The 116,108-nt window shown below is 41.0% G+C and overlaps 5 protein-coding genes across 12 annotated transcripts; 3 read left to right on the plus strand and 2 right to left on the minus strand.

Annotated features, from left to right (window-relative positions):
- Positions 1 to 505: 505 nt before the first annotated feature.
- Positions 506 to 8,678, minus strand: RAD51AP1 (RAD51 associated protein 1; the record flags this gene model as incomplete). Of its 3 annotated transcripts, none has more annotated exons than XM_080391645.1 (10): positions 1,046 to 1,181; positions 1,350 to 1,535; positions 2,081 to 2,215; positions 2,772 to 2,927; positions 4,080 to 4,232; positions 4,888 to 4,962; positions 5,278 to 5,387; positions 6,186 to 6,327; positions 7,706 to 7,755; positions 8,557 to 8,678. In XM_080391645.1, 9 exons carry the CDS (start codon positions 8,676 to 8,678, stop codon positions 1,399 to 1,401), a joined length of 1,080 nt encoding a protein of 359 aa, XP_080247771.1. In that variant the 3' UTR covers positions 1,046 to 1,181; positions 1,350 to 1,398. The 3 variants fall into 3 exon arrangements, with proteins under 3 accessions (XP_080247770.1, XP_080247771.1, XP_080247769.1); XM_080391643.1 differs by having other exon boundaries at positions 2,081 to 2,227; XM_080391644.1 differs by lacking the exon at positions 1,350 to 1,535 and having other exon boundaries at positions 506 to 1,181; positions 2,081 to 2,227.
- Positions 8,679 to 8,684: 6 nt separating this feature from the next.
- On the plus strand, positions 8,685 to 31,202 carry FERRY3 (FERRY endosomal RAB5 effector complex subunit 3). Of its 3 annotated transcripts, none has more exons than XM_080391633.1 (14): positions 8,685 to 8,820; positions 10,122 to 10,316; positions 10,579 to 10,724; positions 12,067 to 12,248; positions 13,880 to 13,979; positions 14,071 to 14,192; positions 16,418 to 16,524; positions 17,251 to 17,448; positions 20,862 to 20,990; positions 22,101 to 22,169; positions 23,724 to 23,926; positions 28,653 to 28,710; positions 29,939 to 30,006; positions 30,952 to 31,202. In XM_080391633.1, exons 2-14 carry the CDS (start codon positions 10,139 to 10,141, stop codon positions 31,042 to 31,044), a joined length of 1,653 nt encoding a protein of 550 aa, XP_080247759.1. In that variant the 5' UTR covers positions 8,685 to 8,820; positions 10,122 to 10,138; the 3' UTR covers positions 31,045 to 31,202. The 3 variants fall into 3 exon arrangements, with proteins under 3 accessions (XP_080247759.1, XP_080247757.1, XP_080247758.1); XM_080391631.1 differs by lacking the exon at positions 8,685 to 8,820 and adding an exon at positions 9,486 to 9,528; XM_080391632.1 differs by lacking the exon at positions 8,685 to 8,820 and adding an exon at positions 9,507 to 9,528 and having other exon boundaries at positions 20,862 to 20,969.
- A 14,787-nt stretch (positions 31,203 to 45,989) lies between these two features.
- On the plus strand, positions 45,990 to 62,171 carry FGF6 (fibroblast growth factor 6). Its single transcript, XM_080391683.1, has 4 exons — positions 45,990 to 46,199; positions 46,427 to 58,878; positions 59,823 to 59,926; positions 61,983 to 62,171. Exons 2-4 carry the CDS (start codon positions 58,539 to 58,541, stop codon positions 62,157 to 62,159), a joined length of 621 nt encoding a protein of 206 aa, XP_080247809.1. The 5' UTR covers positions 45,990 to 46,199; positions 46,427 to 58,538; the 3' UTR covers positions 62,160 to 62,171.
- Positions 62,172 to 62,192: 21 nt separating this feature from the next.
- FGF23 (fibroblast growth factor 23) lies at positions 62,193 to 98,422 on the plus strand. Of its 3 annotated transcripts, none has more exons than XM_080391663.1 (4): positions 62,193 to 70,829; positions 71,009 to 84,944; positions 86,976 to 87,079; positions 87,604 to 98,422. In XM_080391663.1, the coding sequence occupies exons 2-4, from the start codon at positions 84,722 to 84,724 to the stop codon at positions 88,039 to 88,041; spliced, it is 765 nt and encodes a 254-aa protein (XP_080247789.1). In that variant the 5' UTR covers positions 62,193 to 70,829; positions 71,009 to 84,721; the 3' UTR covers positions 88,042 to 98,422. The 3 variants fall into 3 exon arrangements, with proteins under 3 accessions (XP_080247789.1, XP_080247790.1, XP_080247788.1); XM_080391664.1 differs by having other exon boundaries at positions 62,193 to 66,669; positions 70,729 to 84,944; XM_080391662.1 differs by having other exon boundaries at positions 62,193 to 84,944.
- A 147-nt stretch (positions 98,423 to 98,569) lies between these two features.
- Positions 98,570 to 111,642, minus strand: TIGAR (TP53 induced glycolysis regulatory phosphatase). Of its 2 annotated transcripts, XM_080391652.1 has the most exons (6): positions 111,471 to 111,642; positions 109,445 to 109,482; positions 106,688 to 106,809; positions 103,050 to 103,127; positions 100,477 to 100,587; positions 98,570 to 100,054 (listed from the first exon to the last, which is right to left on the minus strand). In XM_080391652.1, exons 1-6 carry the CDS (start codon positions 111,500 to 111,502, stop codon positions 99,596 to 99,598), a joined length of 840 nt encoding a protein of 279 aa, XP_080247778.1. In that variant the 5' UTR covers positions 111,503 to 111,642; the 3' UTR covers positions 98,570 to 99,595. The 2 variants fall into 2 exon arrangements, with proteins under 2 accessions (XP_080247778.1, XP_080247779.1); XM_080391653.1 differs by lacking the exons at positions 109,445 to 109,482; positions 111,471 to 111,642 and adding an exon at positions 107,087 to 107,230.
- Positions 111,643 to 116,108: the final 4,466 nt, after the last annotated feature.

Consider the following 116,108-nt stretch of genomic DNA (forward strand, 5'->3'; position numbering starts at 1 on the left):
AAGGCAAATGCATATTGTTTTAATAAATACGTATTTATTAGTATCTTGTTTTAATAATCTAAGTACTACACTGTCACAAAGTAATTTGTTATACCATAGTTTTATTTTAGGCTACACCATGCTTTTGTCTGTGTAATTACTCTGACTAAGGCTAAATATTCCTTTGTTAATGCAATGCACTCAGTCATGACCAGTTCCCTTAAGCAAGACAAGGAAAAACGGATCTGCTGGGTCATCTGACATAGTCAATATGCTTAGATCGGAAATTACTTACATTGTGGACTAATAAGTTTGAAAGCTCAGTCTCAGTAACATACCACTTCAACACTTTACAAAATCCCTAACTATGCACGGTTTTGTGGTCTTCAGTGAAGACCAAGGAGCTCAAAGCAAAATCCTTACCGTCTAAGACTGACTAATGCCATTGACTTCCAGCATAAGTATGTACATGCAAAAATATTTGCTGGACTGTAGCCAAAATTTACAAGTGAAAAGTCAATAAATTTGATTAATTATATATTTTATTTTAGTTTTTTTAAAAAATAAACATTCTAAAAATTTTTTTAACTATAATACATAAAAATTCATTAAAATCCACATACAAGATATGCAAACATTAACAGGTTTTGAGAGTGGTGACAAACTTTCCAAGAAGGGGGGGGATAGTGACAACTCTTCCAAGAAATATTTTTTAAACTGTGACTTTTACCTCTGTTAAGAATTCATTTCTGGTATCGAATTCTATAACTGTCATAGTGCTGTCTAAACTATTTTAATGCCAAGAGTTTATATACCAGAAAGCTAAAATTATCAGAAAACCATATCAAAAAGCTGGTGACCCAGATATCACCTTGATTAAATAATATTATTCATCAGCACTTAAGGATGCCTAGCATTTTGCAGAATAAAAACTCATTACATTATTAGACACATTCATAAATGACAGTCCTCCAAAATGAATGATGCCATGAAGCTTTAGTTGCCCACCCTCTATTTATAAGGAAAACACTTCCCCAAATCTTTTCCTTCATGTAGCACCTTGTCACTGACCATTTAACTGCTGGCAGCACTGGGATGCAATGGTTTGACTCTTGCTAGTCTGGAGAGGCCAAGTCTAAGACACTGAGCAGGTGACTTAACAGAGACGTATTTCATAGAGTTATTACTGCTTCCTGATGCAGCTGAAAATAATTTTAAAACAAAAAAAGGTGTAAGAAGTTTAGAGGGAAAAAATAATTCACATGACTGTTTTCATAGTTTTCACAGCAGAACAAAAAAGGTATTCTAAAGATATTGCAAAAAGGTCTGAACAACACACCATAGAAGCACATGAAAATCACCACACTCACCGGGAATCAATCTATTTGGGAGCCAATGCAGCATGTGCGGTGCACAGTTTTAATTAACCAGCAACACACTGCAGCAACGCTGGACAAGCACATAAAAACTGTTCCCAGTGTACTGTGCATTTCCAAGTGCTCCACAGAGAATCACACAACACAATTCCACGTGGGAAAAGAAGGCTTGAGAGAAATCTTGGACCCAAACAGAAACAAACACATCCAGAAAAGAAGAGTAAATATGAAGGAAAAGCAACGTAAGAGGCAGGAGTCAGCAGCAGCATGCTTAAACACCTTAAGAAAGCTTCTAAGCATTTCCTTTACTAGAGCAGTTAAAACACTCCAACATATTTCTAATATTATTTGTTAAAATGGGTAATAATGCAGCATATACCAGAGATAAAGCAAGCTCTTATTGAGAGAAATGATCACAAAACAATCTCTTGATTAAGATTGATCCACACTCTGGAAAAATATTGGATTAACTTCCCCACATAAAGAAGTTAAGAGTAATGCTGTAAGAGGAAAAGAAGCCAGAGATAGCTTTTCTTTCTTCTTCTCTCTTCTTTTTTTTTTTTTTTTTTTAAATCTAAGGTCAAAATAATACCTTTCATTGTAAAAGGGCAGTCACTTTTCTGAAATACTGTTTATTTGTTTGTTTACTTGTTTGCTTTTAGGAGAGACTGCTAAAAGCTTAAGTCAACTAATGTATCTGTTTATAGTTACAATCTTACAGGTACCTGGAGGTATCCATCTAGGCTTCTTGTCTGTTACAGGACTTGATGTATGTAGAGGCCTCCCAATTGGTTCTGACAAACTGCACACCACCTTTTGCGTCGGCTCAGATTTTTGTTCCGTTACGTGTGAAGGAGAAACTACAGGTGACACTTAGTTGGAAAATAAAAGCAACCTTAGAAAGATACTCTTGAGCAGAGAAAGCATCACACTGCATAAAACGATAGATCACTGTACAGCACAAACTCTCTGCACTGCGTGAAATAACGACTGTTACTAGATTGTCATATGTTTAACTATACATTGATACAGTCGGTGCTGTTATACTCTGGAATATCAATTCTGCTTTGAAAAGTGGAACTGCAAGAGGAAGGTATGAGATTATAATTTTTTTTTTAAAAAAAAATCTCAGATCACTCATTGTTATTTAACCTTTTCTTAAAAGCTAGATATAGTTATATAAAAAGAAATGAACTTCCTATTCACTATTGTCTGTTCTTATTGTAAGGACTGTTAGCTTACTATGAAGAGTTTTTTCTTTCAGGATTGTTTTCCTACTCTCCTCCCTTTATATAGGCGCCTTCATCATAATCCTGCACATTCAGTCTGCCAGCCAAATCTGTCTATTCCTTCAGTGAAAATAAAAAGGACTTTTGTTACAAAGAAGTCTATTTCAAATTCATAGTACAAACTTACCTGTAGTATTAATCTTCGATTTGGGAGTTTTCTTCTCTCTTGCAGCTAGCATCTTCTCTCTTGCTTTCTTTTTATTCCCTTTGGCTTTCTTCTTTTCCAGAGCAAAGTCTTCATCATCACCTTCACTATAATCTGAATCTTCTTCTGACTCCACACCTACAGCAAGGAAAAGGGATGTCACCGTTGTACAGGAAATACAATTTACTATTACACTGCAGGGCCTTCTAATCACATTCTAGACATAAAAAACCAGGATATCTGAAGGACACAGTAGAACAAATTTGCACATATTTGTATGCTGAACTAAGAAAGAAATAGCTTCCATAAAATATTTTGTATTTAAAGAATTCTTGTTCTGTACTATAATAATGGAACACCCTGGTACAAACTGAATACAATAATGACTTTAACAGCAGAATTGTCAATATTCCACGTGTGCAAGATGAAAAAGTTAATTTTTTTTGGCAGGGCTTCTGATTTTTACATGTTCTTAGTCATAACTACTTAAAGTGAAAAAACACTACATCTAATTTCAGCTGTAAGAAATATTTTATAGATTTATTATTAAAAAAACCCAGACATTAGCAAATCTTAAAAATAGTTCTCTATCAACAGAAATATCTGGATTATTCCCCTGAAAAATTATTTCACTGACAATTCCGAAAACACTTTCCAATAAACCTTGCAGTAAGGAATAAAAGAATGGATGCATGCATGTTAACCATTGGGGAACTGATAGAGAGTCTATCATATTCTGCAGGTATTCAATACTAGGCTGCTACCAGAAGCAAGAGTATGATGCTAGACCGGCCTCCAAACATATGTAGCATGGTCTTCTGAGAGTGGAGAATTGGAGGAATGAAAGAAGGGAGGTGACATACTTTTTAGTAAACAAAGCTAATACTGAAAGCACTAACACCTGACACTAGTCCTGAGTCACTGTTTTGATGCAAACCCCAGTCAACAACTGGAAAAATTAAGAGACAGAATACAGACATGAAATTTTCCTGGACAAAAAGGGTAGAAGAAATTTGTTCTGACATAGCGCAGAAAATGCAGAGAAGCAGTATCATTTTTGCCAGTTTGGGGAATGTGTATGAATAACCTGTAACTTATTAATAATACTTTTATTGAATAAAATTAGATTTAGTATCAAAGTGAAAGTAGTATTAGAAGATCCATTAAGGGAGGAGAGAGAAGATACAGTAGAAGCAGTATGCATTTCACTGACAATATAAACAACATAAAATATAAGGCATCACATTCAAAGCTCATCTAAGGATGGTGTACTTATAAAAAAGAACTTACTGACTACAGACTCTGGCTCAGAATCAGCAGCATGCTCTCCGTCATCACTATCAATGGTCGGTAACTTCTTCTGATGTGCTGGAATTTTAGCTGCTGCTGTCCTCTGCCTACCATCACCCCTAGGTATGTCATCAACCATAACCTGATTGAGGCCTAGAAAACAGAAGGCGGTCTAATTAATTCAAATTCACTGTAAATCTGTTCTCCTTCTCAAAAAGAAGCAGGTGTTTGAGTCCCCAGAATTCATCTGTGATTTTGAAGTATACTATAGAGAAGTGTATCATCAGCACTTGTTTTCATGTGATTGGCATTTTGCTCTTTTAACTGACCAAACTGTACATTCTGGTTGTGATAGTTATCAAATATTTATAGGTAATCAAGCTAACAAAATGATAGAAGACCAAAAATAAAACTGGAAAAATGAAAGTGTTTCCAATGGCACAGCAAATGTTTTAGTCACGTTTATTTGATGCTTATGCATTATGGACCCATTAAGGAGTTGGGGGTAAGTGTAACTTCTTGAAGAAATAAACTCGGCATCTAAAAACATCATGTCTGTTGCTTTTTCCAACTAACTTTTAGTGATCTGTAACAATCTCATGTAGCAACCCACAGGTTTTCCCATTTTACAACTGCAACCAAATTTTTAATGAAAAAATTGATGCATCCTTCAGTTTTTATTTAAGATAAAGACTCTTTTTCCACTTAAGTGAAAATCAGAAACCAATAGAAAGAAAGAAGAGATAAGCTACTTAAATGTATCTTGAAATGCTATTTCTGAAAAGACAAGAGTATGAGAATAACTTACCTAAAAGTTCACTGTCTACACTGCAGTTGGAAAAAAGGGGTCTCCTGTGTACATTTTCTGATTCAGTATTCTTACCTGTTTTAGGATCCAGAAAGCAAAAAAAATATAATTTAAAATATTAGTATACAAAACCACATTATAAAAAGACATGATATTAAGAAATGAAAATGACTAACATTTTTATCTGTCTCTAATCAAACTATATGTTTGGAAGATCTTACAGAAGAGTTATCTTTTCGCACAGACCATAAAAAGACAGGCACTACCTAGAAATTCTCATTTCCTTCTCATGACATCTTGAAATAAAACCTTCAACCTATTTCACTGTAAAATAAACTGTCATGTTTGAATTCACTAAATATAGAGTATTGCATTGAACTGTAAAGTAACCTTGTTCTTCTGAATTTTGCACCTCCAGGATATTTGCAGATTTTTCTTTGACAGATAAGGCTAAGGCAACTTCCAAATCCCTTTGATAAAGTTTGTCATCCAAGGATATCCTGGAAAAAAAACCCCAAACATGCTAAATAATAAAACAATGACATGAGTGTTATAGATCTATTTCTGACCTGCTGAACTTATAATAATTCAAATACTTTTAAAGAAATTGGTATTTCAATACATACTCATAGCATATCATATTATGAATATCACTTCCTGAAACCATTTAGACAAAGTACACAGTAATACTTAAAGCTCACTACACTTGAAAGTATTATGATTGCAAAACATTGTGTATATATATATAAACTAATAACTGGCATTATCACAGAAAAAAGTTATTACATTTGCTTGAAATACCAAACTGAAATGTAATATTTATACACACGTTTACTACCAAAATAATCTGATTTCTGTTTTCATTGACTTTATATTTTCAATCAAGCTTTAAATACATTCTTTTTTAAAGACTCAAACTTGACTTTATATTTCTGTTTAATGAGTACTTAAGTAACTCAGAATTGTTACCATTATTTTGCACCGTAGACAGAAGACGACAAGATCAGACATGCAAACCTGTTTCTGCACCTATGCTGAGCTCTTGCTGGAGTTTTTTTTACAGCTGTAGCAAAACAGACACAGCCCACTACTGAACTCAGGCAAGTTTTCTCAACTGCGTAATAATGTTACCCTTGATTTGCAACTGTACCATTAAAGTTGAAAGCTTTTATTACACTAATATATATTAGCTGTTTATTCTCAACTGCTTAGAATTCTAGGGAAAAAAAGCTCAAAACCAAATACTGCTACTGAAACCCAGCTTTACACAGAGTTGACCACATTTCAACATTTTTTACCTTTTACCAGGTGTCTGCTTTTGTGATGGAACCAATTCTTTGTGTGGCTTTTTTTGCTTCTCTTTTTTCTCTTTCTTTGGTTCCTTGAGCTGTGTTCTGGATTTTTTGCTTGAAGGTGCAGCTATACAGGCAAAGTCTTCATCTGTTTGGGAAATGGCAACAAGCTTTAATGAGTTTCCCTACATTCTTCCATATGGCCAAAAGAAGTCATTCAACTTAATTTCATTGCACACTGCAAATATGCCAAAGAGAACTTTTGAAACAAATTATATTTTTAAAGAACACAACTACTATTGCTATACTATCCTTAAACATATTTTAAATGAAAATTTAACAAGAGCTCTTTCGCATATGCTTTTATTCAAGAAGTAATGATTCCAATTTTTATTACTAATAATGCAACGAAGCTGCAATGTCCAATGTGTTAACAGATTTTCAGTAACTAGAAGTTCACCTTTTGATATGCTGAACAGCTGTCAGTTATAATAGTAATATATGTTATTAAACAGTTTTCAGTTCTTGGTGTTTGGTAAATTGTTCCCCTTAATGACTCCCATTCTTAAAAAAATGCAGGCTGCTCCCCTTTCGCTATCATTTGCATATTGCCTCTTACCAAATACAATGCATTTCTGCAATTTTCAAAGAAAATTAGAATGCATGAAAACTGTCTTTCTTCCAACAAAGGACACTGCATATCACAGCGCAAAAGATGGAAAAAAGTAATCTTCAGTATTCTCTATATGATGGAGAACCTTAGATAAGATCACGAATGGTTCTTAGGATTTACACTTTTATATTACAAGAGGTCACTTATAAACTAAGAAAAGTCATGCACCACTTTTACACTAAGAATCTGCATCAATCTACATGATTCACACAAGATCTTCAACATTACCTATTTTTGCCCTCCCCTTCCCACCAATTCAAACTGTTCCCTGGATCCCGCAAACAGCACAGAACATAAACCCATGAAAGCAAACAAACACTGTAAGAAAAATGCATCACACCCATTAAGGCTTAGAAGTAAAGGAGACCAGTTACAAAAACAAACAGCCTGCAGTCTATTTTTCTGATCAATGGAACTCAAAATTCGACTGCTATGTCCTTACCCAAACCCCATCAAGACAGAGCCCTATACGAGAAGGGTTAGATCTAGGCATAGATGATTCAACACCTCCTTTATATTCTCATTTACAGGTTCTTGTGAACTGATAATCAGGACGACAGGGAGCAGCCAATTACCACTGAAAACCGAGGCAGGGAGAGAAACAGATTTTCCTGCAGCAAGACACAGTGTATTCACCAGGTTCCTGACAGACTGTTATATATACAGTGGTTATACTCTCTGGCTTACAACAATCATAGTCTCCTTGAATTAGGAAATTTAACACTGTGCCCAGACTACTTCCAGTGAAAACTGCAACAGCCACCTCAATGAACTAATTCATTAAAGACACTTGGATGATATTTTGGGCCACTAATTAGCGTACATTGCTTTCATATAAGAACACACCACTCACCGTCATCTTCCAAATCCCCAAACTGAGAATAATCAACAATTTTTTTGTTCCTGTGGCAAAAAACACACACTATTAATCTTTTCAGACTGAGCATCTTGACTTGCCAAGACTTGATTTTGGGGTAAGTCACATTTTACAAGAAAAAAGCAACACATTTTCAAATGTACGTAGAGCCAGTGCCACCGTACACCATAGTTATTAAGAATTGCTTCTAGATTTTTTAAAATCTGAAAATAACAGTGCTTTCTGTGGTTCTCGCTGTGGGAGCGTTCTATTCTCCCGATGTACACACCGCCCTAGAGCTGCTACCGTGCCAGGGAATTAACTCCTGGGTCACTTTCGGGGACGTGAAACGCGCTTGCCGTGCCGCTTCCAGGCCGTGCCCTGTGCGGCCAGGCCCCGGGTGCTGGCGTTGCCCCAGGCGCGGGGGCACGGGCGGCACTGCCGAGCCCACCCCTCAGCCAAGGATCGGGCCAAGGGCCGCCACCCGCCGCGGCTGCTCTTCGCGGGACGCGGCCGCCGGCCCCATGGAGAAGCCCCCGCGCTTCCTTCCAGCTGGAAGGGGGACGGCGGCGGGCCCGCCTCAAGCCCGGCGCCACGGCAGAGCTCGGTGCGGGGGCGCCGGGCTGGGAGGGGTCCGGCCCGACCGGCGGCCGCGGGGGACCCGCCCGCTCCCTCAGCGAGCAACGGCCGCCCGCGGCGCGCGCGCCTGAGGCTTTCGAGGAAACGTCACGCAGCGCCGCTGGGCGCGAGGTCCCGGCACCGCGCGAGGTCCCGGCACCCCGCGCGTCCTCGGGGCCGGGCGGGCGGCAGCGGCTCACGCCCGCCGCGCATCCCGGCGCCGCACGCACCTCCTCACCGGCCGCGCCATCCCCGCCGCCGCCTCCCGCACCCGCCGCCCGCGGGGGGGGTACGCGCGCCGGTGACGACACGGCTGCCCCGCCCCCTCCGCCCCGGGCGCCGCCCGGCACATTCGCCACAAGGCGGGCGGGTGCCGAATCTGCGGCTCCGGACGTGAAGGCTCTAACGGGGAAGCGGGAACCACCTCCCCCCTCCCCACCCTGCAGCGGCGCCGCTGCCCGCCGCGCCCCCTCACCTGCCCGCCCGCGACCCAGGTGAGCGAAGCGGGAGGACGGCGCCGCGATGGGGGAGCGGCTCCGGGCCCCGGGGGCCCTGCGTTTGTCCTGGGGGCTTGGCGCCTCCCGGGGGAATAGAGGCGCAGGGGACCCTGCAGGCCTTTCCTGCCCACCGCTGGTTTTGCTGCCGCTTCTCTGTCTGCCTTCTTTGGCCTGGGCCGCCGGTGTGGCGGCGCTGAGCCTGTGGTGGAGCTGAGGCCGCGAACGCCGGTTTCGGCGGGGGGCTTGGCCCTCCCCGCAGGGGCGCGGGGCTGCTCGGCTGCGCCGCGGGCTGAGGCAGCGGCCGGTGCCCCCCGTGTCCTCCCCGCTACACCTGGCTTTGTCGGGCAGCAGCAGGGAGGCGTTCGCCACTTCTCTAAGTTGAAATCCCTTTCGGTGATGGGCCAGGAGACCGCTCAGGTGACTGTGAGATTTTTGTTGTTAGCGTGAAGCGATTTAGGTTTGTTCACAAAGAAAGACACCACACAAAAACCTATAAATTGGTCCCATGACTTTTGCTGTGGGAAATATGCTTTTTTTCTTTAGGTTTCTGCTCTTCTTTTCTTTGGACTGTGTCTTTTAGCACTGGGGAGGTTTCCCTGGGGAGATCCAGCTGGAGTAACATGTCTAGCTTTGCAGGTAATCCTCAAAAAAAGAGGAATTAAGTGAGATGAGGAGCCCTAGTCGAGAGAAAAATTACTGGCATGGGTACGTGCTCCCCTCCTGTGTTTTCATTTTGTAGACAGTTCTTTTGCTTTTCTTTTGGCTTATTTCTAATGGCACTATTTAAAAAAATAATGACAAATCCTAAATCAGGTTACAAAGTGCCAAAATAAGCTTTATTTGAAAGTGATTGCAAACTTCCACTCCACCCCAAAGTCTACCACCTGCAGAAAGGAGGAAATAAAATCCTAGGGCACCGTGAAGGACTTCAGATTCTGAGACCTGCATGGCAGCAGTTACAGTGTGTCAGTTCAAGTTTGTTATTTAGTGAGGATTCCTTCTGTCCTGTTTCTGCTTTTAAGTCAGGAAGCTTAGGACTTTAATTTGTAAGAGTAATTATCCAAATTCATATATTGGATACACTCAATTACAGCTTAGCATTCAGTGTTTTGAAAACTGGTATTTATGTTTCAGCTCCAACATAGGTATTTGGAAGTCAAAATTGAGAAGTGTATCTATGAAAAATTTGGATGTTCAAGTTTTCTTGCCAGAAGCTATCAACACATTGTTTTTAGTGAGCATTGTTTACTTAGGATTTTACAAGAATGTAACTCATGTTACTTTCATTTCCAATGCAGGAAATCAACTCAAGAAGATGAAGCCTAATAAAGGAAAGACCTGCACTGGGGAGAGAGACTATGTGTACAAATTTAATGCTGGAAATCAACATTTAGTGCTTACTGTGCCTCTCAAATTCCCAGTGCAAGAGAATATTAGTCATTTGCATGGACGTCTAATGCTCCTGCACAATCTGCCGTGCTTTATAGAAAATGGTAAGAATTGATTTCTTGAATTAGTGTCATATATCCATGTCCACAAGTGTCTTACAACCTGTTTTAAGAAACCAAAAGAAGGTGTTTATTAGAACAGTCTTTAATAAATTGTTTTTAAAACAGAAAAAAGGGTTAAATAAAATTACTGTCAGTACTAGTAAGGCATCCAAGTAAAAAGCTTTTCAGTTCTGTTTCCTAGATGATTAATGATGCTTCTACTGACATGTTTTGTTGATGGACCATTCTCTTCTTGTTACAATAGACCTGAAGCAATCTCTTAATAAGTTCATAGAAGAGGAGACTATAAAAGATTATGACAGAGAAGCTGAAATGGCTCTGGAAGCAGTGAAATCAGGAAAAGTAGACATAAACCAGCTGGCAGATACTTGGGCTAAAGCTTATAAAGAGGTAAGATTAAGGCTAAAAAGTTAATGTTCAGGACTTGCTTTGTGAGTGTGTGTGTTTAGGTACAGACAGAATCACATCTGTGAAGATGAAAAATTACACTGAAATTCACTTTTGCTGATCAATTCTTTCTATCTGAAAGTGATCATTAAGTCTTTATCTAACAAGTTCTCAGTCAAGTTTTTCCTGAATTTAAGTCAAAAGATAGATAATTGAGAGGTATGTAGCTAGTGATATTAAAACAAAAATAGACTTGAGGGTTAGTGCATTGGAATCGAAGCAAGAGATAGTAAACTGCTACTTCTAAGTCTCAGTAATAGCAATGAAGACCCCTCTCTTCCCTCGGAGAGACTTTTTGGCTCATTTTCAAAGTTCATGTGACTATTTTACATTATTATAGCAGTGATGAGGCTTTGCATGTGTTCTTCAAAATATAGGAATGCAAAAGAACTGGAGGGGTCCTAGTGAACACAAAAAAAGAATGACAGAAACCGCAGCATCTGAGGAAACGTTTATAGGAATTGAATTTGCTTATCATGGTATATAGAAGGATGTTGTGAAAAATTCCAGAGCACACATCTGTTACAAAGAGAATTGGAAGCAAATCATCTACATTAATGCATGTCAACAAAATGAAATTAGCTTAGCCTTTAAGAAGGAAAAAATCTGTATTGGGTGAGCATGGACATATGATAAAACACCGAAAGAGTTTGCAGTCTTCTGTGCTAGCAGTTTCTGTGAACAGGTTAGCCTGAGTGCAAGGGTTAGGATTAGATGATTTCTTGATGTTTCCAGTCTACATTTCAATGATACAATCTCAGTTCGTCAACTGAATCTGATGGAAATGATTGCAAAAGTAAGAAGTGTTTCAGTATAAAGGAGCTTGCAAAACTAGCATCTTTGGGCCGTTCTTTGTTCAATAGAAATGGCTTTTCTTAAATCAGTGTTGTTGATCAAATTCTAGTGACATCAGTTTAGTCATGCTTTCTAGCAAAACATTTTTGTTTACACAGCTGGTGTTTGGGGCCCTATCTAAAATTCATCAATTACAAATATTGTTGTAGATGTTATTGTTCTTTCCAAGTTGGTGATGGCTCAAAATTGGTAGTTCCTTATTGCAGTCAGAACCTTAATGTTTCTGCTGTTAGTTGCTTTGAAAGAGAAAAAAGCATGAAAAGGGGGAAAATGTTAAAGCTCAAGCAGAATACAAAAAGCTCAAATTAGGAAAGATAATTAATGTATGTTGAACGTTGTGCATGCTTAGTTGGTTTTGCCCCACTGTTGCACGGGATCTTTCTATGTCCTAAAAGGTACCATATGCTTTTAAGTCTCTTGTAACTTTTAGACAACATTAGAATATGCAAAACCTGAAGAAACAAGCTGGGATGAAGACTTTGCAGATGTTTATCATGATCTGATACATTCTCCAGCTTCTGAAATGCTGTTAAACCTGGAACACAATTATTTTGTTAGCATCTCAGAATTAATAAGTGAGAGAGATGTGGAACTGAAAAAACTACGGGAAAGGTATTCCTTTTTTTTTTCTTTTTATTTTTTCTATCTTACTAAATAGAGGTGTATGCCACTGGGTGTATACAGCTCATAGGACAGCATGTGACAACTTGTATTTGTCTGTGTAAACCCTATTTTAGTTGTGTTTCCCTCTTTAAAGTCGTTTAATACTTAGTCTATATTGTTAGGGTCAGCTATCCGATATTTCCTCAGTTACTGAAAATAATAAAAACCAAGGTTATCAAAGTACTGTAAGGTTTGATTTCCGTTATTCTGTCGTCGTTGCAAGTGGTGTGGCAATGTAAAGTGCTTGGGATATCTGGAAAATAACGTATATGAAAAGATGAGCAAAAGACTTGAACCAACTTAAGTCAGAAGCTGTTGAATTTGCAGTTTAGGAAAGCCTTTGCAGGATCATGTGCTTCCGACTGATTGAATAGTTGCAGGTAGCTGCTTTCTCCACAAGAGGGAACACGTACAATGCAGGTTTTTCTTTCCCACCCCCGCACCCCCCCTTTTTTTTTTGTTTTGTTAGGGTGACTAGGCTAAGGAAAATGAATGCACCCAAATACAGATATAGTATAGATGCTTGTGAGGTGCCTGAGTGTTCTGAGTAGGTCTGTTTTAGCAATCTAGGTGGCAATATTTCTCTTGAATTGTGTGTGTTTAAGCTTACATTATACAGTGTGTACCTGCTTATATGGTTTCTTCTAGACTGAGTCATACGTATTTCTAATTTGTAGATAAATGTTATCAATAATGTGTTAGGAAACTTTTTTGCTGCTTATTGACTCTTCTCAAGTATGCATATAGAAGAAAGAGCACTTAATCCCAAGAGCAGTAATGTAGAGCTCTTTTGTGATATAGCTGTGTATTGACTCCAGTGGCATTTATCATATCTATTTGTCATAATTGAGAAACTCCATATGGTCAGTGGCAGCTGAGACTATCCCAGATGAACGTAGGTGGTGTTCTGTTTACACAGGAGTTGGCTTGGAATCCCTGCCCCTCAGCTCAGATTTGTTTTGTGGATATTCATTGCTAAGTCTGTGTTAGGGTAAATCGATTCCTTGCTGAAGAAAGGGCTGAATGTGTGTGAAAGAGTAAGTGAAGCCAGGGATTAAGAAGGCTAAGGAGGGACAGGGTATTGGATGAACTGATGATAGCAGGGCAGCCCTTTAACTTCAGATCCAGGTCCCCTTGTTGAGTGTTGTTTGAGCTGGAAGCTTATCTGACTATTAAAAATAGATGTGTTTTAGCCAACTTCCTGATGTTCACCTGTCTGCATCAACTGTGGTTTTGGTGGGATGAAGGCAAGGGACAGAGTAGGTCCATTTCAGAAACTCTCCTAATGATAAGGATAGCAAAGTGCTACATTAGAGCATCTGGAGGTACTGTCATACCATCTTTTGAGTATCTGTGAGTGCAGGCTTTAAATGCATGAATTCCAATTCCAAAATGAGCAGATGGACAAAGTGGTGTATGACATATCTTTCAGCTATGTGTTCAGTTGTATCTCTGCTTGTGATGAGTGTTGACCTGCTGACTGGTATAAGGGATCATTCTGTTGGTAGCTGTATCAACGTTAATGGGTATTCTGCCAGTTTTTTTGAAAAGGTTCCTTGTTGCATTTGCTTCTCTTTCAGACAAGGAGCTGAAATGGATAAGGTGATGCAGGAGCTAGGGAAATCGCTAACAGACCAAGATGTAAATTCATTAGCAGCTCAGCATTTTGAATCTCAGCAGGTAAACTAAGTTCAGTGAACTAGAATGTCATACAAATAATTGTCTTAAAAAGAAACCCCAAAACACTCAATTATCACTAATGTTTTCTTAGGATTTGGAGAACAAATGGACCAACGAATTAAAACAGTCAACTGCTATCCAGAAGCAAGAATATCAGGAATGGGTGATAAAGCTTCATCAGGACCTAAAGAATCCCAACAACAGCTCAGTCAGGTATTTAATTAAACCAAGAGGCTTACTTCTGTCTGTCATAGTTCAAAGGATTTGCTTTTATATAATCTTTATTTCAAATTAGCCATTTAAATAGGATAGTCACAGCACATAAACCATCATAATTAAATATTTTATTTTTAGCAGTTTACTTGTAGGCATTTATTCATTGTTTAATGTTATGACCTTTCTTTACCAGAAAGTGTTGTAATGCACTGAACTCCAACTTGAGCTGAATACGGTTTCCTCCTATTTTGCCATTATTTACAATACCTATCTTTAACACTATTTCACAAGGCTATCTGGTGCTACCTAAGGATGTTCTGTAGAATAATTGTAGCTTGATAAATAGTAACAGTATCACACGTTTTGAATTAACAAGCCTCTTTTTTTTTTTTTTTTTTTTTTTTTTTTTTTTTTTTCCATGTATGCATCACTGGACAGCTAAAAATGGCAATGGCAATTTTTAGTGTGAACACTTATAAGAGTTGAATGAAAAGCTTTCTGATTGAGGAAACGGCAAGGAAATCAAAATTTGTAACTTGGGAAGATCCCTCACCATTAGTAACCATCTTTGCTACTAATAGGAAAACAGAAGTAAAACCTGATGCTTTCTCATGCCTCACATTAGTAGAAGAGCCTGTCTGAGTAGATTTAGGTGGATGCAGTAAAGAATTTCAAGGGAAACTACACCTTTGAACAAAGTGGATGCCAGTGATAAGAGGGAAAAGGCATGGATCATAATGCATGAAGTATTTAATCACTTAAGTGTTTCCTTCTGGGTGAAGGAAGCTGAATGTGTGGAACATGAGGGAAGAGAGAGAGGAGCGGAAATATATTGGAAGATGATGCTGTATAGATTTCTCACTACTTTCTTCAGAATTTTGTTGTCTGGAAGTTTGTTTTGGAAGTCTTTTGCAGTTCTTGGGTTTATCCCAGAATGTTCTAGGACTGCATAGCTCACAAGCAAACCGGCCTCTTTCTGACCTAGTGAGCAGTTAAAAGATTACTGCAGTAGTGACAGTCTGTTCAAGCTCTAAGCCAAATCCTAAAATATTTTTCCACATAATTTTCTTGTTAGCTTTGTCAGGTTTTTTTCCACGAATCTTTAAAGGTAGTGACGTTACAAAGGCTATTCATACTTACCACTGTGAACCTCTTCCAATGTGCTGGCCTTCTACTGTGATAAGACCAAGATGAAGTTGCTTGGAGCTGAAAGCTAGAAGAAATGGACTGCTAGTAGTCCAGAGTCAAGCTTCATAATTTTGGATGCTTATAACAGATGTGAAGTGATAGTATTTTAGTCATTGTACTCACATACACTAGCAGAAAGCGTGATATCTCTGTGTCGAGTCCTGAAAACTGTAGGCCCATAGTACGTTTGAAAATAATGCATAGGAAGCCTATAGTAGGGCAACTAGAAACTTGAGAGAGATACAAAAATGTGTTCCATACACCTCTCTCTTTTATGTCTGTATACACACACATCTATATACATCTTTATGCATCTAGTTGCTTAGGGATGTGTATATATATTTATTAATGGTGTATCTCAGTTCTGCCTCACCACTGGACATTTGGAATTAGTGGAATTGCTTGCAAATTTATAAAACACTTGAAGATGAGGCACTTTGAAAACAGATAAATTTTTAATTAATTCAGAAACAAATAGGAGAGATGTTCATGTTCTTTTGTGTCACAGAAACAGTATTACTTATGTTACTTACTACCAGATTAGTTTAGGAAAAAAAAATTAAAACTGATGTCTGAAATACTTCCTGCTTGTTTGAACACTGTGGCATGTTTGGTTTAGCTTTTCTTAACCTTCCGTTTTGTATAGAGAAAAAATAAATGTTTTATCTGGTCACTTCATGAATAAGGGTTTGGCTGTTATAAATGGGCTGAGAAGAGGTGGGATTTTTTCCTTTTATTCTTATGTTCTTATTATCTTATAACTAGGTGCTGTGATTTACTTTTATTTTTCAGTCTCAGGATGCTTTGCAAATGAGCTAGTTAATGTAAATCTAACAGTGGGGTCTATTCTTCCTACTGGTTTGCACCTGGAGTATTGCATGCCAGAAAACCCTCCCATGAATGGAGTTCGTGCAAATAGGTCGTCTCTTGGTTTCCACAAAGCAGCTGAGAAAACATTAGACGGTTTTCACACAATATTGTTGGTCTTGAAAAGAATTAGGATGAACTTCTCAATACATTTCTCATTATTTTAGTGATGAAATTAAGGTTCAGCCCAGCCAACTGAGAGAATCTGTAGAAGGAAATGGAAGAATTTATGAAGAGCAAAGGCTGTTGGAAGAAAGTTTTACTATTCACTTGGGTAAGTAAACTGACACTAAAACCAAAGATGATAAAGGATGCTAATAAATAATGTATTTTAGCTATGTATTATTTACAGTATTTAACTGTCAATGTATATCGTGTATACAATTTGTAACTGTTTTGTATTTGCTCTTTATGTTTGTAAGAGAAGTACAGTCTGTGTAAACTGTATCAAACAGTATTAGCTACCTGAAATATACATAAAGGAAAACATTCTAGAGGCAAGTTTTTGTCCACTCTAGCAAGGTGACTAGTATAGAAAACACACTAACATCAGAAGACATAGCAATTAAAAATCATATTTTAACTTATGTTTGGTAAGAAAACATGGGTATTAAATTCATTTCCCATGATCAATTAACAGAAAACCAGATACTTACAGGTTGGGTTTTTTTGTGTATACGATAGAGGCTTCTTGTGCTGTCTGTTTTGACTACATTAGTATTTCATCTATAGCCTTATAATAGGGATCAAGGCTCATTTCAGGTACAGATAAGCCTTGCTTTGTGACAGCATGTGAAAAGACTTCATTTTTACTCATACTTTGTAAATTACTGATATGTATGTAAAACTGAATATATGGCTAAGAACTTTGAGTACTGTTGATTATATTTCCCTTAGATATTTTCACAAAACAAGGGAGCACTTTGATCCTTGTGTTTTACTAACAATCCTGAGTTTCCTCTTTTACTGTATGTATTAAAATCCTTTATATTCCATACAGGAGCTCAGTTGAAGACTATGCATAACTTGAGATTACTGAGAGCGGATATGTTGGATTTCTGTAAACATAAGCGCAGTCATCGAAGCGGAGTAAAACTTCACAGACTTCAAACTGCAATGTCTCTCTATTCAACTTCTCTCTGTGGCCTAGTTTTACTGGTAGACAACCGTATCAGTTCATATAGTGGCATCAAAAGAGGTGAGTCCTCGAACAGTGTGTATTGTGTCAGTGAAAACTAATGTTACTTTACTTGCTGCCTTCTCTCAAAAAAACATATTCCCTGTATAATTAAAATTTACTGAAGACCCTAATGTTTTGTTACCTTTTCACAATACCATGTCCAAATGCAGAAAGAGATGGATAAGGACGGGGGACAGAGTTGTGCTGTGGTATGCTGTTATCTCTCTCACCTCTTTCCTAGGTTTTGTGTTTGAGTAAAGAACGTGTTAGAGTGAACACTTCAATGGTGATTTCCCTGCCGTAGACTGGTTTTTTATAGAGGCTTCTAACACTTTCATGTCAGATTAGCATACTGAAACCTATTTGCAAAGATGAAAATGAAATATGCTAAGACTTTAAATTGATAAGTAAATGTATAAAAATACCATGTGCTTTAAGTATCTGCAGCACTATTAATTCAATTTAAAATGAACAATAGGAATATTACTTGCCTATTCCTGGAAAGCTTAATTAGTAGCCATTGTAAATGCATGTCTTTGAAGTAATGGGACACTATGATGAAGGTGGTTTGTATCAAGGTTAACCAATGAAATGTGTTCATTCCTGTTCCAGTTTTGGTTACTGAGGCTTTCTCTGGGCCACATTATTGACTTTTCCACCTTCCTCTTGATGTTTAATACCAAAATATTTACATTTGAAATGTCTTTCTGACTGGAGCCACTATTACTTGTCACTGTTCTTGTGTACTGTAAAAAAAATACTTGGGTTGATATTCTCTGAAAACAGTGCGGAGTGAGGCTTGTAGCAAGAAGGAAAGGGAAGTGTACCAGTAAAAACTGCAGTTGTATTTGTGCTGTTTATGGTTTCCAAGCTGCTTAATTCTGACAGTTTTGTTTCACACTTGTACTAATTTTAAGTTGCTTTTTCTCTGCTTAAATATTTAAATTCATAACAAATAGAAGATTTATTTTATGCTATGCCTTGATAAAGGTGATAAGACAGACATTGAAGTAATACCATTAAACACAAAACTGCATGTTCTAGACACCAGTTAGATCTTGCAGCCACAGTAGAGGGGAAAATAAGGAACTTTATCACAATCTAAAATATAATCCTCAATAAATTTTCATTTCTTTGAGTTCCAAAGGAACTTGACAGATTTCACTGTGGGCACGTTCCACAGCTCTCTGTACCACTGTTCTTTTTAAAAATGTTGCAGAAATGAATGTGTCCATGTCTCAGTTCCTCTCACGTAGTTAGTTGGATGTATTACTTTAAACCATCAGTGAATGTCTGGTTGTACTGAGACCCTAAACTGCTATAGGTGGCAACTGACGTTTGGGTACACTTCGTTAAATCTACTTTGTGGTGACAGTGGTAGCTTCTGACAGAAGAGCAGTAATAAACACCTTTGAGAGGAGACTTTGCTCTTAAATTGTAAGAGGCTGTTTGTCGCAAGAGCACTAATCAGAACCAGTTCTCCTTCCTAAAAGGCTCTTTAAAAAGATAAATATGCAAGGGGGTTCAAAGGTTCATAAATTTGCTATACAGAAGACCTTTGAATAATAAATTGATGCTGCTGTTTAAGTAGAGTGTTGGTGGCTTGTGCAGTCCAAATTTCTGGGTTGCAAAAGTGCAGACACAATTTTCTGCTTCACTTTTAAAGCTGGGGAAAAATGTAAACATCATAACCTTTATTTTGTGATGGGCTAGAAGCTCCCTCAAACCTCTGAGATTTTCAAAGATGGTTGGAATTAATTAACTTCATGTGAGTGTGCTACTTATCCAAGCATTTTACATTGTTTTGAGCAACACCAATCACTCAGCAAGCACTGAATGGAGGTATGAAGTCCTGCAATTTACTTGGTTAACCTTGTTTGTTTAGCTCTGGCCTGAGGAAGCCTAGGAATGTGCTTTGTGTAGTGTACTTTGTTAGTTTTGTTGTGTCTGGCAAACGTTTTGATGTTGCATCTTTGGTAAATCTGTTACCTGTTTGGTTCAATTTGTCTCAAAATTCAGGATGTTTGTCGGGTATTTGCAAGATTGAAAACCATGGCTACAATGTTTTCCGTATTTCTTGTAATGTGTAAAAAGCAACTATCAAAATATACCTTTGAAATTTAATTTGGGCACATCTCTAGAAAACAGCCTTGAACAGAAGGTTGAATTTACATGTGAACTTTCAACATGCCAATTTAATTCAGACTATAATTTCTAAGCTAGATAAATAGTTTATATAATTTATGCATTGCCTAGCTCAAGTCTTTAATATTAGGACTTTGTGGGGCTACTGTGGCTCAGGTTTCGAGTAGGTGTAGCACACTCAAATGATAAACGAAAACTAACGTCAATTTTAATTTAAATATCAGAGATTTTTCAGTTGTTAGTTTCAATTAAAATGTCTTGTGACCTTGTTTTATCTCTATACACACGGAAAATACAATCTTCTGGAATATGAGCCTCTTCCTCCCTTGGTTTTGGACATCACAATTTAATAAAGCCTTTTGAAAATAGATTTTATGGTAAGAGACTGCATGTAAAAAGATAAAATACATTAAGATTTTTCTCTCTGCCCTGCCTGTTCCAGTTGCAGCCTGTTCACAGGAGTATATGGTGCTTTCCAGATAGGCAATCAGAATACATTAAGAACTGTAAGGAGGATTAGAACAGGTACCTCAAAGCAGGAAGTAAGTAGCAATTGTTTAGTATAGTCCAGCTCATTGCTAATAGCTTGTTTTGGCTCCCATTGACTTGCTTGGAGAAACGGCTGGACATTAGGATAAGAAGCTTAGAACACCAATCTCAGAGGCAGTATGTTATGATCCTGATTATCAGTATAATATTTCCAAGTCTGACGTAATACTTATCAGCAAAAGGAACTTGCAGCTCTCTTCAGCTGATGACACTTTTTTTTAACTTTCAGATCTGTGTCTTGGGAACTAAAAGGAAACAACTGTAATTCCAGCTTTTGAGATACGCTATTTATGAATTTCGTTAATAGCTCTCATTTTTCAAAACAAACTGGAATGCTGTTGTTGGAAGTGTCTGTTATGTATATCTTAATAAAATATCACAGATTGAAGAACTGTTAGTAATAAGGCAGCATTTGTAAAGCACAATTGCATTTTAATGTTCATATATTATTGCTCTTATTTTGGTGGGAATTTTTTGGTCTGGGTGGTTTTGTTTGAAAAGCAGCAACACTCAAGGTTTGGGTTTTTTCTTCCCCAAGCAATTAATTTATTTCAAAAACTGTTTTGGCTCTGCTGTAATTATTTTAGAATTTAAAGAGGAGTATAGCAGGGCTTTATCTGGTTTGGGGGGGTGGGGGTGCCTTTGTAACTGGCCTTGCTTGAACAGTAGAGCAGAATTATGTCATGTTCCTAACCACAGCCTTTCAACATGGATTTTAATCTTATATTTTTTCCTAGATTTTGCAACTGTTTGCCAAGAATGCACAGACTTCCATTTTCCTGGAATTCAAGAACAGCTTGAAATTGTCCAGAAGGTTGTACTTAAGGCCAGAGCACAGCGTAGCAGTAAGTCAAAAAGACATTGTGGTTAGTGACAACCAAAATTACTTTCCTTGAAATAGAATAGTGGTCAGCTGAATGTTTATGGGTATGGGCAAGTTGATTTCACTCTTCTTCAGTTACCTGACCTATAAAATGGAAGGATCAAGATTATCGATATACTGAGAAATCTGCATGAAGTTCTCTCCTCATGGACAGCATGTTCACATGATGTTTTTGCTGCCATAACAGGTGTAACTTTACCAAAAAAAAACAAATATTAAATTGAGTCCTTAGGTTCGGATCACACTGTCACAGCATGGGAAGTGTATAGGGCCATTGTGCTTTCCTCTGCAGTTTAAACTGCCTGTAGCAACATAGACTTTATCTGACTTTACATTTAAATAGAAATAAAAGAGTAAAGCTTTAAAAATTGCAGGAAAGGAGTTACGACTCTTTCCCTTCCTTTAAAAGTGAACGCTAAAAACTGAATAATAAATTGACTAAATGTGATGCTTTTTAGTGCTAACCAAATCCTTCTGAATGGTTTACTTTGCATTTATATTTACAAATGGCTGTGAAATTTTCTGACCACATGGTGTTAAGGTTGTACTTGTACATCATGAAACTTTGTTTTCCTTGCAGAGAACTACTTATGTGATTTAAATACCTCAGTAACATGACTAGATTCATAAGAGTACATAGAAAAACAAGTTTTCTTAGGAACCTGCATATTGCTGTAGTCTTGAGGAAGTAACTGAAAGCTGGTTTTATACTGTTGACATGTAAATCTCTAAAATTTTTCTTGTAATACTAGGAACAAATTTGTTTAAAATAGTTGCGTTATTTAAAAAGCAATGGGAAGGTTCTACGTTCTTGTGGGGGCAATTTGGAAAGTTTAGTATTACATCTGAGAATGTCGTGTTTTATCCAAATGAAGAGGTATTGTAGGATGATTAAGAAAGTTACTGCTTTGAGATAGAATTCGGTTCAGTGTCTATTAAAGACAGCAAAAACAATTCCTGTCCATCCCTCTGCTTTTTGGGGACTTCATGGTAAAAATTCAAGCCAGATGGCATCTCAGAATATCGAAGTTCCATGCCAAAGCACAATTAACAGACAATGTATTTAATATTTGTGCTGTGTATTTATATACAGAAAACAAAAGTAGTGGAAATGAAGAGAAACTGAAGAATATTGAACGAAACCAGTCAAATATTTTGCCAGGTGAGTTCTGTTGCATTTTCCCCCTCTTCTTAAAGCAAGTTGTGTTTTATAGATGCACGTTTTTAGCTCTAAAGTCAGAATATAAATCATAAACTAAACCTGAGTTGACCTCAATCAGAGGAGAAGGATGTTCTTGTGGCTAAGGCAGGGAACTGGGTGTCAGGACATCTGGTTTCTATTCCCAGCTTTGCCACCGCATCATGTGGCTTGGGGCAAATCACTTCTCTATGCCTAAAATTTCTTTTCAGAATTTGAAGATGAAAAAAAAATCTCTGAGCATCTTGGGGGAAAAGGTGAAACTGAAATACTAGCAACTAATATTATTTTTGAAAATAATTATATATATATCACTGTTGTGATACAACGAAGCATTTTAGAAGTTTTTTTTTTAACTTTGAGAATGTACAAATCTGTCCTTCTCAAAGAGGAATTATCTTCTGTATGTATTGTGATTTTCAGTAAGGAAAGTTTCTGTGGAATTTGAAGACTAATACACAGTTGTAGGGGGGAGGAGTTAAATCCATACAACCCATGGCCGAATAAGAGGGCTTTTTAAAATTGCCTTCATGACTGTCTTAGATCTTGTTAGTATAAGTGGATTATAAATCGGCTTAGGTCCTTAACAGATAAATCCAGGTCAATCTTGCTACAGTGGTTTGTGTATTGCTACTGTTAGATGATCATTGCTGGGCATTACTATTTCCTTAGCAGTCATCAGAAAAGCATACATATCTATTCTTCAGCTGTTCTTGTATCTTAACTTAAACGACCAGTGAGAATGGTCTTGAAGAAAGGTGTTTGTCTGTTCACTGAAACAGTAGGGATATTGCATACTGGCTTTTCTGTTGACTCTAGTATAGAATTTTGATCTCCAGTGGAAAGGTGAGATGGAGACACCTGCATTTTGCTGCCCCTTACTCTTTCTCTACCTTTAATAAATGAATATAAAGTCTAAAAATGCCCTCACCAAGATGTCTTGGGTAACTTTTTTGAAAACAGCTCTGTAACTAATCTTGCCATTGTTAATAATTAGAATTTAAAATAATTTATTGATACCTTAGTCTTCCAGTATGTATCTCAGTTGTTATGTAACCCACTATCTTTTTTCCACAGACTTTTTGCATCCTTTATTTTAACCCATCCATTTTTGCTATTTCCGCCTCCCACATCTGTCTGCAATTCAGTGCTTACATTATATATTTTGAGTATTACACCTCCTCTCTGTTTGTTTTTGTTTCATGCTATATATAGATCATATCCGCCTGTACTGGCACTGTTATGTCTTATTACACCAGGTGTCCCTGATGCCAGTGAAACCCATCAAAGCAGGGAAGCGAGTGTAAGATGAATGTAAAACAATGATATTCCAAGAGATTTTAGATCAGTTGGTTTCTAACTTTTTTTATCTCCTTATGTATGTGTTCTGATCTCTGTTGTATATTTGTATTTGCCTTTTGTCTTAACTGACCCTATCCTTACATAACCCAACAAATTGTATTTCAGTACAGGTCACTACCATGATAACTTGCCTTCTTGGTTTATGTTGCTGTGTAGGAGAATTCTACATCACGCGCCATTCAAATCTCTCTGAAATTCATGTTGCTTTTCACCTCTGTGTGGATGATAACGTAAGATCTGGTAACGTAACTGCTCGGGATCCTGCAATCATGGGACTGAGAAACATTCTCAAAGTTTGCTGCACACACGACATTACTACCATTAGTATTCCTCTGCTACTGGTGCATGATATGTCAGAAGTAAGTAAATGTAAAGATTTGGTTTGTTTTTATCTTCTAGGATGCAACAAAAGAGACTTTCTCAAAGGGTGTTTCCTGCTGGTTTAGGCCAAATAGGACAGTTTATCCCAGTCACATACTTCTGCCACATCATTGTGCTGGCCCTCATATCTATATGGTGACCCAAATTAAGGAACTAAACCAGTTAAAAACATTTCAGCCAGCTGAATCACTTCAGTTTTTTATTCCTGCCCCTCATTTTGGACACTTCCTTGATCCAGCTCAATTGTACCAGTATTAATGAAAGATGGGACCACATGCCTGGAAGTCTCTGGCAGCAGCTCTTGCTTAGAAACTAAGACTTCAGAGTCACTGATGTGATAGTGATACTAGAACCCCAATTAATTGTTGCTAGCTAGAAAACCTTAACAGTAAGTTTTATGAGCAGCAGAACTAGCAAAGCTTGGCTGGGAGTTCTGTATCCCTGAACACTACTTTTTACCTTCTCAGCCCTACGCAGCAGCAACCAAATTCCACCTTTTGCTGTGAACTGACTCCTTCATTGCCTAATCAACTGCATCCTTAATTCCTATCCCTGTTTCCTCCCTAAGCCCCCCAAATACCGACTAGGCAAGAAGCAGCATATTGCTGAGGCTCTTTGTAGATACAAGTGTGCTTTACTTATTGTGCTGAGCTTTTGTATTCTCTTTTTTGGTGGGACACTAATGTAGCGCTTGCCTCTTACTCAACTGTAACTTTTCACAGTGCACACTAATTTAATACCACTGAAAACCTCTTTCCTCCATCACATCTGGCTCACAAGATACTAGCAGAGAAGAAAGGGGATGGGAAGGAAGGGAGAGAAGCAGTGGACAGGTAGTACAGCCATATGCCTCACCTCCTTAGGAGGTGAAAAGTCTATAAACTTAAAAAAAAAAAGGGGGGGATAAAAATAAGATAATGATGACATTATCAATACCTTTGCATGGATAACTGTAGTCTGTTGTGAGGAGATTTTTAAATAACCCTTTGATTTTTCACTTGTAAATTTCAGTGCTGCCTTTCCTCCTTTGAAAATGCCTGACTTAGAGCAAGATAAAAGCTCGCCAGTGGATTACCTCTAACAGTGACTTTTTAATAACAGAATTTGATTGGAACGCAGTTCCAGATCTTTTACAAGATCGGAGTCTATTATTGTGAAAGTGCAAGCAATGCAAAACTTAAGTGTCCACTAATTAAGCTCCTAAAGGATATAGTTCCATACATAAAAGTAGACTTTTAGGAACAGATGATGTTAGTTCTGAAATTTTTCATTTCTGGTATCAAGACCTTTTTTGGGGCACAAATGCAAGTAACCAGCTTGCAGGACAGCAACCTGGATTACTCGTGGGACCCAGTGACTCAGTTACTGTGTTTCATAAATTTATTGACCTTTTTTCTTAAGTTGCCATTTGACTATATTCTTTTTCTCCTTTTTTTTTTTTCTCTTTTCTTTATACCTTGCTAGTTTTAGCTTTCATTTGCTTATCTGTAATTTAAAATACAAATAAAACACAAGACCAGGTGTTCACATGCTTTTGAGTGTGTTGTTGCTTGGATGTGTGAAGCTGAAGAATTACCTTCTTGTCTAGCACTGGATTCTTAAAAGGTCCTAGTAAAACAATTTACCTTTTATATTAAATTTCAGGTCTCTGTAGAGTAAGCAGAAAGTGACCTGTACGATAAGTGTATGTTTGGCCAAAACTCTGTTGTGTGAATTGCATTAGCAGCATTGTGTATTACAGTGCTTTGCAGCTGGCTGACCTCATTTCAAACACAAAAATATGTAATGTTGTTGACGGAAAAGTGAATAACAGATTTCTGAAAGTTAACTTGAACTTGGTGCCTTCTGCAGACCCAGTTTTGAATACACATTTACCACCTACATAAAAACAGTTTTGTAAAGTGGTTAACCAGGAGCACAGCTGCAGAGATGTTTGCATGCTTCAATGTGACGGGTATTCATCATGAGTTTTCTCTGCGCTTTTCCCAAAGTTTTTCTTCTTCCTATAGATGGAAGCGTGGTGTTTATAACCTCACAGAAGTAACGAGTGTATTATCTCAATGAAGCCATTACATTTCATTCCTTAGTTTTCTTTAGTCTGTTTTCTTTAGTTTTTCTTACGATGAGAACAACAAAAATAGATTACATTTCTCTGTTTTCATTGTTAAGTTAAACGAAGGAAAGAAACTGGGTTTGTCCAAATTCAGGACAACTGAGGCATTACTGTCTGATCACTGTTCTGAATCTAATATAAACTGGGGAACAGAATGGCTCCAGTAGCATGGCATAACTGAAAATGCTAGAGCTGGCACGATTTTTTGGTAGTTTCAGCACAGGAGCCGTTGCTGCCGTCTGCTCAGCTACACTGAGAAAAATGTTACTTTTCAGGGATCTCAGTCAGCTGTATCTATTACCGTAAGTTAAGAGAAAAATGTTTTGGAAAAAAGTAGAAATTAAGGGAGTATAAGCCATGTAACAAATATTTATGAACACTATTTATATATATAGAGAGATTATTGGTGGGTGTGTTAACCTCAAATATTTCTTGTCTGTATTTCCCACCTTTTAAATATATAGCTGCTCATACAGTGTTTAGGGTTTGCGTAGATATGCTTTGAGTAAACATCTTGCTAATTCTTAATTTATTAAAATTAACATTGAAATTTGGTTTGAAATCTTTGTCTTATGAGACATTTATGGATTTTGTTTACATTACTTGGTTATGACATGGTTATGCAAAGGCATGTCTTTAGCTTTATAAAAGCAGCAGCCCCATGTAGTGAGTCTGTCACAAATTTGTTTGAATGAAGAGGTTTGCAACACATTTTTCTAATCAGTGGTGCTGACCCCCTCTTTTTTTTTTTATTATTAAATAAGCAGAAGAAATCTTAATTTGACAACAAGTCCTTGCATCCTAAAAAGTAGCTGGGATGTGGTCTGTGCTGGTGAATAAAACCAGAAGTCCAAGGTGTATCTTTACTTGAATACTATTAAACAAAACTCATTATAGGAGATGGGGTGTTTGTTTGTTTTTATCCTGTCTCCTGCACTGTAATTTCAATTGGTACTTAACAAATACTTCATCGTTTCCACAACTGTTTCTTAGTTTGCATGTAGAGAAAAATCCAAATAACATGGCAAAATCATGAGAACTTACATTTTCAAACATGGATTAGAATTGAAACATTACTATGTCCTTTTCAGTTCTTGTGGCTTGCATGGAGTGACATTCTGGATCCAACCTGTTATTTCCCTGTGTGCCCACAAGATTTAACATCTATGTTCCTCTGAAATAGCCCAAGGAATGGTGTCATATCCTGCTGGTTTAATCCTTTTAAGGCTTAGTTCCCTTTATTGATTACGTAAGGTACTCCTGAGTTGCCTTCAGAGCAACAGGACCTTTTTAGATGTTTGTTTTTTGCCTAAGCCAAAACAGTGATCAAAGCTACCAATATATGCCTACATTACTTGTGACAGAAAGCACAAATAAGTAGATAAATTCTTCCAGAAAGCTTAGAAATGAAAAAAAAAAAATAATGTCCCTCATTGTTCAGATTAATGTATTGTATACCCTAAAAGCAGTGTCTATTGATGGTAGTGATTTACATGATGAAAGACAGTTTTCTGAAAAGATATTTTTAGCTTATGCTGTTTTCTGTTTTTAAGTTGTTACACATTTTCGGGATGGCAGGAGATACTCCCACCTAAGTAGGAACTTTGGCTTTCAGTAGTTGTTTAATGCAGCCGTGTTCAATGCACTGTTGCAGTGTTATCAATTAGCATGCTTAGATAACCTTGTTTCTCAAATAACTATTTTGAGTCCTGAAATTAAGCTCTTTGATACTGACAGATTGCACGGTGTTCGGTGCTGCAAAAAAAAGGCTGGCTTTACTGAACAGAAAATTATCTAAAGCTTAAATTTGAGAAGGTACATAGAATGGATAAATTTGTTTCCACATCTATATTCCTGCATTCAGACCAGAAGGTGCTGATTTTCATGTTGGAGAGTACATCAGAACAAATAGGTACTATTTAAACTGAGAGAGAGTAGACTTAGATTAGATAATCGGAAGAAATTCTTTTCTGTGGGGATGGTGAGGCACTGGCACATGTTGCCCCAAGAAGCTGTGGGTGCCCCATCCCTGGAAGCGTTCAAGGCCAGGTTGGGTGAAGCTTTGAGAAACCTGGTCTAGTGGAAGGTGTCCCTGCCCCACGGGCAGGCAGTGAGTATGTCAATAAAACTTAGAATCACCAAGAACAGTTAGGCTCCTGGCCGCGCTTCCCAGCAGTAACCGATGATTCCTCTTTGGCTAGCTGAAGCGTGAATCTGACAGTTATCTGTTGGACATTATACATTTTTCTGTAGCTCCATAGAGGAATTTAATAACCCTGTTTCCAGTGACAGTCGTAAGACTGTCAACAGTATTTTTATTCCCTATCACAGCTTAAAAATTTGTAGATTGTTCTGACAGTGGGCTGTCCTACCAATAAGCAGTGGCATGCTTTTATGGTCACCTATAAGGTATATACTACCTGCCTAGAATACTCTGGAAAACTGAATCCCTCTTCATGGCCTGTAATGCTGCTTGAATACCTGCTTGGAAAATGGGGTTCTGTGGCAGAAATGTATTATTTTTAGTAACTTCCTTACTGCTGATCTTGGTTAGATCATTGGGCATTGAGTCTTCATTTATTAATTTTTAGGAAATGACCATCCCGTGGTGCTTGAAGAGGGCGGAACTTGTGTTCAAGTGTGTCAAAGGTATGTTAGTGGGTGCTTCAGCTAGGGGGGTGGTTTGTGTTACATTTGGTGACATCCAGCCTTGGCTTAGGTTGTGTATTTTCCTAAAAAGGTGTTTTTCAATAAGGTGTTGTTTGTTTAAAACATACGCTTACATTTTCTCTTTAAAATTGTTAACTATCATTAGTTAACATTAGTTAACTATCATTAGTTAACTGTTAACCAGGAAATAGGCTCAGACACTTCGAAACATTTTTAGTCTCTATTCTAAAAGATCTTTCCAATGTAGACAGTAGAAGAAAAAGCCCTTACTGCTGCCTTGAGCAATCTCTGAAGGAAGGCAAGAGCTGGTGGTTCTCTGCAGTATAATTTCCAGTGTCGTCTTTTTAGTTTTATTTTTTCAGACAAAGAGGACTCCCTGCATTTTTCCAAGACTACTTTATACACTAATTAATCTCTTTGCTGGAAAGTCCTCATGACTCATCTTGGTTTTCTGTCTTTCCAAGTGGTGTTATTACTTACTGCATTCTTCTGTGCTGCACTCAAATACTTGAACCAGTCATTTAGATTTTTTTAAAATGTCAGTAATGTTAAGTTTTCCTACCACCCACTTGAGGAACCTCTTTCTATTGTGACCTTTATTAATTCACGATGGAATATCATCCATGTAGCCACTTTCATTAAACAAATATTTTTCTGAGTATCTTTATTTGCTGCATGTTCCGTGGACACGCATTTAGTTCATTTGTAAGGATATGCTAGCATAAAAATGCCATATCATAACTTGAGCAACAAACGAGCGCTGAGCTTTTGCCACATAAGTAGGTCCAGGTAGTTTCTGTTGCTGCCAGATTGTCAGCATACTTTTGGCAACAGACTTGTATTCATTAATGTGGATGTGGTCACATCAGAGCTAAAGGAAAGAGCTGTTTCTCAATGAAAGCAGGCCGTTGAAAGTACTCATAACACGTATATTTAGAGAAACCTCTCACTTTTGCTGGCTAGCACTGGTTATTCTGCTCTTCAAGGGTATATTGATTTTCTCTGTAACGCCTCATTAGATTTTCCAGTTGAAGCAGATTTCAGCCAGGACATTGGCCAAATCTGATTTAAATGTGATTAACGATATCCCTAGTTACAGCAGTTAAAATCCTAATTGTATGTGAAAGCTCCCTCACTGCTTGCTAACAGTGTAATTGACAGGGAAGATTGCACAGGTAATGCATACAGTATGAATGCTGGTTTTTAGGTTTCATGATGGAGATGGCCTCGTGGGATGGAGGAATTTCTCGGACTGTACAATTCTTGGTACCACAGGTAGGTTAAACCTTGTTCCAGCAGACATTTAACTTGAAGTTAAATGTCAGCAGATCTAGTTTTTGTTTCTTTGCTATGCCCTGCTCTTTTTGTGTAAGCTTAAATTACTGTAGTTTTGGTTCCTTGCCTATAAAACGGGAATGAGGGGTTTATATTTTTTGATGTCCTGTAGTATCTTCTGAGGATGCTAACATTTCAAACTGGGAGGTTCACCTTTACAAATGGTGAATAAATCACCTTTGAAAAAGATAATTTTTTGCTATTATTTACTCTGAAGAGGTGGGCTAACCTTGCATTACATAAGTTTAGGCATTTAGTAATCATATTGTCCAGCAGCTTGGAAGGTTGCAATGCGCTGAGTTCAGTCATGCTTCCACAAAGTCATTAATGACTCCAGGAATTTGAAGTTAATTGTAATTAAGATTCCGAAATGATTTAATTTGGAGTTCTAGCTAATCTTCAGAAACAGGCAGTTTTCCAAAGTTGGCCAGCACTAAGTTTTCTTTGTTTTAAAAAACAGTACTGGAAATAATATAAAAATCAGAGTTATATTAGGAGAGAAATCACTACTTTATCAAGAAATACTTGTTAACTGCTGGGCAAGGAGGAAGCCAAGAATAAGTGCTGAAGTTGAATCTAATCCTGGAATTCAGAGAGTAGGAGTCCTATAGATAAGAAACAGCACTGTCCTGCTTATGCTAGGCAGAAATAATCAATTACTGGAAACGGATACATCACATAGGACACAAACAGTATTTTTAGGTCAGTCTTTTGATTGAATTATAACACATAGTTTGAAATCAATCCTTGTGAACTTCTGAGAAAACAGCAGTTCTCTTAACTGTCAGGAAGCAGAGCTGAGAGACACTTAATTCTTCCCAACTACAGCAAAAAGCCAAAGCTTACTGGTGTATTTTTTCTAATTCTTTTTTTTTCTTTCCCCAGACAATTTCTGAGGAAATGTTTTACCAGCTCAGTAATATGCTTCCACAAATCTTCAGAGTATCCTCTACATTGACTCTTACCTCTAAGCACTGAATTATGTGCAGCAGTGAGACGTATCCTGTTGACAAAGCATGCGATTACAGAGATTCTGGACTGGAATGTCCCTCTTCTGAGGGATGATGACCCCGAAGTGCTATTTGTTGCAGTTTCAAGAATCATGTCACCCTAATAAAAGATAAATGCTGTCTGTACTTGGGTATTAGCAGTTGATTTTTTGCCTTTTGCTTTGTTTCAGCACAGTAGTAATATTGAATTCCTCACCTGTATCTGAAAGACATTCAAATATAACTTATCGTATGTTATCTACAGAAATATAGGTGATTCTTGTGTAGTAGGAATAAGAGCTTATGGTAGGAGTAGGATCTTCTGTGTGGTCTTTAGGTTGTTGAGTTTAAAACATCCTTTATTAATTTGTTCGGTGACATTTAAAAAAAAGAAAAAAGAACAATGTCAGGTGTCTCCTTAGCATAACTGATGTAATTTGTCACAGTTGTCTCCAGTGTCACAGTGACTGCACAATAAAATGTGTTACTGCCTCATTTTACTGTTACAAAATCGAAGACATGAAACAAGCATTTTACGTGCTATGTTTTGTAAATCACAGAAGTTATGTTAAGAAGGGGGGTCCCTCAAACCCTTTATGTTAGATCAGCCTGTCCTTTTCCCAGGAGAGATGAGACCCTTGTGCCTGCCCAGCCTGCCCGCTGCCTGCGCCGTGACAGCCCGCTGTATCGGAGGGGATGTGACCAACCTATGCAGGGACCCCCGCTGACAGCATCACTCAGTCAAATCCCTTACAACAATGACTCAAACCTCCAGAGACTTGTACAAAATGAACTTCAGCTGGAGATTTGAAATGAATTGAAGATTTTTATTATGCAAAATACATATTGGTGGCAGAGTAAGTTTTGAAGATTGCTGGTGATAATACACTGACTGCAAAACAAGCTCACCTAACAACAGCTAGCGTGTGCTAGTCAGAGGCTGAAGTTCTTACCCAGCAGGTGGCCCTACGGGGTAGAAGGCAGGTACAGCCTGCCAGCTGATCCCAGAAGCTACGATGGAGTCTTCCCTAACTTCTCCCCTCCTTTGCTCGTTTTTTATACTTCGTAGTATGTTGTGTATTCATTGGTATACACGGGTTGGGTTAAAGTTTCTCGCTTCCAATGCAAATTATTATGCATCCTCAGATAGCACTGCTGAAGTTCTTTACTAACTATGCATGTTCTCTAGGTGGGGTTGTGCCCTCTTTTGGGGGGCCTATTTGAGTCACAGGTTGAGATCTTCCATTGCCACAATTATCTTTCCCCTATTTTCAACTAATTTGCTATTGGCATCAGTGGATTGTGACAGTTTATCAGCTTGTCTCCTCTTACAGCCAGAACTTTCCTCGCTTGAAGGCTTCTTTCTGCGTAACTTAATGGTTGTCTTTTCGCTCCCTGTTCTTTGTTCCTCATCATTCCCAAGGCTGACTCCCTTGGTTATGAACGAAGTGACTTCTAACAGCTTTAGACAGCGGGTCAACTTGACCGAGCTTTATGCACAGATTGATTTAACATACATTTAAACACTAAATCAGAGTTTGGTAATTTGGGAGTTCAGACAGCAGTTCCCCATTCCTGGACTTATTTTAGCCCAACACCAGTCCATTTTCTTTACATTTAAGTGGAGCTTGAGTAACTGTAGTCATACATATTTTTGTTACTGATCGGTGTCACGTACCCAGTGAGGTGTTGGTATCTTGGAGGCGGGTAGCTTTGGGATGGAGGTGTGCGTTGGTATTACGATGGATTATTTCACCACAATGGTTGGCTCAGCAGCAGACATCTCAGGTTCTTCATGTGACAGCTGCTATGCAGCTTATCAGCTGTGTGGTACCATCAGACTCCCCTTCCTGCAGGGAGCACAACAGAGCCTGGCTGCGGTGTCTCCTCTCCGCCTCCGTTACTCCTGCCAGCACATGCTGAGGTGGCAGGGTGTGCTGCTTAGGGAGCCGTGGTAAAGTAGATTCCATGCATGCCAACCATCCTGAAAGTGATAGCTCTGTTTTACCCTAAAAAGCTTTCTGTAATACTACGCTTCTGTTATGTCCCAGTTTTCTCTAATCCCCCACCTCCTCAGTAATTTTCCCACAAGAGTTTAAAAAAATAATCAAAATAACATACCTGTGACAATAGTTAAAACTTTTAATTATTATCTCTTTTTTTTTTCTTTTAGTACGTTAAGTATTTGCATTATTTTGAGATTTCACATTGACAAGTCTGTCACATGAACAACTTTATAGGAAAACTATAATGTTCTGGAGTGTGGTACAGGTATATTTTGCTGCTTATTAGTTCTTAATGTTTCACGACTAAACAATCTAATCAGAGATGACAGGGAGGCAGGTCAAGATGCAGCTATGAAATTTCTTGAGACAAACTTGAATTCACTCAAAAAAAAAAAAAAGCAAAACAAAAAAAAAGCCCACACCCCCTTGCCTCCCCATGATGGGGGGTGAGGGCTAAGTTGGGAGCTGCTTTTCCCCTGTTTTGGACAGGCGAGGATTTTTAAACTCGGCTGTGGACCCAGGAGGCTGGAGGCAATCTTTCAGTGCAGAGACTGGCCACAGGAAAAATCTTGTCTGAAACTGGGATTCTCAGGGTTGCCAGAAGAGTCAGGCTCTCAGCAAGGAGTGGGGCGGGGAGGGGGACCCTCCTGAAGTCCCCAGTTCCGTTAGGTAGGAAGCACAGGGATCTGGGCAGAGCTGGCTTGGAATCTGGGCTCTGTTTCCTCTTTTCCTATGTATTGCTGAAATTCTGCACTTGAAAACTGGAGATCCTGTAAGCCAACTAAAACCCCCACAAATTATTATCTATTTTCATTGTGATTTTTTTTTTAATTATAATTTTTATTATTATCTAGTTTGATCGATGTGAAGATTGCAAAGCTCTGTTCTGGGGATACTGCACAATTTAAAACTCTCACTGTGAATCAAAGAAATATTAATGAGTTCATGATGTTTTTAAAGTCACTATATAATTAACAGACTCTTAGCTTAGTATTTTTATCAGGTCCTGCATGCTGTACTGAAGCCATGTAAGTGACCCAGCAAACATCTATTGCTGAACTGTCAAACGCTTTCTCTTCCTCTGCCAGCAACTTCTAATTTAGAAGATTCACACACGTAATGTGACCTAATTTGGTGTTCTAGAAAAGAAGGATGTAAATTCATCTAGAAGGAGCTGGATTAATCCTGTTAGAGCTCATTTTACATTGCTGGCCTTAAGCTGAAATCAAACTCTGGTCCCAGAAAAGCAAGTGCGCTAACCACTATTCTGTTTGTGAAAGGTGCGGCAGCAGAAGTATTCCTAAGTTTTAAGACTCATCCATGTTGTGAAAAATGTCTGTGTTACATACTTGATCCTTTTATTTTATTTTTTTTTCATTCAGTGCACCTACCAACAAGTAGCCCACAGAACAAAAATTATTGAGTAAATAATTTTGCTTCTATTTTTAGATCCTTTGTTAATAAAAATTATGCCTGAATTCTCCTGTTAATTTACCAGAGTGCAAAAACACCATTTCATTTAGCACCACTTGTGTAAAACTGCCACTATTTTCTAAGAAAATAATAATTTTGCCTTTCATTTTTTGAATCTGTGTGTAATGCAATCCCCAGAAGGTTACGTATAAACTTTTCAGCATGATCACCGATTGGTCTTTGATACTAAAAAGGACAAACACCTCTCAGGTGAGGTTTTGGAAAATCAAAGTGGTAGGAATGGTATGGGGAAACTATAAGTTCTGCTTAGAATTGTACTGAAGCCTGGCACTTGTAAACACTGGATTGACTTGCCAGACTGAATCTTAGTCTAAAGGATTCTTGATATATCTATTGTTCTTGGTTTTCATATCTGTTCCCAAGGAAGTAGTGCTTAACAGCAGATTTTTAGCTGTCTTTGTAGAGAAACAGAATATAGAGATGGGATGACCTAAACTGTACTTTCTGTTTGATCTGTACCTGGCAGCTGTACAGGACGGTAGTGTACAGGCTGCAATTTATGAAGTACAGCCATGTGAGAAATCCTGTTTGGGTCATGAGAAGCTATTTGAGATTAAGGGGAAAATGACTCAATAGGCATGAGGTTTTCTATTTGTATACGCAGTGCAGCATCCCTTGGAAGGGTGACAGTGTTTAATGCCTTGAAAATATGTAAAATTGTACATGTGGCTTGTCTTGAATAAATTGTTCTTGCCACTAAAAGAAATGAGAAGCAGATGCCACTGTAACTTTTTTTAAACTGCTCATGGTGACCAGTAGGAACTGCAGGTGCCCTTTACAGAATCTGAACTGAGGTTATTACAAGAAAAAAGGAAAAGTAGAGATTTTCAATTTGTCAAGGACATAGCTTACTAACCTTCAGACTATTGTCTTCATCTATATGATCTGTATCCATTTGCTTACATGGTGACTGATGACAAACAGGAGGAGAAGAAAGAAAACAGCTGAGAAGCAGATTTACAGACCTTGTCCCCACCAGACTGCTTTTACTCTGTTGTAATTCCAAAAATTTCACTGTTAGTAGATGTTACTGTTGGGAGAGTAAGAATTGCATCTGAGGTCTTCCCTTCTGCAATAGTTCACTCTGGATAGCAGAATCTGTGTTAATGAAGCACAGCTGAAAAACGTTATTTTATAACTTTTCCCGTTGTAAGAGAGATGAGTGAAGCCACAGAAGCTGATTATGGAGAGGGGATATAATTTAAAGGAGGAAGTTACAACAAAGATTACGTGTTCTAGCCCAGTCCTGTTATTTGTGCGAGCTTAAAAGTTGATCAATTTATTTGACCTGTACCTCATTTCCCCCTCATTAGAGGAAAGTTTAATCTATGCTTGTGTAGCATTTTGAACGTTAGCTTACATTTCCACATTTACTCCTATTTCTTGCCTGTACTATATCCAAAAATACAGTGCTGTTCCCTGGTATTCACACCAGGTCAGAAGTGTAAAGAGATGCCTGGCCTCTTCTTGTATCTTTGCCACATTGAGGTATCAGGGCAAACCATCAGTGCTGCATAAAAATAAATTTATTACTTCATACTGTGTACTGGATGTGGCAGAAATCAGTAGCAACCACAGAACTGTGGTCCCGTGTGACCACAGAATTGGAAGAATATATTATTATGCACAAGTACAAACAACCTTATTTCTGGTTGTCTAAGTTGAAGGGCTTGACTTTATGCTATAATAGCATTTAAACACTATTTTGTAATCTTACCCCAACATTTAGCAGTGGAACAAAACAAATACACATCACAAGGAACAGCAGCTGGAGACCAGCCACAACAGTCACCAGAAGCAAGACTGTGATGAACCGAGTACCCTGGTAAAACTTCCTACCCTTGAGAGAGAAAGGGATACCTCCAGCCACGGGCTGGTGTTCTGTGCGGGAAGGAGTCCTTAGGTGAGCACAGCCTGTCCTGCCAATGGCTTAAGCTATTTGTTTCCAAAATTACTTTGGAAAGCTGGACCAAGCCCAGAGGGCAAGGAAGCCGGGCAGTTACAGGTAGGATGGTCAGCGGGTGGGATCAGTTCCTCTGCCATACTCTGTGCTCCCCCATGTGCTTGCTGGCAAAGCCGGCACCAGAACGGCTCTGACAGCTGGGATGGGGTAATACCCCTCTGGCAAAGCCTGTAGCTTGTAGCAAATGTGGCATCGAATCCTCTTGGACAGAAGAGCAAATTGAACTGTGGTGTTGGACACGCTAAGCTCAAATGGGTGGGATTTCTGTTAAGTGGGGACCTTCACGCAGTGGCAGTATTTGCCAGGATGGACGTCACAGACTCAGCGCATCTGCCGGGATGAGCCCAGGGAGCATGTATAGTGAAGACAACCTAAGGGATAATCAGAATGAGCTCAGACATAGCCAGTTGCCTATATGCTTCTTATTCTTGAAGTGAAGGTGAATTTATGAATAGTCAGAAGCAGAGCATTTAAGTTCTTCGGAAAATTTTCATTCCCGTGCTTCAGTACCAAGCACTTCCATAGGTGACTACAGGCTAAGCGTGGGTGGCAGGCTCACAGCTTCTGAATTAGGCATATAAATTGCATCTTAATTCCCATTTGGAATCTGCTAACTTCTTTCTTTGCACGTGATACAGGCTGTCCTGGTGATTTTAGGCTATAGAGGAACCCATAAGAAAATTGTCAAGCTCTTTTTAAGATTGTTTCTTGGAGATTACACCAGATTCTGGGTAAAGAAAGGTGGTTCATAGTTCTTTATTTCCATTCCCACATCCGTCAGAATAAGCTGGAAAGGGAGGAAAACAGTGTTCACCCTTTTAAATAAAGGTTCTGAAAGAGAAAAAGCATTTAAACTAGTCAACGTAAGATGTGAAGTAAGTCTTGCAAGCTCTGCCTAGTTATTTGAGCTGCTCCATACAAAGTGTCACGTCCAAAGTCCGTGGCTTAGGAGGACCTACCAACAGTATCATTATGGAGGATGTACAGCAGAAGTAGAAGAGTACAGCAGGAGTGACCCCCTTATCAGCTCAGACAGATATATCAGTGTACCCTGGGTAAGGGAAAAGGTGTTTAGTCCATTGCCTCTGTCCCATTGAACAAGTACAGCTGCTGTCTGTGGAGGAGGAGAGAACATCTACCAGCCTCCTGGGAGGTGGCCCCTGTCATCAGGCCGGTGGGAAGGCTGGGAAAGTGGATGACCTGCAGAGGTGATGGCAGCTCACACAGCAGCAGGCATCATACCTGGAACAGCTGGGCTGAGTGGGCAGTAAAGAGAGGGCACCCACTAACCCTGTCTCATAAGGGTATTAAGGGGCAAAGCATAAGGAAAATTAACTGAGTGGAAGAATGCAGTGTAAAACAGCCCAGAGAAACTTCTCCTCAGCGAACGGTCAGCTCTCTTTCTGCTAAGTTTAATAATGCCTTTGAACTAGGAAGAACACTTAACAGTCCTAACTTCACTAACTTAAACGCATTAACAGTCTCTGGCTGTGACAGCAGATGAGTGACAGTACAAGGAAGTCAGCTGGAACAGCAACATGATTTAGACAAGGCCAAAGGATATGGCCGGGAAATAACGGATGTAATTTTGCAACCATGAAACGTTCGCTGTATGTTTTGTAGAATATAGCAGAATGGACTGAGCAGGCCACAAAAAAGACTGCAGAGGTGGCAGAAGACACTATAAAGAGCAGGGTGGCAAGCACAGCTTGGGGAAGATGAGACAGCTTTAACAAGCAAAGCTTCCTTTGGTCACTTTCTTTTCTTTCTTTCTTTTCTTTCTCACCACTTCTTTGTTTTTTTATTGGAAAATGCACTATGGTCTTAACTACAGGATGCATAGCTCTTATCTCACTGGCTTTCTCTGCTTTCAGAATGGACACAGAACAGTGCTTTCAACCAGCCCTATGCAGGGCCGAGAAAAGGTGGAGAAAGTTTCTCTAGTGGGGATAGTTATCAATACCCATAGGAAAGAAAAAGTCACAGAACAAAACAAGCTTCATGTGCCATGTTTGTAATAGAGATGTATAAATATGAAGTATCTAGCATAAAATATTCCATGTAACATAGAAAAACCCAAAAGCTAGCGGCGTTAAATCATAAAAGAACTTGGTACAGGCTAGCACGTAACGATGTGACGTATCTGCACTTCTCAGCAGAGCCCTGGTAGATACCAGCATGTTTCAGATGGCTGTTGCAGTTCACAGCGTCTTCTAGATCTTCACTCCAGTCACTGGGAATGCAGCAAAAGATTCCGTGATGGAAAAGTCACCAACCTTGTGCAGTCCAGGGCCCACATGATGTGATACTAGTTTTGATAGTCTCCCTAGTTTTTATTTAGCAGTCGTCTTTATTTAGGGCTCACCTTTTGCTCTGTGTTTTCCTGGTGTAAATTCAAAGTTCACTGACTTACTCCAAAATTACACAGATGTAACTGAGAGCAGAATTTGGCCTTGTGTGCCCTTCCAAGGGTGCTAAGTTTGAAGAGATACAGAGTAACGATGGCTAAATGACAACTGAAGGGGAACATGAAAACCATCTGTAAATATTTAAAGGATGCAAAGATTAAAGAGGAGGCGTGTTTGTACTGCCTGTTCCAAGGGTTTGGACTTAACTAATGGGGATAAAACTGAACAAAGAGAACTATGTAAGAACTAGAGAAACGATATTTCTAAGAACTTATAAATCGATCTCATAATGTACAAAACTTTCTCTGGCAATGGAGAGATATCCACTGTGTAATTTTCAAAATGACAGGTGGATACAGTTATGCCTTTGTGTTATGAAGTACTCTTGAGCCGCCTGGGAGATGGCAGGACAGGGCTTCATGTCTGCCTTTCCGATTGCTCAGCTGAAAGGGATTGATTTCTTCCTCCTTCTGTTCCATCTTTAGGAAGCACACACATGACCATCTGAGTCACGGTTTGTCCCCAGTTGGCTTAATATGTTGGTCAGTTTTCAATTTGCACGAAGGAGCCTACCATGGAGAAAAACTCCATTCCTTCAAGACATATTTTCTGTGACCTTGGGGGAAGAAATCCTGTAGCTGAATTAGTTCAGGTCTGGATAAAGGGTATGGAGAGTCATACGCTACAGGGCACTGCCAGCTCTTTCCTAATGGGCATTGGTTCATTCATAACAGTGCTAAGTACCACCAGAGTATCTTTGAGACCTAGTGGTTTCCATAGGAGTTCAAGGCCCTTGGCCCCCATGCAGGAACAGACCCCGTACATATAAATTTAGGACTGTCTCGAACGGGGAAGTCACCAGAGTTGAAGATGGTTTGGTTGTCTCCCAAAAGTCTTATTTTAAGTGCCTTAAACTGAACCATAACAGCTCCTGCCTGGCATAAATTATAATCCTCCAAAATGCTCTGTACTCACACATGCAAGTCATTTATAGTGACTGTTTCAACTTTGTTCCAAAGAACACTTTTAAATCCCAGCAGAAATAGCATCACTCCACAAACAGGGGCCTGCTTCCTTCCGCCACTCCTCGGGTGCGCAGCATCCACTTTATCAGTCTGCTTGCGTGCCGGTTTCGGAGCGGAAATCCTACCAGTGCAAGCCAGCCAAGCCTCCTTTTTTGAGAAACAAATCTTTCCTCGCTCACCAATAAAAGGTGGAAATTGCAGTGGGTCTGTAACAGGAGTTTGGCCTCAAGCTTGACCAGCTACACAAGAGGATGTGAGTGCTTCTGTTGAGTAGTTGTTTGGAAACCGCTGCCTGACCACCAGTTGTTATCTTGGATATGTTTTTAGCCATTTCGGGCAATTCTCCCTGCCCATGGAAGTGGTTCTTTCTTTCGAGCAGTCCATAAATTATGGGCAAGTCTTGCAAGCTGATGTTACTACATGCAAAATGGTACATACCACTCTTGCATTGATAGCTCCGCATCCTTCTCAGCTCTCTTTATGGAACCTTCCTGTTAAGAAATATGAACTGCAGATAAAAATACACTGTTGGCATCTTTCTGAGGTTCTCTTGGTTTCTAAACCTTCAAAATAATTCAGGGAAGGGCTGCCTAACCATGAGGGATATTATGCTTTCCTTGGTCCAGAAGCTTTTACTAGTGCCAGTTTCTTCTGTTTCAGTGGATGGAATTTGCTGTGCAGATTGAGCCACTGCTTCTTCAGTTCTGCCTTTAATAATGGACTCAAGAACTTTAATAAAGTTCTCAAGGACAGCAAAGTTTCCCCATAACACATTTCTTACTTGTGTTTCTCAATCACTTGGTATCTGGCAGTTATCATGAGTCCCAACAGGCACAAAGATGTACAGGCAAAGCTAAGTGATGGAAGTAGAACTCAACACGAGTAGCGTAAAAACTCTGGATGCCCTTCCGTGGCACCCAGCACACGAGTGACCACGGCAATACAGAAGAGAAAGCTTTATGTTGTGGACATTGTAACCTTAATGGGAACTAGCTGCCTCACTCTGAAGTACCCAACACTCAGCAAAGTCAAACTCACCATGTTTCCAATTGTCTAGTCCTTTTAAAACACCTGTCATTGCATCAAACAATTTATTCTACTAAGTTGATTTTAAAATTGAATTACTTAAGCAGTTGAATGATACATGGTTGACAGTTGCACAGAAGACAGGCAACAGACTTGGAGAGTTCTTGTGGTTAGCACTGAAAAGAGACCTTATTGCTTTCTACAACTAGCTCAAAGGAGGTTGTAGTGAGGTGGGTGTCAGTCTCTTCTCTCAAGTAACAAGTGATAGGATGAGAGGAAATAGCCTCAGGTTGTGCCAGGGGAGGTTTACGTTGGATATTAAGAAAAATCTCTTCACAAAAAAGGGTGGTCAGGCATTGGAACAGGCTGTCCAAGGAGGTGGTTGAGTCACCACCCCTGGAGGTATTTAAAAGATATGTAGATGTGGCACATAGGGACATGGTTTAGCGGTGGATTTGGCAGTCTTAGGTTTATGGTTGAACTGGATGATCTTAAGGGTCTTTTCCAACCTAAATGATTCTAAGAGTCTATGAAGCTACAAACTGCAGGCAGGAGGGATAAATTACAAAGAGATAAAATGTTGTTAATCAGGAAAAGTCTACTGACTGGGAACATTATCAGACTACAGAAAATTTAGAATAATTTAAAATCACCTGGACATTAAACATCATTTGGACAACAGATGGAATGTTCTGTCACACCGAGATGGGAGCAGCCTGCCTCTCTGTGAAATGCAGAGGTTACTCCTTGCTCCTGTAGCTTTCTCTCCAGCCTTATGCTCATGTCAACCCCACCACAGCCAGCCTGAGCAGAAAGGAAACTTGCCTGTTGCTTTTGTGTTTGTTGGTTGCTTGTTTTTAACATTTAATTCACTATTTGCAGGACATAAAGTTCTGTGAGATCGGAGTTCATTATGTACTCCAGGACACCAAAGTCCTAACTCAAAGGCTAGTGGAATTAGCGAAAATGAAAAGCCAGTGGAGAACAATGGAGATCTACAGATCAAATCCGAGGAGATTTGATCCCTTTATTATTAAATGGATTTCTGTCTGCCCAGACTTTTCTCACAACCTTGGCCTTTCATGCCTTTTTAGCCAAAAGCCACCAGCAACCGTGGATGGTCAGACCATCATGGTCTGCAGTGGGGTAACTAACATGCCCAAACTCTGATAAGGCCTTGGAAGAAAATACCAGCACCCAGAGGTCAATTGATGCTAATTATCTGTATTTGCAGTCCCACACCAGGCAAAAGACCATTACAAGGGTCTTCCAGCCAGACTAATGTACTTAATATCCACGCTTTCTCCTCCTGGAAACAGCAGGATTTGAGTTGGAATGGCTCAGTTAGTTGTTCTGCCATGACTGTTGTCTCTGAGCTACCAGATTAACTACAGTTCCGTTTGTGAGCCTGTCTTAATTCTCACATACATGAAACGCTATCTAGCAGAACTGAACAGGCTTTCCCCCTCGAAAAATAGAACATAGGGAAGACAAACAAATTCTCTGCTGATCAGCTGAATAATCCAGGTAAAACTAAAATGCTATCTTCAAGAGGATGACTCAAACCAACACTAAAAGAAGGCTTTCAAGTAACTTTTACTTAACGTAATGCAAGTGATGAAGCCAGAGACAAATCTTTTCAGACATATTCTATAAAACCTCTGCCTGTCTGTTTAAACTTCTGAAGTCTGTAATGAACACCATTAAGGCTGTTTACAGTGAAACTACAGAATTTGAAAAGCTAAAGCTCAAAATGTTCATATCATGAATCTTTGCTGGATGCTGTTATACTGACTGACTTTACACTCAGTCTTCTCCACTCAGTTGCATGCCTAAGCCAAATCCAGGGCTTGTTACAACAAAGTAATATTAAATACTGACCTTACTGAACTTTGTGGGAGTTCTGCTGCTGGCTGCAGTGGGTCCAAGATTTCACAGCATACCTTCTAGCAGTATGTAATGGTTAAACAAGAAGATGAACGTGTGAAAAATATGCAAGACACCAAATCTTTGCAACTCTTCTAAACAAAAGTTTGTCTAGCAACCAGCTCTAAAGGCTCATAATCCAGACTGGTCGTCAGATGAATAAGACTCATTCCCTTGGTGTCATCAATGCCTCATGGCATCTTTAGCCAACTTACCTCCTTTCAGCTGCTTCATTTAAAAACCATGGATTATGAAACATAGCCTTGCAAAATTGAGATATATAATGCAAAACTGCTGGATAAGTGTCATAATATACTTAAACCACCAGTGGGCAGATGGTTTTCAGGTAATAATACATGCAGCTCCTCACCATTTGAACAGATACTTCCCAAAGCCCCCTTGTTAGCACTGCATCAGTGTAGGGGTGCATATCTCATGAAAAAAAAGAAACAAATTAATAGTCCCTTCCATGTTTCATTCACATCAGTAATGTTATTCAGGTGCTTGTGTTTTCACAAGATCTGGTCGCTTGCAGAAAAAGGGAAAGCTTTGAACATTTAACTTGCACTTTAAAAAGAAAACACAAAATCCACTGCAAAAGGTCTTTGTGATAAATTACATCAGATACCATCCAGTGTGTTCAAAAGATCACCCTAGTCAGAGAATTATTCTTAGCCCTATAGTAATCATCATATGTTAAGTTAGATGGCTGTCTCTCTCCAGCTGGAAATATGGCATGAAGGTCAGCCATGGCTTGATCTTTTCTATAGTTGGCAAGAGTCCCACTTCAAGTAGGAGATTAGACTAGATGACTTACAGAGGTCCCTTCCAAGCAACATTTCTACGATAGCATGACCTCACACTTATATTGCAATTAAAGGGACTGTGTTAATTTTTTACAAATCTTTAGTATGTGCAGAGCTCATTAGGGGTATTCATATATAAACTGTTTAAAGGCAGGGGCTTTCAGTCATGTTGATTCTTTACCTGTGTACACCACACTTTAGACAGCAGTGTATCTTACTTTTGCTTACAGTAGGAAATAATTTGCTGAAGGTGGACAACATTTTCTAGTTTTTCTTCTCCCATATTTATTTCACATTCAGTATTTATTGATGAGGGCAATCAGCCCCCTTGTTTGGGTGTGAGACCCACTAGGTGAGTCAGCTGGTGAGGGTCTCCCCATGTCATTTTACAGACTGGGGGGGGTCACTGCCTACAGGGGTGTGGGACTCAGTGGGCGTGCTGCGGGAAAAGCATTTTGAGATTGCAGCAGACCTATTATGGGATGTTTAGAGAAAAGACAAGAAGTGGGAGGAGATGGATCAAGGTGGACTAGGGAGGAACAAATGTGGAAAAACAGAGGGATATGCGGTGAAAAGGGGACAGCTGCACGTAAACAGGTTGCTGGTCAGTACACTTGTCTATCCGTGCCTTGTGCCGGGTTACTGCAGTGCCTCCTGTTTTCTTATTAAACTTCATTCCTGACTTTTCCTAGTTGAGGGGGTCTCTATTCTGTGTGCACGTGCGTGTACGGCAGCCTGAGTGCCAGTCCCTGGTGAGGGACTCTTGGGTCAAAAGGGGCCATGAGAAGCCAGCCACTGGGGAGACTGGTGAGTGTGCCTGTTGTGCGGGTGTGGGTGTCAGCGTGTGGACCTGCTAGGGAATATCACGCTGGGCTACCCACAGGTAGGATAAGAAGCTTGGCAGGCAGGTATTGGAGTGGCTGTAAGCAACCAGAGCATCTGAGAGTCAGCTACAGAAGGGACTGTGGTGTGGGGGGGTGAGCTGCTGGGGAGACCAGTGGAGAGACATGTTTGTGTACGGCTGTGCATAGGCAACTGGGGAGGCAAGGGACCCAGGGGCCACATACTGGGGAGACTCAGCAGCTCAGTCACATTATGGGGGGAATCCTTAGGGCATGTGTGTGTCTGCACAGGTATGCAAGGAGGTCTGAGGAGTACCAGCAATAAGGCTTGCAGGACTCAGGGGCTCGTATGTCCAAGTGCCAGCAGCAGGGCAGATTGAGGACTGGGGCAAGTTACTGGATAGACCATCTAAAAGCACATCAGCTGCTGGACAAGTAGCACATGTGTATATACATATGTATGTGTATGTACACATACATGCATACACACACATACATTTTCAACCAGTGAGCTTTCATCCTGATTAGTCAGAGACGGTAACAGGATGAGGCCACTGGTTCTGTTTGTACTCGGTTGAGCACTGTGTTGTCTGCCCGCCTTGATCTGTAGGACCAGGCACGTAGGTATGTATGTACATACTGTGTGCACGTGTGGCTAATGGGAACACATGTTCAGCCTTGCTGCCTGGGGTAAGGAGCTGCAGCACCCTTGGCTGGATTTGGCAACTCCCAGCGCTCTGGAATCCTCTGACTCCCCAAAGCTCTGATTTCTTTTTGTGCTGATGGAGAACTTATAGCTCATCTGTCTCACAGCTGAAATAAATTAGACCCACTACATACACCAAATACGAAGTCAAGGGGGAGAATGGATTTACTTATGACTACAACTCTGCAGAAATGTATAGGGCCCTAATTCAGAAAACAAGTATGAGTCTAACTGCAGATATACGAAGTGTACCCAAAGTTATGCTCATACTTAAGCAACTTTTTAAAAAGGTTTTTATGACAACAGGGAGTCATTTTCATGGCTGAGTTCACAATCAAGGCAGTTGTTCCTAATTTTGCTTCTATCCACAATAGCCTCAGCATTCATTAGCACTTCCAACCCAGGCTGGGTGTCTTTTCAGTTGCATGGCCTAAGTTTCACGCAAGGTAGACTGGTAACACACCTCTCTCTGCAGTGAGGACACATGCCCCATCCACATGTTCCCTGGGTTCTGGGACATGCGCTAGAATTGGTGGTTTCTTCTCATTCATCCCTTATTCCAGCCAACCCTGGCTTCTCAACACATTCTTTTCCCTTGATGGCCAAGCCATTCTCAGGGGAAAGCTGGACTTGAATATCCAAAAATTTCAAATCTAAAGTGGGACTGTAAATTGAGTTTCTGCTTCAAAGAGATTGATACAGTCTTATGTATCAATACATCAATACAAAAAAATGCAAATATTTACAAATGTAGGGCATCGCTGCCGTGGCAGAGAAGAGCAGGCTGACCTTCCTTCCTCTTTGGTGCCTAACCTCAAAAAAGGCTTTGGGGCTACAAATCCAGACTTGAGAGAAGGGCCTGAATCCAGTGGCCTTTGCAGACATCCTTTAGTATTCTCTTATGACTACCGTAGACAGTGCTTCCATAGCCTGCTGGCTGCTGTCATTACCAGGTGACTATTGCTCCTTTGCTGCTCTCTGGGAGCCTGAGGGGCCTCTGGATTCAGCCCATGGGAAGCAAAGTGCCACAGTGCTGAGCATGTGTGTGGGAGTGCACACATTGGGAACGGGAAGGGGGCTTTACCTAGGGAGGCTGGAAAACTGGGGGAGCTCTGAACCCTCCTTGTTCTCTGGCTGTGGCTCTGCTCACAGAGGGTAACTGCCTGCAGCTGGTCACCCTGGCTGCCCTCCTCTCTGCTGACGGTTGCCACCCCCACTGGGTGAAATGCTCCCCAAAATGCTCCCTGAGCCTCTGTAGGCAAAATGAGGTGGGTCAGAATTGCTCCTCGTTTGCCCTGTATAAACTGCCTCCATTTGAGTGAAAGGCAGCAGCAACGAGCAGCAGTAGGTGATAATCTTTCAGCTGATGTCATGGCAGTGGGAAGAAAACTCAGTCAAGGCTGAGGTATTAATTCGAGCAGGGCAGTGGAGACAGCACCCTTATTCCTATAAGGGGATTAGAAAAAAGAATTAAAAAAAAAAAAGAGCATTTGGATCTTTTCTGACTGCCCTTCCCATTCACCAAGGGTTTCAGCTTCCCTCCCAAAAAAAGGCATCAAGAATGTGTCAGTGTAGGCTGTATACAATACATGCTGGATCCATGTCATTTGTGTATTTTCTGCATTTTATGGGGAAAGATGCATTTAGTCATGACTTTTGCAAAGCTCAGGCCATGCACATAAAGGAAAGTTCTGTCCTGTCTATCCAAACACCAAGAGACATCTTCATTTTTGAGTATCCAAACTAAGGCAGCTTAAGCAGGTTGCCGCATTCTGAAAGCCAAGCCCACATGTCTGAAGTTTATTGCATCTCATAAATAGGGGTACTTGGAACTGTGAGCTGTCTGGGAAAGCACGCACGCAGTGCAATGCTGCAGTGGAGGGGCACAATCTGGCTGTTTCACTGTCGTCTGCTCACACAGTGCTTGCTATCACGAGTGGCTCTGTAATGAAGCATTCTGCGCAGTAATAACTGCCTGCCAGATCACCTACCTGCTGCATAAACCGTCTTAATTTTTACAGTGGAGTCTTACACAGGCCAGACCTGCCAGACACTTAGAAAAAACAAAGCAGAACAAGAACAAAGATGATAAGCAACCCAAGAGAGGTAAGGATGGGTCAAGCTGGAGATGGCAACAGGATTCAGCAGCAGATAGTATAAAAAGCTTTAACCTCCTGCGTTTGTGTCAACCAGGCAGTAATAAAGTACAATTCAGGACCTATTAACATGTGCTTCTGTGGCCAATTCTTAAGGTGGTTTCTCAAGGTGGATTTTTTTGTGCCATGAGCACCACTATTTTTCACAACATTATTTTCATGATAGGTTATTACACATTAAATTACAGCATTCCCATGCCTTCAGGCTTTTTTGTAACAGTAGGAGAAATGGTGGGCTGGAGAAGACAGCTGGGTTTGCACGTGGTACATGTCAGTTTACTTAAGCAGAACCATTTTACTGCTGCTAGAGGAATGCAGCAAAAGGTCAATGCTGAAACTCCACTAAAGTAAGCTGAGCGCGCATTCCAGCTGTGAACATATGCTCACTACTTGCTTGATCAAAAAGGAAATTTCAGATCTCTGCTACGTGCTTGCCTTGACCCTGCTCCATACCGCCTGTCTAGCGTGCATCAGACAAACTATTCTTTAATCCTGCATAGAATACGCATTCTGGTTAAAGGATGCTTGGAATAATTGCATATCATCATTAGAAGCGTAATATTAAACTGGAAACATGCACGATAGTGTGGAGGTGGATGTCAAGAGAAGAAACGTTACATGAATGCATGAAATGTATGGTTTTATTTCTTAGTCCTGTGCACCCATCACAACCTGACCCTGTCCAAATGAAACTCATCTTTCCAGGGGAAAAATAAACTCAATGTTATTATTCAGGTCTTGCATTGTCCTTGCCTGTGTCTTCTTCGAATGTTTAATCTTCTACTAGAATCTGCCCGATCTGGTCAATGTCAGAGGAAGAATTCTCTGCTAAAAAATACACAAAAAAGCCACACCAACTTAATTGGGCTGTAAAATATTGCAGAAGTGAAGCTTTTATAGCTACAAGAGCTTTTGGCCGATTTAGAACATGCCCTCATGTTTTTATCACTTGATAAAAATAAGACTCAGACTTTTTAATAGAACAAATTACTTAGGTTTTATATTTAACCACAGTCACTGTTAAAGCTATAACTGGTTTTCAGAATATTTTAGGAATCTGATCTTGATCTTCCATATGTTAAAAGCCATCACAACAAATACCTTACCCTGTGGCTCCTGACGGAGGAATAGCAAGGTGGCTGCAGCCTTAAACACAAAGTCTTTATTTTGTGCTCAGATTTGCTACCCTTATGTCAGAATAAATAGCATAAATTATTGTTTCAAGGCAAGCAAGGAGACTGACAAACCAGAGAAACCTGCAAATCTGGATGATATTTGGAGAGAGCGCATTGATGTTCTAGTTACTCACAGCCAGCTCTTCAACAGCTCTCAGACTTCAGTGAGAAAAATGGCACTAGGATGCACTGGGAGCAGAGGATATTTTGGCACAGAGCGGTTCGTTCCTTTCTGAAAATGAGACTTGCAGGCTTTAAAAATATTATTCAATGACCATTGTAGTCAACCATATTAAAACTGAGTTTAATGATCTCACCTTGTCTTTGGGTTGTGCCTTGGGGGGAAGCTTCAGTTAATTTAACTGTGTTGTACAGTCATTAGGATTAGTAGCAAACCATCTAGAATCATATACAGATTAAAAAGAGGATATTAAAAGTATGAGGTTAAAGAACAAGGTCTCTTCCTGCAGAAACCAACCTCCTTTTTTGTATATTGTTTTTTACTATGGGTACTATGTGGGATGACCACATAGTACAAAATCACAATGAATAATAATTTTGAGAGTGAAAACAACATGCTGCATAAATGTAGTAGGCATTTGAGGAAGAATCCATCACTAGCACCAGATTAGTTTATTTTCACTGACTCAGCAAGTTTGCAGTTGGCAACACAAAGTGTAGGAAAAGCTGATATAATGAGTGTAGGGCTGGCATCCATGTGACCCCGAAAAGCTGGAGGAATGGGTTGATGGGACTCTCATGCAGTCTAGCATTAACAAATGCAAAGCCCTGGCCCTGGGAAGGCATTGTCCCTGGCAATAGGTCAGCCAGGGCACTGACTGGAAGGGGAGTAGCCTTGCTTTTAGAAGAGGCTGGTGATCCTGGTGCACAGTGAGCTGAATCAAAACCAGTAGTTGTGGTGAGGAAGGCCAACCACATACTGGGATGCATTAGCAAGAACGTGTCCAGGAGGCTGAGGGTTGAGGGAAGTGATTCTTTCCCTGTAACTGCCACTGGTGAGGCCACATCTGGTGTGCTATGTCCAGTTTAGGGCATCCCAGCACAAGAGAAAGGTCAACAAATTTGAGAAAGTCCAGTGAAGAGCCACTAGGATGCACAGGGAGCATGCTGAATATGTTCAAGGAGAGGCTGAAGGTAATCTTGGCAATTTACCATGGATCAAGGTACTGTTAAGCTGTTTGTGACATTTTTGGCTGAAGAAAAAAAAAAAACACTTCTGTTTGTCTTGGAAAAATGCCTTTTGAACAAGATCCCGGATATCAGGGAAGTCATTCTGTCATCCTTCTTTGGAGAATTCACAAAATTCAAACACGGCAAGCGTGTCATGATTGTATCCCTTCTTCAAGCACAGCAGATGTCAACAGGGTGCAACTCTAACAGCTCTCCATAGGAATGGTACAGGTCTCATAGAATGAATAGAGATCATATGATGGTTCAGTTCCACTTTTTTAATGCCAACTTTTCCCTTTTTCTCTATTTTTTTTATAATTTATTTATTAATCCTGTTATACCACTGAGATATAGGCGGTCTCATCTCCTTCACCTCTTCTCTAATACTGATACTAAAAAAGAGGTTCACTAACTCTGTTTATTTTGCACCTTCTGCTCCTTAATGCTCTGATTTTAAAACTGCTTCTACCTTCTACATGTGCAGATCTTTACTGCTGTAAGTAGGCCAGTTCAGCAATCTGCAGCAGCATGTGCCTGATTTTGAGTATGTGAACCATTCCAGCTTCCACAGGAGCCAATAACCAGACTCCCAAAGTGCAACTTGCTAAAAGTTAGGTACTGGTAGATCCCAGTCACCTGTCACATATCTTTGTTCCTTGATGATGTAAACTACAATACTTACTAGCTGCCTATTCTCCATATATTTTTTTAATGTTTGCTTTGCACTTTAACTGTTTTGGGTTTTTTTTCCCTGTATGCCTCTGCAGATCTGATGTGCTACTAACAATTTCAAAGATAAATCTCCACACATGTGCCTGCGAAATTCCTTCCAGTCTCTTTTGGTATCTTTCAATGCCATATCATCACCTTTCTGTCTCAAAATGATACGGTTTTGCTGTTCTCCCTTTTTCCCCATTTCCTGGGCAGACTTCTTCCCTTAATCTTTCTTTCCAGGACTAAGTCTTATCAGTTATATTGCCTTAAACAGCTCACTTATCTTGCATTCCCAGTCCCTTGCAAGGTCTCTACAAATCTGGAGCTCCTCAATAAGCTACTGCATAGCTTGAGCTCTCTTTGCTGTATTACTTGTCCTGTTGTTGAGGAGCTAAAAATTACCCTATTCAGAAAAGGAGCTATGTGAACAAAATCTGAATTACTGCATTTACGTATGAAAATTCATCCTGTCTGTTTTAGCCTGCAAACCTGACCAGAATATAGATCACTTCTGAAATGGCCCCATTTCTTCATTTAGCCAATGAACTTTCTCTTTGGATGAATTTCTGGTGGCTAACTGAGCTTTAGCCACCCATCTAGATAGCTTTCTGAGAATGCAGCTGCAGCTTTACTGGACCTCTGGTGATGAGGACAGGATACAGTTTTGTATACACATTTTGAAAGAAGGAATGAAAAAATCTACTGTTAAACCTATGGATCCAATTTAAACTCAGGTCCCTTTTAATCATTCCCCGGAATCGACTTATTTATACTGAATAGCAAAGTAAAACTCCCTTAACCTCCCACTTTTGTTTGTCTATTTATAGAGGTTTACATAGAGAGCAACATAAAAGGGAAACACTACATCCATTTTTAAGCTAAAATGACATTTTGGAGCCATTGAAAAGTTCAAGCTGACAGCTGATTTATGCTCCCAGGGATTGAAGGCAGAGCAGTCAATCTTTTGGACAATTTTGAGGACAAAGTTCTGTAAAGAAAAAATATTTACCCTTGAGAGTGGTGCAGCACTGGAACAGGCAGCCAGAGAGGATGGGGCATCTCTTGTCTTTGAGGATAGTTTTTCAGAGCCTTAAGTGCCCCAGGAGGCTGCAATTACTCTGTACAGCCCCACCTGTGCTCTCCAAACTGCACCCTCTGCCCATTACTCCAGGAGCTCCCTTTAGGCTCAGAGCTGCGCCTTCCATCCTGGCCTAAGCTACAGCACGGGTGGTCCTGTTCCCATTCTGGCTCCTGGAGACTCCTGTGCCGTTATTTGGATTTCCCAGTTCGAACTGGGACCTATCTTGCCTTTCTATACTGAGCAGTGGATTGTCAATGGGACCTGTTAGTATCAGCACTCCTGCTGTGCTCACCCCATTTGGGTGCTGGTGAGGACGTGGAGCTGTGCCCTGGCTGAAGACGCTGCCCCTGCCCATGCTGCGGTCACCCTCAGCTGCTGGCTTGCCTTCCCATGTGGAGCAGCCTCCTTCTTGCCACTGCCTGATGAGGTTAAGAGTTTGACTGGGCATCCTGCTCTTGCTTTGGAATTAGCACTGCTTGGAGCAGGGAGCTGCCTTGATGAACTCCACAGGTCTCTTCTAACGTAAATCTTTCTGTAGTTGATTCACTGGTTAGTCAGGGAGTTAAGCAATCAGGGAGAAGATTAATGAGGCAGAGCAGGAGAAGACATGATGAGTTCTTCAGTAATATCATTGACTGTCTAGATTTCCTCCCTGTATGGGGGATTACATGGTTGCTTTGTACATGCAATACAGAGAGAGTATGGGAAGAGGACAGGAAGAGATGTCAAAGGTAGGATCCTTTCTATGGAAATTAAACAACAAATTAAAACTGCTATCAAAGATGGATTACAAGCTTTAGCCCTTCGAGTGTTGCCTGCCCTGCAGGAAAAAAGCCTGACAAAACCAGGAAAGAGTTCAGATGACTGCACAAGAGGCCCGGGATTCAGAATCATCCTCTGACATATGAGGAGGGATCCAGACCAACAGACGAAGGATTGACATGAAAGAAAAAGTCCTCAACTGAGCTAATGGTACACAACAAAAGAAAGACAGTTACCTGGTAAATGGCAGAAACTGTCTTTAACTTTCTACACTGGATTACAGCATATCATCTGAATAGCTTCCACAGTCGGGAATGACCCAGAGATCTGGCTACCTGGGCCCTTGGACAAAATCTCGTCACCACCAACAACAGAAACAAGTTATTTTTGCTTTCCTATTAATAATGCTACCTAAATGGGGCATTTAGCGTCCCTGTTCCTGCAATGTCCCTGTTCCTGCTGTAATGAGAAAACCACACACTTAAACTAAAACCAAATTAAACATGTTGCACGTCATTCCCCTCTTCTAATAAATAACACCGAACAGATCCCTGTGGGGGCTGGTGGCTGACACTTTTTTTTTTTTTTTTTCCTCCAAGCTCAGCATTTTGCCCTTGGACTGTTTGTCCTTGCAGAGTGGGAACAGCTGAGGAGGTGATGAGAGAAGCAGCGTGGGCTGATGTGCAAAACACCAGCTTGGGAACCCACAGGTTCACTGGGGAGTCACCACTGTCTTATGCCAGTCATTTCAACCTCTATAAGATACAGAAAGGCAGACATGGCCACCTCAGAACTGTTCAGGGTGGGATTTTATCATACCCTCAAATGGAAAAGAACCAGAATTCCAGCTACACTAAAATGCATGTCTTGCTGACAGCTCTGCACTACAGCAGTACAGTGCGCTCTGCACTTCCAGAGAAGCCCAAATCTCCTTCAGCCTGCACTGGCAAGAGCTCCACAAGGGTTTGTGTCAATGCAATCATCAGCAGCTGTGGCTGCTCCCCTTGTGACTCAACACCAACTGCTTATGCGGGTTATGTGGGCTATCTTCTTCTCCCAGCCCCTAGAATAGAAGTCAAAACACAATTTCCTTCCCTAGAGGACTCCTGCCTCTGGGTTTCTATGCCAAATTTTGCTGTGACAAGGTCTTTTACCATCTCATACCAGCATACTCTTCATGCCAGTCCCTCTACTGCCTTCTCCTCATCTCACCTCATCCAGAGCATACGTTCTCTCTCCTCTTGCTCGCTCCTCGGCTGCTCTCTCTTCATTGGCTCTCAACCACTTAACAGAACCAGCCACAGCTGCACCTTATCTACATTGGCCAACCCGCCACCCCTGAAACTAACCCACAGCTGTATATATCAATGCTAATTAACCCCACTTCACTCTTCTATAAAACTTCAAACAGGTATGAACCTAGGAAAGATCCTGTGCAGAGAATGGTAAAGATAAAGGATGCAAGTTTTGCTCTTTACATCATTGTACAATGAGAACAGCTCTGCTGCAAGAAGGGATTCTTGGTCATGTCATAAAGAGCAAGATTTGCCTCTGACCTTACCTGTATGCAAGCACAGCAAAGTTACTCTGTGTTCCTATGAAGTAGCTTCTGTGGTAAGTCCTCAGGAGAAAAAGATGGATATGTCTGACTGGATCTGTGCTTGGCATACCCTCTTCAGAGTATGAATTTAGCATGAATAAGCAGTAAATCAAGATTTCTTCCAAGCAAGCTAGCATCCATCTAGTCCCAAATCCTCCACAGTTTCCTTTGTGAGTAGATCCTTTTCCCCTCTTTCCTCCAAAAACCAGCAGGAAGCTATTCTGTCCTTTGTGCCTGTCTGTAGGAAATTAGCATGTGAAAACTCAGTGAGCACCCTCGTGGAGAAATGGGAAGTGAATTATTTTAGATGACCAAGTTGTTTAAATTATCCACTCTCTTACCCAGGTACCCCCATACAACAATATGCTTATGCCCAAGTGGCCTAGCAAGGATCACTCTGTGTGACGTGATGGTCGAGGTAGGTTCTCTGTCAAGTCTTCACCATGCATCTTGGACTCCTTTTTGACTGGTGATGACAAACTGGGTTTAAAGAGGTCTTTCATGTGCTTTAGGATTCAGTAGTTGTCATGAGGTGATACTTTGGCTTCAGAAGCTTGCTTGTTTTCTTCAGCCTCCAAAAGTCTTCGGCAAGGTTACTGTTTGTCATCTTGTTTATTCATTTTGGGTTTCTGTATGGCTACAAATCTGCCTCTTTGCTGTGTAACAGGAAAAGAAATAATAAATGCAGTATGCTATAACCCTTTTTGCATCCTCCTGCTACCAGAGCTCAAGTCTTCTGCTGAGTAATCATCTACAGTGGCCCTATCTGATCTAGTCTTGATGCCAACAACACGCTCCTCGGTGTTTACCAGTTCTACAGCTATCAGTCATATCCTTGGATATCAATACAGCCCGTCCCTGCAACCCTCACTCCATTTTTTTTTTTCTGCTGCTTTTATACTGTGATTCATATTGCATTCATAGTAGTCCTAGCAGTTGTGTTACAGATCTCTACATGCTGACCAACAAACCCCATTAGTCTAAAGATGCTCTGGTGGGACTCCATGGTCATACTTGGGCTAACAGGGTTTTATGCAAGTTATCCAGAGCCTGCAATACTTGCCCTGCCACAACAGTCAGATTTGTCACCTGGAAATCTCCCTTCTCCTCTGTTCCACCACCAGCCTGGGTCTTCAACACAGATGAGGTGAACAATTTTAGTCTGTCCTTCTGTCTTTAAATGAGGGATTGCTCTTTCCAAGCCTTAAAATAGAGAGAGACTTTTAAAAGATTTGAAAATCGAACTTAGGACCCTAAGTCATCATGCATTTTTGAAAGATGTGCTCTTCATCCATATCATGTTACTGCTCAGCTGTGTGGCTTTTCCTAGACTATCTGAAAATGGATCTGTACTGCTGTGTTTCAGAGGAGTGTTATTTTCATATCATACTAAAATACAATGAAAATTTGTTACTTTAATTAGGTGGTAAGCACTGTCACCCTGGGCCTTAAGATATTGATTAAGCACAGGTTGATTGCTGAAATAATTTGTTACCATTTTGGACTTCACAGGATTTATTTTACTGCAAATGCTACTAGCGTCTCCCTTGATGCCTTCCAAATTTGCTGGTACATGAAGCCAGGAGAACATGCTACCTGAAAATCAAAAGGTTACAGTGTTTTTTTCTGGAAACAGCTACTTCATGGGTCAGGAGGATAACTTTACCCAGAATGAGACATCTTTTAGAGGAGACAAGACTTGCCTAATTGAATCGTATGCTCCAGAATTTACATAGCAGTTCATCTTCAGACTGCTTTGCTAATACACAGAAACTCAGCAACCTGCTGGCCACAGGTCGGACTATGGAGTGGTTCAAGACTCATTTCAGCTCCATGCAGAATTGCTGAGCAGTATAAGACTACAGCATACATTTCGTCTCCCAGCTGCACACCATTCAATCTTAGGCCAGGTACCAAGGCTCTTGGTCTTATGAGCGCCAGATGTCCCAGTGAAATCATAATTCTTAGCTGTTTGGGTTTTTTTCCAGATCAAGCAAGAGAAGTTCTGATTTTGGCAAGAAAGAAATCTGGCTACCTTTTCCATACAGTGTGCTAGCAGTTCTACTTGCTCAGCAAGAAACTGCAGGTGGGAAACTGTCCCCTGGTCTAGCTACCTGAGCTCACCACAGCTCTCAGAGTCACTTTCCAGCTGGGCTGACTAAAAGCCAAAGCAATGCACCTGATAGACTTGGAAAAATTTATTTCATTTTTTTATTCACTCTAGGATTGAGGTTACTGGGATGTGACAGTGTGCAATCCCACGAAGTGCTCCTTAATGGGGCCAACAGAATAGCTCACTGGGAATCTGCAGTGACAGATGTGCCAGCACAAGTTAGAGAAGCTTTTTTAGCTCATGCTTTTGCTTTGCTATGAGAAACATGACAAATGAGACACAAAGATGCAAAGGTGATCAAAAGCCAATGATGGAAAGCCAGGTCTGCACCCTTGTCTCTCAACCCGTGAAACCACCAAATGCTGTTTTTCCTGCTGATTGGCAGTTATGTTCTGATTTTCCTCCTAGGACACTGATTGTGAGAAAACTGCAAAATTACACTTGAAACATTCTCTAGAGGGAAAAAAGTCAATTGGAAATAAAATATTGCAGCGTATTTTATGGACAGGGATGGCTCTGAGATTAGGCAAGGTTTCCATGAATCCCATGCGCTGGGAATGGGCAGGCCTTCTTCAGACTGTAGCATAAGATGGGTTTTTTGCTAGGAAAGCAATGCTCCATCCCTATAACTGTGACCCAGGGCTTTGTCTCCCACCAATGCTGGCTTCTCATAAAGACTGCGGCTGTGCTGAGAGGGTGTGAAATACTAGTATAATACTTCGACAATAATTATATATGCACTTTGCATAGCTGAAGAGTCATGAGATGAAGTAGAAGGCAGGAGAGGAAAGCATCTGAAGATTTTCATTGCGAGCAAAAGGCAGAAGATACTCCGAGTGCTGCTTCAACAAAGGCAGAGAGGCTTTGAAATGCCACTTGGCACAAGCCAGGGTCTAGTCCAGTGGTTCCCAATCTTTTTATAGCTGAGCCTCTCTCAAGAGAACAATCACCACTTCGTACCTCACTGAATCTAACTGCTCACCTGCCTCAGGGCTGCAATCCCTCCCCTTGGCTCAGGGTGCTCCTGCTTGAGAGTCTGCAGCAGCCAAGGCCTCGTGTTACACCCCTGTCCATGTGAAACTGTCCTGCTGGGTGTGCTCAGTTCAATTATGCTTCCAGGTACTCTCCTTATTAGTGTGCAGTCATCTCAAATGACATAGATGGCACAAGTTCTGTGCTGTGGAAAGCTGACAGATGTATTGGCGAAGAAGTTTTGCATAAGTCTCAGCCATTTTCCTCCCACTAATGTGTTAATAAGTCCCATGAAACTAGTTGTCTAATCTGTTCAGCTCCAAAGAAGCTGAAAGAGCATCAATGCAAAATGAGGGGAAACAGTAAGACAGCCTCAGCAAATGGAAGAGGAAAATGAAGATGCTCATACATTATTGCAAAAGAAGACAGTATTTGGGCTTGAAGAAAAGAGACAGTGAAACAGTAGGGAGTTGTGGCCTTTTCCCTTTTTCCTCCTCTTTAACACATTCCCTAAGCCCTTGTCTTGCAAACACAAATACAATTGCACCCCTGCAAGAGGCACACACCCTCCCTGCATAAATGTGATCATTTGGAAGTCACCTCAGTGAAAATCATGAACACTTAGGAATATAACAATGTCCCCAGCTATGTGTAACTGCAAGAACAGTGCTCCAGCCTGCATGCCCTGCTCAGCAGAATTGCTGCCGCAAGCAGCAGAAATGTGCTCACATAAGGAGCAAGCCCCGGGGTTTCCTCTCCTTTTAACATGGCTAACCTCTCTGCTAACCAGCCAGAGCACTCCGTTTAGAGGTACAGACAAGCTGTTAGCATGTGGGCTGCTATAGCAAGAGATGCCTTGGATTTTCTGGATATGTACAAAAAGAGCAATGGCCACTTCAGGCCAATTTTCCCTGATATTGAGCTGCCCTGATGTATACCCAGTGACTGTGCCACCAAGGAAGTGGCTGCAAAGTTTTCATTGCTTGCTGATGAGGTCCCTGACTGTTTTTACACCTTCTTCTCTAAATAAGGAAGCTGCCTGTCAGGCCTCTGACTGCCGACCCATTTGACTCCTTTGCTTTCAACAGCCAGTGAAACCTCACTCCTGCCTCTGCTCTTCGCTCTTCGGTGACAGCGTTCATCAGACCACAGCCAGGCTGGGAGGATGGCAGGTTAGTGTTACAGCCCTGGCAGGCTTGCTTACCTTTGGCAAGCTGTTGATGTCAGAGTGATGATGTGGGGAGGGACAGCCTCTGCACTATAAAGATGGGTCAATCAAATATAACTGAGGCTGCCCACAGACGAGCAGGTTCTACAAAACATGGTCCCCACCAGTTTGAGTCCTGCTGGCCTGTCTCTGCTTCCAACCCAACTGCTATCAGGCTTTAGTTTCATGTCAGCAATCTCTATTTGCTTTCCAAAAATAAGCCTCTGCCACCATGCTGAAGGGAGAAAAACAAGAAGGGCGGTATTTTTAGGGCCATTAATTCTGACCACGTGCCCAGGGGGTGAACCGGATGGCCACTGCACAAAGACTTCTCATCACTATGTCCTGCGAAGCCAGCATTCACTGGACGTTGCCTGCTTTCGTTCTCCTGGGTTTTCTAGCTGGGCTTGCTTCAACACATCCAGTTGTAAGCAGAACTAATGGCACATTGCTGGAAAGAGGATGGCAATCTCTGTTGTCCAGGTCCATTGCTGGGATGTCAGGGGAGAAGTCAGATGTGAACTGGGAAAGTGACTATTTGCTAGGAATCAAGAGGCAGCGGAGGCTTTACTGCAACGTGGGCATCGGGTTTCACCTTCAAATCCTCCCAGACGGAAGGATAAGCGGAGTTCACAATGAAAACCAATACAGTGAGTTGCATCCAGAAATGAAATAGAATAGATGTCACTTAATTGCTGTGAACTCGAGTAATTACCCTTCATAGAATGCAACTGTTATTACTTGATATTATTAATCTGTGCTACATCTGTTGCCTTTTAAAAGTCTCTGGGATCAATCAACATTGTAACCCTCCAGGCTGAAACATGTCACAAATGCTTAGACAAATTTAGATACAATTTATTTTTACTCTGCTTTACTGCATGGATGAGAAAAGACAAACCAGGTTGAAAACTGTCTCTCGGCTGTATTTGCTCACTCCTCACCTTCTCATTTGCCTTTTGAATGAGGGAGGTGGTCTCTGAGCTCGGAGCGCCAATGTATGATTTTTTAATCCTAGTGGACTAGTACTTTTGGGACACTCAGTCATGGAAGGGCTTGCTGTTCCTGGTTGGCTTGTTGTTATGGTTACTGTTCTGTTACCATAAGATAAAAAAAAAAAAAAAAAAAAAAAAAAAAAAAAAGAAGTAGCCCTATGGATTCTATGGATTTGCATTTCCTGTAGTGGGCAGTTGCTAAAATCTTTGCAACTAAGATATTGTAAGGGACTTCAAAATGCAAGCCACACTTCTTCACAGCTCAATAACAAACGCTCTCTAACTCTAGCATATTGGATTAAAATATCTAATTAGATAGCCCAAGAGTTTGACAGATCAAAATAATTTGATAGAGCAAAAGGATTATATAGCATGTGACTATGACTATGACTCCAGAATAATTATTTTGGAATCCTACAGCATGTAAGAAAAACCAAGATCTCTGTGTATTTCAGTTTTGCTGGACTAGGGAGATATTTCTAATAAAGAAAACATGACAAGTTCAATAGGTTTTTAAAATAAATAAATTATATCTGAGTTGCCTTTGATTAGCTTTAAATTCTGTGATAACACATCTATTGTGTTTCTCATTTTTTTAGGTCTCTTTGAAATATCCACTGTAGAGAGAGGTGTCGTTAGCCTGTTCGGTGTGAAAAGTGCCCTCTTCATTGCAATGAATAACAAGAGGAAGTTGTATGGAACGGTGAGTACAAGTGTGAATAGTTTTTCAAGGCTTAAACAAAGGCGGCAAAGGTTTTGGGTTGAGTTTTTTTTCCCCCCCTCCTGAAAATCTCTGATTACAAGCAGAGAAAATAGCTTTTCAATTAGAGGGAGCCTGCCCAGCCTGGTGTCATCAGTGTTATTTAGTGCAACAAGCAGTGTGGCTGAGGTCTGTTATTTTAAAGCTTTCCAATAAGATTGTACAGGGAGAACCCTAGGCAAATGGATGCATTCTGTGAATACTGTGGGTTAATTAGATGGCTTCTTCTAAGGGCCTGGCACTGCAAACTTGTTTTACTAAGACTGAAACCAGTTGATCGCTTTTTGCATTGCATTGTACATAAAGCAAAAGGCTGTGCTCTGCAAAAAGCCTTAGAAGGTAAAGTGTGTGTGTGTATGTTCACAAGTGTGTGTGTATGTGATTGCATGTGTATGTGTGTGCGTACAGGTGTGTGTCAGAGAGGTGCAATTAGAGCTATTGACACTAGCCACCATTAGTAAAATGACTACATGTCTCTTCCTACCAAAACCAACTACACCATGAAGAATAAATAGGAAGCCTACTCTACAAAGTCGGCATATGCAACTGGGTTATTTTAATGACCAGTTTTGTGAGATCAGTACCAAAGGGTAAGAAAACAATAATAGCTATTAACAGTGGTATGCAAGTCACACTGAAACACCATCAGCATCATCCTTATCTAGAAAGTGCTATCTATGCCATCTAACTGCAATTTAATCTCTGAGGCACGAGCAAGGCATCTCCAGTCTCAACATTCAGCAAAAAAAGCTCTTGTTAGGAAGCGGCTTTGAAAGAGGCTGGCTCTGGGCAACAGGCAAAAGCAGTCCACCTCAAAGTAATTCATGGCACTGATTGCATTCATCTCTTTTGTCAAGAAACAACAAAGTAATTTTTGTGGAAACAGCTGTAATTTCTACAAAGCATTTCAGTAGCTTAATAAAACATCACATGTTGTGAAGGACCTGTAGCCATTACTAATATGACTGATTTCTTCTCACACAGATAATGACAGTGGGACGTTTTAAAGTTTCACTCTAGATATTCTTTCAATTGCGTCTGATTTCAAGCACCTAAAAAGTGCTACAAGCCCAACTGCTTTGCTTGACTAGGTCTTTCTAAAGAAATGCAGGGTCTGGCTTCAGATGTCCCTTTGATTTTTTCCCTGCAGTTTCAATCCAGTCTTGTTTATTTTCAAAGACATTTTGCAAATCTGTAAGAGATGTGCATCTTCCCTTGCACAATGCAATGCCCTAAACTGAACTCTTATAAGCTTTAAATGGCATTATTACAAAGATGTCCAAATAGAACAGCACCGGTGGTGTCTCATATGCCAGACATTTGATGTCAGGGAATTATTCTGCTTTGTGTTCTAATTTCATCGATGCTCTGTTTGTCTCCTGCATGTCCTTGCACCTCCTCTCCCCGATAACTCCCCCTCCTTGGATTTACATGATGTGACATGAAAAGAAACAAAACTTTCCCTGGCTTAGAACCTGCTTCATCTCTCACTAGCAGTTAAACATAGTATCACTTATGATTTAACAAAAGAAAAGATTTAGTGCTAATATGAGGTCTTATTCAAAAGCCTTATGCAAGTAAATAGTTCTCCCTGGACATGGCTGTTTAACAGCCAGCATATCGTTCTTTTATAAATTACAGGGCTTCTTGCAGAGAGGAGTTGTGAAATAAATCTACGTCATTTGGGGAAAAGGGCATGATGCTGACAGAAATTATTGCTTGCAAATAAAATTAAGAAATCCATGAATTATGAAGAATTAACTTGATCTGTCACAGGAAGTACACAGTCCATTATCTGGACAGGTGGCATCTGAGTTCCTCTGACACCACATTAGCACTGGGGAGGGATATTTATTGTTGGATGCAGTCGCTGCGGCACCACCTGTTGCACTGCAACAAGTTCTTCTGTGAAAACACTAGGAAGAAAAATGACTAGAGCCTCCATGAAATATTTATTGTACATGCTTTGGTCTTCCCCCCTCCCATTTCTATTCTTCAGGCTGTTTTCCAAGATGAGTGCAAATTCAAAGAAACCTTGCTGCCCAATAACTACAATGCCTATGAATCAAATGCTTACTGTGGTGCTTACATAGCACTCAGCAAACATGGGAGAGTGAAGAGAGGAAACAAGGTTTCTCCTGCTATGACAGTGACCCACTTCTTACCAAGAATATGAACGTGAGCAAAGCAGAAGATTAAATCCCAGGAAAAACTATTTCATTTTGCACATGGGAATAATCTCCCAGGTAAAGTATTTATACTGTTCATTGAAAAAAAAATAATAATCTATATATGTATGTGTATATTTGGATAAAAATATTTGTACTAGATTCATCACATAATGTATGTAATGTGATGCTGCTTCTCTTCTACTCTGTACAAATTTTACATGGCTATGTGCCTCCTTTGGTGCTGAACAGAGAAAAGTATAAGCTGGAGTGCAAAGGAAGTATTTGGGAGATATAGAATGGCTGTGGGTAATCATCTAACCAATCATAGATTATTTACTAAATAGTATTAATTACCTCAGATAATAACCTTTTATAGTAAGCTGTTTACATATCATGGGCCAAATCATCAGATGACTTTGCTTCACCGAGCTTCGAGCAGTTAACTCCATCTGAATATCTACCTGCGTCTCTCCTCCTGCACACTGTGTCCTGTCTTGTAAAGTCCTCAATCTATTTTGATCGTTAAGGTGCCAATTCCACAAGCTACTTCTACACAAGCAAACTGTCTACCCCCAGAGACCCTCCATTTCTGAAGGAATTCTCCAGGGTCTCCTCACATGGACTTGTTGGCAAAATGAAGGCCTACAATTTCCCTTAAGAAGGACCACAGGATAAATCACGGATGTGTCCCAAATGCAAAATATATTTGGAGCTAAGGATTTCCAATGGCATTTTGTGAGTTTAATTTAGACTCACCTCAAATATAGGTGTGTAGATCTTTAATATAAATACATGTATATATCTAGACATGGGATGTGTGAGTGTATATCTATGTGATTACATATTTTAATGAATCAACCATCCCAGTCTCTAGGTGCCCAGGTGCCTTTATACGCATGCACACATAGAAAGACATAAATATTTCAAGGCATTGTATTTCATTTAGGCTGAAACTTCTTAATCTCTAAGAACTAGAACAAGTCTGCAGGATGCATTTTATAAAATGTATGATATTCATGAAAGCTTCCAGCAAAAGGTTATTTTAGAAAATTTCTCTGTTTTGAAATTTCTTCTATTTACTGCTTTAAGTATATTTGGTGCTACTCTATCACACCTCACTGAGGTATGAAGGACAGAGGAAGAAGGAGGCTGCATAAGCATGCCTTCCTGCATTGGGACAGAGGAATTTGTGCCTTAATTCCAATTTCTGTCAATTCCAAAGCATCAGTCTCAAAAACAACAGGGCATGCTGTATGGAATACTCTCCAAAGCTCTCCTAGAAGCCACACAAATGGCCCACAACCTTGCCTGTTTTGACAACCTTTTTCCAGATCACCAATGACGCTACATTCTCTGTGCCTTTGAAAGAGTATTTTGAGAGTCCCTAAGTCAACAGTCACTATAAATGTCAGTTACCAGAAGCCTTGGGATTCCTGCATTGATGGCATGCTCCTAAATTTGACACTAGATTCAATGCAATGTCAGAGCATGAGCATTTTCAGCATAGATGGACCATGCTGCTGCAGAAGCGAACATCTGAGTGCAAGATAATCTCCCACGTCCAGCCAAAATGTGGCTATGTCCAGCCTTGACATGCCATTCTATTTGCAGGGAGTGTCTATTCATGATGAATTTGAGCCTTCTGACATGCATGAAAAACACTGTCAGGGTGAGATCATCAGTTGGAGTAAACCAGCCTGGTAAGACTATTGGTTTATAGCTGCAGAAGATTTGGCCCAAAGAGCACACCTACAAGGATGTATCTACAGCCACGCTTTCTGAAAAATTGTCAAGACAATTGTTTTGTGAACAAGGTACAGTTTTCCAGCTCCTTTTGTGTGAGTTATACTTGAATTTATTTTGCTCAAATGTAAGTGGTGATCACAGTGTAAATGAAGAGAAAAAAGAATGGAATACTGCTTACAGCATGTGAATGGGACACTTTGGGTATGGCAAGGGAAAGGAGTTACTCTTCATTTTCTGGTCTTGCGGTATGTAGAGAGAAGCCAAGTTGGCACACTTTGTTCATCCACAATGTGTGCAACAGTTTTCTTTGGAAAAATGTGCATTTTAAGAGAGAAAGCAGGATTTTTTGAGTGGGGAGAGTGGGTCAGAGAAAAGTTTGGAGGATATTAGACAGTTACAGTGACCTAGAATCCCTAGAGGTACAGATAAGAAGACTACAGCTGTGCTGAAATACATTAGCTGGCAACCTGTATCCTTGTGTAATATTCCTAATTGTCTTTGAAATTAAGTTTGAAGAAGGATGGAAGAGTACATGGATGTAGAAGAAATCATAGTTTGGATGCTGACACACAAGGGTGGTTTTTTTTATTACAGCTTAAACCAGTGTCCTTAGGATAGGATGAAGTCTGTTCCCTCTTAAACCAATGCAGTCTAGAGTAATGTATTGTTGCCAGTACTGATAAATAATGGGATAGCTGGCATAAAAGGTGAGTATCAGACTCACTGACTCCATTTTGCACATACTGGTCAAGAGCAAGAATAAACAGTAGACTGGGTCACAAGAATTCTGGATGCAGCCTGCTGTTCAGAGTTTATTATTAAGAACTGCAGGCCCTTGCAGATGCAGTTTTGGTGGGCATTTGGAAAGCCTCACCAGTCACTCTGCTGAGTTCCTCTTTACACCAGTTTTTTTTCTTATTACATATCAATGCCAGCCAGATCAACACTGAAGTCAACACTGAAATCACGAAAGGTCTTCCAGTGCCAGAATCCTGAGTAATATGAGAGTGAAACATCATGGTCAGGAGTGATAACTGTGGCAGGAAACCCCTCCAGCATAAACAGTGCAGTACTGAAGCATTGTGGGGTTATAGACTAGTTGGATATGATGCTTTTACAGAGGTGCTCCTTAAGCCAATGCGTGGCTGCTTTCAAGAGAGGAGTTAAGGCACGTGTTGACACATTGCTGTGCATGTGCAGTCTCGGGTGGCAGCTCGCAGCAGCCGTGAGCACTGTGGCAGTGTTCAAGAAGTTGTACAACTTGCCTAGGAAATGGCCTGATCCTGTTCTGCCCCATGCTTGAGTAGCTGAATTCCACTTCCTTCCTTACCACCTGCATGGGAGAAGGAGGATTTAGGAAGACCACCACGCATTTTACACAACTCAGGATAAATTTGTTAGGCTAGCATGGAGGGCAAAAAACCCAAACCTTCTGTAAGCTGCATGTTCGTGATACGGAGGCTATGGAGAGAATATGGGCATGTTCTGGCAAACGCTCAAGCAAAACTTTCTTTAGAAGAATAGTTCCGTGGATATGTGACTATGTAAAGAAAACTCATGAAAGTAAAGGAGTTTTGCAAATCAGGGCCAAATTATCAACCTATTATTGACAGTTCTTGCAGTGGTCCCTGTCAAAGCATGTCTCATCTCAGTGCCCATTAATGCCAAGTCATGGAATGGGCTACAAGCTTTGAAAGCATTGTTGTGAATGCCCCACGCCAGCCTGTCTTGCCCATATTTTGCACATGGGATTCTCCTTGAAGTTGATACCTATTTTCAAGGTTCCCTCTTCCATGGGCAAATGCCATAATAATTTAAGACCTAATCTACCTCTGTTAGAAACCAGTCTTGACTGGCACTGAATCATGTTCTTAAATGATCTAATTTTCCCCAAACATGCAGAGATGCAGACACACACACAGTGGAAAAGCAGAGTAATTTTTGTATACCTCACTAACTATTTCAATTCCAAGATTTTATTTTGCACAGTAAAATGGTGCCAAAGTTCTCACATTATTTCTTTTTTTTTTCACTAAAATATACCTCATATTCTGATGCAATGTGGACTCACAATTGAGAGTGTAAATTTGCAAGAAACACAAAACTGTCCAATAAGTTGTTTGTGAAATTGCTTCTATTTTTATATGTATGTGCTGCGCACAATAGTTTAATGTATTAATAAAATAAACTTTTATACATTTCTGGTAGTGTTTTGACTCCAAATCCCTCTTAACATTTGGTTTTTCCCTTGCTTCAGAGCTGCTCTATTAAATCACCCCCACCTTCCCCTCACCCCCAGTTCTTAGTCACGACTAGAACCAGATGATGCATTGGTACACTTAAAATTGTGGTAGACTTCTGTGTTCTTCAGACTTCTTGCCTGGCAAGCCAGGAGAGCAGTGCCAGCTATAGAGAACCTGGGAGTTTCACAGAAAAGAAGGAAAATAAAAGTGCAATCTGATTCAAGATGAGCTGTCATAGCCACCTGTCTAAACTCCAATGCTTTTTATGTGGGGAGGGTCTAGTGCTGCTCTCCTGTTGCTAGTGCTCTTCAGTGTTTAACTACCAGTGCATATCCCTTACTTCATTAAATATGAAAGGGGTTTTTTTTTCTTTTCTTTTTTTCTTAATTTTTTTTTTTTTTTAATGGTGTTTTCTTCTTGTCTGGGACTTGGGAGACAAGCTTCCTGCAGTCATCTCTGAGGGATTCTGCCTCACTATGTCTCAAAGTTGGGTATTTGGGAAACACTGTTCCATTTCAGTGATCTGGTAAGTTTTGATCTCCCTTTCTCCCCTCCCAAGATGACAATCAGTCCTTCAGTCAATTAAATGATCTCTCCTAGTTTGAGGACACAGACTAAGGTATTAGAAACAACTAGCTGGGAATATGCCACCTGCTTTTTGTTTAAGTGCGCTGTTTAATCCATACCAGCACGATATCGCAGAGCAGACAATTCTCCAAAGCTCTGATTGCTGGTGGCCCTTCTCAGGAGTGTAAGAACATCAGCCACCACCATGCTGGCTAAAAGCCATTCTCTGCATTTGTGTTTTGGCTCCTGCATTTCCCTGTAATAACTCCCTTTGCAAGTAGTTATAAATTCTTGCGTGTCGTTGCTCTGCATATGTGCCACGTTTCACCTGAGAAAGGACTTCATTTCACTGGTGGATTAAACAATGCTTCTGTCTACTGTAGAAGTGCCTTGTTTACAGCTCTAAAGGCCAGTCACTGTAGGCAGGAGTGGGAACGGGAGAAGAAGATACATAACCCACATGCACGGACCGGAAACAATGGGACAAACTGGCAGCTGATGTAAACCAACCCAGCCCCAGCAAAACAGAAACATAAATGATTTGGTATGAAGTCATCTGCAGAGGCTAGGAGAAGACTATACATGGTCAGATCACAAGACAACCTCAGACACAGTCTAGTTTCTTCTCCCTGTACTGCAGCTTGCCCTTTGAAAGGTGATGCTGGCCAGACACACCTAAGCGAGTACCCAGGCGCCCTGGGAGACAGAAGCAGTTACCATGCTCCCTTCCTACTCTGTGCTCTCAGCTCAGAGAATTAAAAATCTTCAGGGAATTTGGGGGATGAGATGGGGGCTGAGCTAAGCCAAACACCTCTATGAAGAGCAGGAAAAATTCTGGGTGAACTTTGCTTGGTATATATAATATTCTGCTTCCTTTCAGGTAATTTGAAACTTAATGATGTACCTGTTCCCACAGATACACCTATGACACAGTTACCTTATCCTTCTCACCACTTCAGCTTGGGTTTCTGTCTGAGCAACTCTGCTGCTCACCCTGGACAGGCTGTGGGATGCTTGTCAGGGAAGCTTTAGTATACAAGGGTAAATTCACTTGAAACAAAAAACTTGGTCGAATGGCTTAAAGAGGCACCTCTCCTAGCTCCCTGCACTAATCCTGTTCCTCTAGTCTCTTCTTTCCTCCCAAGTCTTTTTGTCTGACTTGTCACTGAAAATATAAACGCTCCTCTGGAAAGTCTTTCCCTGCACCCACAATGGAGCAGGAGTATGCCAGCATGTCCCTTCTCTCTCCCCTCCCCCAAGTCATGCTGCCCTCTGTGTCCCCTGGCCTGAAGCCATTGGCAGAGACCCATAATCTGTCCACTTACTCAGGCTCTAGCTTCTCTGATGACCCACATCAGCAGGTGCTGTTTTCATTAGCTTGATGAGCCTGAGTTGTCAATAGTTCCTAAAAGACATGCCAGCCCTGAGCTGGCTGGAGGTTACAGTGTGAGGAGCACAGGTGAAAGCAGGCAGCACTACACCTTCCTGCAGCCAGTAAAATCTGCTCAGCAATGGCAGCAAGATGAACTCAAAGATATTTAGATGGGAAAGAGCTGCTGGAGGGCTTGAATCCAAACTCTAGCTCAGTGCAGGACCAACCTCAAAGTTAGAGAAGATTGTATCAGGAAGAATCCCCTCTATCTAGCCCCTCTAACAGCCCCTGTGATAGCCTCATGATTCATTAAGCTCTGGATGAAACTCTGGATATCATCTCAAAAGGGGTCAATCACAGACAGATGTCTCAAATGGATCACCAGTACAGCTTGTGCTCTGCTGGAAGGCAGCCTAAAAGCTGATGGCATCTTCCTGTTGACACAAGCCACATCTGTCCTGCACACGGAGCAGAAAATGTCCTTCCTACTAGAACTCACCCACACCAGCACAAATAGCTGCAGAAATAATCTGAAGGATTCAGTCGCCTGAAAGGAAAGGACAAAAAGAAAGAAAGAAAGAGAAAAAAAAAAAAAAAAAAAAGGCTTTCTGGCAACTCATGGATACAAGGCTACTTCAGTTGTAGGTGCACAAGATCTGGGAGAAGACACAGGTGCATGAATTGTATGGCTTCAGGTGCAAGTCCAGACCACTTTCAGGGAAAAGGGTGGCAGCAGTGCTATTCTGAAATCTGGATGTCACCTAACGCCAACACCTACGGTGCAAGAGACAGGTAGAAAGAGTCTGACCTCCTGAGGCTGATTACTGCAATTTTTTATTGGCTGTTATTATTATTATTGCCCTCTGGTGGCTGTGTTGCTATTTAGCAGCGAGGTACAAGAGGCCAAGCATGAGTTCTGGACCATGGGACTGGGCACAAGGGGGAAAGGAGGCTAACACCTCATGGCTGTGATTTGATATAGGCTTCCGGTCCCTCCCCGTGTTAGCATCTGTTGCATCCTTATGCAGGAAAGCCACAAACCACAATATTTGGGGTTTAATTTCTCATAATACTAGGCAGGTAAATTGATTATGAAAACTACTTTGCTTTTACTCTGAATTTTCCAGCCTGAAGATTTGCCAAGGTTTTTGCAAATATAAAACATGAGCCTAAACATCAAAGGCAGTGCCACACAGAACGCCTTAAAGGATGTAGACATGGAGCTGTTGGAGCAGGTCTGAAGGAGGACCACAAAAATGATCAAAGGGCTGGAACACTTCTTCTATGAGGAAAAGCTGAGAGAGCTGGGGTGATTTAGCCTAGAGAAAAGAAGGGTCTGGGAAGACCTTATTATGGCCTTTCAATACTGTGTATTTTGCTGGTTTATAAGAAATTTTTATTTCTTATAAGAAATATAGAAATAAGAAATATAAAAATTTGCGGGCTTATAGGAAAGATGAAGACAGACTTTTTAGTAGGGCCTGTTGCAACAGGACAAGGAATAATGGTTTTAAACTAAAAGAGGGTAGATTCAGACTAGATATAAGAAAGAATTTTTTTTATGATGAAGGTGATGAAATACTGAAACAGGTTGCCCAGACAGGTGGTGGTAAATGTTCCATCCCTGGAAACATTCAAGATCAGGCTGGACGGGGCTCTGAGCAAGCTGATTTGGTAGAAGGTGTCCCTGCTCATTGCAGGGGGGTTGGACTAGATGGCCTTTAAAGGCCCCCTTCCAACCTAAACTACTATATAGTTCTATGACATAAGATGACAAGGCTCATTGGATCTCCCTGCTGATGACATCTGTGGCAGGAAATGCGGTTTTGCAGCATGGAGCACCTTGAGTGCGAAAGCAGAAAGCAACAGCCTTTTCCAAATTATACTGAAGAGAGTAATTTTAAAGCATGTGTAAGAAATCCCTTTTTTCCCTGTTACCTCACTGAGTGCATTATTACAAATAGTGTTGTGGGACCATAAGTGATCACAAATGATACAGTCTCCAGTTCATCGACTACCAGAGATGCTCTTTGCAGGACCAGGAGCCTGGGGGAAGATGCTGGTTGTCTGACTGCCAGGGGGCAGTGTGCCACCTGCAGAAACCATAACTCCGGGGAAAAAGAAATACAGAAGGAAAAAAAAAAAAACACAGAAAGGATCACTGACACTTAGAAACAGGCAGATTGTGAAGAAATCTACTGAACTGAGATTTACCTCACCAGCAAAATCTGGAGCATCATACAAATGCTATAGTCACTTCTTCATCAACTACTGAGCTAGCACAGTTTTTCTAGAAGAGTGGCAGGTACTATACCACAGTTTCACGAAAAAATGTAGCCAGAGCTTTCCTCAAAGTGAAAAAATAGGCTTTCTAGTCAGTAAAAAACAAACTTTCAGATAATTTGTTTACTTTCCTTAGGACATGCAAACAGGTACATCAGAAAAGTGGTAACTGAAAACCTTTTGATTTTCAGTAGTTTTCACCCATTTCTTTTTTGAGTCAAGAAAGCTTATGGCAGGAAACATCAAATTCTGTTTAACAGGTCCTTATTTTCGGTGTTGTAGAAAAATGAAAATATTCTCCTTAGTTTAAATGATAACTGTGTGAGACATTTTAGTGTTAATATATTTTTCTTTCTTTTAAAGGCGTATGTGGTGGGAAGTAACAGGCTGACACAGTCTGAGACCAAAGGGCCAGCCTGTACATTATACATGTAAATGTCACCTGAAATTTATGTTGCTATAAGGTAGGAAGCAGGTTCAGGCTTGCCCAGTGTACTCAGTCTAAGCCTCCAGTCCAGGCTGTATGATTTTCTGTGCAGGATCCCAACACTGATCCTAGGAGTGGCAAAAGGGGCTGGGATCCAATGTTGAAATACCATGGAGACCTGAGGACCTAATTGCCTCCTGGTCCTTTTCTCCTTAGCAAAACTCGGTGTTGCACGGAGGAGACGGCAGTGTGGACATCACAGGATCTCCAGCAGCTCTGCAAAGCCTGTCTTTGAGGAAACGTGATGAGAAACCACAGCAAAGGTGGGAGCTGGGCCCAGTTTCTCACAGGTCAGGAAAAAGCCACACAAGCAGAGGGACTGCTGGACTCTAAATCAGCTAAACTCAGCCTTGCAGAAGGCCAGGCCAGCAACCTGACCAAAGGTGCTTCCAGGGCCCAGTCTTATTTAAATCAGCCTGGGTTGGGACAGTGGACATGCTGGACATCATGTGCCATGACCCTCCTCGCTGAGCTGTGGGCCTGCCCGCCCCAGCCCCATGCCCGGGGAGGCCGGCCAGGCCAGGCCTCTGCCCCTGCCTGGCCGCGGCAGGAGGGCTGTGGTGTCCCCGGCCGGCCATGCTGCTCCCCAGGAGTGAGCTCAGCCCTTCCCAAGCACCCAAGCAAGTGCCATCGAGCTGCTTGCTGACCACCTGGGGCCTCAGCCCTAGAAGCCCTCCCAAGGGACTGGCCATCTCCTGGGCTCTGGCATCCCCACAGCGCCAAGCCCTCAGCCAAACCTCATCTTCCCCCTCGGGCTCACCCAGTCCCTGGGACTGGTCAGGGCCAGCTCAGACCCCACCACCAGCCCTCAGCTCTAAGTCTGCCCTGTCATGTCCTCTTCCACTTTGCTATTTCTGGTCTGGCTCTGCACCCCTTAAAATCCTACTAGTGCCCCCCAGCAACGTAGTCCCTCAACAGCAAGTCCCTTCTGATCCCAGACCAGCGCCTGGCTGGGCAGAGAAGCTGCTGCCAGAGCCCTGAGGGCACTAACGGGCCTTAATGGCCCCAACCAGCCTCACCTGGGACCGCCTGGATCGAGATACATCATCATAACTCTGGAGATGCACAACACGTTTGTCTGGAAAATCGGCCATTATAGGGAGAGGTTAGCATGACTTTTCACAATTTTGATTCTGGAACCGGAGGAGAAAGACACCTCTGGGAAAAGGTTCACACTGGGGTTCTGTAACTAGGGACACAGCAGGGAAATGCTCACAGGGTGCCAGGCCAGCATGAGGAAGTCCCAGGCTGAATTCTCAGCTCTCCCACAGGATTCCTACGTGTCTGCAGACAACGCACTGAAGCTCTCTGCACTGTCTCTCACACGCAGCAGACACTGCAAAACCGATGATGTGGAAAACTAAGTTAGCCATATGTGCTGAACTGGGACAATTCTGATAAATGGCGGGTGAACAAATACCTCAGCAATCTATTTTCCTCATCCTAATAAAATCACTTCCATCTTCTGTATGTGGCCCTTCAAGTAGAGAACCTACAGCCAGATTTGCCCCCTTATCTTCTCCAGGCTGCACAAACCCTGCTCCAACAGCCTCTCCTTGTATATTATGTGTTCCAGTCTGCACACATCTTAGTGACGCTCCTCTGGACTTGCTCCAGCATGTTAACATCTCTCTTGCAATGTGGAGCTCAAAACCAGACAGTGTCAGATGTGGCCTCACAAAAGGGAAATAAACACTTCCTTCGATCTCTTGGCTATGTTTTTGCTAATACAACCCAATATGCCATTGTTTTTTTAACAGTTGCGTTGATAGCCTTTCTTACACTAAGGAGTCTCAAAGGGCAAGGAGTGGCAAAGGCAGAGAGTCTATAAACCGGGGATTCCCCCTCCAGCCTCCCAAGGGAACTGCCAGACATTCATTTAAGACAGTTTTGTGTAAGAGCATGACAATGGGGTGAGGCTGTTGTCTGGATTTCATTAAGTGATTTGCAAACAAATTAAAATGTTGTGAAACAATCTGGTCCCTATGGAGCTTAGCAATGCTCAGTCCCATTCCCACTGTTGCTAAGGAAAGCAGAGGGCATTCGGCATCTTTGACAGACATTTGCAGGCCATGATCTAAAGGTGTCTCAGTGACTTCAGTGTGCTGGTCAGCATTGGCAGTGTAACTTAAGATATGCTCATAAAAGGAAAGAAACAGCCCCAAATCTCTTTTACATTCTGTTTCTGTTGGTTTTGCTTTCAGCATTTACTGAAGCCACCCTGCTCTGCATCAGTTTAAACAACGGAACACATAATTACATCCCAGGTATTTAACTACAGAAGACTTTTTGTTCCTTGGAAAAATGACCCAACTGCAAACTCTTGCACCTCACTTTTGGAGTTACAAATGACTCAGCAGAAGCCAAGAGGACATTTGGTTTCCTTGTCAGAACGCAAGAGTAAAGGAGGAAGTAAGAATCTCTTCCAGCTGTTGGGTAACTGAGGGGGAGACTGAAGCTAAGACAAACTGTGGGGATCTCTAGGTTTAATATATATAATGCAAACTGGAATTACAGTTAACTGCAGTGACCAATCCCGGCTGATGAAATAGCTGTCACTGGAAAAAAATCCTAAAAACAAACAACCAAGTAAGCAGCCACAAGCGGAGATTTCTTTTTCCTCTCCAGCCAAGCTCTGCATCCAGCTCAACCCAAAAGCATGTTTGTTTTGGAAGCCATAGTCTGCTGCAAAGTGTTTGGCTAAAATCCAAGGGGCCAATAAGTCCAGATGAGCTGAACAAGCTGTGTCCTTGGATCATGAGATGTGAACATATTATTCAATCCTGGATTGCATGCATGCATATTATTGTTGGTTACTTTTTGTTACAGGGTGTGGATCAAAATGCCTTGATCGGGACTAAATTTCTACCCCCTAAGTTAACTGTTTACAATTCACAATTTTATTGTGTGCTTGTTATTTCATGGACCAGACCTCACAGCACTAGAATAGCTCCTCAAGGACAATGCGACCATACAGCTTAGGTCAAGTGAGCAATCATTAGCGATAATGTATAAACTCACAGAGTTGTTTGCAATTACATTTTTCAGAGCTGTCTGGAGAAAAGCATCTACTTTTTTCTTAAATATTTATGAGAATTAATCCATTCTGAGCCATTCCAGGTGATCAGAGCCTGGTGGTTTTCCTGGGGATGCTCTGTCTGTGACCTGGGCCCAGGACTCACCAGGCCAACACAAATCTTCCAGTTTATTGAAGAGGCAATAGACTTGCTGCAAAAACATAAGGAAGGTGATTATAACTAGTATAGGTGTCATTCAGTGAGATCATAATTTCTTTTCAATAACACTTTAACCACCTCAGTCATCCAGTGAGGGACAAGCCAGCTTACAGTTCCCACAGGGGCAAAACAGAAGCAGTTATTACAAGGTAGTGGACCCATGACAAATCCGTGCCCTACCTTGACTCTTGGCAATACTTCCATGCAGCCAGGACTTCAGATCTCAAGCTAAGCTGATGGGAACAGCAAGTAGCACAAGCGACTTATTTGATTCTAACTTCATGATCTTGCCTGGTTACTGTCCCTTAGTGAAAATATGTTAAGTACTTTTTCACTTTAATATAACCATATAGCCAACCCTATGCAAAAGCACTAAATCCCAGTGCTAGACTAACAACAATGTTTGGAAATAGGAAACTTTGCATAAAACAAAGTGTTTTCCCGAAATAAAGCAGTCAGTCAGTGTACATTTAGCTGCCTTGCAGTGCACTACAAGAGGAGATGGGTGCATGAACTGATTTTCTTTTTGAGGCTGTGTATGTGTATCCTCAGTATTCATAAGGACCTAGAAGCAAGCACACCAGGAAAAAGAATACATTTTTTTAGACGAGACACACTACCTGGGTAGACAAGTCAGCAGAAATGGGTATGCCAGTGATGGATAAACTGTAGCACAGGGCAGATTTCAGAATCTAGTCAGAGAAGCTGCAGCCCTTCCTTCAGCTCACTAAAAAAACAACATTTTGCAAAGGCAATGATTAGAGCAATAGAAAATGTGGGAAAGGGAGGGGGCATGTATGGGTGCCACATCCTGTAAATCTTGAGCAAATCTGTCGACATTGTGTTGCAGATATTAAAGAGAAACTTGCCAGTTTCAGAAGACCTGGATAATCTCAAATAGAATTTATTTTCTACACCCCTGTAACAATCAACATACAGGTCTACAAGCCACTTGGGTGACTATGAAATTTCTTCTGTCTAAAATATCCTATGTGTGTGTTTTGCACCACCTCAGTTTATGCTAAGCTGGTTGTCAGCTGTCATGAAAATGTTAACTTGAATTCATTTCCATCCTTTCCCCAGAAGTGGGGATCGAGGAATGAATGAACCATGGAGCAATGGGTCTTGAAGTGACACCAGTGTCAGAGACATAGTCATGTTCAGACTAAGCAGGCAGGCTAGCCAGCTCCTGGTATGCAAGAAAGTCCATTAAGACTATGGAAAGCATAATAAAGAAGATTTTTTTGTTATTATTGTTTAGAAACAAAGCGTTAAGTTGCATTTCTAAGTTAAAAAAAAAAATCAGCCAAGAAATCTTTGTTTTTGGAAAACTGAGCGGTTTGGTGAGAATCCAAAACTTCAATAAAGATGACAAAAACCACCTGCATGTCTTCTGTGAAAGAGAATGCATTTCCCAGCCAGCCCTGGCATGACACCAGCTTGTGCCAGCTGTGAAAATGGCCAAAGATCAGTAGGGCCAAGGTGCAGGATCAGTGTCCCAGCAGCTGACGAACCTGTGCATCCAGGGTGCAACGTGTCACTCAAGTTCCTCCTTGCCAGCAGTGTGCCTGTAACCAGGCAAGATCATGAAGTTAGAGTCAAATAAGTCGCTTGTGCCACTTGCTGTTCCCATCAGCTTAGCCTGAGATCTGAAGTCCTGACTGCATGGAAGTGTTGCCAAGTGTCTGAGAAAGTAACATGAAGAACTATTGTCTCTGCGGTACACAAAGAAGTGTAGCTGCAAATCTACCTTAAAAGCCATTCTGTCATGGAAAACCTGAATCAGGGGCAGAGTTCAAGACATATCTTTGCCAGATTTCCACTCAACCTAATAAACCTTTGTCTATGTGCTCCAGGTGCCCCCATCACAGAAACACCTCAACAAACAGACACCAGCTTCTGAGCAAAGCTGAGCTAACACAGTTTTAGGTAAAAAAATAACGTCACTGTTACTTATCTTGCCCTGCCCTTTACAAAGTTTGATCTCCACGTTGCTTTAAAGGACTCCAGAATCTTGTACTAGTCTTGCAGTAGCTTAGGACTCTTTCTGCATGCTTTGCATTAGAGGTACCGGTACAAGAGCAATGCTTGGTTCAGTCATGGACTTCTTCATTTACTCTTTAGGTTTTCATGTTGAAAAATGACTATTAAAACTTATAGAGCAAATGGGTTTTGAATCAAGTTTTAGTTTCAAAGAGATCCCACTAAAAAATAAGTCTCAGAGCTAAAGAGCAACACATGCAATTGTACTAAAGCAATTCTAACCATATCAGTCACATGCTGTTGTTACTGTCCCACAGCAAAAGGGCCCTTGGCTGCTGCTGAGGTTGTCTGCATAGTTTGTCTTTTGACAGTTTCAGTCTATTTCCCCCACCCTCTTTGCATTTTCCATTCTTCATTTCTTTAAGCCTTTTTATCCCTTTGTTCAGGAGACAGAAATGAATGCAAATGTGAACCCAAGAGCCTGAACTAAGTTTAAAACTAGGTTAGAACAAAGTTTTTATCTATTCTCATCTTCTGTCTAACAAGGGGAAATTATCCTATTAGTTTATTGGAAACTGTCAATGAATGCAGTGTAATAAGTTACCATACCCAGTGTCATAGAATCAGAGAAAGATTTAGGTGGGAAGGGGTCCCTGGGGGTTTCCAGTCTGAGCTGTGATAACAGCAGCACTAACTCCCGAGCTAGCCCAGCTCACTCAGGACTTCGCCCACTCAAGTTCTGAATATGTCCAAGGCTGTGGGATACAGCCCCTCTGGGCATCTGCTTGATGACTCTCAGGGGAATTTTAAAAATTCTCTTAAACCAAAATTTCCTTTGTTGCACCTGTGACCATAGAGTATTTTAGCCCAAATTACTGATACTTCCTTTCAATCTTAATGAATTTTAATGTACAGGTTTTGCACAGAAAGTGTACATTACAGAAGGCTGTTAGAGCAGACTGAAACAAAACACTACCCATGGAGATGGCTGTGAACCAATTCACTCACTTTTTTTCTTTCTTTTTTTCTGACTAAAGTAAGAAGTATGTTGCATGTTCTGCTCCTACTTTATTAGTTTTAATTCCACCTTTTTTCAGTGCTGTTCATTAACCTAATGTCACTGTTTGGTTTGCAAACACTACTCAGAAATACTTTATAGTTGCATTTCAAATCTGTTTGTCAGAATCTTTTGTAATATCAGTGTATCTTTTCAATCTTGCAAGGCTGTTGTTTGTTTCTTTACATCTGAAAACAAACTGATGCTAGAGAGGTCAATTTTAAAAATGCTATTTCTTCTTCAGAAAGAAACCCCCGAACTCGCATAATAACTAAAACACAGGCACAAAGCTGTAGACATAGACTGGTGAGATTAGACTGCCTGGACATTATCTTCATTTCTGAATAGATCAAATAGCATCGCTGTAAAGTTGAAAACTTAAGGGTTGTGGATAGCGTACCAAATATTTCCTCCCCAAACCAGATTTGGAAACATAAAATAAGGAAACTATTGTTTAAAAGTATTTTAAAACCTTTGCTTCTGCTTGTAAGGCTGCCATCTCCACCCCTCCTAGCCCCCTGTGTAAGGGCATGCATTTCCCAAGACTAAACTTGTATTGCTGCTGAGAAACCAAATGTGTTTCAAGGACTGCAAGTAGTTTGCCATGCTAGCGAACTACATTTTATAGCATCAGATTCCAACCTAAGTTCCACCAAGCCCTATAGGTTTTTACAAGAGACAAAATGTTCACACTTCTAAAAAATTATCTATAAAACTGAGTTCTCTACTTTGTGTGTGTTGATGTGCAGGAATAAAAAAAAAATCCTTGACCAGTTTAATAGCAACATTATTCCAGTAGCATTTGGCTATGAGGGTTTGGATTCAATAGAGCAGCCAAAATCAAACATCAAACATGATAAAAGCACCAAGAAATTTAAGTTCCCTTCAACCCTGAGCACCTAAATGCTTCTGTTTCAAGTCTGAAAAATGGCACAGGAAAAGGTTTCCCCAAGGGCACATTTCTATTTACACTGACTGTGTTTCCAGTACTAAAAAGAACAGAAGTGAAACACAACAGAGCTGCTGTGGGCAAAATGCTCCATGAACAGCTGAGTGCCAGTCTTTTAAACTGGAGTGTAACCAAGAGGAGTGTTTTAGAGGCTGCTTTTTATCTTTTTGCTCCCTTCCCTTGCAGATGAAAGGGAAGATATTACAGTTATCTTGGAGTTTGGGGGCTTTTTTTTAGAAAAAAAAAAAGAAGGAATATTTTATTGATTCTTTGCATACCCAATGTTACTGCCTACCAAGACACTTCAGCTGCTGTTCAGCCCTGGGGACACCTGGCAGGGCTCTGCCAGCCATGGGTGTCCTCTTCTGCCTCTGCTGTCCTGGAAGCTGTGCCACAACCATAATACCCACCCACCCACCAAGCAAAAGCTGCCTCACACACGTCTATTGTCCTTCTCATCTCAGGTCCAACAGGTTGAAAAGCATTTGGTTATACCACATTAGGCAATACAGGAAACAATGGAGATGCATCCAGGAAAGAAAGAAAGGTCACGCAGTGCAACAAGGGATGGACAAGTGCTGCACATGTTGGGCATGTGGACTTTATTTTATAGAGGGTGGACTGAAGCGTATCAAGGTCTTCAGGCTGGGATCTGAGCAACAAGAGCAACCATCAAAGGATGCTCAGAGAAAGCATGCACAGATCTCCAAGTGGGAGCTCAGATTGAGTTGGGCTGTCTAGTTTTGAGGAGAAAAAACACCTAAGAGTTGATACAAGTATGTGTGTAGGAGCAGAATTAACTTGCAACTCTTTCACTCCTATGGTACCTTTACGACTTGCACACCAAGAGATGAAATTATATGTTTTTAATATATAGATACATATTTTAAGCCACAGATTACTAGGAGAACTTGATACCACAAGACACTGAGAAAGGGCATTTGGTTCAACCACTTGCATCGCTCAAGCAGATTACCTCAGAGTTTGGTCATGTACAAAGAGCAGCAGCTATCACAGCCAAATGTGAAGACGTCTGCCTTCATGCCCTCTTCCTTCACTTTCTTGGTCTACCCCCTCATACCTATACCTCCCACCTTGACCACTTGCCCCTCACTTACTCCTATGCTGCAACCGACCCTCAGATCCCCACCAACTTTTCTCATTTGTCTCATTCTGGGACAAGGACATCCTCTCATCTACCTACCACCAAGCATACTAGATGATCTATGGGGTTGGTTGTGTCCAGGTGCTGACCCAAGCTGCAGGAGAAGCAGGTCCCCATATGTGAAAGGGGCTTCCCATGCCCAGAGGAATGGGTGCCACAACCTGGAAGACTCCATTTCAAATAACCAGAAGCGTCTCTTTGGAAATAGAGGGTATCAGCAGCTCTCATTACAGACTGCAACCATTCTCTATTCCACAATACCTAAGAAAATTCAGACCCTTTAAAATGACAGAAACATTCTTTGTTCAGAAAACACAACCTTTTAGGGACTGGTTCTGCTTTGACTGGGAGCTCTGCCAAGGATTTCAGCTGGAGGAGGAATGAGGCCCTTCATTTCAGTTAGAGCAAAACAACACAAACAGCATCACAAATGCCCATCTGGGACATTTACAGGCAGGGAAGTCTGCTTTCTTATCTACCTCCTCAAAATAGTGAAATATTGAGGCAAGAAATATCAGGGGTTTCTCTTTCTGCCTGTCTTTGTTGCATTATATTTTGAAAGCTCAGAGTGTCTAAAGCCACTGGTAACAAGCTGCCCCCTTTTTGGACATGTGAACCAGACCTGAAAGCTTATGACAGACAGTCTTCTGCCTGACTGGAAAGAGAAGTGGCAAGAAGACAAGACAGGCACTTCTCAGGAAGACCATACATCCCCCATCCTGTAGAGACAGGCATCGAGGAATCTAATCTAGCAATATCACTGCCTGAGCTGCTTGTGCAGGTGACTTAGCACTTCTGAAACTGGAAATGGATTTCCAGAATGTCTACTATATGGAGAAAAGGTGAGGGGGAAAAAATAGAAGACCCAAAACAATATATTTGGCAAGCACACTGCAGAAGCTGCTAGTACATGCTGCGGTCCCAGACCCAGTGGGCTGTGCTTACCTCATTTGTTTCACGTAGGTGAACCTAGCCAGGATGTTTTCTTTAGTCGTGGGCAGTGTGACAAGAATGGGACATCCAAATAAGGTCACTCAGGATGTGTTTAACAACATTGGGTAAAGTCTGTGGCAAAGGCTTATGCACACACATACACACAGAGCATCCACTGTACATACCGTTGACTTAGTGCGTCATTATTCCTAGAATAACTTCTGGAGAGGCACTCCACCCTTGTATTTCCAACTCTGAAGATGTGATTGTCCCAGAGCCAGTTATTACAGTGATTTTAAGGATGGGGAGACAGAGGGAAGGGCCCCTGATTTCTCTGACCTCTTTGAAGGGGTGCAATGCAAGGAAAATTGTTGAAAGCAGAGGGTAATTTCAAATCTGTCAAGCCAAACTCCCTTGCGATCTTTGAAACAGCAGAGAGCAAAAGGCTTCCTGAGGCCATCCCGGATACCGAGATAGCACAGAATTCTGCAGAAGGACAAGCCACACACCTGTTTAAATATAAGTCAATGTGCTTTATTAAGCAACAGGTCCACAGGTGCTCCTGCATGATGAAAGGTAGTCCAGCACTGGGAGGGAACGTGCATTTTCACTCGTAGGAGAATCCTGGAAAGCAAGCCCATTATACTGAGTAGAAAACTCCTGGGGTTTTTTTAACTTGCAAATTTTTGATGGTGCATAAAGCACTTTCAAGGAGCCTGCAAAAGGTAACTGAGAGCAAATCACTTGGAGTGACTTAATTTAAAAATCTTACCTTTCCCTTGTAAGCCCTCTGCAGCTGAGTGAAGTGATAAGCAATAAAAGAAAGGCATTACTTTTCTAGCAGCTGGGCAAGTTACTGAGCTCAGGGTTTTACAGATCCGAAACAGTTTTGATCAAAAAATGACCCAAGGCTGAAACTCAAAACAGTCAAAATGGGGGAAAGTCAGATCTCAAGCTGCTCCTATGACCTTAACTCAGTTCCTCTTGTGTACAGGTTTGGGTATAATTGGGAGTTAAATGATCGTATTTCAATAAATTACAAAACTTCCCACTGGACATATGCTTCATTCCACACAGAAAGTTATGATGTTCATTTACAGATGTTCGGTATTGTGTGGCCCATCTGCTCTGTGCCCTGGGCTACACACGGTACCAGTGAGGCACAAGCGTCACAGTTGTTCCAGTCGCGGCACCTGGCCCGCCGCGTGCCCAGCCCCAGTGCCCTAGCCAGACCCGGGCTGCCTCTGAAGCAAGAGGCAAGGAGGCAGCAGGAGCAGGCCTGGGGTGAAGGCACGGCTGAGGGAGGGAGGGGAATGAGACCCACTAAGGGGCAGAGCATCAGTGATTTTCTCAAATAAATTTCAGCCTGCAAGTTGGGGCCCGTCTTATCCATCCTTTTACTTTAAATCTTGCTCTGAAGTGAGAATTTCCTCACTTCACCTCAGTGGTTCCCAACATCCACCATGGGTGGTACCTCTGGGCTGGGTCCCAGATGCCTTTGCAGGATGCTTCCAAGGAAAGTCCTGTGCCGCTGTGGCACTTGACACTGGCTGTGTAGCATCCCTGCAATGGGAAGTGGAAAATGTGGCAGTGTGGCCTTCCTGACCACACAAAAGTTCACGTTCAGTCCTGAGGTGTAGGTCAGACCTGCCCTTTCCCACCAGCATGTTTCAGGCTCCACACGTGCTCACGCTGCTCTTCTCACAGCACCCACTTTCCTTCCCATCTCCTTAAAAGTATAAGCTCCTCATAGGAGGGACTAACCTATGTTCATGTTTGAAAACTTAGCGCTACCTGAACCATCCATTTGGACTAAGGTAGCCGTTAAAGAAAAGCAGCAGTTCTGAGTTTGCTGAAATGTTTTTGGTCTTCAAATTTAGTTCCATTTCTTTCTTTCTTTTGCAACAAGCAAAATCTATAAGACTCTGTAGGTAATTCTTTACTGAGAACTGAGAAAAGCCATCTCAATTCGCCAAACATCTCAGAACAATATAGAGAACAAAAAAAGCAGTATCAACATATGTGGTAAAAGTTGCAGAAATATTGCTATTACTAATGCCACAGCATAAGGATACTTGAGAAGAAAGGTCGTCATCACTTCTAATAGACTAACAGACACAGCTGAAAAAGTAAGCAAGCTTTCATACACGTGGTTACTTCATCAACAGCTGAATGGGTAGAAGGTAAGAAAGTTACATACCAACAGAAGGAATAAATGGATCAGCCTGAAATAAAAAGAAATGGACTGTTAAAAAAAACCCACATGCAGTGGGAATTTGTAGGTTTGAAACAACAACAACAAGAGTCTATGGAAAGGCAAAAATTACATTATCATCCTCACAAGCAGAGACTTAAAAAAATTTGCTTTAGTCCAGCAGCCTAAAGAAAACTCAGCAAAGTCTGGAGTTTTGCTGACCCTATGGGAAAGTTTTGAAAATGCCAAACTATTTAAGCATGTGAAAGCAGTTTTTCAGTTTTTCCTTTTCTGACATATAAAACAGTGAAAGAGCTGCTCACAACTAGCATGTGCTAAAATAGAGCTTGAATAAATTTTTCAAACATCTGAGAACTGTTTTTCTGCAGCTAAGACACCAGAGACCAGATCAATCCATAATGGCAAGTACAGAAAAATGTCGTGATAAATATGAAATATCAAACCAGAAAAACTGCATTCACAAAAGAATGACAAAAAATTCCAAGAGGACACACTATCCTGTAAGTGCCTTTTGCAGAAACTTTTGCTTCTGAGGTATACATATCCGCATTTCCATGGTAGTCTAATGAAAGGGAGCAAAAGAAAAACCAACCAACCAACAACAACCCCCCCCCCCCCAAACATTTGTTTTAATATCAAAGTGAAAAATATTAGTGGATAATTTCAACAATAGATACATCACTTTAAAAAAGAGAGAAAAAAAAATAAACCCCCTTTCCCTCCAAGCTCTTTTTTAAATTAAAGCAAAGCATTTCAGATGTTATAACTGGTAAAATATTTGTAGCCTAGATGCCTCTCGGTGAAGACAGCTTTGTCAGTCTACTCAGTTTAAGATATGACCTTTATACACTTTGGCTAAAAAATGCTGTCATTTACACAGGTGTATATACACTGACGCAAGTCTCTAGATTTACACAGGTGTGACAGAAGAATTTGGCAGAGTTTTGCTAATTTTAAACAATAAAAAAAAATTCAGATCAACATCTGCCGTTGGTTACAGTTGTATCAATCCATGATACGGTTGGTGCTGATGGGACTGCCCCACAGCTTGTTAACGAAACTAAGAATTTTTCATACTGTGTCCAACTAGAGTCTGTAACTGAACCTAACATTGCTACAATTAAAATCCTTGAGTTTCTTTAAAAAAACTTAGGAAATTGCTGTTTGGTACTCTTAAGTTTTGTATAAATTTTTGAAAGAAACCTTAACACAGTCCGTTTTTATAACCTGTTATTTCTATTATTGTTTTACCCATACACACAGCATTTTCATATAATAAATGGTACCATATTTTTTTAAATCAGAAGATTTGTTTGTAAAGACATGGAACATTGGCAGGGCAACTGAAAAGCCAGTATTGTATCTTGGAACATTTTTTAGCATCACTTTTATTACTTTCCAGCTTGGTCATGTCCCTTTGTAGTTCTTCCAACCTTGTTTGTTGCACCTGAAGTAATAGAAAAGTACCAATAGGAGAGCTTTCAGGTTTGATTCAGATCCTGGATCTGAACGGGCCACACTAACCTCTATGACTCTCTAAAGGACTGCCAGCCCGATGTGCAATGCAGGAAAAAACACACAGGTTTAAAGTGTTCTACAGGTAATTTTCAGCTGTTTTGTCACCTTTATTCAGGTGACTCAAAATGAAACGGGAGAAACAAAAGGGGCAGCTTATTTGAAGTGGGTTATGCTCACATCAAGTTTCTTTTGCTTAAATGGAGTGACACAAGTATCAGCCCAAAAGGTTCACTGCTAAACTTATACCATAATGAAGGGAGAACCAGGCACAGGACAACTTAATATCAGCTTTTGATACATTTGCAAAATATTGTAGCAGTATTTGATGTTTCCACTAAATCAGAATGTAGTTTGGAAATTGAGAGGGGAGGTGGGAATCTAAATAAACAGATAAATCAGGTCTGAAGGGTCATTCCCTTCAGTGAAAGTTAAGTGCAGTGGATTGCTCTTCCTGGATCTAACAGTAGGGGCGTGGGAAGATTTCAGATGTCACAGGGTTGTAGATAACATTTGAACATATGATTAGCTTTCGTGAGCTGTCTTTAGAAACCTTACATTTTTCCCCCCCGCACCTTAGCCAGAGATCCTTCCCTTGAGGTTTCGGGACACTTAAAATGTTGCTTTGACAAAAATCAAGGATGTGGAGAAGTTTTTCCTGTGTGATGTCACTTTGCTGCCCTTTATAAGCCTCTGCAGAAAAGAAGGGAACCTATCTGAGGATTCACACTCCAGACACAGGCGACCAAGGGCAAGCAAGAAGCACAGAGACATATTGAGCTGCAGATACCAACCGAGGGTGAGGAACGGTGAGCCATGCCACAAAGCAGTGCCTGCAGCTGCCTGCGGTACATGCTACTGGTATTGTGTAGCCTGAAGGCTGCCCTCGCCTTTCCCAACTCCTCTCCGCTGCTGAATCCCAGCTGGGGGAATGGAGATCACCTGATGCACCTCTACACAGATACAGAGAGGAACAGCTTCCATCTCCAAATCAACGCTGATGGTTACATTGATGGTGTTCCTCACCAAACCATCTACAGTAAGTAGCGTACTATGGACCCTCAGTCTTCATGGGAGCAGGGGAGGGAGAACAAACTTCTGCTTTCTCACTAGCTCTAGAAAATACTCCTCTCATTATGCAGGCAGACAGAGGAGTACAGCGATGGGATGGAAAATATACATAATTACAATCCTCCTTCTGTTTAACAAATAAACAAAATTCCTCCAGAGAAATCTAGTGGATGGGGAATTTTATTCCTTGCCTAAGAGAACTAAAGTTCTATAGTACCTGTAATAATCTGCTAGCAAATGTTACCTGAATTATCCTTCATTTCATGATTTTACCCACAACTTCTTGTGGAAGTTGCAATTAAAGGTTGGTGATGGCATCCCCCAAACAGCTGCTTCCCATTGCACTGAGAGTATTACCAAAGGCACTGCAATGAGAGAACTCATCACAGCAGTAATGGAAAACTGATAGTATCTACAAAATCTTTTTTTCGGGGTAGAGAGCTGACAGCTACTAAAACTAACTCTAATCTGCGTAGAACATGGGTGTGCCAAGGTCGATTAAAAAGGGGTAAACTACGAAAGTCCAGGCTGTCATAAAAGAAGTGTTAAGCCTTCGAGGTTCATGAGAAGTAGATATTCCCTACTGTAACTAAAAGGTTCTCAAATTGTCTCATCATAGTTTATTTTCATGGAAAATGAAGGTATTCTTCTTCCTTTGCTGAATGCCCGACCTAAACATTATAGTTAGTAGAAAAATGGCTTTTTTAAAGAGTTAAGGTTCTTTCATAGCATTTCAAAAGTAATTCTCTCTTAGCAATACTCGAATCACAAGTAGCTAGGCATCATAAAGTCATGTTAATTGCTATTGCTGCACAGCATTTTTATACACTCAATTAAAAATGTAAGCATATGTTACGATGTTTTTACATTAGTATATAAGGAGCAAAGAATGTTTTTAACAGTTAAAATTTAATCAAGGAGAAAAAATGAGCAAGTTCTGCTATTTTTTAAATATTTTTTCAAAGGAATTACTAATGAAACACTTGCAGGAATTATTGCACTGTCTTATTATTCTTCCTACATATTTAAAGGTTTTATAAAACCAGTTTTAGGTTTGTTGGTCAAGAACCAGTGTGAAGTTTCAGAGAACAACAGACAGCAGAATGTCATGTTTTCCCCGTATCTGCCATGAAGCAAATACACCAGTATTTGGAATGGTGGAGCAGGAGAAGTGAAAATCAGACAATGCCAGGGGTCATGAAAGGGAGGGTGACTGAATCTCTGCCAGGTCACCATGGTACCACTGAGACACCAGATCAACGAGAAGTGCCAAGTTCTGCAATAACCCCCTGCAGCTGCACAGGCTAGATGCATACAGCCCTCCTGGGTAGGACCTCAGGGTCGCAAGCAGCAGGCACAGCGTCAAACATAAGACAACAGCACACTCGCTTTGAGAGGAAGGCAAACCACCTACCGTGGCAGATCAAGGAAAGTTGTTAATTCCCACTCAGCACCAGTGAAACTGCTCTTTGAGCACTATAGCAACACCACTTCAAGATGGATGTGAAGAAACTGGAGCTGGTCTGGCAGAGGGTTTTCAGGATGGTCAGGGGCCTTGAGCACGGTGTATCAGGAGGGTTTGAGGGAGCTGGGCTTGTATACTAAAAAGGGCATTAAGGCTAACCTAATACCACAGGTAGTCACAAAGATGAAGGAGACATCTTCTGGGTAGTTACAGAACTAAGGGCAATGTCCCCAGAGTGTGGTTTGGGACTTCACAGGGGATGTTAGGGAAAAAATGTTGTCTTTGGGAGGCTGGTGCAGCACTGGAACAGGGCACCTGGACAGGTGGTGACATCTCCATCTTGGGAGCTTTTCAAAACTCAGACAGACAAAGCCACAGCTAACTTGATCTAGGGTGGGCAATAGTCCCAGGTCATGTGGGAGGTTGGTTCAGACCCCCAGGGGACACTTCCAGCCACAGCATCTGTGGATCTGTAAGGCAACGGTGCAGTGCTGAACTGGGTGCTGGATTTGATATCTTTGTTTTTCTTAACAGGTGCCCTAATGATGAAGTCCGAGGGTGCTGGCTCAGTAATAATCACAGGTGTGAAGAGTGGACGCTATCTATGTATGGACATGAATGGAAACATTTTTGGCTCGGTGAGTGACCTTTACTGAGACTCAAGGCTGAAAGGCACGTCCAGTCTGCTACTGTGGTACCTGTTTCCTCAGTCAGGGCAAATCTGTACAGCTACAGTAGGAGGATACAGACTTAAGTGAGCTGAGGAACTGCCGCTTAGGTAAAACTTTCCTCTTTTCTTTGATTGTATTGGGTTGCAGAGCTGACAGAAATCATCTGAGTTCCTGCTTGGGTAAATGAGGGCAGAATGAGATCCAGTGGTAGACCAACCTGAATTCCTGCTGTAGCATAGAGCCATGGGTTGGGAGCAGCTCAGACAATGCAGCCCTCAGAAAGAAAACAACGTTATCATTATAATACCTTTGCTGAAAACATGGGCATGCATCTCAGATCTACATTTGACTAAGCCTGAGTTGCCCGAGTTACAGAGCTGGCAGATCAGAAAAACACCTGCTGCGAGATCTCATCCCTCTTTCCATCTTTAATCAGTACTTGTCATTCACCAAATCCTTCTGCTCACAGGTGTCATATTTTTTCCCCTAAGCATTTCTTCAGTCAAGAGGACTGTGTGTTCAACCACCAGACACTGGAAAATGGATATGATGTGTACCAGTCGCCCAAACACAACTTCCTGGTTAGCTTAGGCAGAGTTAAACAAGCTTTCTTCCCTGGTATGAATCCACCACCATATTCCCAGTTTTTGTCCAGGAGAAATGAAATCCCTTTGTTTCGATTCAACACACCTGAGCCTCACAGAAATACTAGAAGTGCAGATATCGATCCAATGGATCCTCACCAAATTTTGGTCCCACAAAGGAAGATCTCCGTGTTTGGATCTCAGCTGCAGCAGCAAGCAGACTTCTCCCACATGCCCAGAGAACCTGTGAGAATCAACCAGAACGACGTGGTCAACCCAGATGACCCACATGCTATGATGGATGCCAGGAGGTACGCAAGTCCTCGCTTTTATATTACGAGATAACTGTGGCCCCACCACTTGCAAACCGAAGACATGGGAGAATATAATAGGCAAAGGAAGTGGCTAGCACCCTCAGTCTGAATGTCAAAATGGCTATGAGAAACCTGAAAGACATTGGGGGAAAAATCCTTCATTTCCAATTTTGTACTTACAGATGATAGTTTACTGAAAAAATCAGTTAGCCATGTTCCAGCTGGGGCTCTGTTTTACTGGAAAGAAGATACATGTTTGGAAAGAATAATACAAACCAAACATTTTAGGATCTGAATCACTTTAAGTATTCATCAGCAAAAAGAACAATTCACTGGAAGGAAATGAGAAACTGATGTTACGTTCCTGATATAACTGGAGAGACACCTGAAGCATCTGATATTCCAAGAGAGACAGGGAATCCTCTTACTAACACCACCCCTGGCTGTGCAAACACAGCAGACAAACTCAGTGATGGTGCGTTATTTTATAAAAATTACTATATATATTTTTAGCTGTTAAGTTGGAGCTTCAGTCTCTTTTCATGCCTTTTAAGAGTCAAAAAGTGAGCACTCTGCTGTCATAGGAGCAGAACACATGGAAAACTGAAGGAACTGACAGGAGAACAGGACAGGATCAAATGGTCTTGTGTAGAAAGAGTAATTTCTGACACCTACTGAATCCAAGCTGAGGTCTGGGAAAAAGAAGAGTCTCTCTGTCTCTTACGTGCTTCTCTATCACACTTATATATACATTAAATTCTAGCATCACAATATGGAAATATTATGTGGAGACATTCATTAGTTTTGCATATTTCCAACCTAGAGAAAAGTAGCAGGTTACTAATAATAGTGTGTTAAACAGGATGGTTTGTTTTGCACACTGCTGAGCTATACAAGGAAAAAAAATCCAAAAAATTATGTCTTATAGGCATCAAACTATTAATAGTTCATGAAGACTCCCGTCTAATGAGTGAAAATTAGGTTTATATTTAAAAAAGAAGAATCTAAGTTTAGCATTCATGTTTCTATTTAGTTCTGAGCAGGTATCAGATGCTTTATACTTTTAAGACTGAAATTAATATTAATCTGGAGGTCTCTAATGTTGACAAAACCTTTTTACTGCATTGGTATATGCTATGGGTAAGTTTACTTATCAGAATCTAACCTCTATATATACAGCTGAAGTTTAAAAATCTGTAGTTAAGATGCAGTATCTGCAGAGCACAGCTTTTTATTGTAATTTAGGTGTCAAATTGTTAGCTGGTAGAATTCAGTATAGCTTGATTGGTTTTAATGGAGCTATATTCATTTCCACAAGGACTCAGTCAATTGTGTACACACTTAGCTATTTTTCTCCCTTATATCTTTTCATTTTGATTCAGTCTTCCTGTAATCTTAAACGTGTGTGGATTTGAAAAAGTTATTCTTGATATACTCTGCAGAAATCAATAGCAAAGGTAGCAATGAGCTGCACAAAAATCCAGTGTGGTAGATATTTGAAAAGATCTTTTTATTTTGGTGTGTGTCCATTTTCTGCATGTCAGGATCCAGATTCCTCTGTTTTGTTCATTTAGGATATTCAACAGCCTGACAACAGTCTGAAAATGGTACATTTGTTTCAAGCATGCTCATAGGAATAATGCAAACATTAGGCTAGACTCTGGTCCTGTTCTTTTTTCTGTCTCTTGAAGTAATTCACTGAAGCCACTGGAGTTACAGCAGTGTAACAAAATCAAAATAAGTCCCCCTGTGTTTCTTACTTTCATTGAAATTGTTCTAGATTTAGCACAGAGTCTGTCCTGCTGACAGCATTTAAAATAATCTCTTTTTTTTCCCTACATATGTATATATATGTACATGATACCACTTTACCTACAACATCCAAATTGTTATGTTAGAGAAGTCACAGGGCTTGGTTCTGCTGTTAGAATAATTTTCCTATGTGGAGTGATTCCTAATTCATACAACTCCTTAGGAGTACAGGACAAGCCAAATGACTAGGATTAGACCAAGAGTTCTGTCTCATAATTTGTTGGTTTTCATCCTCTAAACTCATCATGTTTTTGATTAGCTTCAAAAGGAAAGGAGTGATTCTAATAGATTTAGGAGAATTGCAGGGTGGATGGATATTTGTGTATTTTCAGGCTTATTCAAACTAGAGCAATACATTTTACCTTGCTGTCTATACAGTGGAGAGGTGTGATTATATGTTTAGTTTAATAATTTTACTTGATTCCTATGCCATTTTTCTTGTCTTTTGCTCCTTGAGAAGTCTGGACTGTGATTACATGAGCAAAGTTTCCATTTTGCATTAATTGTTGTAAGCTCCACAGAGCTCTCTAGGATCCAAGTCAATGGACGTACAACTTGAATCATGGGAAGTTCTGTCTTGATCCATATAAAAATTTGATGAGAAATGTCAGTGGGGTTAAATCTCTATGCCATCTCTATATTCATACATCGGAACAAAGTAAGAAGGGTTGCTCATTCCATCAGCAGCCAGGGGATTTAATCCCTGAGAGTGAATGCACTGTGGATTTTGCATCAAAAAAACCCATTTGTAATCATAGATAACTGTATTAAAAATGTCAAAAGAACTAATTCTTCAAAGGATGTGCTGGCAATCACTGGCTAGTAAGAAAGCATTACTTATTTATATTGCAATATTTATTTATTTATTGGAGTGGGTGTGAAGTCCCACAGAATATTTATAAATATTTATATCAATGTATTATAGAGACTATTTCCTTTTATAAAAGTACCAATAAACTTTTCTTTCTCACCAAATGGTGGATTCTGCATCATCTGTTCAAGCTCCCCATTCCAGAAGGACTTGAATAAACAAATAGCACCAGCTGTGTCCAAAAATTTTTGTGTCGCACTCTCCCCTGTGATTTCCAGCCTCGTAGGTTGCAGCTTCCTGGCTGTTTCACACACCACAACCATTAAAGTTCTGTGCAAGATAATAAGAAAAACAAAGTCTTAGCAGGACTAGACTGACCACGAAGGGATTGTCACCTCTACTGGGAAACTTCTCCTTCAACCCAAAAGCAACAGAAAACCACTGGTCTAGCAGTTCAGTCCTGCTGGTAAATATTTGTGATCCTGGCCCCAAGATCTTAGGGTAAAAGATACACAGTAAATTACCATTACTGCTCATACAAAATATTCTAAGTCCATTCCTAGGGCTATGCCACGGCTCTGTTTTGCAGCAGACAGGTCACAGACTGGTTAAGTTGCAGATACCATTGTCGCAGCTCTTTCCCGCAATGGTCCCCAGGCCCACCAAGGCCCAGCAGAGAGCTGCAAAACGGCAAGTGCCCGTGGGTCTGACAGATCCCCTCGCAGCTCCCCCTCACCACAGATACTCTGTGGAGCTCTGTCGTAGTCAGTAGCATCATTTGCATCTGCTATGGCACCAGCATCAAGAGAAGCATGATATCACCACCAGGTACCACAGTACTGTTGCACTTTGTGGGCAAGAGGACAGTGGTCTTCAGTGGCAGGGTGATCAGGTAGGTGGGGAACTCTCTTCTGCAAGATCCCTTTCTCCTCCCGTTGCTAAAGTTTAGGTTCATGGACTTCAAAGGGGGAAGAAGCACAGCAGGAAAGTGCAAAAAGAATTGAAGCATATGAGAAACTTAATAGATGCCAAGGCATCATAAAAACATCAGCTGGTATCTTTTAGTCTGCCACACACTCAGTACTACTTTGAGGCTGTACAAACTCATTTAGAGTAAGCTACGCACAGTGAAATAAGAAGAAAGCATGCTGTGGAGCCACCACGGCCCCAGCGACCTCTCTCTGCCACCTCTCTTTCCAAGAACAGGGCAAACACAAAGGTTTGTTCAGTTGTCTCTCCTTGCCCAGGAAACTCTCTCTGTTGTGATCTGAAGCTGCAACTGGATCTTAAAACAAGGAAAAGTGCTGAAAAAGAGGAACAATGCAGATACAGCTGTTTTATGGATCATGTGGTATGATTAGAAATAATTTCTGAGACCATTTTCTCCATGCATTAACTGAAATAAAACCACCAAACATCTGCAAGGTACCTTAGCACAGCACTGGAGGCGACAGCATGGATGACAACGGTAAAGGACAATCAGAGAAATCCAGACTGCCTGTTCCTAGTGTCTGTCTAAAAGCAGACACCTCCTAAAAAAAGGACTTGATCCCCATGTCTAGGTTAAATTCTGGGAAATGCAACCAAAAAGTGAAGTGACTCTTCTTCTAGGAGCGTTTGTAAATAGTGACATTAAAGAACAGCAGCTGAATAGGAGGGTGAGTGGACACTCTTCAAGGACATCTCAAAAGGTTGAATTCATCCTTGTTTATTTATTCACCAAACACAGAAAGCTTTATCATTTAACTCTTTTAGCCCACATTGCTACAAAAGACAAGCAGAGAGATGCACTGCATGTAAACTGGTCCGTGTATGTACACAGCTGAACATTTTTTTGTCAATTCATTTTTCAGTTTTCATTTCTAGGGTAGACCAAAAAAAAATAAAGTGAAATATTCCCTACTCGTTCTCCCAGAACCAACCACTCAACAACTCCTGGATCTATTGGTAAGAGGAAATCTTTTACAAAATGCTGTTGGTGTTTATCTTAATAACTCAAGGGGTTTGTTTGATTTAACCCAGGTCATTGTTTCCCCTTTTCAAGGTGGAGTTACATTTTTCAGCTCCTCCTCGAAAGCAGCCAGAATTACACATAGCGTTGCAGGCGAGACCTCATCAGTGCTTGTACAACGGCGTTCATGACTCCTTGCCTTGGCCAGAGACACCTTTCAGGATCAGGCTCGTCTTTCTAAATGCAACACCAACTACCCATAATTAAAATAATTTTAATGTATTTTTAATTTAATCTACATATTTATAAAATATATTTTATCATAAATAAAATATAAAATAGGTTATTAATATTATATATAATTTCACTATGTGATAAAATATTATATATAATAAGATGAATATTAAAAATTAAAAAGGTTAATATTATCCCAGGTTATTCTCCTCCTTTATGGTTTTCAAGAATTATCTTCCAGCTTGTAGAGGACATTCATGTCGTTGGTATCAAGGTGCCTAAGCATGCAGTCCATGGTAGGTAGTTTCATGCCACATCTTTCACTCCTCAAATTCATCATTTCTTTCTCTGTGCGATATTCTGACCCACATAGTTATTGCTGATGCTTCCTCGCTAACATTTTCACATTCCAATATTTTTATTCAGTCATTACAAAAAAGTTGTCCCATGAGGAACTTAAATACTAACTTTACTCCAGCTCAGTGCTTGACCTTGGACGGTACTACCTACTTATATGCCCATAAATTGCTTGTGTACCTACTTCACCTTTTTTTTTTTTTTTTTCCCTAGTAAATTTGATCTTTTCCAGTTGAGCTGATGGTTTCCATTATGGCAGTGTCAAGTGTTCAATTAAAATTCACCTAGATCATACTCCACTATATTTCCCTTGCCTAGACATCGGTTATTTCATTAAAGAACTATCAGTTTAATCTAGTGTGAACTACGTAGGGTAAAACCTCATCTAATTATATTCCAGGTTGCATTTACTTCTCTTATCTGTAATTACTTCTCCTTCAGAATTTGTTCTAAAGCTGTGAATATTATTAAGGTCAAACTATCAGTTCTGTAAGATTGCTTTTTCCTCTGTTCTCAAATAAAAAATCTTTTATTTCCTATTCTCTAGTCATACGGTTCCACACCCAACTTGACAAATCTATTTAAAATACTTGCTTACGGATATGTAATTTTAGATGTGCTTTTGGGATTCTGGGATAAAGATTAGTCATTTCCCCTGACAGAGGCATATTAAATTCTTTAATTCTTGGCTTTAAATGTGGTATTTTCCCTGTCCTCATTCCCATTATCCATCCTCTTTTACCCTTGTATTCAATACTGCTGTAAATGAAGTAATTCATTTCGGGGATGTAATTTAAGACTACCTAATTTCTGTTCCATCCGCAGAATGCAACATTTCTGACACTCCATTCCTTGTTCTGTATTTTGCCACACACGTATCTCAGGATGTTTTTGCTACTTATTTTGCAAATTCTCATCATTTCATACCTAAGATGCAATGTTATATAGGATATAACTTAATTTCTACTCCTTATAGGCCCTTTTCTCAGAATCAGAAACTCACTGTGAGATGATTATTTATCTAGTCAAGCCTAGAGGCTCCCCCCTGTAATTTTTGCCTGTTTGGGATGTAACTTCTAAATAATTTTTACATCTCTGATTTAAACAAGCAAAGCTTTCCCCCCTTTCTTCCATATTAAGTCCATTTAAGGCTCTCAAGCACAGCTGACCTTATTAACTAATTTTGTGAATCTTAAGTATAGCTGACCTTATTAAACTAATTCTGTGACTCTTGAGTATAGCTGACCTTATTAAACTGATCTTGTGATTCTTGCCCTTCTGAAATAAAACCTTCTTTATTACCTCAACTTTTAGCTTAAGCACATTCACTTTTCAATAGCTAGCTCTTCCAAAATATATTCATGACTTATCACAGATGAGTCTAGCACATCACCGCTCCTCACAGTTCAGCTAGGGCTTGATCAACCAACTGGGCGCCAGAGGGAAAAAGCATCACATCCAGTTATGCCCCAAAAGGGGGTCTGCCGGGACCTCGGGCGCATTCCTGTGGGGACCAGCAATCGCCTAGGCATGGTTTGTGCTTTTACCCTGGTATCCTCCTGTGCCGATATTCTCAGGGCCCCCGTTGTCGTTCTCTGATTGTGCTTTCAGGGGCCCCACCGCCAGCTTCTGGCAGTCAGGTAGGGCATCTGCGGGCTCACACAGGGCTCCCTGCGGGCCAGCAAACCCCAGAGAGGTTTGCAAGTGACACTAGAGCTATCTCAGCAGAAAGACCTGCCCGAACAGTCTTGGATTTGCCACGCACAAACAGATCATCCACACAGCGGGTTTGCCATATCCATGGATGTCAGGGAAACAGCTCACGTACTGTGCGCTGATTCGTGCTCATGCAGCTGCCATTTGCCTGGATTACATATCCAAAAACCTCAGGCTCATGGCCAAAGCCCTCAAAAGAGGGACACATCTGGGGAAAATCTGACATATTTCAGGTCCAGGCATGTGGGCTGTGTGTGGATCTGAGGCAGACTCATGAAATACCAAAAGCTTGGATAGAGAACGCATCTGATCTAAATTCTGTACTTAAAACTGGGGGCAGGGGGGAGGAAAAAAACCAAACCCAAAACTCCTCCTACTGTGAAGACAGGGCTATGTCTGGAAAACATAAACCCAGCTGAGAACTGTGGGAATACAGCAAATATCCTGAAAAAGGGCTGATACATTAGAGGAAGGAAACTGTGATACTATCAGAGCACTCTGCCAAAGTGCATGTCTGATGCCTGCTAGACATTTAGCAGACCTGCCAGGAGATGATGGCGGTGGAGCCAAAACTGAGGAACAAGTGTGCTACCATGCAGGGAACTGAACTCCTCTTTGTCTCTCCTGACACCTTTTCCAAATCAAGGCTGGCCTGGTAAAGCACTGCTTAAACATGAACAACGTCATCAAAGGATGGCACAACTCCCCTACCTTCCGAAGCATCGCTTTTAGGGGAGCAGGATTCCACTGGACTAGTCAGCAAAAGATGACATTAGCATAGAAAGGAGGGGACTGAGTTTCCTCTTGATCTTGGTAATCCCCAAAGTCACCTTTTCTTCTCCTATGCAGCTGAGAAAGTCTGTCAAGTCAGCTTTTATTTTAACTTTCACCATTTTAAACATAATTTTAAAGTACACATTGGTTCTCTCAGATCTGACTACGGGCCATTATGTGGGCAAGCTGAGACGTTTCTAACATTTATTTCAGCACTATTTTCCTACAAGGGTATTCAAAAGGAATGTACCAGTTTCTTATCATTTGGAATTCTTATCATCTTGGTAATGTGTTTAACAGCTCGATCTGCTTTCACAGCCTCTCTTACATCTTGGCAGCTACTGCTGAAAATCCACCCTGTTAGTTAAGGCCCTGTCTCCTGCTGCTAATTAGAGATTGGCATTTCACAAGGACAAAACATTTCATTGCCCACTACTGAGTAATCCCTCAAATATTTATGTTCTGTTACTATTCCTAACAGAACCATCTATAACTGCAGCTCTCCTTCCCCATGATCCCAATAAACTGGTACGGAATTACTGTACAAATGTACAAGAGATACTTTATTAATGGAGAAAGAAGAAAGATTTCATTTCCGTGTCGATTTAAAGACTTAAAAAGACCAGTACTACACATAGACCTAAAGAAAAAAGGCTTTACAATTAACTTCAGAAGCTTCCAAAATTACAGATTTACTTTTTAACACATAGAGAAGCTTACATCAGATATAACAAAGGTGAAATGAAAAGTTTAACCGTATCAGGGCAGGCTATAAGATCACCTAGGCCAGTATCTTGTTTCCAGCAATGTCAAGTGCAGAGACACAAGAATACAACAGGGCAACTGCAGAACACGCTTAACTGCTGCTACTGCCCCAGCCACTGGCAGAAGCGTTTGCACCAATTTAGCCTGACCTTACAAAGCCTTCATCAGGAGATTCTGGCTCATAAATTTTTGATTGAAAAATGTTACTTCGTTAACATTGGAGCTGTTTAGGAAGCTTGAACAGTTTGACCCTTTGGTGTTTTTCACAGGTAAGACACTATTGTACCATCAGTTTGCCCTACGTAAGAGTTAACTTAAGATGAAAGAATCTGTTAACACTAACTTAAAGAAAACCATCATAAAGACAGGTTTCTTAGGATGGGTCTAAATTTTCCACCTACAAATACATCAAAGAAGGTAAAGGACATTACAGAGGGAGAGTCAAAAATCCTTACGGGAAGAGTATTACCCAAGAAGTGGCAAAGCATTTACCAAATAAGTAGATGTTCCCATAAGATATTTACCTCATCAGCAAGAACACAATGTTAATTAACCTGCTTGAGGGTAGGCGAGAAAACAAAAAGGTTTTTAAACTAAGGATACAAATCACTAGCGTCTTTTGAAATATTTGAAAAAAGTTACTGACTTACAGAGGAAAACACATTAGGTGTCCACTCATTTTCTAGCTGATGAAGGATGCGCATTTTCAACTTGTTCACTCTGGATGGAATGACCGGCAAAATTCAGGACATGGCAATTGCAGAGAAGTTCAAGCTATTTAAGGCACCAACAGGATAGTCTCCTGCTATGTAACTAGCCTTCCTGAAATAAACAGGCGCTACCAGGCACAAGCAAATTAAGAACGAGCTTCCATCCTACCCTCTGCCATTAACCCTGTTAGTAGTCACAATTAAAAACACTTTTCTACCTTCTTTGGCTGTGATCACCAATTTAGTACTCAGGAGCCCTCCAGGAAGACACATTTCACAAGAAGCTTGAGGAGCCTGTGCAAAAGCCCACATTCCCATTTCTCCTCCTATGTACAAAACTTCATTCCTTCAGCGTATTAAAGAAGGAATTACTTGTGAAAAAGAGCTATGGACGCTTCTAAACAAGTCTTGAGCACTTTCTCCAGCTACCACTGTCATCTCTGTTCTTGTGATTTGAAACAGGCCCTTTTTAATTTCACAAATACAAACTGACTGTTTGGGTGGTATTCGTGCATAATGTCAGTAACTGTTGGCTACCAAGGATTTTTCCAGTTGGCTGGTTTTCTCAAAAAAAAATTTACTTATTTTCTAAACATTTTATTGTGACTGTTTGAATTCAGAATTTTTTTCTTCTGAATAGCACTGGAAAACTTTGCTTAAGAATACCTTTGTTTAGAGCAAAGACTGCTTACATCAAATTAAACTTGAAATAAAGCCATTTTGACTGAAGCTTGGTTTTATGTTCCTGAGAAATCTTAAGTTTCCCAGGATTCTGTATTATGAGGATTTTGTGCTTGCTGGAAAACCCCTAGTCATAAAACTTCACCCAGATTCAGCTGTACATTTACGAACTGTTTCATACAGGGAAAGAGAAGCCATAACGAAGTAGCTTTCCTTTATATCTGTAAAGAAAGGAAGCCAGCTGATCAGCAAGTAACAAGTTTAGCCTACTGATGCCCAAGTTCAGTATAAAACTCCAATTTAAATTCGTAAGGGTGTCCAGTCCTTCACATTATATATGTGTTAGAGGCTGAAAGACTAATCCTCGCTGACACCAGTTACTAGTATCCATTTTTTAAACATCAGGGAAGATGCTTTCCTCTCTATGGGCTACTAGTAGTTTAAAGTACACAGGACAGAATGTGTTTTAAACATTACAAAAAATTAAACCTTCGGTCAGAGAGTTCATTTTGTACAGTTGCAAGCAATTCAAGTACGTCCTTAACATTTTAACATCACTAAGGGGTTCTTTCAGGTAAAAGTCAGGATAGCCCTGGTCCACCAAACCAAAAAAGGGCTCTTTTCCATAGTAAGAGATCAGTCTGGGTTTTTTCAGAAAACAAATGAAAGTTACATGATCTGAGCAAAGCTTCATAGAGTAATATTAACGAAGATTTTTACCTCAAAAGAAATACAGACAAAATGAGAGTTCTATTCAGGAGCCTTTAATTTTTATTATTTCTTTTAACAGGCTTAAAATATGCAAATGAACAAAAAGTATGTGGCTATTATAAATAAGAAACCAGATAAGCTTACACAGTAACACTACAAACACCCCAGTGGGGAAAGAATGCAGTATTAACAGCAACTATAAGCCATCATCAAGCAATCAAACTTGCCTACTCTAGGCAAAACCATCCATCCATCAAATGTACGATTGCCATTTACAGAAGGATTCTAGTCTGGTACAACTCACCCTACTGATAAGGTTCCTCTTCAGAAGAGACACCATTATTTCAACTGTGCGTGCACAGGGCTCCTCACCCTGCTTACAGTTAAAAATAAATACTTTATGTTTGTGTACAGTGCTCTTCAACAGAGGTCTCAACGTCACTAACCATTTCTTACAAAACACTCCTGCGAGGTAGGTATATCATCATCACCATTTTACAAATGGAAAAGAGATTTGCCCAGAGTCTCACAGCTATTTAGTACCAGAGCCAGGAACACACCCCCTGCTCTGTACCAAATGTTTTCCACTAGGCAATGCTCATTCTTAGGTTATACTATTGCATTCAAAAAAAGTTATTTTAAGACAACATGTATGTTTAATATTACAATATAGCATTTTTTTTTAAAAAAAGAATACAGTACAGCTCATCTTTGAGGTACCATTCCTCTCCTCTCCCCAACTTTTTTACCTGGAGATAACCAAAATAATTATGACTAATGAAAAGAAGTTTTTAAAAATATGTACTATAGAGGCAGATATGCAAGTGACTGGAAGCATTCTGTTTCTGTTCATAAAGAACATTTGTGTTATTTCTCTAGTGCCAACTTATATTGGGTACCAGGCCCATGCAAATCATGTTATTTTAAGATGATAAGCAGCTGCATGTCTTCATCTTTTGCAGTTTAGTGTCAGTAACTCCAGTCAATCCCAGTAATTACTACAGATACCTTTCCCAAGCTTAGCATAACAGTGATTTTAAACCCACTGCCCTTACAAAGACTCTTAAAACATTTTTTGAGCTACACATTCAGCTCCTACATCCACTAAGTGAGAGTCTTGATTAAGACAAACACATGTGACTTCAGGTTTTAACAAATTTCCATTTTCAAGTTTTATAACAAAGTGACTAACGCCTGTGTTGGGACTGACAGAAGACAACTGAGACTTTGTTAAATTTGCTGGTAAAGTACAGTTGAGATCCGAAACAAAATAACCAAGCCAGTTCCTCATGTAGGCTCCATGACTCACCACTAATATATTGGCATCTAATATTTTAGAGGCTCCACCGTTATCAGAGCTATGTTCTGCTTCACTGCAGTGGTCTGTCCAAGGGAAAACTAACGGTTCTTCAGATGTTCCTGAGCTTCTGCTGGCAGCACCATGCGTGTCTTGCTCCTTCTGTTCCAATTCAACCACTAGCTGACACAGAAATTCAAAAAAATCCCTTGCACGTTCTCTTACCTAAAGAGAAGGGGCAGAAGAGTACATTGTGAAGAATGCAAGAGACTTCAGCTTTTAGAAGTCTGAGATACAATTACTTCAGTTAAACGACAAATGCTTATCACAGGCACGTCTCAGAAATCAATGGTAAGTTACTGAATGCTGTAAAAACTTCTCTGCCCTCCAAAGCCAAGGTTGAGAGCAACTGCCTTGTCCTTCTGCAAATGACAGCTTCATGAGGAGTCAATCTCAAAAACAGTATTTTCATTCTAAAGAGATTCCCTACTTGGCAGCCACTATAATCAGGTCAAGTAGTGTTTTTAGCTTGGAAAACAACTACCTTCAGTTGAGCTAAGCTGCCAGTAAGATGTTCCTAAGTACACAACAGCTGTATCTGCACTGATAAAATGGCCTAGAAAGTAGGGCACAAATAAATACCATACTTCATCCAGTGTTTCTCCTCCAGAAGGCGTGAATGAAGGACACTGCTCTCCAGCAGCCTTTGCCATAGCCTTGAGGTCAGTCAAAGGCCTTCCTTCTGCAACACCGTATTTCTGTGAGAGGCAAGTCATGAAGAGCATGTTTAGCAAGGCGTATCAAGTCTCCAGTACCACTTCCAACGTGAGCATCTCCTAACAGCTTTGTTTTCTTGGATTCTCATGTATAATGCGCAGGCTTAACTACCTTTTAAATTTTATCCCAATACTGGGGGAGAAGGTATCTTTGTATCTGCTATTTAAGTTTAAAGTATATATATGAAGTGTATATATATATCTGCTGGGTAGAGAAACGCATTAGAAGCTACATCTCATTAAAGTACTAACATTCAAAACACTACCTTCAGCCGCATCTTGGCTTTGAGATTTTTTTCCCCTCTACATTTTTGACACTCATTCTTAGCACACAAAATTAAAGTGTGTTTTTAAATGAGGTTACATTCCAAACACCTCTATATGTAGCTGTTCACACGAGGATAAACTCCATTTACTTTGCATTTGCAGAAAGACTACAGGGAATTAATTGTTGCAAGTAAGAAACAAGCATTTTCTCTACAGACCTTTGAAATCTCCATAGCAAAGGAGCCCATTTTAAAATCAGATTTTTTTTATAAAGACAAAAGAAAAACAAAAAAACCCAAAGGATGAAACACCACAAGTACCCTAACTATTAAAAATAAACAATAAGGCCACCTCCCACCTTTTCAGGACATACATTACTGCTGTGGACAGTGTTTTCAGAAAACAAGAACGGCAAAAAAGATCTTACAAACATATGCTAATTGACTCAGAGAACATGCAATTAACTTTCTTCAATGACACACTTATTCATACACAAGAAGGAGTAGTAAGAATCCATATATACCAGTTAGTTAGTCTGGATAATTAGAAGTCACATTATAAAACACAGTATTTATCATCTGTAATGTACATCCATCTTGTAAATTACTTGGATGTGGATTGTAATTTTTGATCTGGAAGATCTTTCCAAGGCAACTCTCCAACAATGGGAAAAGAGATTAATACTTCTCCCTCTAGAGATTAATACTTTACTGCTGCTAACAGATGAAAAATATATTCAAGTGGAAAGCTTTAGTCTTCCTTGGAACATCTGAAGACAGTGAAAACGCTGTGGTTATGATGAGTATTTTGAGAAAGTATGAGCTGATACAATACTGTCAAACACCTGGTTACACACATTCCAGAAATCCAGATGTTGATGACTAGGATATAGACACATACTCATTACTGAAGCTTTCTGACTTCTATGTCACTATCCACTTGCTGTGGATATGCAATTAGATGCCATAATCATTATTATGGTTTTCAGAATGCACCGAAACACATTTACTTCAGCTTCTCAATCCCCTTCTCTAAAGCAAAATATTGACAGTTTTGGAATACTAAGAAAGAAATGAAGAAATAAGTGCTCTGAAGCTGCTGAAAATTAAATTCTAATCTTAAAGATTTTTCCAGACAGATTCTCTCATGAAAGGCATGAGAGAATAAAACTTGCTGAATAGGGTCAATGATATAAGTTCTTTTAAAGGACATTACTACTTTTCATGCAATTCAAACTTAATTCCAGTTATCCAGAGCAGTTTACAACCTGTGGCCTGCAGACGCTGTATTGGCATTTCTATACTTCCATACAAACACCATGAAAGGCGGCGGGGGGGAAGTGTAACAGAGTGCTAAGATTATTCTTTCTAAAATTCTGTATCATGAACCGTAGCATTTTTCAAAAACATCAGATGGTAAAGCAATTGAAGAACTGGGAGGCATTTGACTTGCTGGTTTCAGGGTAAGAATTGGAATTTGACAGAGAAAGAAGATCCAGACAGGAAATGCTACAATCATGTTCTGCTCCATAAACAGTTATTTGCCCGCTGGCCATATGCCATCTGACTTGGGGTTTTGTAGCATTTCCTTAGTTAAAATTCAGCTGACACTCTAAGTACAACACCTGAAGGGTGATTCGTATTAGCAGAAACAGCCAGCATCTGAGGTTTTTTTTCTGATCAAGACATACTTAAAACAAGATGTACAATTACGCCTGTTACCAGGCAGAGAGGCTAATCAGGAAAGCAGATTGTATCATGCACAGCAGAAAGCTTTCCAGTATCTTTGTGCAAATTAAAAGGTATAAACAGCTAAAAAGCCAACATCGCGTTGTGCCATCAGGCTAGAGAAGGAGTATCTTTAACTCTTGATATATGGGGTTAGAAAACAGAGCTAAGCTTTTTATTACGTTTAAGATAATTCCTTTTATATGTAAATATTACTTAAATCACTAAAGCATCACAGTTACAGCACTAATCACTAAATTCTGGCTTTGCTTCACAATTGTGTGAACAATTTATACTACCTGATGTGAAGAGTTCAGTTTTCCGTGATTAAAACCACATCAAACAGTGATCTCCATTGTTAAATTCACCACTCAACAGGCCGCGATATCCACGAGCAGTAAATTACATTTTCAATTTTTCAATATCAAAACAAACTCTTCTGGCACTTACTCTTTCTCGAAGTCTTGCATCATACTTGATTTCCAAATCTCTGCAAAACTTATTTTTTCCTAGAATTGTGGCAGCAGTCTAAAAAGTGAATATACAGTTGCATCAATGACCTGTTTTCTCATGGGATAGCTAGACCATCCTACACCACCACAGCCAATGATTAGTAGTACCCAACAACCCAAAGGAAAAATATAAAAAGTTGTTCAGCTAGTAGTCTCTGTCAGAACTGGATATGTGGCCTGTGTCAGGCCACAAAAGATGCAATCCTCTGATAGTTCTTTCACAACTCAAAGTCCATTACAGCTGAAAACGTTTAGCACCCACAAAAGGTGGGCAGCAAGACACGGCAGCAGCAAGATTTACCAGGATAAAACCCACATCTTCTCTTGAGTATACTGCCACTCACAAAGCAATCATGCTGACACATTCTTAACATGCAGTACATGAGTCAGACTCACAAGCAGTATGTTCCTAAAACCTGATCAGTTAATCTGATTGCAAAAAACATAGTATCTAACAAATGAAATTACTTTCTAGCAAGTGGCTACTTAATGCACCTCAGAAATCAAATACTCAAAGCAGTTAAAAGCCAGGAGGCTGGCAACATACTGAAGTGTCAGCCTTGGCGTTACAAGGGAAAAATGCACTGGATGACACACTTGGGGGAAAAAAAAATCATCCAACTTACTGTATTCACCTGCCTTTTGGTAGGATGACCGAGAGAGAGAAAACCCAAAGGGCTTAGTTAACTTTTAACAATAGTCTGGATGTCTGGAGTTGTGTGCTATTTATCTTTTTTTCTTCCAAGGAAACGTGATTTTGGTGGTGCAGGGTAGAGAAGACAACTATCAAGAGGAAATTCTGGTATCACTTTAGAAAAAGTATTGCCTTATACAGGCTCTAGCATGTTGGCTATTACACACCTGTCTGGCTGCCACAGCCAGTAACGGGAACTAAAGGACAGCTAACCTGCAGCTGTTCTGATATGCACCAAAGCACAAAGACTGTACTGGATTCACAGACAGCTTTGACTGGTAATACCTGCTGGAAGTCTTGTGCAAATGTCCACATCCAATTGAACTGACATTCACAGAATTAATTTTGAAAAGGCTCATTGGATTCTGGCATACAAAAAGCTGCCTTGTTGTATTAACAAGATTTTATGACCTATTTAATGTATTGCTTAGGAAAGGCTTTATGTTGCAACTTTAAATTTCTGCCACAGGGTAACGTCAAAATTCAGATAAAGTTGAATCAAATTCCTTGTATATACCAATAGCACAGTTAATTATATGATTATATCCTAAAATTACTCCAGGACTGGGATCTCACTCACTACATGAAATAGACAACATTCACGTACTGAGCACTAGTTCATACTCTGAAGTGTAAATATTAAACATGAAGTCTCATTTACCATGCTGAAACCAAAATACACTCTGAGGTTAACTTCCTCACACCTCTCCTACACCATCTGTTACTAGAATATCAATATGCTTCAGAAACATCACTGAATCTTCACAATACCACAGTGAGAGCAGGGATATTAGCCCCATTTTATAGATGGAAAAGAGACTCAAAAAGATTTTTCCTCCTCAGGGCCCAGCCTGTCCCAGTCCTGAACCTACCTTCACTACTGCAGAGCTCTTACCCCAACAGCATGAGCACCTCACCGTAGGCCTCACGTTCCCCTGCAGACTTTGGTGTTAGGCTTTGTTAACATTACAAGCCTTAGGGCATTGTGCTCTGTTCACACCGCATCCCGGTCTGCCCAACTAGTCTTTTTGTATTTTCACATTGCAGGTCTGCCTGCTCTCTTCTACGCTGCTACTTTCTGAAGCAAGTCTTGGACTCTCCCTCTCCTAGGCTTATTCTCTCAAACAGACTTCCCTGCAAAGCCTCTCTCCACATTTCCTATACCTGCTCACTCTGCATCTCCTGTAGCTCTCTGAATTCCTCCCCAGCCAGTACAACTCTCTTTGCACACATCCCTGTTTTCTCGTTTCCTGCTCAGGCTTGAACACTGAGCTGTCAGCCACGGGCAGCAGCCAGAGGACCACATACCACTCTCCTGGTTCCAGTAACCAGTACACACCCTGCCTATAGCCGATGCAGGAGACCTTGCAAGGAAAACTAAACTTTACCACCAACAGCTTCTTTAAAAAACATTTTTTACTCTTTTGCAAGGGAACTTGTACATTCCTTTCATAGCTGAGCTATGAAGTGACAGCATAGTAAAGGACACTTCTTCATAGATTTGCAGCTGCCAGAAAAGGGAGTTCCAAGCAAATGGAAACTGCAGCTTTACACATCTTTGGAAAAGCTTCCACAAAGCTGGATAGCCTGTCAAACAAGTAACAAAACACATTTCCTTTATGCAAAGACCAAAATCGGGTCTGTCTTCTACATTATGAGTGCAAATGCTGCTCATGGAAAAAGCTGTCTTTAATACAAGGAAAAAAACTATCACCTTCTCTCTCAAGTGGCTGAGCATTCAAAAACAATTTCCCTAAGGCAGGCACATAGCACAGTCTTACGAACGTTATAAAGCACTATTAATGTTTTAAAATATAATCACTGCCACTTAAAGGCAGTTATTATGCATTTTACAAATATCCAATGACTGCACTCCTCCGTCTCTCTAGTTTGCTTTCTAAGTTGTGCTGCTACAGTTTATGGGACCGTGCTGCAAAACTAATGGGCAATGTGATGATGAATATTTTAAGAAAAAAAAAAAAAGGGGGGCGGGGTTTATGTTAGATTTTGTTGATCTGGTTTACAGCAAGGCTTCACAGACTTTTGTAGCAGGACAACAGAGCAAAAAGCAAGCAATCAGCAGGGCTATCACAAATCATTTAGTAGTTTCAATCACCTGAAGCCTACAGATCTCCTGAAATCACTGCATCAGTAACAGAAGAGAACTAAGGACAGGGCTCCCACAGGAGACACCACCTTCCTAGAACAGCTGATCTATGCCTCTACCTTTATTTTACCTTAGTTCTGTTTCCTTGATTTTTTTTTAGTATTTTGTAATCTTGCACATGAAATCACATGTAATCCCACTCAGCAATTAACATTTTTTCCTCTTTAATTAACCCGTTAAAATAGTGCCTCAAGGAGTGCTATTATGTTCCTGCCAAAAAATCAGCCTCTCTGTACATTTAATAACCCTTGTACTGGCTTTACAGCAGAACTTGATCTTGCCTGTATTGGTCTGCATTCCTCAGAAAAATACAGCATACAGTCACAATGCATAAGACAGTACAGTAACACGGCAGCCAGTTTGGTTTGTTTCTTCAAAGAAAAACGGACTTCAGTCTGTGTTACTTCTAAGTCCTGATTACTCCTTTAGCAAGAACGTACCCACACACCAAGTAACACCAAATACAGAAGAACACACTGCATGGCATCCTGCGAAGCAAGCTGGCCTTCATTGATTCCTAACTGAGCTGTTCTTACTAAAACATCCTTATTCATAGAGGCCTTGCTGAATTCTACACAACTCAAACTTCAGTTCTAAAGTCTATCAAAATAGCCTTTGGCTCTCCATCACTGTATTATTTTTGCATCATCAACAGCAAATAAATGGCAAATTCTGAAGCTTGTATTTACATTCAGTTGCCTCTAGAAGAACTTGCCTGCTTTGCTCGGAGGAGGTCACTTGAAAAGACATGAGTGAACTTCACGTTACTGAGAAATAAACCAGCAGCATCTGCTTGTCTGAAGCCAGTTGCAGAGAGCGGCTCATCTACTCCTTGACCTACAAAATAAAACCCCCCATCAACATTAAGACATGCAAATTTTAGATCATTTAGCAACTAGACAAGCATAAGAGCAATAAAGAATCTGCTCAGTCACAATAAAATGCTTCTCCTTCAGTAACACCATCCATTAGTAAAAGTAATCTTCCCTAAATTCAGTCACACAAATTGTATGAAAAAAGGAAGTACAGGCTAGGAAGACAGAAGGACCATTACTAATGATATTTATATTAATGTATGCATGTGACAAATATAAGCATAAAACAAGAGACCTACATTTTCTAAACATGAGTAGTCATTTCAAATCACTTGTCCTTTTTAGAACGGTCACTGGTAGGCTTCGTGCAAGAGGTATCTCACAACTGAAACTCTATAAACAGATTTGCTGATTGTAAGGAAAAGGACAATAAAATTGAGATAGTGTTGTTGATACTAAAATATGTATACCGGGGAAAAAAACGCACATCAGGAGACTCAAGTCCTGACAACTATGAAATGCCTGCTCCTCCCCATTCCCTAACATTGACAATGCCTTGAAGAAATGAGGCAACAAGAAGGGATTTTGCGTAATACGGAAAGCAGCACACACTCTTTGCCAAAGTCAGTTTCACAAGAATTTTACAGTTGATGTAAACACAATCTGTTGTGGTCTCTTTCTGCCCCATACTCCACCTTGCACACCAACACCAATGATCTTGCAGCTGCATAGAGTGCATGTTGATGGAATAAACCTAGCTGAAAAGCAGCAACCCTTCCAAAAACTGTTTTCAGCCAAAGGAGCCTGGAAAACTAGCTGGACACAGAGCTCTAGGACCAGCACTTTGGGAATCCAGCTTGCATGAAATGGGTGTCTCCCTGTCACAGCTCAATCTCCAGGAGATCCAAGAACTGTGGCAGAGGAACAAACCTGTAACAAATTGCTATGTCCACAACTGTATCACCTATTTTACTTTTGTAGGGAGTCAAAGCAGAGAGCGTGCAATTCTCATCAGACCCAGAACAACAACAAAAAGAATTTTCACCAACCAAATGCACAACCATTTATACACTTCCAGTAGCAAAAGACAGGGCAGCAGAGGTCCAGAACATGAGTTCTGAGCACCTTGTAATTCAGCCATGCGAGACCCCAGACCCCACCACGCTGCTATAGGTCTTACACCTCTCAAAACACAAGGCAGTGTTCACTTTCTACACTGGAGGGAGGAGAGGAGCCTATTGCATGCCATTTGACCCAGAGAGCTAGGAATTTCAAAGACATCATTGGGATTTTTAAGAACATAAAGCAGGGGCAGTTGCAAGAACTGTAAATTGCAACGTCAGAAAATGTGTCTCCCTTACAGCACGCAGCATTGTATAAAGTTTACTTAATCAGAGTACAACCCCACTAGGTTCCTTGTAGCAGTGAGCCTCTGTTTTTCTACAAAAGACATCCAAGCAGCTCAGTGCTTTAAGTTCTGGGTGTACAAGTCAATAGTCATTAAGAAGTCTCGTTCAAAAAGTTGTGTCTAAAGACTACCTTCCTAGAAAGAGCTGGGATTCAACAATTCGAGCATTTAAAAAGAATGTTACTCTTCATTCTTTCTTGCTTTACTGTAGACTTTTTTTGCAAGTGACAGATTACGTTAAGGCAACATCTTCCTTTACACATGATCTTGACCTGCTTCTGTGGCTCCTTACCAACTCCCATTGTACAAACGTGCACCTGGCTGGTTCTTCACCACAGCTGCAACTCTCACTTCTCATCTGAGCCCCAGAAGCCCTTTGTCCAGGCTTCATACTACTGAGATTTACTACAGTGCTAGGGGACACTTAGTAACAGGCGCTGTGGTGCTGCTATCACTTTATTTGATTACAGGTGTGTCCTGGTTTCAGCTGAGATGGAGTTAATTATCCTCTTAGGAGCTAGTATGGTGCTGTGTTTTGGCTTTGATGTGAGACTTTTCAGTTCCTCAGGCCTTGCTAGCAAAAACACTGGAGGAGCACAAGGAATTGGGAGAGGACACAGCTGGGTCAGCTAACCCGAACTAGCCAAAGAGGTATTCCATACCATGGGATGCCATGCCTGGTATATATAGCTGGGTGACTGGCTGGGCATCGGTCGGTGGGTGGTGAGCAGTTGTGTTGTGCACCACGTGTTCCTGTCTTCCTTTCCCTCTGGATGTTACTCTTTCCCTTTTCATTATAACTGTTGCTGTCATCATTGTTATTATTGTTCTTTCACTTTTATTCTATTCTATTCTTATCTCAACCCTCAAGTTTTACATTCCTTTCCAACTCTCCTCCCTGTCCCTCTGGGTGAGGGGGGAGTGAGCAAGCGGCTGCGTGGTACTTAATTACCAGCCAGGGTTAAATCACAACAAGGTAGCTTCCCCCCATTTCAAAGAAGGAACTATTCTAATACTCCTGTTGATATCAGAAATGCATCACTGTTTGTTGATATTCTGTGGAGACCAACTCAGATAGTTCTGTAAAGCTATCAAGATAATGTCCTGGCTTACAAATAAAGTCTCTTATGTTTACAATATTATTCTGCAACAATATTTAACATTTCAGCAGTTGGTTACAGGATTTTACATTTTGCAGGGAAGAATAATTTTCCATCTCTAACAAGCTAGCAGAATAACTGATACTGACCTTGCAGTATCTTGTCTTTGTTGTATCTTGTTTCTCCACTGAAAAAGAATATAAATTAAAAAAAATTTAACTTACAACGATTTTACTGAACATTCAAAAACATTATTAATACCAACAGGAAACAGCTGACTGAATATGAAAAATGAGATACAGCACAGCCTCTTTTAAAAAAAAAATAGTATCTAAAGACTTTACAACAAAAAACTCAAAAAATTTTCAAGTAGCCAACCCCAATCATGCTGTCAATATTCACCACGACAAACCTGCCTAGAATAAAAGGATGGGAAGTAATTTCTTAAATTTATCATAAATGCAGCATAATTTATCTATTACAATTACATCTCCATGCTGGAGAGGGTGAAGCTGCAGGAAGACTCTGGAGCCCTCTTAGGAAAAGCGTATGCTAGCCAACTGGACCTCTGTACTTTAAAGGGAAGCCAATTCAAGAGATTATCAAAGACAGCAGCAGAGCAGGCTGCACACCTTAAAGAAACAGAGCACAGAGCTGTAGAAAAAGTGGTAGAATGGCCTTTAGGAACTAAAATATTCTACCTTGAAAACCATAACTGATGGCATGTATTTCAAAAGAAGAGCAACTAAAACCATATGCAGATTTACTTTGGAGGGAAAGATCTAACAACTAAACTTGACATGTACAAAGTTAAGCGTGCTGACTTTACTGAGACTCCTCACCTGACTGAAGTATCACGTGCTTAAGTTTTTGCAGCAATAAGGCCAAGTGTGCTGCTTCCTTATTATACAGAGGGCTATCAACACTGGTGTGCTGAAGCCCTCAAAATGAGCCCCCGATAGGTAACTGATGACAGAAGTCCAGTACTTTTAAGACAAACCACCGCATTTTAGTATGCTTTAAACTCTTTCCTGCACAGGGGGCAGCAATTTAATTCTTCAGGCTCACCACATACCATGACAGCTACTTCCAGCCTCAAAAGGAAAATGCAGCAGGATGGATGGAGTCCACCCTGCTCGCCACGAGTTGGAGGTGAGGAAAGAGCAGGATGCAGTTTCCCAAGTTGCACTAAGATAGCACAGTGGATGCAAGCACAGTCTGACTGATGAACTCCTGTCCATTTCCTGATGAATGAACTGGGATCCTTCTGAAGTGTCTGCAAGAGTCCCACCTGAAGACTTCAACAAATTGTTTCTGGCTCCCATGTTTCCTAGCTGATGTGAAAGTTAGGCTGCAACCGCAGCACCAAGTCAGCAAGCAGATCCAGGTCTTTAAGGGAAGTCAATAGTAACTCTTTAACAGGAAGAAAATCTGACAGAACAGGGGGAAAAAACCCCACCAAAATAACCGTTCCCTGATACTTGATCAGTGCAACTGGAGCAAAGTGTTTTATGCTAAAGGAGAAAAAAAAAGTTTCTCTTTCATGAAAATTAAACAGTTAACTACTGTCAGCTGCAGGAGGCTGGAGCTACTTAGCCTAATTAACTACAAATCTTTGCCAATATCCCCTGCAGCTGGAAAAAAACCCTCACCCTAAGTCACAAATGCCAATTCTGTAATGTTTCACGGTAGAAATGTCAGACAACCATTCCTAAACGAGCTCTCTGCCCCACCAGAGAGCTTTTGGCAGAAAAACGGTCCTAGGAGTGAGCTCCCAAACAGCGCTTGCTGACGTTACGGATAACCCCACGCCACACCAGGGCCAAACCGTGCCGCCGTGGCTTGCGTTACCCGGTTAGCCAAAGCACACCAGGCCGGGCTCACGCACCGAGTAGCTCACAGGCCTAGCAACACCCGAAGCACTAACCACACGGCCCCCGCGGGCCAAGCGCCTCCGGGCCCCGCCGCGGCCACCCCGCCGCCCCCGGGGGCCGGGCCTGGAGCCTCGCGCCCCTCACGGGGCCCCGCCCGCCACCCCTGAGGGAGCCGCGCCGCACGGACCGCCCGGGGGGGCGGAACTGCTGGCGTCACGGCACCGGAGCGGTGCGGGGGGCGGCAGCGGGGAGGCCGGGAAAAAGCGCAAGGCCCGGCAGCGGCGGGCACCGCGGTACTCACTGCCGGACGACGGTCAGCCCGAAGCGAACCATGGCACGGCCTCACCCGCCGCCGCCCGCCTCCTGCCCGCACTGCGGCGCCCGGCCGCCCCGCGCCCGCCGGTGACGTCATGGCCCCGCCCCGGCACGGAGGGGAGGGGGCAGGAGGGGGAGCGCCGCGGGCCCGCGCCGGCGGCAGCGCGTCCGTCCCGGGGCAGCCCCCGCGCCGCCCCAACACGCGGTTTGTGGCCGCAAACCCGCGTTCTGCGGGAGCGCCCCAGAAACCTCCCGGCGCTCAGCGCCGCGCAGGGGCCGCGCATCGCTTCCCTCCGGGGCGGGGGGCGCAGGCCTGGGGGTAAGGGGCTGCAGCTCTCTGTGGCCGCAGGTGCGGGCAGGGCGCCCGCCCGGCCGAGAAACTTGGGTATTTGTCACATTCTGTTTAAAAATTAAAGGCATGGTGTGTGCGGTGACGCATTTTCTAAGGTCTGGCGGCGACGCTGAGGGCAGGTCCTGTGGGGAGCAGCCGAAGGGGCCGGGGCTGTCGGGCCTGGAGCGGAGCTGAAGGGGGGCCTTGTGCCCCTTACCTAATGGGGGGATGCAGGCGGGGGGATGTCGGTCTCTTCCTCCACATAACAAGCGACAGGGCATGAGGAGATGGCCTCAAGTTGCGCCAGGGGAGGTTTAGGTTGGATATCAGGAGATACTTCTTCACTGAAAGGGTGGTCAAGCATTGGGACAGGCTGCCCAGGGAGGGGGTTGAGTCACCATCCCTGGAGGTGTCGATACGTGGCCCCTGGGTACATGGTTTAGTGAGGCTGGGCAGCGTTAGGCTAACAGTTGGGCTTGATTTTACACGTCTTTTCAAGCCTAAATGATTCTGTGTTCTTCCTTTACCATTGTGATCTGATGGCTTTCACCTTAAAATTCCAGTTTTCTCATCATCTCATGATTCTGGGAGCACAGAGTTGAGTAAGTTTACCACATCGCAGAAGGCGTAATATTTGAGGATGTTCAGTCTTGTTATGTCAACTAAATTCAGAACATGCATTCCTAACAGGACTTTGTTCAGAGTAGTATCATTAGTTGGATCAATTACACTAATTACAAGTCAATTAAAAGTCTTGGAAGCCAAATCCCTCGAGTAATCGTTGGTGAAGATGGGAGCCCTTCCAAAGCGACCATTTCAGACCAGCAGTTTACAGGCAAAGCACGCAGTGCACGAGGCATCCGCAACGCCGGCATCCACAGCCAGCTGGGGCCATGCTGGTCATGTGCTGCAGAAGTCCAGAGCCTCCATGTATTTTCTGAAAAATGGGACAGATTGTCATCATCTTCAGGTCCTATTTACCAAAATCATTTCAGCTCCTGGGGTCTAAATGGGAGATTGGTGGAATACAATTTTGGGATCCATATGGGTGAGCTTTGTATTAAGGCTGTTGCAGATTGATTTGTTGGGCAGAGGCTACTTCTGCTCCACAGCCACCATCATACTTGGGGAAATGGAGGAAATAGGGAAGTTGGGGGGCAAGAGAAAAGCAAACCTACCACCTGCAGACTCTCTGTATCACAGTGATGTTTTCAAACTCAGGAGTAAAGCTGACATCTTAGCTAGATACAGTAAGTCGGCTCTCCTCTTTTGCCTGGCAGTGTTCTTTGTGGACCAGCTGACAGCATCTGTGGGAAGATACAAGACATCTGCATTTACTAGTTGACAGTCTTGTTGCCTATGCATTATTTGCTGGGTGAGTAAGGGGATTCTTCCTTCAGTTGGCAGGATTTGACATTCAGACTCTCACTTTCCCTAGTGAGAGTGAAAAGGCAAAGAAAAAAAAAAAGTCTTGCAAAAGTAGAAATTTACTTTGCTGTTCCTTCCCCACTTCCTGTTTTTGAAGACTCATGAAAAAGCACGTGTACATTTCAGCGAACTGCAAGGATACAGCATAGAAGATGTTTTCCTGAACGCAAAAATAATACAACGTTCACCTCAGGGAAGGTCCTGCTGGCCAGAAATACTACGGATTCAAAATGGTTGATATTTTAGGAAATTAACCATAAATATTTGGTCAAATCATCACTGTGTTATTGATGTAGAAAACTATAAGTAATACAAATTTTGTGGTTGCAAAAAGCAAGGAAAGAAATGGGAACGTCACTTAGGGGTGAACAAAAACACCGAAGGAGCTGTAATAGCACACAGAAACTGAGAAAGTAGCATTTAAAATTAAAAATTTAATTGGTTTGCTAATGGTGATTTCTAATAGACAATGAGAGCAATGACCCAATTGCAATTATTAAATAATAGCTTTATGAAAGTACTGCTGGTAAAATGGACAAAGTAACAGAAGAAGTGACCGCAAATCATCCTTTTGCCCTCAAAAAGCTGAAGTTTTATGGCTTACAGACAATCTGCTTAACCAAAATATTAGTTGGTCCGATAGCTGAATGTATTTCCTTTAGGATTTAACAACCGTGTGGAATAAATGCTATCTAAAAATTAGAGAAATTCTGGGTTGCCCAGAGATCTGGTTAGGCTGCAACTTAGACCTAACTTTGAAACTGATTTGTGCTTTAACACCAAACATATTCTAAATGAAGACTAAAACAGAATTTGTTTCATTAGATAGCAGTTTAAAACAGATGCAAAATTAGATATTTAATGCCACAGTGGGCCTGATTAATTCCCTTTTTATCTTCCTTTGGCAGTGTGGCATAACCTGCAGTGCCTCTCCACAGATTTCAGAACTGACATTTTCAAAGGGTGAGACTAGTGACATGTCTAGCCTCTAAACGAGCCAGTGCCAAATGACTCAGCTCTGACCTATTTCTATTGTATCACCATTAAAAACAACTATGTTTTTCTATGATGATAAAGACCCCAGCTGTGTTTCAAGCATGTTTTAGAAAGACAAGAAACAAATATGAGCCAACACTGTTAGCATCTATATTCCAATAAGTGCCTGTTTTGATACAGGTCCCTTTGCAAAACTGGTAACCCTTCAGGAAAAGTTTTAAAGAGACTTTGAAATTTGGGTTTGTGAGGAAAATGGCTCAAAAGGCTTGCAGCTTCTGACTTACAGCCTTGTGGTTTGCCTACTAGATCATGTTTCCTTTTTCCATTGTTTAGGCCTCTTATCTTTGCTCCTGTCTTCATCTTCATAGCATGTGCACAGTTTTTTCCTGAGCATTGACATTCTTATTTTTCATTTATTCCTCCTCAGTAATTTCCCTGATCTGCTGTAGCACATTATGCCAGTCGGTGTTCATGAGCCTGTTTTGTAAATTGACCTGCTGAAACCAAGTGTTTATAAAGCACAACTACTCACATGAGCACAGAAGCTCATCAGATGAGGAATAATATTTTGAGGAAGTCATCTTAGGAAGAAAAGCTTTTGTCGAGCTGGAAATTAAACATTTCTGAATGAGAAAATTCTAATACAAATTTTAAATTTGAATGATGTTGACTATCTAGTAAAGTCATTATCATATGGATCGCGTATCACTAACATCAGACAGTATCACCAATCCAGGGCAAGTTATCTAGTCTCCATGAAACTTCCAAGTTGGCAATTAGGAACACAAGACTGAAACTATCAGCTGGGCTGTGTTCCCTGCAGCCCCGCTTGTCATTTGGGATCCGATCTTGGTTCCTGCTCTGACAAGTGTGCTAGCCCAGCAGAATCCTAGGCTGAATTTCTTCGTTTTTTTCCTCACCCAGTCCTCTCCCTGTGTAATATGCCTCTAAAGAACATGCTGGCATGAAGAAATTCATAACTTGGTCAAAACTTAGCACAGATATTGTGCTGTGGACAGTTCTCGAATTGGACGGGCTGCAGAACCAGTTGTGCGATACCTTTGTGGCACCTACATCAACTGGAAAAGTAACTTTGGGAAAATTTTTCATTATTTTTAAGATGGCTTTCAGCATGATACACCAGCCACAAACGGGGAGCAGAGCCAGCCCCTTGTGACGGTCCAGCTGAACAGAAAACGTTCCACGCTCCTGCCACAGCGCTGCAGACCCATTGCCCAAACCCCCAAGTGTAAAAGTTCAGGTGATGGCTGCAGGCTTTCTGGTTGATGAAGGCGTTCAGGTGAGCTGTCAGAGAGGCGAGAAGGTTCAGTTAAACATCTTACTTTTCAGAAGGTTTAGGAAAGCCCGGGCAGCTCCTGGAGGGGCTCCGGGAATAGCTGCCGCGGTAGGAGTTACGTTACCGTCATCTAGCGGCCCTCCTGCAGCCTGCACCCTCGGGTTTTACACTCCGCTTCTAGTTCCCATTCAACAAGCTTTGCATTTCTCTTCGATTACATATTTAGTCTTTTGCTCTGGTGCTGCTAGCCATCAAGGAGAATCAAATCCAAATTTTATTTCATTTCTGTTGCAAAGTTCTATAACGTTAGGCCAGGCTTTAATACCTAAACTTGGGAAACTAAGTAATACCACTCCAGAAACATCAATACTTTGTCGTCTGTAAGAAGCAAATCCAAAGAAATTGAAACAAAAAACTTCTTGGAGAAGTAAAGACGTTTAACTTGAGGAAGCTGGGAAAAGTTGAGAGAAAGTTTTGTTTGGGTGTGCTGGGTAACAATCTTGAATTCGTTCCTCATCCTCCGGCTGGTTATGTCCCACTCACAGTTTTGTTAAAGTTCTGAAAACCCTAGT

Source organism: Falco punctatus, assembly GCF_963210335.1.
Source record: "Falco punctatus genome assembly, chromosome: 6".
In the NCBI taxonomy this organism is placed as follows: Eukaryota; Metazoa; Chordata; class Aves; order Falconiformes; family Falconidae; genus Falco; species Falco punctatus.

Coding starts and splice junctions, on each gene's coding strand:
- TIGAR (XM_080391652.1), bottom strand. CDS start 111,502: ATGGTTCGCTTCGGGCTGACCGTCGTCCGGCA. Junction 106,810..109,444: donor CAAAGACAAGATACTGCAAG/GTCAGTATCAGT, acceptor TTTATTTTGTAG/GTCAAGGAGTAGATGAGCCG. Junction 100,588..103,049: donor ATGCAAGACTTCGAGAAAGA/GTAAGTGCCAGA, acceptor TGCCTCTCACAG/AAATACGGTGTTGCAGAAGG.
- FERRY3 (XM_080391631.1), top strand. Junction 17,449..20,861: donor ATATAGTGGCATCAAAAGAG/GTGAGTCCTCGA, acceptor ATTTTTTCCTAG/ATTTTGCAACTGTTTGCCAA. Junction 22,170..23,723: donor CCAGTCAAATATTTTGCCAG/GTGAGTTCTGTT, acceptor GTTGCTGTGTAG/GAGAATTCTACATCACGCGC.
- FGF23 (XM_080391662.1), top strand. CDS start 84,722: ATGCCACAAAGCAGTGCCTGCAGCTGCCTGCGGTACATGCTACTGGTA. Junction 84,945..86,975: donor TCCTCACCAAACCATCTACA/GTAAGTAGCGTA, acceptor TTTTCTTAACAG/GTGCCCTAATGATGAAGTCC. Junction 87,080..87,603: donor ATGGAAACATTTTTGGCTCG/GTGAGTGACCTT, acceptor TTTTCCCCTAAG/CATTTCTTCAGTCAAGAGGA.
- FGF6 (XM_080391683.1), top strand. CDS start 58,539: ATGGCCACTGCACAAAGACTTCTCATCACTATGTCCTGCGAAGCCAGC. Junction 58,879..59,822: donor TCACAATGAAAACCAATACA/GTGAGTTGCATC, acceptor TCATTTTTTTAG/GTCTCTTTGAAATATCCACT. Junction 59,927..61,982: donor AGAGGAAGTTGTATGGAACG/GTGAGTACAAGT, acceptor TCTATTCTTCAG/GCTGTTTTCCAAGATGAGTG.